Genomic DNA, 110173 nt, shown 5'->3' with positions numbered 1-110173 from the left:
CTTAAAGCAATAACTTTCAAATAAAACATTGACACAAGATTTCAAGACAGTTAAGATTCGTGGTAGATTGCAGTGTACTTATTCAGAAGAAATTCAAGTTGATTTTGATGTGAAGTCGCTAGCTGTTTTACTTTATATCCGTGCAATTCTTTTTGCAAAAGCACGTGGCATGGTGTTTAGTGTGCTCTTAATTACTCAAGGATGTCCGTAATTAAAGAGAGAATTTAATACTCAATTTGTAGAAACGTTTTATAAGTGGTTAATTGGTTTTGATACACGTGTCAAACTTCATAATTACTTAACTTAATAAAGGGCCGTCTTTAATTTCTCACCTAAAGCTGCGATAAATTTATGAAGTACGTGAAAACGTGTGTTTTTAATTAATCATCGTAATTATACCAATTTAAAAATATCGGAAATCAACATTTAAATTTAATTTTATTTGCAATTACATTATAAAATTAATAGAACTAATAAAATGGATTTATTATAGCAATTAAATGTTACTTAAGTCTTTTAATCACTTTCCATTTATGAAATAGCTTGGTTATTTCGTCTGCAAACATATAGCATTTTAAACATGATTTAAGATAAGAAAAGTGATTTAATCACAGACAAAAATCATAGATTGAATTGCTCTAAAATATAGATAATGTGTGTAGAATCCGGTCAATATGAAATCATACTAAGATCAGAAAGGATATGTAAATCTCGTTCATTGAGACAACCTGAAACGGAGTATCATTTTCTGTTAGTATGTCCACGTTACAGAGAATTGCAGAAAAGATGTTTCTAAACACTATTATTGTCATTGGCCGTCCATTATCTTCTAATTCAAAGAAAAGTATATGTGCTTTATCTAAATTTATTAACTTAGCAAATAGACAACGCGTTTCATAGTATATACGTGTATTTTATACCTGAAAATGAAATGTTGTATTTTAACAATAACTTTCTGTTTAATGAAGTTTGCATTTTCAGAAAGAACTGACTTGCAACAGTGAATATTTCTTCTGGTCTATAGGCCTTTACTTTATATTTCAGAATACGATAGAATAAGTGAAGTGCAGACGTTTTATAATATTGTAAGTTGAACTTTTACATCAAGCGCACATAATTGAATTTTGAACATAATATTCCATGAATCATCTTTTGTATGCTGTAAAATTCATGTTTTGATCTCCAAACATTGTTATATTACAATTTATACTTGTTATAAGCATTATTTTATGCTTTATGCAAAAAAACTGTTTGTATTCGTTATATGTCAAGTTATTGGTTCCTGTTTTACAAATGATATTTAACTACGACGTTAATTCATTCTTTTTTTTTCTGGTGTATCTTTTTAAATATTACCGTAACCTGAGTTCTTCTATTATATTTATACTGCTAAGAATATTTCCTGTTACAAGTTCAGACATGGACAGAGTTTATTTTCAAATCATAATTATAGTTATAATATGGCAACAATATTTGTTTAACTAATAAACAAGGGGGTGCTCTAACTAACTGACTGACGGACGGACGGACGGACAAACGAACGAACCAACCAACCAACCAACCAACGAACTAACCAACGGGAACGAATGAACAAAATGATCATTTAACAGGCTAGGAAATTAAACCTCTGCCATGATTTGCATATCTTGGCAAGTGTAGTAGTTACCACACGTAATTCTAGTCCTTCAATAGAGTGTTATTTTTATACACGATGATGATGAGGAGTATAAACATTTTTTTAAAGTTGTTCTAACTTATTCTAAATGAAGTCAATTGTGCACATTGTAATTTGGTTCAACATTACGTAATTATGATTGACTACAAAAGAGTGTAGCTTATTTGAAGAAATCTGTCATCTGCTATCCGAAAAGAACCACACATGATATGCTGGAATACTAGCATAACTCTTTTTTTCTTTATATAAGTATATGATGATACGCTATGTACAAATCAAAGAAATAAATGTTCTGTTCTGTTCTGTTCTATCTGTTCTGTAAAGATATTTCCCTCGGATATATGAACTGGGTGACACACAACTGCCACAATGCTGTTTTCAAAATGTTCAAAGCATACATTTAAAGCACAAATCTAGTTAAGATAGTTTGACAAAATATATGATAGAATGTATGTTCATTATTAATAATACACGCATTCTCAATACCATTTACAAATACTGAATCACGGAAAGTGAAAAAAATAATGTTCAGAGGTCATAAAAATGATGTTTGAATATGGAAAAAGAATATCTCCCGGACATAAATTTGAATTATTGCAAACAAGAACCAACCATGTTCTCTCTGTTCCATATCAAATTAAGCAGGTCAGTCTTATAATAACAGGCACAGAAATGTATGTTATTTTGAGTGTCCCTTAAATTAGCAGCTCATAATCATGAGGTAGTCGTAAACTGCAGGTCCTTCACACTCGGTTTCGAACGAACAGAGCATTAAATCACCATCTTTTTCTGAAGAACATTTCTCTTACCCCTTTGTGTAATTGTGGGCAAACTAAAACTACCAAACATTTCTTTTCGACTGTTGTGCATACGATGCCGTCCCCAGAACACTCCTCCTTAACTTGCAAGACTTCAGCATAAACCTTCATAAGCTTCTCTATGGTGACCTATCTCTTATATACTAGGACAACGTTATTTTATTTACACATGTGCAAAATGAAATGATTTATTTAGATCCATTCTTATTGAGACTATAATCCTCACTTATCCTCTTTCTTCTCTTTCCCACTATTTTGTCGTCTTCTTTTATATATATTCTTTTATTTTAGACATCTACTTGTAGTAACTCTACTCTATATAAGTTTAAATGTAAATATATATATAATATATTATTTATATGTGTGTATAACTTAAACTTATTTCCTTGTCTAGTATATACTATTAACTTATTTAAGACAAACCATATAGTCCGCCGAAGGAGAAGAATTCTATAAGACTTGTCTTTCATTCTCATCCTTTTCCATTTTGTAAAAATATTTTGTTTGTTATTTATTTGTATGTACATTATACCGGTATATACTTTCGGGAATAAATATGTTTAAACCAAGAAGTAAGACAGAAATGTAATGTATATTTGTACATTTATATAATAATGACACGGTTAAGGATCCAGCATTTAGCATTATTCGTCAAAGAGAGAACACATTCATCATAAAGTGGGTTTGTTAATTATTGTGGTACAAGGTTATTAACATTATTACAATCGACCGATTTCCACAAATATCAGGTGTTTCGAAAACGGTCAGTAGTTTTGATAAATTTTTGGACAGCCGCAAATATTTGTTCATTATTGATAACATCTAACGAATTGCTACCCCACAGTAATACATAAACATTAAGTGGATGAAAAATCCTGGTTTCTGCGAAGAGTATGAGTCTCTGAGGTTTAAATAATGGACAGCAAAATAGATAGTGTTCGGCATCCTCGAGCTTTCTCTTAAGTGATTTTTGAAAAGGTCAGCGTTTAAGCTGCTACAATTGTTCCTTAATGATGCATGTAAAACTGACAAATATATTATTCAAAACAAAAAGTGTTTAGGTACTACGGCGAATTTCGGTGTCTAATGTATTCCATAATTCAGTAGCAGAAGGTATAAATGATTTGCTTTATGTTTCGGTGCGCTAAGCAGTGGCTGTAGGCGTCTTGTGTTTTCACGTACGTTCAAATATAAATGAGGATGTAACAACGAAAAATCGGCCGCGTGCGCCGAGTTCTCACAAACGTTTCACTTGGACTAGGGTTTGGAGACATACATTTCTGTAAACGGGACCCGTCTTGCCTGTACAAATTCTTATCTGTAACGAAATCGGACGAGCGGTGTCGAGACAGTGGCTGTAGGCGCCTTGTGTGTTTTTACGTAACTGAACAACAACAACAAAAAACGGACCGCAAGCACGGAGTTCTCACGGACGTTTTACGTGGGTTAAGGCTTGGATACTTACATTTCTGTAAAGGGGACCATTCACACTTTTACAAAATCGAATCCGCAACGGAATCGGAGGGATAGTGTCAAAGCAGTGGCTGAAGGCGTCTTGTGTTTTTACGTACGTTTAAATATTAATTAATGAGGATCTAACAACGAAAAATAGGCTGCACGCGCCGAGTTCTCAGGGATGTTGTTCTTAGACTATGGCTTGGAGACTTATATTTCTGTAAAGGGAACCCTTCATGCTTGTACAAAATCGAATCCGCAACGGAATCGGACGAATGGTGTCAAAGCAGTGGCTGTAGGCGCCTTGTGCTTTTACGTACGTTAAAATAATAATATTGACGTAACATTGGAAAATGGCCCGCGCGCACTGACTTCTCATGGACGTTTCATTTTGGCTAGGGCTTAAAGGTTTACATTTCTGTAAACGGGACCTTCATGCTTTTACAAAATTTAATCCGTAACGAAATCGGACGAGCGGTGTCGAAGCAGTGGCTGTATGCGCCTTGTGTGTTTTTTCGTACCTTTACAACAACGAGAAACGGACCGCACGCACGGAGTTTTTAACCGACGCTTAGCTTGGGCTAGGGCTTGGAGACTTACCTTTCTGTAAAGGAGACCCTTCACACTTTAAAAAAAACAATCCCATCGGAATCGGACGGATGGTGTCAAAGCAGTGGCAGCAGGCGCCTTTGGATTATACGTTTGTTTAAATATGAATGAGGACGTAACAACGAAAATTGGGCCGCATGCGCCAATTCTCACGGACGTTTTACTTGGGTTAGGGCTTGAAGACTTACATTTCTGTAAAGGGGACCCTTCACACTTGTCCAAAATCGGCGAACGGCTGATGACGTTAATCAAATTTTGACGACACTTAAACTTAATACCCTATACCTTTAACAGAAAAGCATTTTTAAAGGTATTGTTTGGCATATTTAATGACGAAATGTTCACGTTTACGAATCGTATGATAAAATGATTTATTTCTATGAGAAAAATATCAGTTTTTGTGATTTAAAAAAAAAATTCCGCATCTCATCGGAAAGTGTGATTATTTTATGTCAAACTTCACGTGAAGTAAAGCTTGCACAATCCCAGAAATTTGTTAGCATGCTTCTTTGGATGTTGACTATGAAACCATATCATTGATATACTCAAACATAGTTGGGATATGTTAAAAATAGATGAATACTTACCGTGCGTCAAAAGTGTTTTCTGCGCCGACATGTATATACTGGTTCGGCTGTCGACGGCTGAATGGCTGTCTGCACATTTGATTGTATAATGTGCAGATGTTATTAAGGCTTGATTTCACAGGTAAGCTGTCAAAAGACCAATTTAAAGAGCAGGCCACATATCCTTAAGGTGATTATACAGTATTTAAGTAAGGAATCCTGGAACCACCCAAGCAGAAAAAGCCAAATTGAAAGAACAAAAATACCATAAACACAGCAATAATGTCGTGTTGAACGAACTTAAGGATCGGAAATATAACATCCTTGAGTGTATGTGCGGGGCGACTTTTATGGCCTTCACACGGCTCACCCGTAACATAAACATATAAAACACACATATAGTAAACATGTAAATGTTCATTCTTTTAAAGAATTATAGAGAACTTTTGTAGTTACACACAAACATTTTACATGTATCATATTTTACCTATCAAATGTATAATTATCTTTACTAATCAAAGTACAAAATATGCTGTAACATACATTTGCCTGAATGAATACAATTTGAACATTTTTTTTCGATTGTCTTAAACTTGCTTACAAAGTACATGTAAATAAATCACAATTCTTACATTTCTTTAGAAATACGTCTTCCCAGATTTCTTTTAGATTTTTTTTTTGCCAGATGCTGTTTTATAAAGAAGCCTTCTTCACTGACCTAGCTAAAAAAGGTATTTCGGCGTAATTCACCTTGAACTTTTAACATTTTAGAAACTAAAATCAGACAAACCTTGACAAAATTTCCCCATATACTCCACGGTAAATAGGTACACGCATTTTTTCATAGTTTGCAAAACGGACTATTCTGCAGCGTCTATCACTTTTGTAAGTTTATTTACTTCTGTTTTAAAATTTTTAGTTTTAAATTGTTACAGTGGCAAATGGTTATGAAATAATGATTTATACTAGTATTTAAATAACTTAATAGTATAATGAGAAAAATTTCAAGGCAAAGAAGTACATTCAATTTATAGTAACGAACTTGTTAACACAAATAATTGATTTTTAAATCATTCAAGTATATTATTTTGATTTTTCTTTTGTTTATTTGTGTTCGCTTTCTCTATGGAAGTTAAATTTACGTGAATAAACTAGTAAGTTTCAAATTAAGCTCAATTGTTATACGGGTTCTAAATATGTTTCGTTTTAGTAAGATAATTAGCGCTAGGGCTTTTTATTATATAGACGATGGTCGCCCTCAGCATCTTTTAATATCAATTTGTAAAATCGTTCGGTCTTGCAGTCGAGATATTGAGACTAGAAAGATAATATGATCGCATTAGATGCTTTTACTAAAATACGTTTTTGTTAATCTTTCCTCCGAGAATAAGACTAAAATATACCTTTTATATAAATTAAATATTCAAATGGCAAGATTAGTTAATATACGCAGAATATATGAAAAGTTCCCGTTTTAACATGTGTATAATGCATTCAAGAAATATTCTTATGCATAACAATGTTTACAAATATTATTTGACCTTGAACCGATTTGTGGAAATAATGCTTGCATAAAGTGCAGCTAAATTAGCCTAGTTTCACTCACAAAGATAACATCACTACACGCTTTACTTAGGCAAATCAGAGGTACTCAGTTATATTCCGTAAACTATGTTATTTTCTGTTTCTTTCGGCTATTTTATAAAATGGTGAATAGCGGAAAATGCAGAATATTAACGAAATTAAAAGTAATTTTATACCGAAATATTATTTATTTCTTGAAGGCAGGCTGGAGGTACTACACAAGTGCCTGTTCTTGCTTGAAATGATGCAAGTATTGGGGGTGGGGTACCTTTAATGATCTTCCCCAACCCCAACCACGTGAACAATTATTTCCAAAAATATTCAGAAAAAATCATTTCATCCGGTATCGATTGAGGCAGATATCAAAATTTCACACACTGATATGAAGGGTTCATGAACAAATCTTTATGTTTTCAGACGAAATGGCTAACGATTATATAATCAGCAAATGGAAACTTTGGTTCCGAGCTATTGATATCAATCATAAAGGAAAGATTTCTAGATCTGACGTCAGACAAGAAGAGTAAATAGATTTATAGTTATTTAAAAAAAAAGTTTTTCTCCCTCAGAACGGTTGTTAAGTACTATAAAGCTTTTTAAAATTAGAACAATTACATTATGGATATTATGAACCTCTTTGTCATTATTCTGTATTCGGGCAAATGTTTAGGTATACCGGTCTAAAATATACACCTTTCCTTTTCTCCCTTTTTAGCATTTCCTTTACAAATAATTTAATGGTTTATTTGCAGGGACACCTTTGCTACATTGAGTCACTTAAATGATGACAGGCGTAAGCAATTGCAAGTTGACCTGGATAAATTATGGGACGAAGTAGTGTTCCGTGGAAAATCTGAACCGATTAACGAGCAAGAATTTGTTGCTTTGAACATTCGAGATTACACTGCAAACAAACAAAAATTTGTTGAAGGAATAAGAAAAGCATATACTGCGTTGTTCGATCTAATCGATGTCAGTCGAGAAGGTTCTGTTTCCGAGGAGGAGTTCGTTAACATCTTAAGGGCATGTGGTCATGACAACATTGCTTTGAATAAAAAATTCTTCAATGATTACAACCCCGTTGATGGCAAGATTGCATGTGGTGTCCTCGTTGACTCCTGGGTACAATTCACGTCATGTGATGACAGTTCGAAAAAAGACCTTATCAAAGAAGCTTTTGAAGCTGGCATTTAGGCCTAGGATGTTCCTATCAACACACTAAAAACACAGCCATTTTAGAAGTTCTTTAAAATCCTCCGTACTTCTTTTTATTTTGCTAGAGAGAAAACATGGCGGTTTAGTGATAATACCAAAGTAAATAAAACAAACTATATACAGTACCGTAAACGGAATATATATAAAAAGGTGTCATGTTAATCAATAAATAGAAAAGTGAAAAATTGATTTGATAATAAATAATGAAATTGGGCTTCTGTGTTGTTTATTTATATGTTTTTTTCTGCAATTCTGTCAAGACGATTTTATATTTTACGAAGATGGGTTACTCACACCGCCAATTGGATCTTCCCCTGTACATGTTTAGTTCCTAAAAAATTTGAATACTTCTCTAAATTATTTTTACAGTAACATTGGAGCATATCTAATCCGGGAACCATGTAATACATCATTAATAAAGCTTACTGATATCATGATTAGTTTTTAAAGAACTTGTTAGTTTTGTTTGAAGATATATAGGATTTGTTTTTTAACGGCGGTAAATACACAACTTTTTACGTCAGGAGAAATTTCAAAATGCCAAAAAGTCTGTTTCGTAGATCTTGTTTAGTTAATTTACTTTATTTAATATTTTGACATATTATACTAGAAATGATAAAATTTACTCTCACTCTATTCAGTTATCTCTCAGACAATTAACATTTTATAACTAAAATATGAGAATAAAGATCAACAAAGGACACCAAAGAAGTTCATGGAAAGCAGCCCTTACTATATTTACAAGTAACTGCACAAATGGTACTAAACGGGATATTTGAAAATGAATTATTGTCTATCTGCATAGTATGTACACTCCTCGCTTTCCTTTCCTGTAAAGTTAAGCCAAATGTCTAGATAACAGGTACTGCTTCTTAAAATAGGAGTACATATGTGGTTTACAACAATTTACAGAACAAATATTTCAGAAAAATACATCTGTAAAAAATGATAAATTACGTCTCCTCAAAAACAACAAATATTTCAGAACAATACATTTGTAAAAAATGATAAATTATGTCTCCTCAGCAAAATAAAAAAAAAAGGTCAACAACAACAAAGAAATCCGAATCATTTTTGTTCGCACTTATCTATTACAGTAATCAATTTAAAACACCATGGAAAATCCTTGTAGTTGTGGTTGTCACCTCTATGCCACTGCATTAATGGTTATTAGACGTACTTGGATGTTGTCCTGATGATATCCCCGCTTTAGTCTGCAATGTGTTCATTTCTACTGTTGTTTGCTTGTATTTCTCTGTCAAATTATTGGATTCTACATTAGACCCTGTTATTAAATTCGTCGAAATTGCCTTGTCCCGACAGAAAAGCTTTTTTACTTCTTTTCTGAACTTTGAACCGCTTAGGAAATACAAAACAAAATTTATAGTATTGTTGAAAAACATTAGCATACAAACAGTGGCCCACACAAGTTCGTTTGTTGTGTATGTGCGCGTGTCATCGGAGGCAGATAGTTCGTCTGTGAAGATTGTTAGATAAACGGTAATTGGAGTCGTGCAGACGACAAAAACAATGTCCAGGACAAGCAGCATCCTGGTTAACTGCGCTGACATTTTGTCTGTGGCTGACTGACTATTTGACAATGGAGCAATCTGTGTTTGGCGTTTAGACTTGTTTACACGCAAACGTATGATGATAGCTAAACTGCCCACAATTAAAACGAATGAAGGAATTAGATAAAATATTACGAGATCAATCCACGGCCAAACATTTTCTATGAATAGTTTGTCTGCTTCTGTTAGCGGCATACATTCTGACTTTCTAATAGAAACATTTAATTTGTGAATTTCAACGGTTTGCACATCAATAACGAACAACCAATGAGCATTCACCAGGAATAATATCAGGAAGGATGCCACTGAAACAGCTAGGGCGCTGCGGGTCCGACATATCTTCTTGGCTTTCTGGGGCAATAACACGCATATAACTCTTTCAACGGTCACAAAAACGATCATAAATGATGAAAATTGCAATGAAAAATAACTAAAAAATAACAACAACTTGCATTGTACTGAAGAAAAACTCGACATATCGAAATCATAAGCTTGTTTCAGATATTGAAATAGAAGAGCTGCCCATAGTACAATAAGATCGCTTATCGCTAAGGATGTAAGGTAAACTGATGTTGGAGAGATTTTGTTCTTTCTTCGAGTTAGTACGGTAATAGTTAAACAGTTTCCAAACGTGCCAACCACGAGAAATATCGGCGGAAAGTATCTCCATACTTGTATTGCGTAGTAATGTTCTTGATTCTGTATCATTGAATTATTCATTATTTCACTGCAATATGAAAAGTAGTGAATATCTGTATTTTTTCCGTCATTCGGTGGTAACAACTTTGTACTCCAATCTAGTGATGGCACGTTCGATCCAATTTTAAAATCTAAAATAACTGTCTCATATTTCCTGAAGACATTGTACACTGTGTCACATCAATGTTTGTACTGCAAAAGAACAAGCTGACATAGAGTTTAGTCCTAGGTATGTTTCCTGACAGCTAAGTCTGAAATAATTAATCGCTTTAAACAAATATTTCTTGACGATTCATAAATTATATCCTTAAATTAAGTTGAACTTTGCACAATACATTTACACGAATATTCGAATAGTGTCTAAAAATTAATCAAGATATTTTGAAATATACTTTACAAATGTTATATTTTAAATAGATATTCTTATTAAAATTACAAATCAACACTAAACTCTTTACATTTCCATTTAGATAATATTAAATACTTAGGTAAAATACATACATTTTTTGTTTACTAGTACTTGAAACAATTCAAAATTAATTCAGAATTTTACATTTTTGCTCTAAATAGCTGAAATTTAGAAATTATATACAAAAACTTTCAAAGCGAACTACGTACAGGGCGTTAGCAAAATCATTTAGCTGTGCGTTGCGGTAACACAGAGCATAATTTTAGTCAGACAAATCTATGAGCATCACTAAGCTTCATTTCAGATTAGTTAGTTGAAAAAGTAGACACATAATTCTTTCAACGTGTTTCACCTTGATTCTTTTTTAAATTGGTTTTTCTCTCTTAAAAAAGTATTAAGTTAACAAATTCATAATTTTACCGCACTTTCTTTATCAGGATTGTAACAATCATGACACATTTTATGATACTGCAGTATTTTGCATTATTTGTATGACGCCATCATTTGATCTAAAATGGGTTACTGAAAAATAGAAACTACATTTTTTAATGATGGCAAACCATAATAGTTTGATGTGGCTAGATCAGGCGAATATCCAACCAGTTCAAAGCCAGACTTATTACTGACTATCATGACAGTGGCATGCTTGTGACCAGGGGCATTTTCCTGTCAGAACAATACATTTTTCTTAACTGTCTCAGAAAAGTGATATACAGCGTGCGCAGTTAAGTGTTTCATCTGCTGATGATATACTATCAATATTTCATCAGCATCCAAAAACTCGAGGCCATAACTTTTCCAGCTGAAATGCACATTCTTTGTTTTCGTTGGCTGGGATGTATCACGGACTTCCTTGTTTACATTATTGTTTGGCCTCTTGGCTATGATGATTGATTTAAGGTTCATTGATGCTCACAGACCTCTCCAGAATTTATTAGCCAGCAAGGTCTGGCTCTAACATATTCACTCCACCTGATGTGTTTCTGATCATCTGTCACTGCGTACCAGATTGAATGAGATCTTTCTTTTTGTAAAATCTTCATTAAGCATGAATGTACTCTTTCCTTTGAAACCAAAACTTCAACGACTAATTTTACTCGTTTACTCGCCAATTAGTCACACCAGTATCAGTTTGTTGATCATTTCTTTGGTTGCAGCAGAACAGCGACACGCCTTCCATAAATGGCGTCAAACTCAAGGCTTTGCCTGTCAATCTTATATTATGCCATTCATCCTTTCACTGTGTTCAATGTTAGGAGCATCGTACTTTAATGATGCTACCATGTCAGTTTATATATTCTATGGTGATAGATTGTTGGTTGCTCTTTCAATGGTTAAGTTCAAAGTTACTTGCCCTATCTCTACGAAATTAACTAACAATATAGTCTTTTGTCAAACAACCATAACTAGTCTGGGAATAATAGGCCTGTAAAATGCCCCCCTCCCCCCGTTAAACTCATCAATCAACCCTCGTAAGTTTAATGTCTATGTCAAGACATCTAAACATTCGGTAAATTTCGATACATGTATCGTATAAAATAACAAGAGAATCGTGTTTAGCATGGAAAAGGAGAATGCTGTACATACGAGTAAATTAAATTGAGATATTGTCAAAGCCTTCATCTTAAACAGGTCCCCGGGCTCTCGTCTAAATTAATAAAATATATAACTATGAAACAACAATTTATAAATTATAATTGAAATTAATTTTTTATATATTTTACTTTAGAATTATTTCAGAGACAGAATTTGTGTTTGTACCGTATCTTTTGAAACAACAGTTTGTTCCGTACCATTTCAACATACCGGGTAACTTTATGAAAATATGCTAAAACATAACTGCATTCACTAGATACATTGGACATAGTAAATCTATGAGATTTAACATGTATTTTCTACGAAATAGTGACAAAAAACATAATAAACATGACTTGCTAGAAATCGCTTGTTATGACAAATGAATGTGTTCCGTTCTCGAATGTTCTCAAAAATCATTCAAGGGTTTCAAAATTTTGATATACCGTGGTAACTGATATAATTACGGGTACTCTGTGCCTTATCTGATCAAAATCGGTTGAGTAATAAATAAGTTATAAATAAAAAACATACCCGAATCGGGTAAAAATCGGCGTGCTCCGTACCCGAAAAGTCACGTGGTATGGCCACATTGATAACGCAGTGAATACTTTGTAAGCAGCCTATACTTTGTCATAAAACAGACATTAAAGAATTTTACGAGACTACTGATAAGATCAATGACGTCATGAGTGAGTCTCTTTTAATGGTAAATCCTTCTAATGACTGGAGTTAGTATTCCCTATAGACTTATTTGACTTAAAATACTGGAGTTAAAAGCTTCATTAATATTGGATCAAATTGTAAAATGTCTTTTTAATGTATAGATTAAAAACACAAGAGAATTATATGTATCCAATAAATTTGATTGGATTTTTAAAGTTTTATCTAAATCTGTACTTCGTCAAGTTACAAATCACTCGCATGTAATGTTTGCTAATGATATTGAAATATAAACTGTTAGTCCATATCATAGTCTTGTATTCCCAGAGTATGGAATCTAAGCACTTTCATTAACAAATTGAGGAGAAAGTACACAAGTTTTGTAAGAAGATCTACACCAGGTGAAATTTACAATTTTGTCACCATTTTTCTTCACTTCTAATATTGCTTTAATGGTTGCTGTGCATTTTACCATCTACTGTTTCAGTCAACATATAATGGACACAATCTTAAATATGTTTTGAGCCATTTGAGGTAAACATATTTTCATTTGTCACATATTTTCCCGAAGCCATTTTTTTAATCGAAAGGAAGACCGGTTCTGTTGAAAGCATTATTGTCGGTACTAATACTTTTTATTTCGTCTAAAGTAACCGTGGCGATTCTAAGAATTTCACTTGGCGGTATTCATTTTATTTATACTGCCTCCTTATATTGGAACATATGAGGCTAAGAATGAGGTTTGGCCCACCTAAAACCGGGTTAGAATTAATATACTACTGACCGTTCAAAGACGGTACCACTCTGTGTTCCTTAACATGCTTCACATGTTTGTCTTGAATTAAGAAACTTATTAAGCATGTTTCTTAAAATGTCATCTCCTTCAATTTAAAATATACTCAAGATACGAATGTTCGGGAATTAAAAATCAGACATCTGTTATGTTGGAAAACATTTAATTTCATATCTGTTTCTGTACAGCACAAAACATGTACATATTTTCTTTTGAAAAATGAAGGCTAATTAAATGTTTCAAAGAATATTTTTCCAGCTTTAAAAGCTCCTATTAGGCCCTCACCGTCTTTCTTTGGACACAATATTAAAAGAAACAAAAACGGATGTAGTATTTCGGTTAATTCTGCAAAATAAAAGGCAATGTGCATAATCTAAATTTTATGCTGAAATCGTACTTCCAAACATTTTAACATTAACAACAATATATTGAATTAAAACAAGAAGTATCTTTAAAAAGATACTCGGCCGAAGTCAAACGTGTTAATTTGCATAGGATAAGCTACTACTAACCATGCTAACCGCAAACAGAACATTTTATTCGTCCTCCATTTCATTTTACCCGCAATGTTTTCCCCTTTAATTGTCTGTCATCTTAGATTTAAACAATATTACTTACCCGGTTCGAGAAGAGACTGTATTGACTAGAACAGCTTAGAAGAATCGAACGCAAAAGTATCAAAAAGGCAATATGTCATATTTAATTTCATATATTTATTGAAAAACTGTTAGAAACATCTAGAAAATATCATTATTGTGTTTTTATATTTATTCTGACTTATATCTTTTTTCCAACACTTCTTGCCATCTTGCAATCGAACAGACCTCTACCTATAACGGAAGCTCTTCTTAAATATAAGGCAAACAGGCTATTAGTGTTAAAATGACCAATGAAAATTCTGCCTATATTCATTTCTTTACTGTTAATTTTAGCGGAAGTCAAGGTGAAATCAGGCGGCATTCAGCCGAAAAAAAAAGTTTGTACTTTAACATTCATGTCCACAAAGAGGCCAGTTTTCAACATTGAAATTTTACCATTTATTATTAATGAATAATGATACACTAAAATGGCACCTATGTGAACTTGCAGGTCTCCGCACGAGACTCTGAACACATTGTTTATTAGACCAGCACTAATTTAATTAAGTGTTTAGAATTTCCGAACATGAGATTCTCCAATGAGCCAATGCGCGACAAAATCGGACAAAAGAGTAGTTGACAGTAGACTCCGGATAATGGTGTTGTTGAAGCTACATAGCTTATTTAAAGACAAATGTCGATGCGCTGGCCGAGCAAACTTTAGAGTCTTACCTACTTATTTCAGAGCCAATGTCGAGAGTCGCCTGGTTAGCTCGATAGGTAGAGCTTTGGACTGTGAACCGGGTGACACGGGTGACACGGGTTCGATTCCCGGATGGTGCACGTCCTTACGTACCTCTGCTCTGGTATGTACATAATTAAGTTATCAGTTCTTTGCGGAATTGTAGGTCACTAGTACTGGTAAACTGCTTGAGAGCCTGCCTGAGCGATGGCTGAACTTTGCTTTGGTAATCAATGTGGCTTACTGCCGTTATCCGGATTGAAGCCAACACCACTCTGTAACGACAAGCCAGTCACATGACATTATAAACAAACACGTTGTAAATACTAGAATTTATTATAGAGAAATCAGGAATATACATTTCTGAAAAAGCCAATTATCTGGAAATATTACAAAAAGATTCGCATGCTGTGATATCCTTTTGTTATTCTCATTGCTTAAATAATTTTTGTAAATGCAATATAACACCAGTTTTGTCTCTATCATGGCTGGACTGTTAAAATTGTTTATTAAAATGATAAAAGTAACTGGAAAAGAAAAGGCCCCTGTTAGTTCTTATCTTTTCCACTTTTCTTCAAATGACAATACTAAATGCATTATCCTACGTTTTGTGGTTTTTGAGAACATTGTTTGAATTGTGTGAAAATTGCACATTCAGCGATAGTAATCCACACGAAGCGGTATAATTTGGTACCAAAATAAATGAAAATAAGCTTTTTTCTGCACTTAAGACACCAAATCAATCATTTTATTGACATATGTTATCGTAGAAGTCCTCGAAGGTCTGTAGCCTACAAATGTTTTTTGCAAGTGTATAGTAAGTAAAACGAACAATTTCTGGATAGTAAGTCGCACGAAAACAAAATAGTAAGTTTCACGCACAGTTTTCAATAGCTTACTAAAACGTGACGAAACTATTTTATAATTCTTTTGGTTACCAAAGTGTGTTAATTTCGTCTACGGTGACAGAGAAACAAATGTCGAGAAAGTATTTTAATAATAATTCATATTATTTCATAATACATGTATTCATATTCATATAATTTCATAAAAGATTACTTAACTTAAAAATAAATAAAAGAGTGATTGGCATTGATACTCAACAATGTACGTTTCGCATGGCCCTTTTTCACGTTAGACCGGGCCCACATCCGCCGTCTGTAGAACTAGATATATAAAGAAATAACCGTGCAGAAGAAAATATTACAACACTATCATGTGGTGACATTTTGCGTTCACGAATTCATGTTTACAAGATTTTAATAATTCATTATTTTTAGACTGAAATATTGAATACTGTCACGATTTAAATCGTGAATTCATGAATTCGCGATTTCATAATTTCTCCAAACACCTAAATAAATGAAAAATGAAATCGTGAAATAATGAAATCGTGAATTCATGAATTCACGATTTCATTTTTTAAAAGTGAAATCGTGTAATCGTTAATTCATGATTTTATTATTTCACGATTTCACTTTAAAAAATGAAATCGTGAATTCACGATTACATTATTTCATTTATTCAGGTTTTAAAGAGAAATATTGAATTATGAAATCACGAATTCATGAAATCATGATTTCATTTTTTAAGTGTAATTGTGCAATCGTGAATTCATGAATTCGCGATTTCATTATATCACGATTTCACTTAAAATATGAAATCGTGAATTCGTTAATTCATGATTTCATGATTTCACGATTTCATTATTTCATTTATTCAGGTTTTTAAGAGAAATCGTGAAATTATAAATTCACGAATTCACGATTTCAAAATTCAATTTATCACTCTAAATGTAATGAAATATAAAAATCTTGAAATCATGAATTCGTGAACGTGAAATGGCACCACCGATCTTTCGTAGTTATGTCAGCATTTTGACTCTTTTGTTGGTTCAATTTTAAATCACGCTGCAGAAATCTGGGGTTTTACTAAATCTAAGGTAATTGAAAGACTTCATCTTAAATTTTGTAAAAAGATATTAAATGTAAAAGTTAATTCATGTAATGTTGCTGTGTATGGCGAACTAGCACGTTATCCTTTATATATTTCAAGATATGTTAAGATTTTAAGATTTTGGTTTATAATACTTGAGACAGATAATATCATTCTTAAAAATGTATATAACATTGCTCTTGAAGACTGTAATAATGGTAAGAAAAATTGGATATCAAATCTTCAATTGTTATTATATTATGTAATCATGGTTTTAGTGATATTTTGGATTTTGTAGATTCCGTAAATAGCAAAATATTTTTATCAATCTTTAAGCAAAGGGTAATTGATTGTTGTTTTTTTTACAAAGTTGGCTTTCTGGTAAAGAGAGCACTCCTGTTTTGTATCTGTATAATCATGTAAAAGATTCTTTTGTATATGAAAATTATCTTAATATAATACCAAGTACTTTAAGGAAGTATCTTATAAGAATTAGAATATCTTCGCATTCATTACATGTGCAAACTGATAGGTTTCATACAAAATAGAATTGTTAGAAATGATAGATATTGTTTATATTGTAATCTACATGACGTCGAAGATGAATACCATTTCATTTTAATTTGTCCTTGTCATATTGATATAAGAAAAAATATGTATAAAGATACTATTATATAAGAACTAGTATGCTTAAATTCACTGATATGCTAAAGTCAAACAATAGAAGTATACTTTTAGTATAAATTTACCCTTGTATGTACGAGATGGGTTGTCTCATAGAAATAACTTAGATAAAGTAGATACAACTTAATATATTTATAATTCATCCTCTATATTGATATGAAAGAAATATGTTTAGATCCGATCTTGTAATTTGTAATTTATGTTAATATGTATTGTCCATATTAACATGCAAGTGTAGGTAAAAACACATCGCCTCCACAGCCACTTCTTCGACACCATCCGTCCGATTCCGTTGCAAACGCAATTTTCTACTAGCGCGAAGGGTCCCCTTGACAGCATTGTAAGTCTCGAAGCTCTAGGCCTAGTAAAACGACCGTAAGAGCTCCTCGCGCAAGGCCCATTTTCGTTGTTTCGTCCATATTAACATGCAAGTGTACGCAATCAGACGGATGGTGTCGAAGCAGTGGCTGTGGGGGCGATGTGTTTTTACGTACACTTGCATGTTAATATGGACGAAACAACGAAAATCGACCGCGCGCGCCGAGCTCTCACGGTCGTTCCACTGGGTGTAGGGCTTCAGGACTTACATTTTTTTTCAAGGGGACCCTTCACGCTAGTAGAAAATCGCGTTCGTATCGCAATCAGACGGATGGTGTCGAAGCAGTGGCTGTGGGGGCGATGTGTTTTTACGTACACTTGCATGTTAATATTGCCACATCTTGGACACCATCTGTCGGAGTCCGTTGCAAACGCAATTTGCTACAAGTGTAAAGAGTCCCCTTGACAAAAATGTAAAGCCCGAAGCCCTAGCCGAAATAGAACGCACGTGAGAGCTCGGCGCGCGAGATTGTTTTCGTTGATTCGTCCCTATTAACATGTAAATGTACGTAAAACACATATAGCCCCCACAGCCCTAGCTCCAGTGGAACGACCGTGAGAGCTACGCGCGCGCGGCCCTTTAATGTTGTTACATCCTTAGCAATGTGGAATTATACGTAAAACACATCGCCCCAACAGTCACTGCTTCGGCACCATCCGTCTAATACCGTTGTAAATGTGATTTTGTGCAAATGTAAAGCCCCCACCCCCCCCCTTGACAGAAATGTAAGTCTCAAAGCCATAGCCCCAGTGGAACGACCGTGAGAACTCGGCGCGCGCGGCCCATTTTCGGTGTTTTATCCTTGTACATAGAAACACATCGCCCCCACAGCCACTGTTTTGACACCATCCGTCTGATTTCGTTGCGAATTCGTTTTTGTACAAGTGTGAAGGGTTCCCTTGACAGAAATGCAAATCTCGAAGCCCTAGCCCCAGTGGAACGCCCTGAGAACTCGCGCGGCCCATTTTCGTTGTTTCATCCTTTTATTTTGTAATTGTACATAGAAACACATCGCCCCCACAGCCACTGCTTCGACACCATCCGTCTGATTTCGTTGCGAATTCGTTTTTGTACAAGTGTGAAGGGTTCCCTTGACAGAAATGCAAGTCTCGAAGACAATCGTGCAGCAGTATTTATATTGAAATTATTTTGATTTTTTTTTGTCAATTTTTAAGCTATTAAAGCGGTTAAACAAGGAAAAAGTTTAAACAACTTCATTACAATTATGTCTATTCATAATCACATAATATGTTATAAGGTCCCAGAATATTCAGATGATATGACATTTTTTTTGTTCGTTTACAACATAATGTCAATAAAATGCTGCAGTAGAAAAAAGCACTTGAAGATAAAATGAGAAAATGAGAAAATATGCAATAAATATTTTAGGAGAAATTATCCTACCTATATATTACTATTAAAGCTCAATGAATTTAGATTAAACATATAAATACATTTCATGCTTCAATAACATCATATCTGATCACGACTTCAATTTAAAACCGAGGTCTGGTATATGCGAAACTTATTTTGAAGTGAATAATATTGCGTTTTATCACGAAAATATCTAATGTACAAATATACATATAATCATATATCATACAACAAAGTTACGCAAGGGCAATTTTCTCATTTAATTTTGACAATTTATGCACAAATGCATTACATATAAGTGATTTCGCACATAAAACCCCAAAAACATTTGTAAATGTTACTGTTTCATTGATTCGTAGGATTTATTTCATTTGTGAGTTTAAAATTTCTTAATGTTTGATATTTGCTGATTATTTATTATTTAAAGATTAAATGTGTAGTTTTTGTGTAACTTTTATGTAAACTGTATGTCTTGGCCATATTTAGTATGTAAATGGTCAAAGGCATTTATAATGCCGATTTGCCAATAAATGAAATGAAATTATATAATTTTACTATTATATGTTCCGCTACGTCAATTTTAACTATCTTTGAATTTGTAAACTAAAATGATATTTTGTCAGTAACATCTTCCTTGAAGTCAGCTCAGTACCATCTGCCTTAAAGTCAGCGAGAAATATAACAAGATCTTTGCCAAACGTTTTATTCATCATTAATGCGTGAATGCAGTTATTTGTTACTTTTTTAAATATCATAAAACATTGAACTATTCAATAAAAGCATTAAAATTTTATGTATACCAAATTATATAAGGTAAATTCTTTAGTCATTGGGCATAACAAAATGTCAACATCAATTCTTTCAAGCACTATATTTCTTTATTATATATGTATATTTACAAAGTGTACTGTATCACCAAATTGCTATTCAGAAAGACTAGAATATCTACTTAAACAATTAATATAACAAAGCAATATTTATACAATTATGTAAACTATAAAATCTTGCACCAATATATTATGTGAACACAATCTTTACCATAATTCATGTCTGTAGAAAGTAGCAAATAGGGTACATTTACTATTATAACAAACTTTTCCTGCAGTATAAAACTTTACTTCTACCATTTTGTAATGTTTTGAATATGGTTTATTTATTTGTAAGTTAAAAAAACATTAAAAAGCCTAACTTTTCATGTCTTATTGTTCTAATTGTAAATAATCTAATCAAAACATATCAAGCAGGAGAGACAAATGTAAGGATAGGCAGAGCAAAAGGGCAACATGTGTCTTAAGGTATGACCACACTAATGGGCACTATAATTAAGGAACTGAAAAATTAATAACATAGGTCAGATTTAAAGGACATCTGTTTGCAAAATTTAAACAAACTTTACCATACAAAAAATCGAGTTATGGCCCCTTTTCTGAACTGAGGCTAGGATGTTAGAAGGGTCCTTTTTTAGAGATAAGGAACCTTTAAATAATCTACAATATCGGCCTTATGAAAAAGGCTTTTCTTAATTTTTGGTAAGAATCAAAAAGTACCATTCAGCTAACAATCCACATAAGCAAAATAATTGTTTCTACTCAAAATTTATGAAATGCATGTATGTATAAAAATGTTACCCTACCCCACCCATTTTTTACACATGTTTGACCTCTTCCCTACCTTGAGAACCTAATTAAAAAGTGCATGAAATTTACCAAAATGTATGCCTGTTTAAATTATCTCAAAAGTATTTTAGTTAAAATTGTAAAATATCAAATACTTTTACTGTGCAGCTGATTTATTTGATTTATTACATTTCAAAAATATCAGGTATAATTTAATTTTACCCATGAAATATGGTGCTATAACAGTCAAATATATTTCATATTTGTAAAAAATAAATATGAAATATAAATATGAAAGTGGGCGGAGTCAAAACTCATATTTACTTTAAGGGACTTCTTTCGCAATTTTGTTTGAGAAATCTGATAAATAAAAAACAACTTTTTTGTTGTATTTTGTTTTGAAATCTATCTAGAATAATAGAAAAAGCTCTAACTAAAAAAATAAATCCGAACACCAATATTTTTAATGCAGTCATTTAGCTGTACAGAGGTTTAAAAGAGTTGTTTATGTGACGCCACAATTGAGTGCCAAAAAGCGCATGCAAATACAGGCAAAACAAGACGCATCAATATATTACTGTGTGCTGTACAATTGTGCAAGGGGATTCGTAAGTATTTTTCTTTGATAATGAAATTTAACAAAAAGGTTATGTTTTTTTCGTGAAATATGGTATATATTTTCACATCAACATGATAAAATGCCACATATTTTTACTCGCTGTCCTGGCTCGTGTGTGGCATTTCATCATGTTTCTTGAAAATATATTCCATATTTCATGAAAAACGAAGAAAAAAATATCTGCTAACCATCAGTTGTTGATTATAAGATTTAGCATTATTTAGCAAATAAATACCTATTAAATTAAATCATTGATATTAAACACTTTCTTCTTCCCAAAAGGGACATGAGAGATACATAAATAATGTTAAAAGAAAAAAAAGAACGAAAAAAAAAAAGCTGACCCTTCTGGGATTTGAACCCACAACCCTATAATATTCAATGTAGTTGACTGTAGCTTTAGCCTATTTAAATACTCTTCAAAGTGGAGGTAATTTATTAGGATGGCCATACCTTAAAAAAAAACAACAGAAAGTGAGGAAGCAGGCATATCTTGTAATGCTGATCTCACAAGCAAACTTAACAGTCAAACATGTACACAACCGCACAACTATTTAGAAGAACTAGATGATAACAGATTTATTTTGTTCTGAAAACTTATTACTTTCCTATAAAGTATAATCAAAATTAATCAAATGTAAATCAAATAAAAATCACTTATATACAATGTTTAATGTATCATTGTAATAATTACTGAATAATTCTGAACACATACTGTAACATTAAATGGTCTGTCTGTGTTGAACTTTATCATGACAGGATGTTTTCAAGTATCATATACTATAGTAACTCATTTATCTTTCTAACTGTTAATCTTATTTTTCAAGCTAAGCTTAGCTTATCCTTTATTTCCTTTTGGAAATTGTGATCCAAATCTCATCACTTGGGTGTGTAACCAATCCATGCACTGGTTCTATAATTTGACCTTCGACCATTTTGACCTTGAACTTCCTCAACAAGGTCACCAAGGCAACGGTTGTTTCAGTATATGCAAACTTCTGCCCTGGACAGATACGCTTCCCGGCAAAGCCAAATGGTGAGAATGAGAAGTGTGATCTTTCTCGATTGTGCTCGTGTGTAAATCTATTAGGATCAAATCTGAAAAAAATTTAGGGAATTAAATTTCATGCAGTTAACAGTTATAAAATAAAATCATTTACATTATTTCTGTCATCATATGAATTAAACATTCATAATGTCAGGTTTTATTTTTATTACTTTTTATAAATTCTTATTTACAACAATGTCAGATATGCAGTTTTTAATTTTCAAACACTATTTCATAAACAATGCATATTTATAGAAACAAGTTTAAAAGGACTGAGGAAAGTGTGGGAATGGTATTGAGAACTTACTTATCTGGCTCAGGAAACACAGTTTCATCTTTAGAAGCCACACCCAGGGCATGGATCACAGGGGTCTGAAATTTGAATGTTATGTGGGTGAACAAAATAAGATAAATTAAGTAATTTTAAACCATTATCTTAGAATAACTCCTAATACTCTAATTAACCAATCATACCATGTGTAGCTTAAACTCTTTAATGCTAGTGACCATAACTTCAAGTGCATGCTGCCTGCATACAGCCAGGCCTGCCTGTATATATCTGTCCAGTCTAACCAAGCTCTACATTGGTGATTGCCCATTTTCATAATTTTGAGACTGAAATCACATAAACTTCCAAAAAGCTGTTCCCTATTCAAAATATAGCATACCAATAATACTATTAAATTCACAAGGTAAGGGGCTCAGTCAAAAGTTTGAGCAAATAAACTCAGTTATGTATCATATGATATCATAGTAACTTAAATGGCAATTCAACAACATAGAAAGTTATAAAAAAGGAATACAAGCTATCTAAAAATAAGTTCAGCGACTCAGTGGTCATAATTCCAAATTTTACTCAAGCACTTAGCTGAAATCTCAAGGGCTCTTTCTGTGTTTTTGTCATGACTCAATATATTTGAAATATTGCACTGTCATTTAGCCCTGGCATTAGTTTACAAAATTTCCTTACATTTTTAGGTATTCTATGTCCACCAAGTTCTGAATCAAAGTCCTGAAATCTTGCAGCCCAAGGAGCAACTACGGCACATCTTAAAGTCTCATCAATCACTTGTCTTAAATATCTGAAATGTCATCAAATACTGATTATAAATCAAATTATGCAACAAGCAGCAGGAATTTGTCATCAAACCAAGATTTTCTGACCAAAATTGCCATAATTCTGCCAAATATAATCTCATCATTGAGAATTTATACTAACAAACAGCCATGTTCATTTATGAAATATGTTAACTGTTGTTATATGTATTTCAATACTAGTTTCAATTATGGCAAACAGTGATGGAAAAAAGACATATGTAAAATAAGCTAATCACAAGGATCATCTTTTATTTTATGCTTTTCAGTGGATTACTGATTTATCCGTGAAAATTATATTTGGTAATTTCACAGTGAAAATTATCAAAATATAATTTCACTCTTTTCAATGACGAAACTACTTTTTTAAGATTTTCCCCATGTGGTACCTCAATTTTATTTTTGCTGACAATTCTGACAATGTCAGGCTGTTTAAAGAAAAAGCAAAACTGAAATTGATAAATAACTTAAATGTCAAAAGTAATAAAAAGAAGAAAACTTACTTCTATTCATTCAAATTCATGAAATTCCAATCACCAAATTTCGTTTTTTTGTTTCATTTTGACAGTCTCAAAAATACATTCCTTCCCCATGCAAAACTGCTCTTGATGACATTTGGGCATATTAAAGTATCCTACGAGCAATAACTGCCGTATGCTTTATGAAAAATTGAAAGCATTGACAGCCATAACTCGAAGAATAAGTTAAATCAACCCAGCGTTCTTGAGCAGGTTTCCAAGTTTTCCATTTTCCTAGCTCCTTTTCTGAATGTTTTCACATCTGTCAACACTTATTTTTTGTCTGTTACAATCCTCAAATAAGTTTTCTTTCTTTTAAAAATGTGTATGACTAACAAATCCAAATTATATCCCTCTGAATCTTACACAATTATTTTCCTCCCATGAAATACACAACTTTAAAAAATGGCTGCCGCTTACAATTTACAAAGCCAGGTCTAATATAAATTCGCACTAAGTAACAGAAATATGGATGGATGGTTGGACTTTTTCTCCTACAAGAATTGTTTGTTTTTATTATCAAAACAAGCGATCATTCATATTTTTTTAATAAAATTAATAAATATCACCGTCATTTAATGTTGATTGGCGGACTTATTTTTCAGCTCAAGACTTCTTTTTTTTAATGAGAAATTCCGAATAAATGGGGCTCTCAATGGGGAAAACAGTTTTAATATTAACGTTAAAATTATGGAAATTTCGTTTTAACTTGTTTTTAAGCATAAAATAAAAAGAAAATTTGTCTGTTTGTTGTGTAAGATGTAATTTTATTTCATCTCGTGAACTTTAAAAACAGTATTCTCACTCGTGGCTTCGCCACTCGTGAGAATACTGTTTTTAAAGCCCACTCGATGAAATAAAATTTCATCTTACACACAAACAAACAAATATCCTCTATGTAATCCTTATGGTTTTTATTCAAAACTAGAGCTAAAAGGTATTATGTGTCCTATGCTGTAGTGTTGTGCTTCAATACACATGACAAAAACAACTGACAAGAAACTGGTCACAATACCATATTTTCTGCAATTATTACATATGCGTAAGAAAAACAAAGGGCTATAACTGTGGAAATTCTAGTCAAATCACAATCCATGTGCCAATGGATATGATGAAAAGTTGGTTAAAATCCAAGCAGAAAACCTGATTTACAGTTCAGTGAAACTTACTCTAGCTCTCCCATATTGGTATGATCAACATCATCATCTCCTAGGACATTCTTTATCTCCTTGACAACCTTTTCCTGACAGTCTGGGTGTGTTGCTAGGAAATATATTGCCCATGAAATCACTGAAATATTTAACACAAAGAAACAGTATAACATCTGAAAAGCGTTAGAACCTAAAAATCTGGACTGGAACATTTTCTGTAGATTTTAATTTTTTAACATAAAATCTAAATAAGCAAATATCTCAAAAACAATATTTTTTCACCCTAGAACAAAATATCTTACATATCAAAGAATGCTTTATAACAGAGCTTTATAACGAAGTATTTGACCTCTTACAATTATTGTTACCATCATGGTAAGGCAATCATTTCAATATTTTCTCATATGTTTCTTACAGCAGAAGAACCTAGATAAAAGATTACATATTTATCAGCTGACCATGAATAAATAGCTCTTAAAAACTAGAGCTGTGCATAAGACAGCGCATTTAACTATTCTAAGTGCTTGACAGTATGAAAAGGGGCATAACTCTGTAAAAAGGAAACTCAGATTTACAGGACCTAAGCTCATCATGTAAGACAAGCACAGAGAACAAATGTGTGGAGTTTTAACTCATTCCCCAATGGTAGTTTTGTAAATATTAACTTCCATGCAAACACTTAACCTAAGTGAGATGCCGACACAGAGGTGAATAAAGAGCTTATCCCTATCTTTTAAATAGTCAAGCAAAAAAGCAAAGTGTTAACGTAAATAATCATCGTACAATTTCCAGTGGTATGAAAGCCTCCAATCACATACACTAGAGCATCAGCACTTTGTAGCTCTTCATCATCTGTATAGTCCAGTAATAAATCCAGTAACAACTCTTCACCGTGTTCAGGCGGGTTTTCTTTACGATGTTTCACCATTTCATTAGCAATTGCTGCCAGCTTCTTTTTCCCTGTAATAGATTATTATTATTATTATTATTATTATTATTATTATTATTATTATTATTCTGTTCTATCATTATGCTTATTCATATATTATATACATGTACACATACATGTACTGGTGTAACTCTCCAGGAACGATGGTTAGGAAACTACCCGCCTACATTGGGAAAAGGCGTAAAATGAAACAAACAAACAAACATACACATACACACATTTTCCAGTGTGAAAGAAGAGTAACAACACTTTCCTGAGTTCTGACTCAAATCTCAGGATTTTCATTGGTCAAATTTCATACTGTGCCAGTTTCTGACCAATCAAATACCTGAGATCTGAGTTTAAGCTTAGTAAAAAATCATTATAGCCTTTGGCCCCATACTGTTTACTACTTCCTTATATGAAAAACTGTAACCCTGACAACAGTCTATATAATAAACATTAAACATACCCTCAAAGCCTTTCTATGCTAAATATCTTGAATTGACTTGTTCATTTTTTGTTCAGGATATAACTGTTCATGATCTTTTAAAGAAAAATTTAAAATTGAAAAAAATAATGTCAGATTTTTAATGGTTTAACAATGTAGACCATGATTTGACTGCACAGATATGCTGGATGATCTTGGTCTGCACTGATGACATGGGAAGATACTGGAAAATATACTTTTTAAAGAAATCTTATAGGAAACAACTATTTTTATGCATTTTTTTTCATATAATATAAACGATTATCTAAAAGTAGGAATCCCTTGATAGACAAGTAATGAAAATAATATACTGTATGTGTATTTAAATTCGCGGAAGCAAATTTTCGCGGAAAGGTCTATTTTGGGGGTATATACAAATATTCGCGCTATTTTGAATTCGCGGAGGTGACTGTCGAAAATCATAAATTCCCGTACACCCATCAGGTTAAGAAAGGAAATCTTTTCACCGAATTTGTTAAAATGTTGACTGAGTAATTGTGCTTTGTTTTCCATGTTTTCATCAGTTAAAATAAAATTGTTAATGTTTGTGTTGTTTGTTTAGAAAAAACAAAACATAATCTGATCAGATGCCAAGACGTTTATGACTCAGACTATAAAATAAAAAGCGTGATGCAGTGGTATCGTTCAAACATGTATATACTTATACAAGAATCCGATAATCATATCAGTGAAACAGTAATACACTAGCAAACTCATTTATATATAGAGCTGAATGTTACATGTACAGTTTATACAACAGTAAAATCCCTCTTTAAAAGCGCCAAGGATACCAAACTTATGGCAACAGTGAACACACTGATATACATTGTTCTATAGATGCGCGAAAATATGACTATTAAGAAATTATTGGTGTAGAAATATTCGCGCTGAACATGAATTCGCGGATCGAATGTCACCGAGAAGATCGCGAAAATTTGAAGCCCGCGAATATTTCTACACATACAGTACATTGTAAACTTACCATCAGAAATGATTTTTTTCCTTGTTTCATTTGGAGGCTCTGTCAATCTGTGTTCTAATTCAGCCCAAATCTGAGCAAATATAAACATATTAGCGGAACTATCTTTTCATTACCACATTTTTCACACAGTTTATGCATAAACTATTAATTTTAACATAAAGCAAAGATAGGGTAACTTAAAGTTATGAAAGCTATGAAAGCTGTTTTTTTCTTCTTCAGTTTTTGGATGGATAATTTGACAATAAGTTTTGGACATTGTGACATAGTTTGGCATTGCAACCTACTTTTGACATTGTAACATAGTTTTGACAATGTGACCTTAGTTAAAACCCACCCTCAAATATGGGTCAAACTCATTGTGTAAGAAGATTTCATCAAGGTCATTATTCATATTTTAAACTACTAAATTTCTGCCATTCTAAGTGTCCTTTGGTCTTACACAACATCAACAGGGTGCTTTTAAACGGCAGAGGGCTTAGAAGAAATAATAAAATTATAAAATGTATGAATCACTGTTTTGAGACACCGCTTTATGAAAAAGAAAGTTTCTTTTTTTTCCCTTTGAGCATAGCCAATCCAAATCACTGAGAAATCTTTTTTCCTCTTAAAATGACATCAATATAGAATAAGCAACTTTGTAGTACAGTGGAACCTGTCTTATCCGAACTCGTCCGGACCAGAAGAAAAGTTCGGATTAGAAAGGTTTCCGGATTAGAAAGGTTTCCGAATTAAAAGGTTCTTTAACATGTATTTTTTCATGTTACATGTATTTGCAAAATAATTTAGGGAAAGAAAAAGGGAATTAATGCATTTGAAATTGCAATTTAGATATTCTACTTTTGCAGTCTCTTATCGTTCATTCTAATACATGTTAATACAAAAATAAAGAAAAGAAAATAAATAAATAAATAATCAAAAAAATATTATGTCCTCAAGGGTAAGTTAACCAACGATGTAAAACAGGAGGCGGAGACATAATCAAATATTCGTACCAGCATTTGTCAATTGTTGTTTACTCTTATCTGATTTAGCGACTATCCAAATTCACTGACAGTTTCTATTAATTTTCATTGCTAACCACGTATCATTGAATCCATTACAAAGGATTAAAAGATATTTTTATTGCATTATATCAAAATATTTATTGAAGCTGACGAAAAACAATCAATTAAGCAATTATAGAAGATATGAAGGCTTGCTAAGTGTAATTTTCACACCTTCGCAGATGATACGTTTCACCCATTAATCAAGTGAAATAACACATCAATTTGGTGCAAGATGTGCGATTATTTGTTATTGTGAATGAAGGTGTGACATTTGGCAAAATTTGTTTGGATCCGAGGTAAACTTTAGAGTAAAATAAGAACAAAAATTGAAAAAAAACGTCCGGAATTCGGAGTAGACAGGTTCCAGATCCAAAAGGTTTTTTACTATTGAAAATACAACGAATAAAATCGGGACCGGACACTTCGTTCCGATAAGAAAGGATTCCGGATTAGAAGGGTTCGGATTAGCAAGGCTCCACTGTAGTTGAAACCATTGATATGTTTATAAGCCTACTTATTTTCAGGACTTAAAATTTTCTTTTAATTTGATATACTTAAAACGGTACAGTGCCTTAACCTATGTTATTGTTTAGGAAATATATTGCACTGATTCCGTGTTACTTCTGCTAATTCCTTCATTTTTTTCACATTTCTGTGTAACTGGGTATACATTGTGGGGTTGAGCTGAAACTCAGCAGAATGTAATTACCATCTTTCAAAATTACCTTTAAGACAGATATTCAGGTTTGCTGCACTTGCAGCAATTTTAAGATCAAATGTAAGATTCTTATAGTGAACATAATATGTCATGAAGTCTTCTTTCCTAAAACTTGTCTTCATGAACAAATATCATTGTATATCAAAGTTACTTACAGCATCATAAACAGCCTTGAATTCTAACACAGCCTTGTCATCTTTCATTTTCTCCCCGTAAAGTGATGCTAGTACTGCCTTTAAAGCAAATGCATACATGTATTGTACAAGAGGTATATGCTGATCATTCAGCATTGTCTCCCACTTCTTGACCATTTCATCTGCTATCTGAAGTGAAATTATGATATTATGAAAAACAGAAAACATGACTTCACTGCTGGTGGCAATTGAACCTTTCAATGTGACGATTAGGTAGCACATTGGTGCTATCATAGTTTGCCCTGTGCCCTATACAGCAAATACTTCAGATTTTTTTTTTACCAAAAATTATGACTGTTTTGTTGTTGAGATTTAAAACCTAAAAGTCCATTTTAAAAAAAACATTTAGTGTGGTAAGGGTTAACACTGGATCAATAAAGGGCAGCATGGCCAAGTGGTTACAATTTTTGACCTCAAAATACTGTCCATTCAATAGAGCAGGTTCAAATCCCTTCAGAAAATTTGCTGGTAAAGTTGTAATGTCATCCGGCATATCTTAACGAGTGTGACTAAAACCAAAATGAGCCGCGTCACAACAAAACCAACATAGTGTGTTTGAGACCAGCATGGACCAACTCTATTACAAGTAGAGAAACTGATAGCGAACAGCATGGATCCTGATCAGACTGCGCGGATGCGCAGGCTGGTCTGGATCCATGCTGGTCCCAAACCCATTATGTTGGTTTTGTCATGACGCAGCTCAAAATACTGAAAAATTCAAACATATTCAGAACAATTAAGTAGAGAATATCATCAATTTTATTATGTAAGGCCATCATTATAAGACCTTCCACAGACAGCAGTGAGCATGAAAACTTGAATAGTAAAATAAAAGTAACAAAGAAAGGGAAGGGGGAATAACTTTACAAACTTGCTTATCAGACTTAAGTGCTCTTGTACGAATATTTAGTTTGAAGTGAATAGTTTCAATGCTCTTTGAGAAAAAGGCAATTACTCCAAGTCAAACAAGGAAAACAATAAAGGGAAAAAAAGGCTTTCAGGATTATCTCCCCCTACAAATGCATTTCAAATATTACCTTTAAATGTATAAAGGAGAAGGTGTTGTTTTATTTATTTGTCTAACACTATCAGTAGCCATCTGGCTTGTTAACATTTAATGGAAAAGTTTGACTGAATATAACCTGATGAATAGCACATCCCCTGTGTAAACAAGCAATTATCATAGTATTGCAAGCAATCCATAAGTCCCCTACCGGTAAGAGCCAAGAAACATTCTATGGGCCATTGGCCATTCACTTAGGTTCCTATTTAAAGTAAATTTGTTGAAAAAGTTCTTTAAAAGTGATCACAGGAAATAGTTTTTATGTACAGACAGACTGAAAGACACTCTAAAGTTATTTTTTAAACATCCCTGTTATCAAAATATAACATTTTTAAAATCCTATCATGATTGAAGAAGTTGGAGTAAAAATTACCAATTTCTCAAAAAAAAGTCTAAGTTCAAAAGGGGCATAATTCTGGAAATAGTCTTGCTAGAGTATTGAACACTCACAAATGTTGAGTGACAATAAGAAACATTTATATGAAGTTTGAAGTAGATACATTCAGAAAAAGAAGTTATTAAAAAAAAAACAATGTTTTTTCCATGAAAATTTCAAGTTCAAGGGAGGTAAGTCTGATAAATTTTGTGCTAGAGTTGTAAACCTTGTCACATATGATGTGGTTGATGACAAGCAACTTATATTTAAAGTTTGAAGAAAATACCTTAAGAAATAAAGAACTTATAGTGAAAAAACTTAAAAACTAGAATCAGAAATCTTGAAATTCAGTCTATTTGTTGCCATAGCAACCAGAATTTTCAACATAGGAAGATAAGAAAAGGATGTGAATAATTTCCATACTGCCATCTACCCATATGTCAAGTTTCATAAACATATTTTCAGTACTTTTTGTGTTATCACTGGATCCAGGTTATGTGTAAAATTTGCCATATTTTCAGTCTATTTGTTGCCATAGCAACCAGAATTTTCAACATAGGAAGAAAAGAAAAAGACGTGCATAATCTCCATACTGCCATCTATCCATATATCAAGTTTCATAAAAATATTTTCAGTACTTTTTGCGTTATCGCGGGATCCAGTTTATGTGTAAAATTTGTCATATTTTCAGTCTATTTGTTGCCATAGCAACCAGAATTTTCAACCTAGGAAGAAAAGAAAAAGACGTGCATAATCTCCATACTGCCATCTATCCATATATCAAGTTTCATTAAAATATTTTCAGTACTTTTTGCGTTATTGCGGGATCCAGTTTTGTGGATGGACGGACTGACGGACGGACGGACGGACTGACTGACGGACGGACAGACAGACAGACAGACGGACGGAGGGTAAACCTAAAGTCCCCTCCGGTAAACCGGTAGGGGACTAAAAACAATAAGCTTCATCAAAGTGAAAACCAAATCAGCATTTTCAATAGGAAGGTAAAGCAACTGCTAACCAATTTGCTTAAACATTCTTAATAAAGTATGTATATAAATTATTAATGCGTAAAACAAGAATATGTCACCTCTTGAAATGTCATGAAGTATTTATTTATTGCGCCATGCGTCAGACATTTATCATATAGATTACGACGTGCTCTGCCATCTTCCCCATTTGCGTACTGGATACATTTTGCTCCAATTAAAGGCTCAAACATCTCAAATAATTCGACTGAAAATAAAGGCAATTAACCTATATATTTTTTTTTAAATTCTTTTTTCATATAATTGATTTTTGAAAACACTTATAATATTTGGATGATGTTTCAGGGTTTTGTGTTGTTGAGGGGGAATGGGGGTATAGTGTAAGTCATGGCCTAACATCGAACACCTGTGCATAACATAACATCATTAAGCCTTAAGTCAGGTTTTCCCACAACAATGCCAAAACGTATTTAATCATAGTCTGCAGTGTCTAATAATGTAAACAAGTAAATATTTGTCAGCATCAGCATGTTCTCTACAATACTACATACATGTATGTGAAGATAACATGAATGTCACAAAATTGAAATTTTGAAATAAATAACAAACATGACAATGAAAAATTAGCATTTCCATACAAATACCTGTGAATGTAATGAGAAATTTTTAGGTGGTAGTTTTTTAGCAATAATCTGAAAACTATCGGATTATTTTTCTTCAAGCCTTATCCAAACAATACTTTAATCATTTAATCTGCTTTACTTGTGGAAAAAGACCGTAGGTGATCTTGCATGTATTATTTCAGGCAAAAGTGAGCACTCAAGTAGAACCACCAACCTTTTATATGCTAGTTGGATAGTTTCCTTACATGAAAGAAGCAAACCTTCAATGGCAGGGTTTGAACCCCATAGCGGAGCAGGGCAAGTACCTAAACATCTGAAACCCTAAAAATAAACTTCCAGCCATGATGTCCCTATTTGATTACGATTCTGTTTTTTAAAAAAACTTACGTGGTCTATCAAAGACATTATGATGTTGTTTGAAGAGGTCAGCATTGGCTATGCTAACAACATATGTTGGTCCCCACCAGAATGATGCTATAGATCCAAACTGTTTATGAAGATCCATCAAGAATTCATGAAGACTGCCAGCTTTTGCTATGTCACCTAGGTTACCATCTCTAAAAACAAAGCAGCATATCACATATAATTCACAAATGAAAATTTGACACAGTCTGTGCTCAAGTCTATACATCTATCATCTATCTTCCCACAATTCTTCAATTGGTATAGGATTTGTAAAGCAACAATTTTTTTTCAGAAATTTGACCTTCAAGGGTGACTTTGACCTTGAGTCTGCACAGCAGCTGCATGTGTTCTGCACATTACCTGTTTGAGGTGAACACTTGAGACAATTTTTAAGAAAATCATTCAAGAGGTGTAAAATTTACAGAGCACACCCAAAATTGTCTGATATTTGACCTTCAAGTAAGACCATGGCCTTGAGCCTGCCTAGAGACAGCCCAGTGTCTGCACATTGCCTGATTGAGATGAACATTTAAGCCAAGTTTAAAATAAATCCTTCAAGGGGTATAGGATTTACAGAGTGGAAACAACATTGTCTGATATTTGACCTTTGGCGTTAAGGGGGACCTTGACCTTGAGTCAACACAGTCATGGCATAGGTTCGGCCTTGTTGACCTTTGAAATTCTGGGCTGACTGCGACCTTAAGGGGACACAGGATTTATAAAGCTGACATGATATTTTGACCTTATTACTTCAAGGGTGACCTTGAGTTGGCACATGATGCCACAGGTTCTGTGCAGCATCCACATGAACCAAATTTGCAGAAAATCCTTCAAGGGGAATAACAATTTTGTGTAAAATTATTAAGAAATCTGTAAACATTCATTCAAGAGGAGTGGTGGCCTAGAGGTTAAGGTTGCTTCTAAACCCAGGGAGTGTGGGTTGGAGCCCTACTGGGGTCAGGATCATTGTGTCCTTATATGACACCAGTAATGGTTAGTTCCAGTAGGCAGAACTGAGAGTGGTTCAAATAAACTACAAGATCTTTTTTACAATTGAGCTTAAATTATGTTTAAACTTAAGTAAACATTCATGTGTAAACCTTTCAGTATCTGTGAACCTATATATTATTGAAGTGCCATTATGTCCATCTCTAAGTGTAAATACTAGTAGTGAGTGTATAGGTAGCAAATTAACATTACATTTTCCTATAAATGCAATTTCATTTTATCAATTCTGACTAGCCCAAGTAACTAACAGATAATTCTATAAATATCCTCTGGAATGTATCAGTAACTTTCAAATGACAAAAGTATAGGGCAGTCTTTTTATATTTCAGGTAATTGTTACATTTCATCCAAAACATGTTTTGATTGCAAGTTATTGTCATTCGTCATTATAAGTCAATATTTTGAAATAAGCAGTTATTTCAGCTCACTATGACAGCGAAAAAAATAGATTTAACAACTTGTTTCAAAATTGAACTAAAACAAATATACGTGTTGTTTTCCAACCTCTCCTTTATTACTTAGTTTAAAACAAATATAGTTAACTTCATAACAAATTTACTTTTTGCAAGACTTAGAGGACTTATCTATTATAGTAGAAGAAATGGGTAGCTTTTAGTTTATGTTTCATATCTTTAAACAGATACAAATGTTTATGAGTAAATTCAGACTATGAAATCTAACCTTGACATTGATATAATGAGGATAAACAAATTCAGTGTCATATATCAGATCAGCTTGATCTATCAAGTGTTTACTGTAGTACATATATCTATGTATACTAGTCTAATGATCTAGAAAAATATATATGTACATGTATATAATGGACTTGTACTGTTTATGGTGTTAATCACAGACACTTAGGTTTTTTTAGCCCTCTCCCCTTTCTGATATGCTTCATGGCCTACTATTTTTTATAAACTCTACTTCAAATTATTTTTGCATATTTATAATATTTATGACCTGGTCATATTTTTTGTAACATAAAACTTGTTCTACACTATTTTAATTGCTTTTTTATTTAAATCACTTTATCAGTATAATCCTTCAAGGTTCATACAGTGAATGTTCCCCTCTGTTTCAGTCATCAAATAACCAAACATGCCTTACTGCTACTTATACTCAAATATCTCTCTCTATATATAGAACATAATTATAATATATATGCTGCTACACCTTAGAATAATCTGACATATTGCACTTACTCTTTAGAAACTGGATCCAGACCTGGTATTGTTGAGGGATTCTTTGAACTCTGTAATGGAGAAATACAGAAAATATACATGCTTGTGAAGCAATAATTTTGTGGTAAACATTCTTAAAGTCAATCAATGATGTACAATTGATGAGGTTATTTATAAACATGACAAAAATAAGCAAGTTGATGTCATATAGTACTTATGATGATAAAGCATGCGCCAATTAGTAGTCAAGTTTGGCAATATAATTATAACAAGATTGCATTTGTAAAAAATGCCATGCCACCGCATAAATACAACACTAAATAGTAATGTAGGAACACATTTTTTTGTTTCTATACAGATTGCCATAATGCATAGATCACTTACCTATCTGTTATTATAAGATTAGTACCTTCAGACAATAAGATTTTTAATTTTTTACTTTATGACATAGTGACTGAAAATCAATGATCCCCAGGGGCGGGGCCAATTTTGACCCCAGGGCTTTAATTTGAATAATCTTGCTAAAGGTTTACTACACAATGTTTACTGCAAAATGTCTCACCTCTAGCCTTTGACAATTCAAGAAGATGATTTTTTAAAGTTTTTACTATATACATGTAAGGAGAACCTATGACCCCGGGGCAGGGCTAGTTTTGACACTAGAGGCAAAATTTGAACAACTTTGGTAGAGTACCTATAGATGATATCATATACCAAATATCAAAGCTCTAAGCCTTGTACCTTCAGACAATAAGATTTTTTAATTTTTTACTATATGTACATAGTGACAATCAATGACCCCCGGGGGTGGGGCCAATTTTGACCCCAGGGCTATAATTTGTTCAATCTTGCTAGAGGTTCACTACACAATGTTTCATGCAAAATATCTAACCTCTAGCCTTTGTCAATTTAGAGAAGATGATTTTTTAAGTTTTTATTTTATACATATATGAAAAACCTATGACCCCAAGGGTGGGGCTCATTTTGACACTAGAGGCAAAATTTGAACAACTTTGGTAGAGTACCTATTGATAATAACACATACCAAATATCAAACCTCTAAGCCTGGTACCTTCAGACAAGAAGGTATTTTAAGTTTTTACTATATGTACATAGTGAAAATCAATGACCCCCGGGCGGGTCCAATTTTGACCCCAGGGCTATAATTTGTACAATCTTGCTAGAGGTTCACTACACAGTGTTTCATGCAAAATATCTAACCTCTAGCCTTTGTCAATTTAGAGAAGATGATTTTTTAAGTTTTTACTATATACATATGAGGAAAACCTATGACCCCCGGGGCAAGGCTCTTTTTGACACTAGAGGCAAAATGTGAACAACTTTGGTAGAGTACCTATAGATAATAACACATACCAAATATCAAACCTCTAAGCCTTGTACCTTCAGACAATACGATTTTTTTTTATTTTTTTACTATATGTACATATTGAAAATCAATGACTCCCCAGGACGGGGCCAATTTTGACCCCAGGGCTATAACTTGTACAATCTTGCTAAACGTTGACTACACAATGTTTCATGCAAAATATCTAACCTTTGGCCTTTGTGTATTTAGAGAAGATGATTTTTTGAAGTTTTTACTATATACATATATGAAAAACCTATGACCCCAGGGGTGGGGCTCATTTTGACACTAGAGGCAAAATTTGAACAACTTTGGTAGAGTACCTATTGACAATAACACATACCAAATATCAAACCTCTAAGCCTGGTACCTTCAGACAAGAAGGTATTTTAAGTTTTTACTATATGTACATAGTGAAAATCAATGACCCCCCCCCCCCGGGCGGGGCCGATTTGGACCCCAGGGCTATAATTTGAACAATCTTGGTAGAGGTCTACCAGACAATGCCTTATGCAAAATATCTAAGCTCTAGGCCTTTTGGGTCTTTACAAGAAGATATTTAAATTTATTCTTATAATTCCTTTTGTTTGCCATGGCAACCAGAATTCTGCATGGAATGAAATTCTTTGAACAACTTTGGAAGGCCTTCACCCAAGGATCAATCCTGCCAAGTTTGGTTGAAATTGGACTAGTGGTTTTTCACAAGAAGATTTTTTAAGTTCACTATATAATCTATATAACACACAAACAAACAAACACACACACACACAGGTGAATCGCTATATGCCACCGCATCGCAGATGCTGCGGTGGCATAATAAAAGCAAGATTGCATTTGTGAAAATGTTATACCACCACATTAGTACAACACTAATAGTAATGTAGGAACAGAAGATTTTTTGTTTGCTTCCATACAATTGAACTTTGCCATAATTAAGTTGAGTCTAGTAATTTGGTGGTCAAGGTCTTATTTCAGCCTGTCAAATGAAAGACAATGTGCAGATGTGTCTAATGTTCTGATACAAAGACCATAGTACAATAATTGATTCCAAATTACAGTGTAGAAGTATTCATACTTGACAAACATTTAGATATTTACTGTATTGCATAGCTGTATTAAACTTTGAAATACAGTTACAGTTCTTTTTTTCCAATTAATGCTCCTCTTGCTAGAGGTCATGACCTCAAATCATTTCATAAATATCTTTAAAACCTGTATGATTTACTTTCGAATCTGATAATTACTGACAAAATGTCATCAAATATTCAAATGTCACAGGTCAATATTGCAAAACAATACATCTGGAGGCTGTTAATCAGTTGTAATAAGCAAGCAATTTTTAGAGCATTAAGGTTTTTAGCAATCAGCATATTTGTTGCACCATGTTTTCCTAGTTGTACATTCAATATAGATGATGAAGACTTTTAACATTACAGAAATATTTTCATCAGAAGTCTTAAGTGCTTATTCTAAGTAAGTCTATCAACTTTCTTGTTTTTATAATTTCAGAAGACTTTACTGTATAAGGGTGAATAGAATCACCATTGAACAGTTCATTATGATTATTGGGCTTTAGTTTGGTTTAACATATAAACATGAAAAAGGGGAAATTATTCTCACAAAAGTGACAGTTACCAAATATTTTTCTTTGTGTTTATGTCAAATATTACGCTCAATAAACAGACAAAGTTTAAAAGAAATATCTTTATTGTTTTTCTAGAAATATGATTTTTTATGTCATATGCCCGATTAGGAATTTTCAGCAGTTTGTTAAAATAGCCTGTGTCCAGATCAAGCAAATTTATTGAATTACAGCATGACATAAATATGTCATGGTTCTGGTTGACTTTCTATACGGGATGGCTTCAGCGAACAGGTCTAGCAGTACTATAAATCTTGTTCGCTGAAGTTGCGTTAGCCACAGGCGGCAGTATCAGTGTTTGGACACCCCACCCCTATCTGCCCCTGGACCCCTACTACAACCCTGATACTGCCGCCTGTGGCGTTAGCTATATTTAGGGATTAAGTTTTTTTCTATTGTGATTCAAATAAATCTAAAACGATGCATTTAATAAATATACCTGCGCTGAACATTATTAAAATTAATATTTTTTACGGAAATAGATAGATAGAAATAAACTGAATCGCGAAAACCCGTTACAAAAATATAAATGTACAGTTCTTACCGGATATAAATAAATGACAATGCAAATCAAAGAAACAACAAATGTTACAGCAAATATTGCAAATGCAAGCATTGTGTTTGATAACACTGTCAATTAGATATTCGACAAAATATTGGTTAAAATAATCTACGTCGCAACTTTTTTCATCCGACTGACTGGACGCTTGTTAGAAACGCTTGATCAAACAAATGCTTGGAAATGGAAGACGAAATTGAAAGACAAGAAATACAAGGTAAACAAGTCTTTAAGCAATATTTTTTAGACTTTACTGATTTTATTTGTTGTTAAAGAAGATATTTTTCTCTCTCTTTTTTCACTGTCTTTTTGTCAGTAGTAAACATTCTGTGTGACATAGAGATAATAATCTATTATTTTTTAAACATCTATGTCAAAGGAGTGCTCATTGAAATTGAATGTTCACAAAATTTGTGTTTGATGGTAGAAAACATTTATCCTAAGACAGAAATGAATTCTAAGTCCATTCCCATTACACTATATACAAATATATATGTGTTTTATTCATCACTCTATATATCAAACTGAAAAATCGTCCTCATAAATCCCATTGTTGAAGTACTGTTGTTGGATCGTATTCATGAAATGTGGCTAGATAATCTCAGTAGTTGGGAAGTAGTAATTTCATCATCTTCATACTTGTCCCAGGTGTTGAATAATGCTAAATGGATGCGGGGGTATAAAATAATATTGTTTTTTTTTAAATATTTTTTTTCTCAAAACTAATAATCAAATAACGAACAAATCATTTAATATCAAAATAATTAGCTATATTTATATATAAACATACTTTTACAATATATTATATTCATTAATGGCATTTGCGTCATAATTTAATTACAACAAAATATTGATGATGATAAAAACACTTTATATATTATAATGAACCATGTCTAATTTGCCTTTAAATACTATATAACATAAGATTGACGAAACCACTTTCGCACCTCTTCATAAATTAGGTAGTTCGACGAAACCACCATTATTCGTTCCAGGAAGCGGACTCGAAAGTGATTAATATAAGTTGCAAGAACTTGTTTCGCAATCAAGCTTATTTTGATAAATATGTTTAAACCAACATCTTCATGTTCATATTCTTTAAATTTAAAGGAGAACGTTCTGTAAGATGGTGAGACAGGGAAGTGTAAGGGTACAAGATTTATGTTTAAGTCCCACACCAAAAACATATGCTTAGCATCATATCCATGTTAGTAAGTTATAATGCAGAGGTTTATGGGCTTCAATTCCATTGATTGTGTATTGTTTTTTTTTAATTCAACAATCCACAGTGATGTGATTACTGCTATGATTACAACATCCAGAAAGCTAAGTCACGTGGCATGACAAAGGTCACATATATATCAACTCTAAGTCCCCAAAAAGGGTTTGATAATTTTGAGAATACAAACCAACATTGAAGTTAACTTAAACCAATTATCTCCAATTCAATTAGCTTGTTATTAACTGATTTTATATACATTGTTATATTTCAGAAGAGGAGAAGACTGCCAGGCTGTCACTTCATTTGATTTGTAAACGCCATCTCCCAACAGAAGCTCAGAAAGGGGACCAGGATGAAATGTATTTGAGTTTCATTTTTGATTTTTAACAGCTAATATATTCCGATAGCTTTAAAGTTTGTGGTGTCATACTTGTGCTTTAACAATTATTATCATTTTTTGAAAATTCAATGTTAATTTAACTTAATTAATAAATCCAAGAAGTTGTAAAGTTTTCCAAATTAATGTTTTGATTTAAAGACTATGGTCTCACAAGTTATTGTAAAAGTAATTAAGGCTCCAAAAAAACTATACCAGTAAGCAAAGTAGTTTTTGTGCTTGTGGAGTAAATGGAAGTGATTTCCATTTCCCTGAATCACTGTTTTTATGCTCCCCGAAAAATTTCGGGGGAGCATATAGTCGCCGCCTTATCCGTCCGTCTTTCCGTCCGTCCGTCTTTCCGTCCGTCCGTCTGTCCCCTTTTCTTGTCCGGGACATAACTTTGAAACAACAAGAGGTATCAACATGAAACTTTGTAGGTAGATAGATCTCATTGAGTAGGTGTGCAGTGCAGAAGAACCGTAACTCTACCTTGCCTAATTTTTGAATTATTCCCCTTTGTTTATTCTTACACTTTGAACTTTGTCCGGGACATAACTCTAAAAGTATAAGAGGTATCAACATGAAACTTTGTAGGTAGATAGATGTCATTGAGTAGGTGTGCAGTGCACAAGAACCGTAACTCTGCCTTGCCTAATTTTTGAATTATCCCCCTTTGTTTATTTTACACTTTGAACTTTGTCCAGGACATAACTCTAAAACTATAATAGGTATCAACATGAAACTTTGTAGGTAGATAGATCTCATTGAGTAGGTGTGCAGTGAACAAGAACCATAACTCTGCCTTGCCTAATTTTTGAATTATCCCCCTTTGTTTATTTTTACACTTTGAACTTTGTCCGGGACATAACTCTAAATGAGTAAGAGGTATAAACATGAAACTTTGTAGGTAGATAGATCTCATTTAGCAGGTGTGCAGTGAACAAGAACCGTAACTCTGCCTTGCCTAATTTTTGAATTATCCCCCTTTGTTTAATTTTACACTTTAAACTTTGTCCGGGACATAACTCTAAATGTATAATAGGTATCAACATGAAACTTTGTAGGTAGATAGATCTCATTGAGTAGGTGTGCAGTGAACAAGAACCCTGCCTTGCCTAATTTTTGAATTATCCCCCTTTGATTATTTTACACTTTGAACTTTGTCTGGGACATAACTCTAGCACTATAAGTGGTATCAACATGAAATTTTGTAGGTAGAAAGATCTCATTGAGTATGTGTGCAGTGGACAAGAACCGTAACTCTGCCTTGCCTAATTTTTGAATTATTGCCCTTTGTTTATTTTTACACTTTGAACTTTGTCCAGGACATAACTGTAAAATATAAGAGGTATCAACATGAAACTTTGTAGGTGGATAGATCTCATTAAGTAGGTTTGCAGTGCACAAGAACTGTAACACTGTCTTGCCTACTTTTGGAGTTATTGCCCTTTGTTCATTTTGACACTTTGAACTTTGTCCGGGACATTACCTTAACCCATTATTAACCCATTACTTCATATACACGCCTTTTAACGCCTTTTTCCCCCCCCCCCCCCCTTTTTGTTGTCTCAAATGATGAAAAAATGCCTTATTTAGGCCCCAAACACTTGTTTTTGTTTGAGAAATGTTGTTAAAAAAAGTGACCCTTTTTCGGCGCGGTCCCCCAACCAAAAGATACATCAGGGGGTTGCCAGAAGGGGGATGTGCCCCCTTCTGTTTGGGGGGGGTTTGAAGGGGGCGGAGTCCCCCTCATCGCCAAGAAAATTTTGGACTTGTGAGAGGCTGTAAATGACCCCAGATTGATCATAAGGTAACGTGTAACCAACGCTGAAAAGCATTTGACTCTATCTCAATCCATTGAGAAGTTGAAGCACTTTGAAATAAATTTTGATGGAAAAAATCAACGCAAAATAGTGATTTTTGGCAATTTTGAGATGTCCCCTCGTTGCCATGGTAACAGAAAATTTAAGCCTGAGCATGTTGTTGCAAGGACAATGGTCCAGTCAACATTTGTGCCAAGTTTGATTAGTGTTGAAGCAGTTTTTATAGTATTATAGCAATTTGAACTTGTAACGGGAGACTTTTCGATGAAAACAGCCATTTTTCACAAAATGCCCATGAAGTAATGGGTTAAAATTATAAGAGATATCAACATGAAACTTTGTAGATAGATAGGTCTCATTGGGTGGAAGTGCAGTGCTTAAGAATCATTACTCTGCCTTGCCTTATTTTGAAGTTATTGCCCTTTGTTTATTTTTACTTTTTGACTTTTTTCTGGGACATAACTTTAAAACTATTAGAGATATCAACATGAAACTTTGTAGCCAGATATAATTGGATAGAACTGCAATGCTTAAAGAACCTAAACAAAGCCTGGTCTAATTTTGGAGATATTGCCCTTTGTTCAGTTTTACACTTTGACTTTTACCCGGGACATAACTCTGATATCATCAGGAAACTTTATAGATAGATAGATCTCATTGAATAGAAGTGCAGTGCAAAAAAACATAACTCCGCCTTGCCTAATTTTGGAGTTTTTGCCCTTTGTTCATTTTTTTTATACTTTCCTGTGTCCAGAACCAGTTCTCGGGAAGCATCACCCGGTTCAACCGGTTCTTGTTAAGGATTGTTATAGTTTGAACTTTAAACATTATTTTATTATAATAATCAGTCATTCTTTTTAATGACTTTACAGTGTTGAAGCTTTAAATCAAATAACACATCTAAGGTTAGACAGAGAAAGGATAGGGGAGATTGACAGCCTAGAATTACTGGGTGACATGTGCACAAATATTTACCTACAGCATGTGAGTATATGTAGTATGTGGAGAATCACAATATCTTAAATGATTTATTAATTTAAACATATTGGTAATAACTTATTTGGAATCTGGTTTGTGGCTGAGTGGTTCTATGACTTCAAACCTCTTGCCCCTCACCGCTCTTTCCTAATTATGCCTGGGACTTCTGATTCATTCATGTGAGGAAGCTTTCCAGCTAGCATAGGGAATACCAGTGGTGTACTGGAGTTCAATGTTTGTGTCTGAAATGATAGCCAGAGAGATCGTTCTCCACCAGTAATGCTGGAATAGTTATCATGACCTTAACTGTGTTGGTGCAACAAAAAATCAAAACAAAAAATCTGGAATGAACTGGTGTAAATGGAAATATGGTCAAGTTTCCTCAGGCAAACACAGTTACTGCAACCATTTAATTGGTTAATTCAAATACTTTTAAAAAGAAGACAAAATAATAAAGATGGAAAATTGTTACAGCAAAGAAATATTTGTTGTGTTTTTTTTTCTAGATTTTTTTCCACTCTATTAAAGTACTTTTGATATATCTTTTGGATAAAGCTTAATTTTAACATAAAATTTTCATATCATATCACAATGCTTGGGCAAAATATTTTTAGTAATATAGTAAAATGTACATGCACATTCTGCATAAAATAGTAACATAAATTTTAAAACAAAATGATTGCAGATTTCATTCTTTCTTTCAGAACAGAATAGAGAAGATACAGAATTTAGAATGTTTAAAAAACGTTACATTTATAACACTTGCAAATAACAGAATACGGGAAATAGAGAACCTAAGACATCTACGGAAACTTGTCTTCCTAGATTTATCAGAGAACCAGATATCAGCAGTAGATAAAGGTACGGTAATCACTATCATGACTGTATTAGATATAATATAGCATGTCTTTACACTGTAGCATCAATTTCATTGTATGATTATTATTTTTATATAAAATTTGTATTCACTGCTGCTTAATTCCATAGCAAGTGTCTTTTTTACTCAAATAAGGAAATTGTGCAGTATTGTTGTTAGGAAATTTTTGACATGTTATATGGGCCATTTGTATGCTTATATATAACATACCCTGCTAGGCACGGGTTATATTTCAACCATTTATACACAGTCATATAACCTGTAATAACAGGTAAATGTGCTAAACAATAAGTATTTGTATATAAAGATACTGATTATATGATACCTGCCTTAAACAACTATCATCTTTTCTGGTTATTAAGGTTTTAGTTTAATTTTACTTGAGGGTAATCATTGAAGTTAAATTTGTTTAGGTTACAAAATTTTATCAAAAAGTAAAGTGCTTAAATGGTAGACTATAAATGGTTAACATCATTTTTGTAATACTCTCATGAGTAAAAATTTAATTTTTTTTTCTCTGTTTCATCACAAAATATGAAACAAAACCTACATGTTGAAATACAGGGTCTCAATAAAGGTAAAGGGTCTTACTGTAGTCATAATAAAGAAAGGACCTGCATTTTGAAGTAAATAATATCAAAGGCCCTTGTGTTGAAATACAGGGAAGTGACACCCAGTTGTAAAATAAAAATGTTATAAGTTTACAAACTGCTTCTTTTTACCATTAAATGACCTAATGTAATATATAGAAAATATGAGACCTTATATGTTGTTTTTTTATCCTACCAGAAAATTATTCCAAGTTATACTATATAGTACAAAATCTATGGAGGTAAACAATGGTCCTTAATATCACTAGTAGAATTGATCATCGGATGCTAATATAAAATGTCATGCCTCTTCATTCACACAATGTCAGTTCTATAACTATTATTGTTGCCTTTATTTAATTATGGCTGTGAAGACTGGCTCAGTAATACAAATATATTTGCTTATGTAGTAAAAATTGCACTGTCTGTATTCATTGTATGGAATGAGGTTATTTGTAAATGGTCTTTATTACAACATTTGTTAAAGTTATAAATGATTAAAATAAGATACACAAAATATATTTTTTCGCAGATGAAATACCATCAAGTGTGATCATCTTGAACTTGCAGGGAAATCCATGCACTAAATATCCTCACTACAGGTACATTGTTTCTGTTTATCAACAATAATAGTTTTACTTTTTCCTTCTAGATGACAGATTTTGTTGTATCTTTAAGTTTCCAAGATTTTAGTTTATGATGGCAGGTTCAATAGGATAAGAAATTTCATTTAAGTTGCTAAGTTGAGTATAATTTCAGGAGTAAACAATCACCTTGATTAAGCTGCTAATCATTTTTGGCTGAGTTTTAGTCACACAGACAGATACTATGTAGTTGTAGGTTATATGGTGACTTTTCAGTTGTACTGTTGGAGGAATGAACTTATGTGTATTATGTCAGACAAAATTGGTACACAAGTTGAACCATCACCCATCTGTAAGCAAGCTAAGGCCTTAAATAAAATATTATTTATTTTGTATTTAAGCTCCCACTACCAACCCTCAAAAATCACAGTTTTGCAAATTCAGAAACGATTTTTTAAATTTTTTTTTACTAAACATAAAGGCAGATTCTTTCAATGAGAATCACATCTTTATAGCTGTCTAATGTTTTTGAATTGTGAACACACAAACTGGGATATATACAGAATAAAAAGTTTTTGAAATTTCGGTTCTAAATGTTAAACAGATGCTTATATGCATTCACAATTTGTTTTGAATCCCTGTAAAATAAGATAGAAATTTTGACTGACCCAACAGTGATGGAAAAGTGATTTACTGTCATTATATAAGTCACCTGAATCACTCAACCACTTATGTCCCACTGCTGATTTTCTGTACAAAATTTAAATTCTATCAAGTCCCAAACTATGACTTTTGTTACCTCCCTTGATTTCACTGTGCTGTAATGGATTTATTAAATTAACTAATATTAAGTGTTGAACTATAGTCTAGATATACTAATGTAATTGTAAACTAAAGTTTGAAACTTCTTGGTACAAAATGTCAGACCTACTTTGTTGTACATGTATATAATTCTGATGCTGTTAGACTTTGATAGAAACTGTTGAAATATGTTGACACACTCTAGCTTTTGTAAAGCCATGTGAGTTTAATGACTCCTAGCATTAAATCTCAAAGTTAAGTTATGATGTAATTTTCAGAACCTTTGCAAAAATTATTTGAGATGTGTTTTGCCTTTGAGTAGTGAATGCTTCCAAATTAGAACTATTGTTTGATCAAACATTGATTACAATCTATAGTAATATTCTATTTTTAGATTAAACATGATTCGTGATGTGCCTAAGTTAAAGCAGTTAGATTTAAGTGCAATATCTAGCAGTGAGAAAAGAGACGTAGGTCTAGAAGCATCAAGTGATGATGATGATGATGATGATGAGGAGGAAACAGTTGTGAATAAAGTGAAAGGAAATTATGGTAAGACCTATCTTAATTGAACCTTTCCCTTTGTGTATAAGTGTAATGAATTTGTTCTAATACGAATTTTAAACTGTCCTTTAGAAATTTTAGGGATGCTATATGAATCCTTCTTTTGATTGTTTCAAAACATAAAAAAAATCTATCAAAGGTCACATGTCTGTTTCCACCTACATCAGGCCTCGACACTAACTTTTTTATCAGGTGGTAAGCCGGACCACTAGATTTGAAATTAAGGTGGTCTTTCAAGAAGTCAAGACTTTAGTGGTCAATTATTATTATTATATCAGTTTACTGTAAGTTTAGAAAAAAGTATGCTTAAAATTGATGACAAAGATGTATTATTAACCTTTAAAGAAAACAGACATTTTAGATATATATTTTTATCTGAGAGCAAGTTAGTAGGTATTCTGTCGTGAAGTTATTTGTTGTTTTCTTTTTCATAGCTCATTCAAAAATACACAACAGGGCTCTTATTTGTGTTAACTTATATATTGAAGTGATTTCTGTCTCAACTCAAGTTAGGGAATAGTGAAACCATTTGTGTCTGGGTTTTTTTTCTTACAGTTATTCAAATATACATTGCTGATACGTGGTACGTCTTATAATCATGATAATTACATGTATCTTTTATAGATTAACATTTTAATAAAAACTAATAAATTATCTTAAAACAAGGAAATATCTAAAGGATAAAAAATAAAAACAACTTTATATATAACTATAGTTTAGCTTATCTTTCTCACAGATTTATTATGAATACAGAATTTTTACCGCCCCGTTGCTTGTTGGTTGATATTTATTTTTTACATTGAGTATTTTTAACCTTTTATCAAAAATTTAAAAAAAAAAGTAATTTTAACTCTGGAAGAAATGGATCTCTTAGCGTTAAAAAGTTAAAATAAAGATAACTAGCAAATAACTTGATGTATTTCTCAAGTTCCTTTAGTTTGCTGCCATTATTCATGTATATGAAATTGAAAGTTCATACGGTATCCCATACAATATCATAATTACCATCGTCGGATACCCACGTGTGATTAACATGTAACATAACATAAATGTTAAAGGTTCCACCGTGGTAATCCGACGATGCATCATTACTAGCATCATTTGAATGCAATTTGTACCTAGCTTAATATCACAAATTCTTAACTCTTTTAACTTGCATAGACAAAATTTTAGCGACTTAAAATGAAAGTTATTGATGATTTAAGACCTTCTTTAACTTATCAGATTAATCTATTAATGAACCATATACATGTTCATAGGACAAATGGTTTTAAACAAAATATATATAACATGTTTTGACAAAATCACCATTCTTCAAAATGAGCCTTGCACAATCCAGAAATTTCAAGTGGTCCGACGGACCAGTGCATTTTAAAATTATGTGGTCCTTGCCAAAATCAGGTGGTCTCGGACCAACGGACCACCGCTAATGTCGAGGCCTGTACATGTTACAATACATAATGATGTTTTGAGTTTTTCCATATGTGGTTGTTATAGAAACAGTTTACCCATAAATTTGACAAACTGATTCTCATTTGTTATCAAGATAAGTGCTCTGTCGTGCTTAAAAAAATCAACTTATTATCATCAGACTGTCTCAGAATAATAATTAAACCAGTTATAAATTTAAGGGTTTATTACCTAATTTGAGTGATTTTTACACTTGGTTTGTTTTACAGAGAGTTTCCAGACAATATCTGCTGAGATGATGTTAAGATCACAGAGGAGGGCTGAAGATGCCCTACAGAAACATAAGATTCATACATCACAGCTAGATGACCTTAGAATCAGCTGGAATGTACCACCAAGTTCAAGGTCAACTGCAAGGTCAAATGTATTGTGAAATCAATATACACCACATGGTTAAGGTCACTGTATTGAGTAATTTTGAATAAGGTGTTATGTATATGTGGAAGGTCGAGTTCTACTAAATACTAAGATCCAAAGAGATTAAATGGTCAAAGAAAGAGGTTGTAGTAGGTCAAACCTATCATTCATTGTAAATTTGATCATATACCATAGACTCATTTTAAGTCTTTTATCAACATTAATGTGGTTATTTCTGGAGACTTTGGTTTAAAGAAATTTGATATGCAATTCTTTTTCTCTGAGAGAAACCATATGTGAATATAAACAAATATCCAAAGGATCTATTTATTTCTCAATAAAACTAGAATTTTGAGTTGCTTTAACTGAAAATAGTGATATGAAGACTGAATGGAAATCCATATAAATCTATTTCACATCATGCCCTCGTAAAATTGTTTATATAGAACAATGAGAGTTTGTAAGATATTCAAACAGCACATTGCTATATTTATTTGAACATTTTTGACATCAGGGCATTTTAGGATAAATCTCCAACAATTGGCTTAACTAATAGTTTTTGCGAGGTCAGACTCTTGTGTTATATGTAAGTTTGTCTATGAAAATGTATTCTGGTGACATGGGCCTACATTTATCCCTGCCTACTCTTTGAGATTTATAAAGTTAAACTAAGGAAGTGATAAAAGAAAGAACAGTAATTTTTTATCATTTATTTTTCATAGAAAACATGTTAAAATACTTTATATGAATAAGTTGACAATAACTGAAAATAAACTGGTAGCACTTTTACATGTAATTTTGTTGTATATAAAGAAATAAAATTGTTGAGTTACAAATTTTCTTATTGTTTTCATTCATATAAAATAATTATTTTGCACATTGGTGAAAAATACTTCCCTAACAGCCAATGTTGGTTTCTGCTTTTGTTTCAACAAGTACATGAAAAAATTATCTTCATGTACTGCTTTCACATATAAATTGGGTTACATTATTAGTTATTTATAAAGATTTTTGACAGGTTAATATGGTTTTATATAAATAGATGCCTATATAACCAGAGCCAGGAGGTGAGGGTTATATTGCTTACAACACTTTATATATGACCATATAACCTGTCCGGAATCTTTATAATGAATTTACCATACAGCAAACTTACTTTATTAGAGAGAAAATGAAAATAATCCATAAATTGACGGCAGCTGTGTTTATAACTTGCATCACAAGTATCCAATGTAAAGCGATGTTACAAATGTGCAGTATTTTTACAAAAACATTTTTCAAGTATTTTTACACAATTGTAACTAGTAGCCAGCTTTGTCAATGAAAACTGCTTAAAACTATTCAACTTTAATCATATAATTTAATTTATCTACAAGCAAACAACAGTTTTTCCATATGGTATGAAATTTAAAATGGTGATAAATTAAATTTTATGCCCAACTTCAGAATACATAGTTACCTGTATTGTTTATGAATGCAGAAATTTATTTGACTAACAGACATTAAAGGGCATGTACTGATATGTTGGCCACCATACTGGTATTTTCTCAATGACATCACCATGGAAAAAACCTTGCTAGAGGCAAGAACATACCAAATATAGATACATATATTACGAGAATTGTCCAAAGACGGCAAGATCTTTTGTTTTATCACGATATAATCCACAATTAGTTAATATATACATGGGTTCAATAGTTTTTAATTCTTAAAGCGATATTCCAGAAAAATTTACGCATGCAGCAAAATAATACTTTAAATAAACAAGAGGGCCATGATGGCCCTAGATCGCTCACCTGAATTATCAAACTCATCCAAACAATTACCTAAACAAGCATTCTAACCAAGTCTCATGACAGGTGAGTCAAAAATGTGACCACTACAGTGTTAACAAGGATTATCCATATTTGAGCAGTGCGACCTAGTTTTTTACCCAGGTGACACATATTCAAACTTGACCTAGAAATCATCAAAACAAACTTTCAGACCAATTTCCAGGATACTTGGATCAAAACAGTAGCAACTAGAGTGTTAACAAGATTTTTCTATTTTTAGCTCCGGTGACCTAGTTTCACATGCGATTTCGAACTAATCCAAGCAATTACCTAGACAAGCATCCTGACCAAGTTTGATGATAATCGAGTCGAAAATGTGACCACTAGAATGTTAACAAGGTTTTTCCATATTTGGGCGGTGTGACCTAGTTTTTCATCCAAGATGACCCATGTTTGAAACTTTCAGACCAATTAACAGAATATTTGGATCACAACAGTAGCCACTAGAGTGTTAACAAGATTTTTCTATTTTTAGCTCATGTGACCTAGTTTTTCATCCGAGATGTCCCATGTTCGATTTATTCCAAGCAATGACCTATTCAAGTTTCCTGACCAAGTTTGATGACAATTGAGTCAAAATTGTGACCACTAGAGTGTTAACAAGGTTTTTCTATTTTTAGCTCCTGTGACCTAGTTTTTCATCCGAGATGACCCATGTTCGAACTCATCCGAGCTATCACCTAGACAAGCATCTTGATCAAGTTTGATGATGATTGATGCAAAAATGTGACCGCTAAAGTGTTAACAAGGTTTTTCTATTTATAGCTCCGGTGACCTAGTTTTTCATCCGAGATGACCCATATTCGAACTCATCTGAGCTATTATCTAAACAAGCATCCTGACAAAGTTTGATGATGATTGGGTCAAAAATGTGACCACTAGAGTGTTCACAAGGTTTTTCTATTATTAGCTCCTGTGACCTAGTTTTTCATCAGAGATGACCCATGTTCGAACTCATCCAAGCAATTGACTAGACAAGCATTCTGACCAAGTTTGATGATGATTGGTTCAAAAATGTGACCACTAGAGTGTTCACAAGGTTTTTCTATTTATAGCTCCTGTGACCTACTTTTTCATCCGAGATGACCCATGTTCGAACTCATCCGAGCTATCACCTAGACAAACATCCTGACCAAGTTTGATGATGATTGGGTCAAAAATGTGACCTCTAGAGTGTTCAAAAGGTTTTTCTATTTTTAGCTCTTGTGACCTAGTTTTTCATCCGAGATGACCCATGTTCGAACTCATCCGAGCTTTCAACTAGATAAGCATCCTGACCAAGTTTGATGATGATTGAGGCAAAAATGTGACCGCTAGAGTGTTCACAAGCAATTGTGGACGGCCGGACGGACGACGGACATTCACCGATCCTAAAAGCTCACCCTGAGCAAGCTCAGGTGAGCTAAAAATTGTGGATAATAAAATCTTTAGAAAGTAACAATATTAGCACATAAATACATGAAATCATTTATAGATAACAAAATTTGTAAAACAATCATCTTTAAATTCAGTTAACAGTAATGTGCAGTGTTATTGACAAATTTTACAGTATTTGTATAGTAGATCGATGCAATAAATTCCAAACTGGACAAGGCTGTAATATTCCTATGATTTTCTTATCATGCTCTGAATTCTTGTGTGCTTTTTCTCCCTAAATCCTATTGAAAATTTATAGTATAGAATTGTCCATCTTGTATTATTTTTGGAAAAATGCAACTATGTTAGTGATACCCAGATGAAAATTTAAAGTTATTTTAGCTTAATGTTTACTCCCTAGTCAAACAGCATGGATGTGTCGACTGGTGCGAGTCTGTAGTGGTAGTAAAATCAGAACAACTTCTAACTTTCTTCCATATTAAACAAGAGCTGTCCGTAAGACAGCGCGCTCGACTTTTTTATTGCTTGCCAATAAAAAAAGTTTTTGCAGTAAAAGGCAATACAAGAATCTCTGTATTTTTAAAGTGAACAATGGCCATGAGCATTAAGGGCCATAATTCAAATAAAATCTTTGACAGAATTACCTTCTCCTGGACATGTTTGGGAATCATGATTGTAAACAAGTATTCCAACTTTCAAATTAATATCTCAAACAGTTCAGTCAAAAAGTGGACTGGTACTAAAAACTTAACCAAGATTCTAAGTCGATAAAAGGCCTTAATTTTTAAAACAAATCCTTGACAGAGTTACCTTCTCTTGCGTACAGATGGGGGTAATGATGTGAAATAGCATTAAAAGTTTCAAAGCAATATCTCAAAGGGTTAAGGCAATAAGTGGATTTTACCCATATTCAATGTATTTTCTAAGTCAAAAAGGGGCATAATTCTGTCAAAAACCTTGACAGAGTTATGTCCTCTTGTCTGTTGATGAAGGTCGTGATGGTAAACAAGTATGGTCAGTTTCAAAGCAATACCTCCAATGGTTTTGAAATAAAGTGAGGTGGTACAAAAAACTTAACCAAGCTCAATACACTTTCTAAGTCAAAAAAGGGCCATAATTCTGTCAAAAACCTTGACAGAGTTATGTACTCTTGTCTGTAGATGGAGGTTATGATGGTGAACAAGTATGGTAAGTTTCAAAGCCATACTTGTAATACTTCTGAAATAAAGTGGGGTGGTACGAAAAACTTAACCAAGGTGTGACGCCGACGCCGACGCCGGGGCGAGTAGGATAGCTCCCCTTTGCATAGAAAAGTCGAGCTAAAAACTAAATCATTCAACTTCCATTGGTATAAGTATTGTATAGATTCAACAACAAAACGTGTATCATTCAACACTGAATGAATAGCTTTAAGATTTAATTTAAATGCTGATACAGCAAAAAAAATGATATATCATACTTTCACCTAAGTTCTTTATTATGCTGTGAAAACAAAAATATAAAACACAGTATCACCTTTAATTAAATCTACAAATAAAATCAACAATAAATACTGCATTCAAAATTTAAACAACAAAACACTTATCTTGGGTCATGATAAAGATAATGCTTATTCAACTTTTTCCACTAACAAATACAGCTGTTGTATAACAAACATGTTTATAGTCTCCTTCCTTTAAAGCTAAAAATCTAAGAATCCTTTTTGTTTGGAAAGCTAACCCCTTTTAACAAAGCCATCACTCCTTCCCTTCCTTGTATTGCAGACAAATATCTTGTCAATTCACTTGCTTATAATCAACTTCCTGTTTTAAAATATTTAAATTTTACACAGCTAAATTTATACAATGGAAATAAGAAGTGTTGGGGGAGACCGAAAATAGGAGCCTGTATTTCAGTACCCAACAGTAGAGTTTAGTCAAACCTTACAGATAAACAGTTTCAAAACTTGGCTTGTGACTTTTAACAATTATAATTCATAACATGCAAAGGAAATGAGGGGTCACCCCGGGTGGTGACTGACCAAACATTTCTTAAATCTTAAATTTTTACTTAATAAACACTTGCTTAGTATCTGGAGATATTAACTAAATGTTTAATGTGGGGGTGTAGCTTGGATTTATGTTGACAGATGATCAATATATGAACATGTCAGGATAAACCTTGACATGACTGTTTCAAACATTGATGCATGTTTAATGCATCATTCAAATTTGATAATCAGATATAGTTTAATCATGACAGGCAACAACAATGCACCTTTTATTTATTTGTGTGGTATAAACTCAAAGAGTTTTCTTACTTAATGATTTAATATACATAATGATAAACAATTCACTAAATATTTGCATTGTGTGGGATTGTTTTTTCCTAAACAGTTAACCGGAATTAAACATTTAAACATAATATGCAAGACTGTTTCAACGTTTTGTGTATCTACAATGAAAGTAGCAATATTTCTTAAAAACAAGCCTTTTATATAATCCAGACTTATTCATTTATATACAGAGCAACCCTTGCAAAACAGCCATCTATAAAGCAATAACCTGCTTACAACAATGCCTCACACAAGAGCACATCAAAGTGATTTTCACCTCTCTACAGCATCACTCTGTAAACAACCAAATTCTTTAACCACCACAAGGGTATTGCTCTGCACAGGTTGTACTCTGTATTCAATAAATCATTTCATTAAGGTTATAAGAAATAAATATCCAATGTATCACATGTACCGGGGTTTCAGTCGACTTCCCACAACACTGTCGATTTAACCAAACTATTCACATCTGTCTATGCTATATAACTATACTCATCCGTGGAGTTTTGAGTCCGTTCTAGATACTGTTTATCTATAAGAGCTTCTATACACTTTTTAATCATAGCTATATTTGGTGCAAACCTAGCTTTCGCCTGACTTATTACCTACAAAAGAAGAAGAGAATATATTATACCTAATTTATTGGATATCCAATTATGACAACAGTTACACAAACAAAATTTTGAAGCACAATGTGCAATAAGACCTGTGACCAAATATTTTAAATGAGCAGCCAAAAGTGAACAGTCTGGGCAAACAACACAGATGAACAGATTGGGATGGTCATATTCTGATGACATAAGTAATATTATAGCCTTATTGTTACTACTGGAAAGAATAAATAGTTCAGCTGAAGAACCAGGGGACACAACTCTCAATCTAGCAGTGTTACCTCCCATTTAATACAGCTAAGGAATCCACAAAATACCAATTCATGCATGAAGAAAATGTAATTTTGATTTTAAAGAAAAACCTGAAACATCTATTTCTCTAATTAGTAATATAATAATATAGAGTTAACAAGATACTGGAAAATGCTTTTTTTATCTACACAAAAAAAACTATTAGATCATATGTTCTCAATGAGTAGCACTTGGCAATTACACAACAAACCCTTGAATAATTAAGTTTTTTTTAAAAATTAGAAAAATAAGATACCTCTTGAATTAGTAAATTATGTTTCAAAATCTTCCTAGCTTTCATAATTCTAACTATAGCTGCTTGAATGTACATCTTTCTATCTTCGTCCACTGCACTTCGTGTTTGTTCAAGTTCCTGTAACAACAACAAATTCTAAAACTCCTATCCCTTTCACAGCTAAATCTACAGTAAATATGTATAATTGACTAGTCCAGATTTGAATTTAAAACAATTCATCTACCTGTCCATTGTTAAGGGAATTTATATAATGGACTTGCCCTGACTTGTTTTTCAAACCGTCAATTGAGAGATTTTATATCCTTTCCAGGACCAACCCTCTTTTTCGGACGGTAACATTTTAAATCAGGCACATTCTTTCAAGCCCTAAAGGCGGGGTCTTAATTAATGAAGGAAACCTGAAACGTAATAAAACGTGTGGTTTTTTGTCTGTAACGGAAATCAGCGTAAAATGATTTAGTAAAGTCTTATAAAGCGTAATTTCTGATGAATCTACTTTCTTGCGAATGAGGAATATACTGTATTTAAACGATTTGGTTTTCTATCATTAATATTGAAGACACTGTCAGTTTACGTTAAGGGGATAGGTGTTTGTTTGCTGTGAAATAAAAATCTCAAATAATTATTATTGCACATTTTGATGAAAATACATTTTAGTACGTTAAGGGTCATTATGCGGTATAGGTAAATATGATATCCACTACCTGTCAAACAGTAAATGAGAAGTAACCTTTAAATGACTGAAACGTAGAATTCTGTAAAAATGATTAATCTAATTAGCAATAATTAATCATCTTGTCTTTAGAAAAATGTAAATAAGTTACTGTCACGGAAAGGATATAAAAATTTAACTAGAACTGTGTCCCAAGGACACGGATGCCCCCACCAACAACATATATATGGTATATAGTGAAAAAATTAACAAAGGGCCATAATTCTGTTAAATTTGGTCTCAGCGAAAATTCCTTCCATTACTACCATCTACACATTAAGGTTGTTCATCCCTGGAAGTTTAAGCAAAATCTGCCATCCGGTTTAAGAGGAATTGCGTTCACAAAATTTCTATATGGTATATATTGAAAAAATCAACAAAGGGCCATAATTCTATTAAATTTGGTCGCAGCAAAATTTCCATCCTTTGCTACCATCTACACAATAAGGTTGTTCATCCCTAGGAGTTTAAGCAAAATCTGCCATCCGGTTTAAGAGGAGTTGCGTTCACAAAATTTCCACATAGTATATAGTGAAAAGGTCAACAAAGGGCCATAATTTTGTTAAATTTGGTCGCAGCAAAAATTCCTTCCTTTGCTGCCATCTACACATTAAGGTTGTTCATCCCTGGAAGTTTAAGCAAAATCTGCCATCCGGTTTAAGAGGAGTTTTCACAAAATTTCTACATAGTATATAGTGAAAAAGTCAACAAAGGGCCATAATTAGGGATTAAACGATGATCGAGTATAATCGAAAATTGATCGTTTAAAGGACCGATCGGCGATGATCGATTACAAGGTTTAATAATCGATCATCGGTAATTTATTTTTTTGCTGTTACCTAAGTGACTCACTGTATTATAACAACACTCTAAATTAAAGCCAGCTTTGGTTGAAAAAATAATTTGCATTCAATTGAATATGAAAGCATACTGGTGACCATGGTGTTAATAGTTTACAGTGAAAGATATACTATGCTCAAATTTGACATTAGAAAATATTTAGAATTGCTACACAGTCTATTTGTAAATATAAAATAAACATGTTTTGACTTCACACAAAGAAGATATGTTATGTATAAAATCATTTTACACACTAAAGGTAGTTACAATATCAATATACAGTCGAAACTGTACTAACGGTCACCTCTTATCGGCGGTCACCTGACCTTAACGACCATTTTGTGACGCTCCCAACAAAAATCACTCTATTTTATACATCTGTTCAACGGCCACCTGCTGTCCGCGGTCAACGGTCACCTAAAATGCTTCCCGAATCTTAAAGTCGGTCATCTTAAGCGGTCAGCCAGGTGAAACGGCCAGGCAATCTTCTGCGGTCAGCCAGGTGAAACGGCCAGGCAATCTTCTGTCATTTATTTTCAAAGATGACACGTGTCACGGATTAACAAAAGCTACTTGTCAGGTGCTAGATATCAACACAAACCACAACATTTCAAGAAGTTTGCATAATTGCTCATCCGTGTCGTAATTACAAACGTTTGGAACGTCTCAACGCACTTGCAATTCATTCTTTTGAGTTACTGTACGCTAGTTTTTTATTTTTCAATTTACCGATTTTAAGAAAAAAAGAAAGAAGAAAAATGCATTGTCAATGGCAGAGAAATTTCAGTTTATCCCGATTCAGATAAATTTTGTGCGTACATGGTACTTACCAAAGAAATGAAAATGAATTACATCGCCGATTGTCTAAATTCCTCAGTAATAAAATCATAACAAGAGGGCCATGATGGCCCTGAGGTCGCTCACCTGTATAGAGGCCCCCCCCCAAACGTTGCAGGGCCAATTTTACCAAAGGGCTTTTATTTGCACAAACTTGGTAGACACCCATAAGAAGATGTTTCATGCTTAACATCTAAGCTCTAGCTCATTGGGCTATTTAAAATAAGATTTTTTTTAAGTTTTTACTATACACATATAGTTAAAAACAATGACACCCCTGGGGCCGGGCCAGTTATGACCCCAGGGTTTTTATTTGAACAAACTCTGTAGACACTTACTAGAATATGTCTCATGATTAATATCTAAACTCTAGCTATTTGGGTTTTTTCAAAGAAGATTTTAAGTTTTTGCTATACACATATAAGGAAAATCAATGACCCCGGGGCGGGGCCAATTTTGACCCCAGGTCTTTTATTTGAACAAACTTTGTAGACACTCACTAAAAGATGTTTCATGCTTAATATCTTAACTCTAGCTATTTGGGTTTTTTCAAAAAAAGATTTTTTAAGTTTTTGCTATACACATATAAGGAAAATCAATGACCCCCGGGGCGGGGCCAATTTTGACCCCCGGGCTTTTATTTGAACAAACTTGGTAGACACCTATTAGAACATGTTTGATGCTAAATATCTTAACCATAGCTCTTTGAGTTCTTTAAAAGAAGATTTTTTAAGTTTTTACTATATGCATATATAGGGAAAATCAATGACCCCCCGGGGCGGGGTCAATTTTGACCCAAGGGCTTTTATTTGAACAAACTTGGTAGACACTTATTAGAACATGTTTAATGCTAAATATCTTAGCTCTAACTCTTTTGGTTCTTTAAAAGAAGATTTTTTAAGTTTTTACTATATGCATATAGGGAAAATCAATGACCCCCTGGGGCGGGGCCAATTTTGACCCCAGGGCTTTTCTTTGAACAAACTTTGTATACACCTATTAGAACATGTTTGATGCTCAATATCTTAGCCATAGCTCTTTGAGTTCTTTAAAAGAAGATTTTTTAAGTTTTTACTATATGCATATAGGGAAAATCAATGACCCCCCGGGGCGGGGCCAATTTTGACCCCAGGGCTTTTATTTGAACAAACTTGGTAGACACTCACTAGAAGATGTTTCATGCCAAATATCTAAGCTCTAGCTCTTATGGTTTTTTTTTAAAGAAGATATTTAAAGTTTTTTCTTTCGGTTGCCATGGCAACCAGAGTTCTGCATGGAATTAAATTCTTTGAACAATTTTTAAAGGTGACCACCAAAGGAACATTCCTGTGAAGTTTGGATGAAATTGGCCTTGTGGTTTATGAGGAGATGTCATTTAAAGTAAAAGTTTACGGACGACGGACGGACGACGGACGCCGGACGAAAAGCGATCACAAAAGCTCACGCTGTCACTATGTGACAGGTGAGCTAAAAACACTTGCTCCATGTGTGAAAATAAAATTGCATGAATATAATGAGGTCACTGTTAAATCACACCCATTAAGTTTACACACTAGATGACCTCTAAGAGGTAACTAGCGGTCTCTTCAAAGGAATCTTTGATGTTTACAAACCTGTAGCCCTGCTGTTTCAATCCGAAACATCAAAGGAAGTGCCGACACTTAGATGACGTGTACACAATATTCTATTGATCAAAAGTTAGAAAAAGAAACTGTCATACTTTTTTTGTGAAAAAAATATTACGCATTTTAAATTATTGTGCAAGAAGATATTTTTATGGGATAAATAGTTTCAATTATTGACATAATAAATCGTGAGTGCATTTGTTTATCTGTGTTACATTCATGTAAAGCTTTATATGTTGGAAGGATTGTGTACATGTTAAACCATTAAAAGCATTGTAAATGGTTAAAAACTGATGATGATGATGAATCAGACTGGTTTATTTATACTTAAATCAGATTTATTTTACAAAGAAATGAATAATTTATTTGGATAAAAACTGGATCCTCCATTCAGCAGCCACCTGTCTTAAGCAGCCAAAATGACTGCATCCCTTGGCTGGCTGCTTAAGACAGTTTCGACTGTATAGTGTCATTAAAAAAATACCTGACAGTTTTGAAAGAACCAACTTAACTTGTTCCCATGCATAGTTTATTCATTCCTTTATTGAAATTGAGACAGAATATTTTTATAGATTTTAATGAATTTATTTGATTAAAATATTTTACTCAAGGATGAGCATAGTATATCTGTAAACTAGTTTATTTCAGTTGATAAAGTTGTAGTTACACAAAATATAGAATATTAATGGAATTCTAATAAATAGTAAAGCATGATATGTACATTGTACATATTAACTTTGTTATTGTAAATATTTCGATTATATAATCGATGATTGATCGAAAAGGGTTGTTCGATTATTTTCGATGATCGATTATGATTTTTGTCCGATTAAGAAACCCTAGCCATAATTCTGTTAAATTTGGTCACAGCAAAAATTCCTTCCTTTGCTGCCATCTACACATTAAGGTTGTTCATCCCTGGAAGTTTAAGCAAAATCTGCCATCCGGTTTAAGAGGAGTTGCGTTCACAAGATTTCGGGACGTATGGACAGACGAACGGACGGATGGACGGACGGACGGAGAAGTGCATAAAAATTAGGCAACCAACATCATCCCCAAGGTGTGAATGTCACGGTCAAGTCATACTAAGTTACAAGAATGACTGATTGACCGGTTGTGTCTAACTTGGGAGGGTTGTGGTCCTGCAAAGTTGCCAAGCATAAATAAACCAAAAAACACACAACAACCAACTAACATAGACTTAGGTCAGACTGCATGATTGTTATCACCACAATCATAATTTGTACAGCATAATCAGCAAACGCCTTTGATAATGAATCAACTGTAAATATCTGATAATTAACATGCTTATATAGTTATATTCTATCAAATCTCTGTAGAAAATTTTATCAATACCAGGAGCTACAGAACTAATTTCTATCTTTATTGTGGCATATTATAGATCTATAGCAGGCAGTACTCACTTCTAGAACCATACAGCTATAAACTTTTACTACAGAGGTTTCAAACCAAAGCAACACAAATTTTCAATATTACTGTTGACCACAATTCTGAATATCTTAAAACTTGTTCAATAGAATTGACTGTAAATTTAGTTTCGCATAATAAAATAAATGAGCCGCGTCATGACAAAACCAACATAATGGGTTTGCGAACAGCATGGATCCAGACCAGCCTGCGCATCCATGCAGTCTGATCAGGATCCATGCCGGTCGCAAACGCATTATGTTGGTTTTTTCATTGCGCGGCTCAAATATATTTTACCTGTGGGGTCTCCTTCTGTATAGCAGCTGTTATCTTGAATTTTGTTCTTTTATTTGCATAAGCCATATTCAATGTAAACACAGATTCTGTTGACACTGTGCCCTGTAAATACAACCATTTTCTTACATAAATTGTTGTTTTTGTTAATTTAGAAGTCAATGATAAGATCACATTGCAACTTTTCAGCTTACCAGTGGAGAAAGACCAAACTTAAGAATCTCCACATATTTCATGGATGAGAAAACAATACAGCTAAAATCTTCAGCTAACTAGTTATGACCCAAAGTTCCCACTTGTATTATTTCACAACATGGGGGGAATACATACTTAATTAGCTACAAAGAAATGGTTATTATGAATATCATATGTCTGAATCCTATGATAGAATAATAGAATCTATCATTGGGTTAGATAGAGGATAGGGAAATCCCAACCCGAGGGTGATCGGTTCCTTTGGAACGAGCCTTGGCGAGGATTGCCCGAGGATCAGACTGCGCGGATGCGCAGGCTGGTCTGCTGGATCCATGCTGGTCGCAAACCCATTATGTTGGTTTTGTCGTGACGCGGCTCATTTCATGTCTTTTACTACTCATGAATAATGCATATATTTCATTTTAAAATGAACTTTTTAAAACATTCCATCCTAAGTGTACTATAGTGGAAATGTATAATATAAATTCTTTCTAGTGAGATATTTTCGATATTACAATTAACAAATATCTGCTATGTATTGTATCATTTACCTCAACACACAGTAGTTTAGCATCTACCAGTGACTGTACTTGTTTTGTCATCTCTTTATCACTGAGTTTTGTGTGCCTGGTTACTTCCTGGTAACTTACAGACTCTGATTCGTTAAACATTAACAAGATTGCCATCTGAAAACTTCCCATAGTTACTATGTATGGCTTCTTCAGAAAGTTCAACTTTAGTTCCGCTGTAAAAAAATGAAAGTATATATAGTTAAATACAGATAAACTTCCTTTGAAAAATGAAAGTTTAGAAAGATTTTTTTTATCATGGAATTCAGGGAATTAAATTTTAAACCCCTTGAAAAACAAGAGGGCCATGATGGCCCTGAGGTCGCTCACCTGTATATAGGCCCCCCCCAACCCCCCCCCCCCCAACGTTGCAGAGCCAATTTAACCCAACGGCTTTTATTTGCACAAACTTGGTAGACACCCATAAGAAGAATGTTTTCATGCTAACCATTTAAGCTCTAGCTCATTGGGCTTTTTAAAAGAAGATTTTTTTTAAGTTTTTACTATACACATATAGTTAAAAACAATGACACCCTGGGGCCGGGCCAGTTTTGACCCAGGGCTTTTATTTGAACAAACTTTGTAGACACTTACTAGAAGATGTTTCATGCTTAATATCTAAACTCTAGCTATTTGAGTTTTTTTCAAAGAAGATTTAAAGTTTTTGCTAAACACATATAAAGAAAATCAATGACCCCCGGGGCGGGGCCAATTTTGACCCCTGGGCTTGTATTTGAACAAACTTGGTAGACAACCTATTAGAACATGTTTGATGCTCAATATCTTAGCCATAGATCTTTGAGTTTCTTTAAAAGAAGATTTTTTAAGTTTTTACTATATGCATATAGGGAAAATCAATGACCCCCGGGCGGGGCCAATTTTCACCCCAGGGCATTTATTTGAACAAACTTGGTAGACACCCATTAGAACATGTTTTCATGCTAAATATCTTAGCTCTAGCTCTTTGGGTTCTTTAAAAGAAGATTTTTTAAGTTTTTACTATATGCATATAGGGAAAATCAATGACCCCCCGGGGCGGGGCCAATTTTGACCCCAGGGCTTTTATTTGAACAAACTTGGTAGACACACACAAGAAGATGTTTCATGCCAAATATCTAAGCTCTAGCTCTTTGAGTTCTTTAAAAGAAGATTTTTAAGTTTTTACTATATGCATATAGGGAAAATCAATGACCCCCGGGGCGGGGCCAATTTTCACCCCAGGGCTTTTATTTGAAACAAACTTGGTAGACACCCATTAGAACATGTTTCATGCTAAATATCTTAGCTCTAGCTCTTTGGTTCTTTAAAAGAAGATTTTTAAGTTTTACTATATGCATATAGGGAAAATCAATGACCCCCCGGGGCGGGGCCAATTTTGACCCCAGGGCTTTTATTTGAACAAACTTGGTAGACACACACTAGAAGATGTTTCATGCCAAATATCTAAGCTCTAGCTCTTTGAGTTCTTTAAAAGAAGATTTTTTAAGTTTTTACTATATGCATATAGGGAAAATCAATGACCCCCGGGGCGGGGCCAATTTTCACCCCAGGGCTTTTATTTGAACAAACTTGGTAGACACCCATTAGAACATGTTTCATGCTAAATATCTTAGCTCTAGCTCTTTGGGTTCTTTAAAAGAAGATTTTTTAAGTTTTTACTATATGCATATAGGGAAAATCAATGACCCCCCGGGGCGGGGCCAATTTTGACCCCAGGGCTTTTATTTGAACAAACTTCGTAGACACTCACTAGAAGATGTTTCATGCCAAATATCTAAGCTCTAGCTCTTATGGTTTTTTAAAAGAAGATATTTAAAGTTTTTTCTTTCGGTTGCCATGGCAACCAGAGTTTTGCATGGAATTAAATTCTTTGAACAATTTTTAAAGGTGACCACCAAAGGAACATTCCTGTGAAGTTTGGATGAAATTGGCTTAGTGGTTTATGAGGAGATGTCATTTAAAGTAAAAGTTTACGGACGGACGGACGACGGACGGACGACGGACGGACGACGGACGGACGGACGCCGGACGAAAAGCGATCACAAAAGCTCACCCTGTCACTTTGTGACAGGTGAGCTAAAAACTAAATGACTGATCTCAATATTTCATAGTCAATTTCCACTTACACTGTGAATATTTTTTTTGGGGGGTTAATCAATAAAATTCAACTTTCAAGTTTAATCCCTAACATTTTATACTGCTTTCACAAAGTCAATGCATTAACATTGTCACCATTAGATTAATTAGCCTGTATCCTACCTTGCTATAATAAGTATAATAAAATGTCCTACTTAGTATTTGAAACTGTGTAACTTTACACTGAGAGACACCAAGAATAAGGAAATTGAGCAAACAACAGTTATAACACTAGTTAATTTTAGGAATTGAGTGCATTGTTATAGAATAATGCACGTTTCAAGTGAAAATGTGTAGGAATATAATCCTGAAGGTTGATAAGCCTCAGTGATTAATTACCAAGCATTTGAACAATAAACAGTACATTATTATTCTATAATGCAAGAAAAATTAATATCTATTTCTATTCTAACATGCTAACAAAAAGAGAATCGATAAAAAATACATTGAACTATATTGGGCGTAGAAGTAATTTTACTGATGTCATTTGTTTTATTGACGTCATATGAAGCATAAAGCATTTGGTTTTTTAATGTTGTGCATATTTCGTGTAATAATGCACTTGATTGCTCTATGTGTTTAATAGGGGAATAATGAGGAGCATGTTAGAATGAAAATGATTGTAGGTTAGCCTGACTTCCTACTGGTTGTAAAGACAGATCATTATCACTGACAGCAGGCTAAGAGATATGTTATACCTGTACATAGAGTATGCATCCATGTTAGTTTTCTACCACTGTATTTCTTGTTGTAAAATTTTTCAAACTGAAAAAAAAAAAGATTATGCATTTTGCAATGAGATACTAGTAATCAAATTTTTTCAGTCATGTTTATAAATGGTTATAAAACAATTCAGGATGGTTCTATAACAAAATATAAACATACATAAGCTATCTTAAACCCAAAGCCAAAATGGGCAAGTGGTTTGAAGTCAACGGCCTTATGCAAGTAAGTGACAAGACATAATTACAAAACAAGGTCTTCTGCCAATATTACATAATGTGAACCAGTATGTGAGAAAGAACAACAAATATCTGTCATTCTACCCGAATTAATTAAAAACAATAACCCTGATAATTTGCGCCAAGGCACTTAGGGACTATAGTTCTGTGAAATTTTAGAAAAATCTCTTGACATTTGTAACTGTAAGCAGCTGCCCTTGCTTTGAATAACAAGATTTTTCCATCAGAAAAACTTGTCAATAAAAAGGTGTATATCTTTTTTACTTTCCTTTTTTTTATTTTCCATTACTAAGGGTTGATGGCATCAATTTCAACACTTTACAATGTTATTTTATCACAAAAAAGAATATATCATACTATCAAAATTGTCAGAATAAACAATATTTGATATATTTCAGCTTACCCTTGTTATCAAAACATAATACCCAGTTTGTATGCATACTGTAGAGACAATTTTCAAACATACGGTCTTACTTTGATGCACTTTTTATTACATGACAAGACTTATCAATATAATTACAATATACCTACTTCGCTAACACTTTTCTCCAGTTCCTGAGGTATTGCAAATGTTGGAAGATTACTCTGTCCTAGAGGCCAGGCTCCAGCCTAAATGTATTGTCAAATAAATTATGCACACAATAATTATGTGATTAATGATATGGAAATTTTGTAGATTACCTTATTGTATAATCAGTTATTAAAAGGGTAAAGTCAAGAAATGTAAGTCATTTAATACAAGTATATCATACTTAAAAGTGATAAATTTAATATTTACACTAGGTCTAAATACATTTAAAAATATCTTTAGATTCTCGATTTGTACTCCCTCATTTCAACCAAGCTTTATTTTCACAAAGGTTTGAAAGAAATTGCACTATGTGTGTGTTTTTAAAATATCAAAAGAAATGTTAATTTCTTGGTGAAACATAAACTTTAATCAGAAAAAAATAAGAATAAGTATATTCCATGCATTATTTTTTACACTAAAATATAAATCATTATCACTGATAAAGAAAACAAATATGTTCTATACATAACCTGTAACACTAGAATAGAGAAGTTAAGACCAAGATCAGTGGGACCATCCTTCAGGCTTGAGTTGAAATCATCCTGTAATCCACTACTTACTGTCATGTCAGTAAACATACGATGTAGCTTGTTTGTGAACTCATAACCGCAGGCTTGCTGCAAATACACAATGCAATATGGTAGATATTACCATGGGCTTGAGCTATATATACAATACAATATGGTTAATATAACAACAGGCTTGCTGCAAATATACAATACAATATGGTTGATATAACAACAGGCTTGCTGCAAATATATACAATACAATATGGTTGATATTACCACAGGCTTGCTGCATATGTGTAATATGATTTGGTTAATATAACCACAGGCTTTCATGATACCAATATTTTTATCAAATGCGTTCACAATATCAATATTCTAACCACAGACTTTCATGATATCAATATTCTAACCACAGGCTTTCATGATATCAATATTCTAACCACAGGCTTTCATGATATCAATATTCTACCCACAGGCTTTCATGATATCAATATTCTAACCACAGGTTTTCATGATATCAATATTCTAACCACAGGCTTTCATGATATCAATATTCTAACCACAGGCTTTCATGATATCAATATTCTACCCACAGGCTTTCATGATATCAATATTCTAACCACAGGCTTTCATGATACCAATATTTTTATCAAATGCGTTCACAATATCAATATTCTAACCACAGACTTTCATGATATCAATATTCTAACCACAGGCTTTCATGATATCAATATTCTAACCACAGGCTTTCATGATATCAATATTCTACCCACAGGCTTTCATGATATCAATATTCTAACCACAGGTTTTCATGATATCAATATTCTAACCACAGGCTTTCATGATATCAATATTCTAACCACAGGCTTTCATGATATCAATATTCTACCCACAGGCTTTCATGATATCAATATTCTAATCACACACTTTCACAATACCAAAGGTTTCATGATATCAATATTCTAACCACAGGTTTTCATGATATCAATATTCTAACCACAGGCTTTCATGATATCAATATTCTAACCACAGGCTTTCATGATATCAATATTCTACCCACATGCTTTCATGATATCAATATTTTAATCACACACTTTCACAATACCACAGGTTTCATGATATCAATATTCTAACCACAGGCTTTCATGATATCAATATTCTAACTACAGGCTTTCATGATACCAATATTTGAATACCTCCCTTCACCCAAACTTGATACTGACAAAATCATATAATATATTTTGTTTAACCTCAAATCTCTCGAACACTGATCCCTCAAACTCTCCAAAATCAGTGAAAATATATATAAAAGAAACCTAACTGATGTAAGTTTTACAAACCTTCAGTTTATTTATCATCATCTCTTCAGCATCCATAGAAGCAGTTTGACCATGTATTAGTCTCTTTGCCAACATTCTAGAATAATGCTGAAATATAAATCATTCAATAATGAAATAATATTACCAGGATGTTTATACATATTCCAATATGTTGATCCTTTTTTAATGAAACTAATGAATTATGCTTTTTTTTTCCATGTATTTTTTTTTATTTTGCTAGATCTATGTTCAACTGATACTGTGAACTGACACTCATTTGGGTAAACTCCTAAAAATAGTGTTTTTTTTCTTCATTTTTTTGTTTAATGAAAACAATGCAAACAGTACAATGATTCTTATGACTAGAAGTATCCACTGTTCTTTTACATGCATAAATTTAAAGCAGAAACACAAGAGACTTCTATAAACACAATTAGTAATTCTAGATGAATCATCACTATATCAAACTTGCAAGAACTGGATTTATATTAACAAGAGCCACCGCCGGGCGGGGGCAACGCTCGACTTTTTACTTTTTCTAAACGCAAACATAGAAAGGTTTGAACATATATTAACGTTTCCTTTTTATAAATTTAGTTGGTCTGTCTTGTCACATTAGTTTTCTTTATATATTTTGTATATATATGAATAGAAACATTAAGCATATTTCTAAAAATAGCAACAGTACGCAATTTCTTAAAATAGCAAAAGACGCAATTTCTAAAAATAGAAAAAATGACGCAATTTCTAAAAATACAAAAAAATGACATAATTTCTAAAAATAAAAAAGTGACACAATTTCTAAAAATAGCAACAATGATGCAATTTCTAAAAATAGAAAAATTGACGCAATTTCTAAAAATAGAAAAAAGACGCAATTTCTAAAAATAGCAACAATGACGCAATTTCTAAAAATAGAAAAAATGACGCAAATTCTAAAAATAGCAACAATGACTCAATTTCTAAAAATAGAAAAAAATGACGCAATTTCTAAAAATAGCAACAAATTCTAAAAATAGCAACAATGACGCAATTTCTAAAAATAGAAAAAATGACGCAATTTCTAAAAATAGAAAAAATGACGCAATTTCTAAAAATAGCAACAATGACGCAATTTCTTAAAATAGAAAAAATGACGCAATTTCTAAAAATAGCAACAAATTCTAAAAATAGAAAAAATGACGCAATTTCTAAAAATAGCAACAATGACGCAATTTCTAAAAATAGAAAAAATGACGCAATTTCTAAAAATAGAAAAAAAAATGACGCAATTTCTAAAAATAAAAAAAATGACGCAATTTCTAAAAATAGCAACAAATTCTAAAAATAGCAACACAATAACGCAATTTCTAAAAATAGAAAAAAAAATGACGCAAATTCTAAAAATAGAGAAAATGACGCAATTTCTAAAAATAGCAACAATGACGCAATTTCTAAAAATAGAAAAAAAATGACGCAATTTCTAAAAATAGAAAAAAATGATGCAATTTCTAAAAATAGAAAAAATGACGCAATTTCTAAAAATAGAAAAAATGATGCAATTTCTATCTGTGTATATATATATATATACATGCATATATATATATATATATGTATATATATATATATATATATATATATATATATATATATATATATATATATATACGCAATTTCTAAAAATAGAAAAAAATGACGCAATTTCTAAAAATAGAAAAAAATGATGCAATTTCTAAAAATAGAAAAAATGACGCAATTTATATATATATATATATATATATGTATATATATATATATATATATATGTATATATATGTGTATATATATATGTATATATATTTGATATAATATATATATATATATATATATATATATATATATATATATATATATATATGTATATATATATATATATATACACACACACACACACACATTTATATATATATATATAAAATACATATACTATACATACACACACACCAATAAATGCACAATCTGAGAAAATTCAGTAATATAACCTTCAAGGTCAAGGTCATTTAAGAGCCCAAGCAAATTTGGGTTTGATAAACAACAAGGTCTGGTCCTTAAGAATGTTCTGTTATAATATGAAGTTAAAAATAGCAAAGTTACAGTCAGTTACCGCCAAAACAATGAAAATTTCAATAATTTGACCTTTAAAGACAATGTCATTAATGAGTGAAGGTCAAGGTCTTTCTGTATATTTTTAACAGTTATCTTTGAAGATTATTATGTTCAAGTTTGAAGACAATCCATTCAAAAATAACAAAGTTACAGCCAATAATAGCCAAAAAAATGAAAATTTCAATAATTTGACCTTCAAAGTCAAGGTCATTGATGAGTGAATGTCAAGGTCTGACTGGTTATTTTTAAGGGATATCCTTGAAAATTATTATGTTCAAGTTTGAAGACAATCCATTCAAAAATAACAAAGTTACAGCCAATAACAGCATGAACAAGCAAAAATTGGACTTTTAACCTTGAAGGTCAAGGTCATTTATGGATGAAGGTCAAGGTTAGTGTGGTCTACTGAAAGGTCTTGTCCCAAGGGTTGTTGTGGCCAAGTATGAAGACAATACACCAAGAAATAAAAAAGTTATGATCCAGGTACAAGTTTTCGGACGGCAAAGGCAACGGCAACGGCAACGGCAACGGCAACGCCGACCTGACTATAACAATACCTCTACTTTTTTTTTCAAAAAAAAAAAAGTCGAGCTAAAAAAATTACCCATAAACCAAACCGTGTTTTTTTTACATGGCTGCAAGGTGATTAAACAACTTAAGTTACTAACCCTCTGATAGACGTCTTTATCATCGAGATATTTGAACACAGTTATACAGCTCCCTAGCTTGTCATCTAACTCTGTCTCTGATGAACCTTTTGAGCTTTTCTTCAATAAATTATCACAGTATTTTGCAAGCTGAAAGAAACATTAGTCAACAAAATTAACACAAGAGAGAGGCTGTGTCAATCATTTTGCTTAAAACAAATATTTAAAGAAATGGTTATGCAATGCCATGTATAACCTTAAACATGCACAACTTGTGTGATGGATTTACCTTGTTTTGAAATTAAAACAGTCCATTCAAAGTTTACCATCCGGTCTCACTGTGTGAATGAGTCCTAGTGAATGTGACCTAGCTCTATAAAGTCCAGTCACACAAGGTGGATGTACCAGTCGACCTAGCCCAATAGAGTCCAGTCACAATTCATGGATATCATAGGTAACCTGGCTCTATACAGAGTTTCAACTCAAACAACATTTGAGTTTCCTTTAATATGCTGGAACCAAAACAGATTAACCTTTACCACCAGAATAGAGCCAAAGCAGCTTGCAGTCTGACCAGACTCTCTACCTATCTAAATTCTTTTACTTTGATATTGAAATCCCTTAACTTTTGAAAAGACTGTCTGAAATTAAAAGCAGGACAACTCAATAAATTCAGTAGATAAAATTAAGGAATTACTTGTAGCATAAGAGTAAAACAATTTATCAAAACTACAAAAACTGTCGGCAATAAAATTCAATAAAACTTGGCAAAATGGGTTACACATACCAGTTCAGGTGATCTGCAGGGCATTTTGGGATTGGATTTATAATTAATAGCTGTTGCACATGCCTGAAATAATATATACAAAATATGAAAAATATAAATGTCAAGATATCAGAGGTAGCATGATTAAAAGGAACACCATTAAACTTATAAACATCTGCTTTTTTTACACTTTTAAATGAAATTGTCTCTGAATTTATCAAATGGTAATACATATAATGGTATACATCTTTTATGATACAACAAAGTTCGGGAAAAAATCACTTTTGAAGTAGGAGCACTAATGTCAGTGTTGACTGATTACTTTGTTTATTACATCCCTGAAGAGTAATAAGCTTGATATCTTATAACTACAGTCACTCAAATAGTGACTTTATAATCAAATTATTTATTTATACATTATTTACAGTAGTACTGACCTTATCAAGAGCGCCCACAAACTGTTGGTCATTTCTGAACACTTTTTTGATAAGTTCTGTATACTTCTGATGTACTGTTAACATACTCTCAACAAACTGTGTAGGTACCTGCAAATACATGTGTACAATCTTAACCCTGAATCTACCTATCCACTTGGCAAAATTCATTTTGAAAGAAACAATTAAATGTGTGTCACAATGAATAATTTGGAACTTGGTCAGCAAACAGTATAGAGCTTGTCATTGGGTCAAACTGCATGGAGACCCTTGTTTTCATTGTTAAGCTGTCTCTACTGGTGGCTAATGCTTTCTTACTTTTGAGTTTATTATTCTGCTTTGCAATGGTTTAAAACTGGTATCCGATTCACAGACAACAATGGTTTTGTCTTTCTTGTTAGAAAGAATTAAATGTGTGTCAGAAACTAAACCAGACAAAACTGCTGTGTTATTATGAAAAATACTGACAGTATTAAAAACAAAGTGACAATATCAAGTTTTTATCATCTCTAAGGTAAATGCATTTTTTCCAAGACTGTTTTCAGATAACTTTATTTACTTGTCCAAGAAAAGAAAAAATATATTTTTCTCAATCACTACTCATTTGATATACATGTATTTTGCTTAATTATTCAAGAGATCCCACATTCTCTGATATGATGGTAGTCAGGAATGGGGTCGGATATTTTCTGTCCTACTCCTAATACCTTCAGTTTTTTAAAGTTATGTTATCTGTACATATATCTTAAAGGCCAATTATGTGTAGGACATGGTATTAACTTATTTCCCAAAAAAATTCTATTTTTAAAGTCTTGTTACAGTTTCAAAAAAAAATACTCATTTGCCATTTAAATGAACTATCTTTTGCTGCTTCTGTTGGCTATCAGTTTAATTACAGTGATCAAGTGTTTTGTACAGAAATCAAAATACTACTTTGTTTACATTTTGCTACCTTTACAGCAAATGATTTCACATTCAGTGCTACTATCTTTAGTTGTTTAATATTTATTATGCTGTAAATCCATTGTTAAACTTTTACTCATTACTAAACAGATGTTTCACCTTTCCAAAGAATTTTTAAAAATAGTATGGATTTCTTTGTAATAAGGTGCCTTTAAAAAGATTCATTTATTGTCAGTTTGAAATAGTTGTAATCTAAATATACATTAACTTTTACTTTGACATAAGATAAAACAGTAAATATAATAAAGCTTACATTATCTCCCTTGAGATTTCTGACTGCCTCCATGCCCATTGTTTTTATATGATCCTCTACCTCTTGTACCAGTAATGCCAAGCCTCCGTGTATAGGTTTTAACAATGTATACATGTTTTCTAAATCTACAAAAATTAACAAGCAAAATACTTTAAAATTATGAAATAGTAAAAAGAAATCATATGACATGTATAGTGAACTTTATTATATATAATTACTACAAAAAGTATGCATACATGTATAAGGAATTTGTCACTGTATGTGTTTGGAAAATTAAAAAAAAATATTTTAAATTAATTAGAATATTACTTAAATTAATTAAATATTAATTGTCAACTTTCCAGCATGACTGTTGGAGGAGGACTTTACATGCCTTAGTGCCACATTATTTTAAACACAAGAAGAACCACAAACCTTAGGTTAGCTACATGTGTAGCTTCCTAACATGAAAGAATACAAAAGTAGTGCATGAAATGATTACAAGTCACCAATCTCAAGACACCTTGCACTTGCTTTTCAGCATAATTTATATCTAAAATTATTTCTTTTCTTTGAAAATACTAAATCATTCCAAACAGTTAAGCAAATAACTTTTACAGAACATTTTCAAGTTCACCAAGCACACAAAAACCTTTTAGCCATACCTTGCAGTTTTTCTATTTGTACCATTTCCCTACATTCACCATGTAAAAACAGGAGATGATCTGCCACCATTCTTTGTTGACATTCATGGGTAACTTTACCATATGAGCTTGGATGTAAAAACTTTCGGCTTCGAAAATCTTCCTCTTGAAGTTTCTTTATAACCTGTGGAAACAAGAAAATATGTACAACAAGTGAGCATTTTCTCACAATATACTCACACCATAACAAAGTTTTACAATATTTCTCCTAAAATCTTTTGTTTCTGTCTGCTTTTCTTGTTTTTACACCAATTTTAACATATTTTTGGTCATTTCTGGGCAGTCTATCCAAATAATAGGTTTTCCTTGATAATTAACCAGATTGAGTAATAACCATTTTTTCTACACAAGTGATTTACTACTTATCCAACATGATTTCTGAATCAACAGCAAGAGACAAATGACCTTGATGTCCAAGAACAATTGTCATGGAAGAGAAAAAATTTTCTGTGACAATGTTCTCATATATTGAGTGTTTAACCCTAACTTGGCTGAATTTGTATAATGGACTTAGAACTGACAATTAAAAGATTAAGTTCAGTATCAAAATACTACAACTGAGAAAATAGAACTCGGTATACAGGATAGCCTTGCTCTATTCTAGGGGCAAAGTCAATTGTTATCACTAAAAGCAAATAATGGATTAATACTAAGAAATCTAGAAACTCTTTCAGTATTTTCTATATTTTATCCATGAAATCGAATGAAAGCAAATTCCAAGTTTCAATATCACAATTTTTACAGTAACTTGAAACATAAGCTACATCAATCAAACCTTCTGACAACAAATATTGTTAAAAATATACATACATTATATTAAACAAAAAAACTTTTTTATATTGGTTAAAGTCACAAGCTTAATTGGGCAGAAGACCTCAAACACCCATTTGTGAATTATTTCAGGCATTAGCAGTACCCGAGTAAAGTCATCAAACATTTCATAAGCTAGCCTGATAGCATCTTCACATGAATAGAAGGTTAGAACCTACAGTGGAGTGCGGTGTGGTTGGGTGGTTATGACGTCAGATTAGTAATTTAAGGGTTGCTGGCTGAGTACAAACCCCGTCAAGGGCAAGCCATAGTGTCCTTGCTCATTGCTTAGTACTGGTTAGTTCTAGGAACAGATTCGAAATTGTTTCAATAAAATTATAGTTTCCAACACAATCAAACTAAAGTAAATTTGTATAAACTAACCCACAGTGGTTATGGGACCAGTGATTTGAAAGGAGCAACCTTAAACACACAGCCATGGAGGTCCTTAAGAAAAGAAACTAAATGATTAATTTATTTTTCTATATTTTACCTTTTCCATGTAATCTGAACATGAGCATTCATCTTTTAGTTTAGCTGCTTCACTCCTATAATAGTCCCCTGTCTCTTTCAGGAACTGGCTTTCAAATACATCCTCATACAACTGTAGAGGGGACTTCTTTTTGTATTCTTCCACATCAACAAAAGATGTTATTACTCCATGCAGAACTGTCTGATTAACACAGTTATTGTGTCGGTCACTGCACAAAGAAATAAGAATTAAATGATGCAGAGTAAAAGTCTTCAATAATGTTGTTTTGTTTTGATTTTTTTATTCTTTCAAAATATTTCAACTAACTTAAATACTTAAAAGATCTCTTTGTTTCACTGACAATCCACTTAGTTGTCTGGCATAATAACTTATTCTCCTATTTTTGTCAATAATCTGTCTTCACACTTTTATAATGGTATTAAAAGTCTAATTTTATTGTATCACATTACATTTAAGTCAAACTTGTGGTCAAAAGTCGCCCAAGGCCAAAGAAAGACACTAAATACAGCCTTTATAGACAAGTGGTCTTTATTTAGCTGTTACTTTATTCTATTTAGTTAATGAAGGGTTGCCAAAGTGTGGCCATTATTTACAGGATGAACTTAAATATGATGTGATTTTGAAGACAGGTTAAAGTGTATCATGCATTTACAAAAATTTACTTTAAAATTTTGTAAAATAAACAAAAAGATGCCAAATAAAGTAAGAACAAAGAAGAATGAACTACAAATAAAAGCTTACTTGTTAATTTCTTGAAGTATAAGAACAAGCAGATGGCTCTTTAATGGTTCTATCATAAACTTTTTCCATGTGTCAAGTGCAAGCTGTAACAAAAACATTTAGAAAAAGGTCACAAATGACAGGAGTCTCTTAATACAGTCACAAAGAAAATTAGAATTTTAAAACCATTGATATACCATTGAAACTTAACATAACATACATAACTGTGTGAAGGAATAATATCTAACCAATTGCAATTAAACAAAGGTAAAAAATATCTGACGTAAATAAAATAAGGATGCCTATAAAACAAATATAATCTCATATATAACATATAAAATTAATTTGTCTTTTTTTATTAGATTTACATTAAATCATTATGGTACATAATAATCTTGAATTATCCTTAAAATTAATAATATACTTTAATCAATCAAAATATTAATATCCAAACTTTTTTTTTGAGAAAAACCTTAAGTACCCTTTTATGCCATATTTATCAGTCAAATGCTGTTACATTTGTACCAAAGTACAACCACAGACCTGTAGGCCCAAAATTTTTATTTCTTAAACACTTATAGAAGAAAATATTTTTTTATTAAAAAATCCTTTATCATAACTATGATATGTAATAATAATAATTTTAGCAATTTTATGTACAATTACAAATATTATTTAAAATGGTGTCATTACCATTTTTTTTTTGTTTAAGGGAGACAAATCATATTTTGTTTAAGGGAAATAATAATAATACAGATTACCTCCCCTATTTCCAGCATCTGATCTGTTAATTCTACAGTAAATCCACCATAGTTCAGGTCAGCATCACTGTATTTCTGCTTCTTGATGAATGTTGTATTTAAATACCTGGAACAATACAAACAATATCATACAATAGTCATTAACTCACAGAAAGTGCATTCAAGCCGTCTTTTTAACTCTTGATCTTTACAATTAAGGTAAATGTATAATGTCAAGCTATGTGGAGAAGATGTCTTTATATATGTATTTTAAAGGTTTCTGATCAGATTCAATGCCTTAATGCTTTATTAAAATCTCTTTCAGTCTACAGATGAAAACCCAAAAGATCAAATTGCCTATCTTAAAACTTACGTGTTAACACTGCTCTGGCACTAACATTATTTTACACTTAATTTCACTATATTAAATGCTCCTCTGTAAGGATAAATTTTAAACTATATTTGCTATGAGAAATTCTAACTACCCCACCAGTATAGAACAAAGCCAACATGCTCATCCAAGCAGTCTGGACACTATACAAAGTTGGTCATTATAATTTTTTTATCATATTAAATACTGAAATTTCTTTTACTACTAAAACAAAGCATGATTAGTTAATTAATCTAATCTTGCATGGTATGAATTTTACCAAAGAAATCAAAATTAGCAAACATGCAACAGAATGTTTCAAGAAACAAGGTAATGGTACATACCCATAAAGTTGATTAAGAAAACTGGAACCTTTACTGTACTGTTCCCAATTTCTCTGATAAATTGTGAGCAAATTCTCCTCATTACTGTCTATAACTTTCTGTAAACAATTAATATGCCAATTGTATTCATGAAAAGAAAAATATTTGCATGTTATACAAATAAAAGATATGCACATTCAGCATACATTTTGCAGCATACAGAATATAAAACATTATATCCAAGCCACATGTCTGTTTTATGTTTCATTATTTGTAATAATTAAAAAAGATACATTGTAGTCTTTTCATAACCAGTGTAATACAATTTCTAGGAAAAAAAAACAAGTTATCAACAATTATATTTACAATTAACCGGCTGGGACTGAAAATCATAAACCATTGCCACCAGTATACAGCCAGGCCAGCATGCACATTCATGCTAACCAGGCTAGCTTTAATTATCATTCTGATATCCCCAAAACTGATAATGGACACTTCCAAGTAAAGAGGCAGAACAAACAATTCCATATTAGCAATTCAGCTTAAAAGGTTATATAATTTCGGCAGATAAAAAGGTTCTGAAAATATTATTTAAATTCTAATTGCTATTATTCACAGGAAACATTGTAGTGAAGTTAGATGTAGATATAAATTTAATACCTGATATAAAAGTCTGACATGGTTCTCCAGAAAAGTTTTTGTCTCATGGTACAGTCTGTCCCCAAGTGGCTCTGGACACGCAACACAAAGAGCATAAACATCCGTTCAATATGTCAAGGTCAATAAAAACATGCTCATAATTTTCAGTAAAAACTCTCCTTTCTACACAATACTTTTATAAGAATCACTAATTAAATAAATTTAAAAAACAAGAGGGCCATGATGGCCTTTAATTGCTCACCAGAGAAAATGGACTACATGGAAAAGATTTTCATAAGATTCATACTAAATATCTATATTGTACTAATTTCTCGCCTTAATCATTTAAGAGATGATTTTTTTTCTAATTATTTGTCTTTATACATACATGTATAAGGTAAACCCATTACCCCAGGCCTAAGAGGCAGGGCCAATTTTGACCCAGAGCTATCATTTGAACTAACTTGGTAAAGGTCCAATAAAAATATAATTTCAAAGATGATTTTTGAAGATTTTTCTTTTGGTTACCAGTTTTTCAAGAAATGAAATTTTTATCAACTTTAAAAGAAGATCACATAAGGATCATTCCTAGAAAGTTTGGATATTATAGATCTGGTGGTTTAGGATAAGATGCTGTTCAAAGAGAAGTGTGGACAGCTGAACTGACAGATGCCGGAGGAACGGACACTGAGTGATGAGAATAGCTCACCTTGTCAGAGCATATTATGCTCAGGTGAGCTAAACAAGAGCTGTCCGTAAGACAGCGCGCTCGACTTTTTTATTGCTTGCCAATAAAAAAAGTTTTTGCAGTAAAAGGCAATACAAGAATCTCTGTATTTTTAAAGTGAACAATGGCCATGAGCATTAAGATATTTAGTGAAGAATTATTTTATTATGACATAATTTATGGTAAAGTGAACAAGTGGATAGGAATGAATTTTTTTAGATTTTTTAAGTTTTTTAGTGCTTGCCTATAATACAAAACATTGACAGTTAAGGGCCATAATTCAAATAAAATCTTTGACAGAATTACCTTCTCCTGGACATGTTTGGGAATCATGATTGTAAACAAGTATTCCAACTTTCAAATTAATATCTCAAACAGTTCAGTCAAAAAGTGGACTGGTACTAAAAACTTAACCAAGATTCTAAGTCGATAAAAGGCCTTAATTTTTAAAACAAATCCTTGACAGAGTTACCTTCTCTTGCGTACAGATGGGGGTAATGATGTGAAATAGCATTAAAAGTTTCAAAGCAATATCTCAAAGGGTTAAGGCAATAAGTGGATTTTACCCATATTCAATGTATTTTCTAAGTCAAAAAGGGGCATAATTCTGTCAAAAACCTTGACAGAGTTATGTCCTCTTGTCTGTTGATGAAGGTCGTGATGGTAAACAAGTATGGTCAGTTTCAAAGCAATACCTCCAATGGTTTTGAAATAAAGTGAGGTGGTACAAAAAACTTAACCAAGCTCAATACACTTTCTAAGTCAAAAAAGGGCCATAATTCTGTCAAAAACCTTGACAGAGTTATGTACTCTTGTCTGTAGATGGAGGTTATGATGGTGAACAAGTATGGTAAGTTTCAAAGCCATACTTGTAATACTTCTGAAATAAAGTGGGGTGGTACGAAAAACTTAACCAAGGTGTGACGCCAACGCTAACGCCGACGCCGGGGCGAGTAGGATAGCTCCCCTTTTCATAGAAAAGTCGAGCTAAAAAGACAACTACATGTACATCTCGATACTAAATTTCCATTTAATAGCAGTCTTCAGAATCAACGGCTCATCCACTTGATGGAACTTAAAACAATAAATTAAATTTGAAAAATTCAGTTCAACTTTTGCAGTCTTTTTAAAAAAGACAAATGCATCTATATAAAACCAGCAAAGAACAGTTGTTTCTTTTAAATTGTAGTAGAATTCAGAATCAAGTACATGTTTACATTTAGCTATTTATTGATGACATGGAAAAGATTGATCCTATTCAATAATATAAGAGATCGCACAAATGAGTAAATTTCTATAGTTTCAGAATGTGCTCAGACACTGAAACTTTTATATGTAGAGCTATATCTTGGAAATGTTAAACAATAACTTTATATCTTTACTGAATGAAGTTTTATAACTGTTATATTTTAATGCACCAGCATAATCCCTGACAAAAAGGATATGAGAAACGATCATTCCAGGTTGCTCTAGCAACACTTCCACATGTTATTACACCATTTACAGTCTCCAGAAGTGTTGACCAGGTTTGGTCAAAATCAACCCTACGAGGACGAAGCGACATGTTCTAATAACAAAATCTTATTGCATCTGAAACAGAAAATAATATGTTGCAAAATAAATAATACCAATAAGTTTGAGGGTCATGTTTAAATAATTATAGATATACCAATTCCGTTGAAAAATTAAATATATAACAAAAGCTATTAGATAGACAGTAACATACTCCGGTATTATCTGACAGTACTGAACAATTCAAAACATGGGCCATGCATGAAATCTGTAAGTTCACAGTGATTTTTTTTTCAGTTTTCAAAACAACCTGTGGCTTTCAGGCCTCGATGAATTTATATAGGGTCACTCACCCTACTGGGCGAGTTTCCCTCCAAATTTACTCTTCCTTCATAAAATGTATTTGCCCTGCATTTTGACGGACACAATTTGTAAAAATCAAACATAATACTCTTATTTACTATTTACGTATCTATATCGGTAAAATTGGCTTTATTCATTTACATAATTATATATTGTATCGTCGAGTGACCCGTTTTTACGCTGCCCTATTTCGACGCCATTTATATTTTGCCTCATAATTGATATAAGCGGCCGCTTACGTCATTACTGTACTACGCTATAGCAAAAGGGGATTCCTCTAGTTTGTCAGGTAACAATATGTAGTAAGTAAGACACCCAAAGGTAAGATTTAGCATGTTATACCTTATTTAAGAGATTTTTGTATGATTTCACTAATGCAATTTTGACCCTCACTTTATTATGTCATGCTTTCCTTGAAAACATCGGCTGGAAAATACCTCCCTGTCTGCTGACCTCATTTCCTCATTCTCAGGTCACATGGCAGTAAAATTACCCAATAGTGTTGTTTTGGCGCATTTTTTCACCCTAAAGCAACCTGTACGTGTTGTATATTTTTTTAACGGTTAATAATCGATGAATGAATGTTAATTGAAAATTAATTGGATATATTTATCTTATTTGGATGGAATGAATTGCCATGATATAGTAAGTTGCTCTGCTAAATGTGTTATTTTGCTTTTGCAGGTTCAACAAAGGAAGTTAATGTGCTATTTTCCAACCTTTATTATTCAGCAGAGGAGGTCAAACAGACTAGGGCAACCACCCAAACCACAGTAAAAATACAACAATAGCATTTACCATATATAATTATGCTTTATTATTGAAAGAAATAAAGAATAGATAAACTATTTTTCACTTGTTGATACTTTGCAGGTCTATGCTCTTGATATTGATGAATAGCGTAAGTAAAAGTATTATGGTGTACAGTCTCCTGTAGTGTAATTAAATTAGCCAATCAATAGCGTCGTTTTAGGGCACTCTCAATCAAAATGGCCGCTCCCGGATGAAGTGAAAGTAGGATTGTTCTTGAAAATGAATAGCTGGAAAACAGCTTAAATTTACTCATTTCATAAAGGTTAGAGATTTTTTAATAAGTTAAAACATTTTATACAATACAATCACATGGTTTTAATAGACGCATACAAAACAATCCTTATGGGCGTCGAAACTGGTCACTCGAGGATAAAATAATGTTTATAATACTTTTCATTCTTTTAATATTTTAATAATATTGTTGTTACTATAATACAAATCAAGTTTCTTTAATGTCTTTATTTGATCTTTGATCTCATAAATTTATTATTATTGTGATTTACATCCTTGATTGGAAATAAAAGTTATTCTATTCCATTCTACAAAGGAAGTGGCTAGCCGTACGGGCCCGTACGGCTAGCCAAAAGTTCTAGCCGTACGTGAGTCACGTACGACTAGCCTGTACACACTGTATTGGCTAGCCGTACGGCACTTTTCAAAATTATATGGAAGTCGAAAATGCATTTGTTATTTTGTGTCTTTAAACAACAATTTTAATCAAATCTCCGCATTTGTCCTAGTGTGTTCACTTTAATAAAGATGCTCCGCAATTTTGCACAAAAAAATAAATACGAGTAAGCGATGTATAATCTATCTTTATAAAATTGAATGTCAAAGTTGCATGTTATAACGTCCTTAAATTTTCATGCTTATGAATTGTATGAAAAGATGAATTGTTAAATCTGTTAATTAAGCACATGGATCGAATAAATCATGATCGGAGGGAAGTAAATAAATAAATAAAAAGAATATTTTAAAAAAAAAAACGGTGAAAAGGAAAAATAATTTAGTAATTGCAAACTTTTCTTAACAAACTTCTATACCGGCGGTAATCTGACGCAATTATCAGAGCCCAGCAACAATTTTTTTCGGTGTTTTTTTTTTTTTTTTTTTTTTTTTTTTTTCAGTTCAAAAATTAAACTTAATGAAAGCAAAAATAGATTATTATCAAATTTTGTAAACTATTTCAATTCATGTTGTTTAACTGCCAACCAAACACTATTTTTTTCTTCGACGTCTTGAGATGACAAAGTAAATTATTTACTGTAGCCATATATGTAGCCAACACGTCGATCTAAAATGTAAACATTCTTGACTAAAACCCTCGCTTAAAGTCATAATTAACATATGCACTTTCGCCTTCAATATATATTTTTGAAAAGTGCCGTACGGCTAGACAACACAGTGTGTCCTGGCTAGTCGTACGTGACTCACGTACGGCTAGAACTTTTGGCTAGCCGTACGGGCCCGTACGGCTAGCCACTTCCTTCTACAAATACACTTGTTTAACTTTTATTCACCTGCATATTTCTACTTCTTGTATATTAAATTTTGGTCAACTTACTTTAAAGGAGCTCTCATTGAAGGACTATTGCCACTAAAAGGCTACTAAAAATCGGCCACTAAAAATACCATACACTGATCTGAAACCAGCAACAAGACTCCTTCGTTTGGCCAGAAACTGGCAGTTTACTCTCAAGTCTAAAAAACAGAGAGTATTGACTCTTGAGTATAAATAATTATCTGGAACACTGTGAATACTTATTAAATTCTAATGCACACACCCACTCAGCTAAAATATTGACCTCACAGCTAAGTATAAAACATTACCGAATGCGTATGTATAAAACATTGTCGAATGATCATGCTTTTGTTTCAGAATCGATTTATCATATGCTTTCTTTAAAGTTTTATACCTAGACATTAGGTCAATTTCCGGTTTTCATTTGACAGTATTACGCCTTTAAATGACGCTTGCAGTTTGATTTTTTTACTGAAAAACTTCATTTACATTAAATGTTTAAAGAAATGTTATTTGATTCGGGAGAACCTTACTCGCCCTTTTGGGCGTGTTTGATCATTTTTTCTCTTGTCCAACCCGACAATGAATCGCTGCTAATCTGTTAATTGTTGTTTATTGATATTTCATTGGCAATTATCAACACTCGTTGACTTCCTATACCAGCTCAATTGTCCCACGGCGTTTCATTGGTTTTCCAATTTTACCAACCAATGAAAATAGGTTTAACAGACTGTTTTGATATAGGCTGAGGGACGTTTTACTAGATTTTTTATTTTTGACATAAATATCAATACAGATATTATTTCCTCAAATTAATTTAACTAAGACAATTGTTGTTATAATCATTCCGTGGAGAATAGTTATTTAACTGTGGTTAAGCGTTATTTCACTGTGGCAGCGAATCATTATGTGACAAATTGTTATTGTGAAGACCAAATGTCTAAGGTGAAATGTCATGTCCGTCTTTCATTGTTGTTACTATAATACTAATCAAGTTTTAGTTTCTTTAATGTCTTTATTTGATCTTTGATCTCATTATTATTATTGTGATTTACATCCTTGATTGGAAATAAAAGTTATTCTATTCCATTCTACAAATACACTTGTTTAACTTTTATTCACCTGCATAATTCTACTTCTTGTATATTAAATTTTGGCCAACTTACTTTAAAGGAGCTCTCATTGAAGGACTATTGCCACTAAAAGGCTACTAAAAATCGGCCACTAAAAATACCATACACTGAACTGAAACCAGCAACAAGACTCAAGAGGAGTTGGGACCAGTCACATATTTAACAGTTTAATGAGTACATTTAACGACCAAACCTGGAATGACTAACAAAAGAATATCCTTATAAGTAAAAGTCAAAATAAATATTAGTCATTGCTAAAATAAATCATAAATTTCTTTGACAAATTCTTACAAAATTTTCAGCCGACTGCCATTCTGCACTCCCAAAGAAGAGTTTATGCTCATGATAAAACCCGTCAAAAAGACCGTACAGTCTTCCGATCGTAGTCTGACTGATAAAATGTATAGTTTGTTCATGCTGATTGGCCAATTTTCATGAAACATGCTGCGTTATTTGGGATAAAGTTGTACCATCCTATTGCTTTATATTATATATGGCATAAAATTATGCTAAGGAGCCTAGGAATATAATAGAATAGAATAGAATAGAATAATTTTATTTCACCAATCAAGGGTCATACTATATGACATATATAATCACAAGCATAATATGGCATGTAACAAAATATATCAACCAACAAATTGTGATTGTATGGTAAAATATGAAGACAATAAAGTGACTAAAGCTTAATTCGTATTATTGGAAAAACAAATAACACAGGCATAGTAATGTCAAAATAAGAAGTAAATAAATAAAACAGTATACAAAAACCACTAATTACTCATTACTCATTCGATATTCAAGTACATTAATATACATTCAATGGTCTGACAAATTTTTATTACTAGTACTACCTAACATAAGATTTCTTTAATCATAGATTTCAAGTAGGTATTTCGAAAAGACATTCAAGACTCTATAGGGTCTTCCGAGGACTTTAAAACCAAACAAATTTCTGCTTATTATTCAACATACAAAAGTTCTTATTTGATATTTCAATTTGTCTAAATAGCAGTTCTCTATTACTATCAAATTTTGTTCAACACATGGATAGAACGTTATGTACATAACGGGAACAGGACTCTTCCTTCCAGACACTTCACTGTGAAATGGAAACCTACCTGTAAGATCATAAGCATTTGAAAAAGTTCCATAGCCTTTTTACAGAATTCATTAATGATACATTTAACTTCTTAGAAAAATCCACTCTTTATAATGATGCTAATAATAATACTTTGTCCATCTGGCATAAAAATGCTACAGTAGTCAAATCAACCCCAAAGGATGAAAGAAATTTCCTCATCAAATATTTTAAAAAATAAAGGCAAACCCTAAAACGTTTAATTGTTTTAAATGACCATACCATCACATGAAAGTGTCCTTGCAAAGGTTATTTAAAATCCCCACATTCTCAACTGTTTACAGCATGACTTTGTGTATTTGTTTGATTGTCTGTCTGTCTTTTTTATGTCTGTCTGTCTGTTCTAGTATTAAAATATGTAGTAACATATTTGTTTGTATTTGCTGATACGTTTTGTCTTTTAATTCTGTATTATTTTAACTACCGCAATTGTTTAGTATCAAGAAAGAAAAAAAAATATTATTTTCAACACTATTACAATACGCGACCATCACATAATGCAAAAGATTGGAAGGCGTCCTGAAATGATAACTGCCGTTTCTTGCAGGTACTCAAAATGAGTTGGCAATGTGTTGTCTCTCACCGCTCGCGCAGTACGCAGTAACATAGCGCCGAGGAAGTGGATGAAAGTCAAAACGTTTTGCGACTTAATTGTTGCAAATTATCGTCTAAAAACTATCCAGCTATGATATATCTTATTAGGACCATAATCTGTAAGGCATGTTTTTTCCTTTTTAACTAAGACTGGGAAATTCATCAAAATCAGTAATTTTGTAAATGAAAATTGCTTTGCATGAACAGGATATCAGAGCAGTGAATAACATAATTCATTTCTCATAGAATATTTCTCCATTTCATAGAAAACATTTATTGAGCAACTGTTAAACTCAATTATTGAAAGATTTCAGAAGCATAAGTACCATAAAGAAAACAATGCTAAACTTTAGAAACTCTGGAATAAAAAGCAATGTCTACAATAACCATTTTAATAATAAACTGAAAAAAATTAAGATATGAATTTTTTTTCGGCACATGCCAGAGCAGAGGTACAGTACTAGGAGTGATCAGACAGTAGAAAAGAAAACGGAAATCCCGCAACAGTTTTTGCTAATGTCATATTTCTGCACGATAACGCGTCGTCCCACAGTGAATCTATATAGTGCAAGACTTTATCAAGCAGAGAAAGGTCATTATGCTTCCTATCCTACGTATTCACCTGACCTTTCCCCTTGTGACGTCTTTTTTAATTCCAAAACTAAAAAAATACCTTTCAGGTGGGAAATTTGTGTAGGACAAACACTTCGGTTCTGCAATTTTCCAGTGTCTCCATAGTATACCTAAAACAGACTATAAAAAGGCATCCAAAAATTGAATCCGTGGACACTTGAAGGTGAATACTTTGAGGGAACAAAAAAAATCAGTGTATGTCCTATATGTAGCATCAAATTTTACGTGCTTATATACATTCATATTTGAATCAACATTCCTCGTTTTTCAATCTGTTATTGAACGTGACTGAACATCATTATAATTTAGAACTGGTTACTGATAAGCCCAGTTTGGAAGCATACTGATTTATGGAATCATTGACTTCTGATATGGAAACCTTAAACGTCCACCAAGAGGGCAAACATAATGAACCACTATATAATTGTGATGTGTTATTGTATTGCTCTCTCGTTGTTGTTGTTTGTTTTTGTTTGCTTGTTTGTTATTTTTTGTTGTTGTTTTTTTGTTAAGAACAATGTGTATCAATATTTTCCAGCATTGATTTACTGGCGATTTATTTGATATCCGAAATATTTGATATTATTTGAAATGGCTGAGTAGTAGACTTTATAACGCCAAAAATTATATAAATTATCACTTATTATAAAGCAATGTTTAAATTGAAATCTAATTTTAATGAACCGATTGTACGTAATTTAATTATGAGTAGAACTCTATATAAATATTTGTACTTTTCACAAATAAATCAGTGAGTATTTAAACTTCAAGAGAAACATCTACATTTTTAATCTAAAATAACTAATTATTTCGAGTAAACTTGACTTTCGTGTGCTGTTTTATTATTGGCCGTTTAGATTATTGACACGCCCAATTCTGGACATTTGAGCTTTTGTTGTCTAGGTGTCAAGTTTAAAAAAAACAAGAGAGATAATTAAGTTTAATTATTTGTTCATCGATCGCTTAGCTTTCACTAACCAATCTGTCTCCAAATTTCCTTTTGGTACTTTGGATTTGATTTGAAGCATTTTAAAGATAATGCATATTACCCTGTTGATATATGCAAATAGGCCGATTTGGTACGGGACCGAAATGTTTTTATGCATTTTTGCAATTATCACAGCGTGTTAATTAAACGACTTTATTTGCAATTTGTTTTCGCGTGATAATTTCGCCGGCCAAAAAATGGAAGAATTACAAAAAGCTGTTGATATTAAGGCAACACACAAGCAGGGAGCTATTGATATTTTACATAGTATAGGTAAGAATGTCAACCAAATGAAAAGGGTCCACAATAAACGTAACTTTGCCCAAATATTAGACAAAATGAACGGAACCCCAAGTTCAAATTTGCTGATTCATTTCACATCTTTATGTTTCAAAATGATTTTATGGTATTGAAGTTACTTCCAAATCAACTTTTGAGATTTAGAGTGTTTTTTATTTTGGCAACATATGACCTAAACCGGCGGCACGAAATACCCAAATAGCAATATTCATTTTTGTTTGTATAATATGAAAAAGGCAAAGCCTCAAAGCGAGCTCGATGTACTTTTAACGTGAAAAAGTATGAAATAATCGCTCATTTTTATTTCAAATGCAGTGACGAGTGCCTGTGACGTTACACGTACTGTGTTAAATATGGCTCCGCCCCTGTCGTTAAATGAATAACGAGTTTTGAAAACGTTGATAAAACTTTGTTTATTTTAATTCACTCTAATATGAAATTAGGCAAAGCCTATGAACGGGGAAGTCGTTAAAAATTCCTTTCATTCTTTCCGTTTTAAAGGTGTCATTCGGTATTACATGCACCGCTTCCGTTTTTCACTCGGAACACTCGGCGTTTATTATTTATCCGAAAAGTTGAGATTTGTTCCGTTATCGGAATACCCCGCCTATTATCATTGAGTTACATTGTAAATGGCGGCGCCCGACTAGAACTGACACTGAAAATTGAATGTACTTGCAATTTTAATTAAAGATATGATATTTGTTGTCTACACTTACATTTTTAAGTTGTAATTTTGTTGAAATTTCATATCATATACAAATGTCCATGTTATTAAAAAAAAAAACTTTAATGGAGTACATATACACTATACAATGATAGAAAAATGTATATTTGGGTATATTTGATTATATCTTAGTGAAAGTGTATATTGTATTCATGATTAAAACAGCATTTTTTAGTATAAAACATTTATTTTTAGTATAATTGGACAATATTTGGGTATTATTAGGCAATATTTGGGTATATTTGGGCAATATTTGGGTATATTTGGGTATTTCGTGCTGCCCTTATTAATATTAATAAAACAATATAACTTAGCTATAACTTTCATTCATTCCGTTAAAATCATTTAAAATGGGCAGTTCAGATGATGTAAGAAAATAAACTTGTGACATTTGCTGAATAAACTTGCAAATTAAAATAAAGATATGATAATATTTGTTGTCTACATTTAAATTTCTATGGTATAACTTTGTTGAAATTTCATACAAGTGTCCATTGTATTATTTTTTTTAGAAATTTAATATAGCTTTAATGGAGTAAACTGTACTCTATTTGGGTATATTTTGGTTCAAAACACAATGATAGGAAAATGTATATTTCAGTCATAGTGAAAGTGTATATTATAATTCATAATAAGAACAGCACTTTTTTAGTATAAAACATTTATTTTTTGTATATTTTAGCAATATTTGGGTATTTCATGCTGCCCACCTAAAGAGTGTTGGTATGTCATAAAACCAAACAAAACAAACAAGGAATGAAAGATTATGAAAACCTGAAAAGAATGCGTTTTTATATGAATGTATATATCAATGTTAATTTAATTTTCTAAAAGCCATGCTATCAAAACTACAACAACATAGAAAAATGGAGTCAGGTCAGCAAATAGTATAAATACAAATTTTGTTTCAGTGAAACGAGATGCTGACATGAACAATGAAGAAAGTGTGAAAGTAAAGGAACAAGCTATTCTAGAACTAGGTGCTCTTCTAGCCCAGTCCAAACAAGCAGAAGGTACTATATGTTAGAAAAATATGATAATTGATTCCATTTATTTTCAGTATAGATTTTGTCTTTGCACTATAATATTGGTTTTAGGTATATAATATGAAATTAGGCAAAGCCTATGAATGGGGAAGTCGGTTACATTTTCCGTTTTAAAAGTGCCATTCGGTATTTTATACACTGCTTCCCTTTATTCTGGTTCCCTGTCCTATTGTGGTCCCCATAGAAGTTCTAAGGGGACCAGTCTACGCATCCGTTTTCAATCAGAATTTCTCGGCTTTTATTGTTATCTTGTAAGTCGAAAAATTGCGATTGGCTATTATCGGAATTCACCGCCGTTTATCATTGCGTTATGGCGGCCCAACAAGAAATGGTACTGAAAATTTCCCTGATAAGTAAAGAATTCTATATAATTCAGGCTTTCAAGCGGGCCCTACTTTTCCTATTTTTCCCTACTTTTTTTGTTTGACCCCTACTTTTCCCTACTTTTTTCTTGAAATGCCCTACTATCCCTACTTTTTTAAGAAAAAAGCTCGAGGATAATTGATAAAAACTCCAGTATAAGCAGTAGATTGATTTTGATAAAATCTTTATCTCAAATTTAATAAGAATCAGATGCAAGTTTAATTGTAGGAAAAAGTTGATGGAAGTAGGTCATCAGTGGTGCAAGAGGGGTTCCATGATGAGGATGGTTGGAGCTGACATGGCAGAATCAGCGACTTTAGGTGAGTTTGCTTCTATAGAAATATTACTTAGTGTTCAAATTATTTTTTATGTTTCATTTCAAAATTATAATATGTTTTTGTACACAGACTAGCTTCTCAATTGTTTCATTTCAAAATCATAATATGTTTTTGTACACAGACTAGCTTCTCAATTGTTTCATTTCAAAATTATAATATGTTTTTGTACACAGACTAGCTTCTCAATTGTTTCATTTCAAAATCATAATATGTTTTTGTACACAGACTAGCTTCTCAATTGTTTCATTTCAAAATTATAAAATGATTTGTACAAAGACTAGCTTCTCAATTGTTTCATTTCAAAATTATAATATGTTTTTGTACACAGACTAGCTTCTCAATTGTTTCATTTCAAAATTATAAAATGATTTGTACAAAGACTAGCTTCTCAATTGTTTCATTTCAAAATCATAATATGTTTTTGTACACAGACTAGCTTCTCAATTGTTTCATTTCAAAATCATAATATGTTTTTGTACACAGACTAGCTTCTCAATTGTTTCATTTCAAAATTATAATATGTTTTTGTACACAGACTAGCTTCTCAATTGTTTCATTTCAAAATCATAATATGTTTTGTACAAAGACTAGCTTCTCAATTGTTTCATTTCAAAATTATATTATGTTTTTGTACACAGACTAGCTTCTCAATTGTTTCCCAATGATGCTTATGCTGAGGGACAATACTTGCCAACATCTTTGAGCATATATAGATTTTAGGCAATGTTTGGCATATTGGCAAGTATTGAAGTTGCTCACTGTGATCATTTTGTCCTGAATTTTCATTGAATGAAAGATACTGGAAAAATGTAGTGAGTGTTTCTGAAAAATATGTATGCTTTAATTAGATAGAATTTGATAGCTATCAATAATTAATACATTATGAAGTGTAAATCCTTGCTTTGATTTGTCAGTTTTGCATGTACTAACTTTGCATACTAACTGCTTGTGTACATGTATATATCTTAAAATTTACTTTTGATTGTTACAAGTATCTATTTTGCATGCCCATGTAAACTCCATGCATAACTAGGATGCTAGTAAACCTTTGCTTTTTTTACATTCACTCCTTTTCATTTTCTATTGTGTTATAATGCTAGTTAAAAAATCATGTTTTAACACCTATCCTTGTTCTAGTCTGTGTTTCACATATTATGCTGGCTAAAACCATATTTTTGCACATAACATTTTTCTAGTTTGTATTTTGTAACAACCATGTTATCTTAAACAAGGTTTTAACACATTTCCTGTTTTTAGTCTGTGTACAAAAACATGCTTACTTAATGTTTAATGTTGCTAATTAATAGTCTGTGTTCTGACATATTCATTGTTAATAGTTTTCTGTTATTATTTGGAATTGGATCTAATAAAAAAATATCAATTCCAGGTTCATGCCCAGATCCATCCTGTTGTGGAATCCCTATTGAGACACTGGTGACTGGTTTCCTAAATGAAGAAAATGCCATGGATACTAGTTGATAAGGGTCTGTATTTGTTTTTGTATCAACTTTGGAAAAAAGGTGAGTAGAGAGTCTTACTTTCCCTACTTTTAGGCTCTGAAAATCCCTACTTTTCCCTACTTTTTAACAAAAAAAATCCTACTTTTATCCCTACTTTTTTGTTATTGGCCACTTGAAAGCCTGTATAATTTTTTTCTTTTTAAATATTCATGTGTAGTCTATAGCCGGGCAAGCCAAAACCCGGAGCTGCTTCGCAGCCCTTGGCTTTGACTTCCCAGAATAATTTCTAAATTTCTTTTACCACAAGTGAAAGGCATGAGGTAAGATTTTAAAATAATAGAGGACAAATTTCTCTATGATCTTGATTGTAGATTAGCTTGTTAATGGTTCTACTCAGGGGTACCTGTACAGTCTGCACGAAAAACTGTTTATGGTAATAGACATTCAGGCTTTGTCTATCAAAATATCATATAGCCCAAACAAATTTTAACTAGCATGAAAAATTTTAACAAAAGTTGTGCCAAGGGTTTTCAAATTTACTTAAATCTGGAGAAAGTAATGCAGTGATATCACCTGATTTACATTTATTTCTGATATTCTTAGATTCTCTAGGTCATTATAAATACGACTGGTGTAAATGATTCTATATATAAATTATTTCTGAAATTTTTGTGCTAATACCTTGAAAAAAATCAATATTTCCCTCAGTCATTGTGTATGTATTTTTTTCATATCTTAAAACATACTAGACTGTCAGACTATGCTCCCTACATTTAATGCTTGCCTGAACAGAATATTACTAGACTAGGGCTCAGGCTTTGCCTATTTTTTGCAGACTGCTGTAAATACCTAAAATAATGCATGGGGTGGCATCTGAGCCAGTGAGTCCCTCCTCTACCAGTAAGGCTAGAAAGAATAACCACATAATCTTTATAATGTAAATATGACATTAACCTAACCAAAAACACTTTTATATGATTTTATAAAACATCGAATAATTACAAGATAATTTCGTTGTCGCTAACTTGTTGTTGAAATAGTTGATATATCATTTCAGAACTTGCAGGCCTTATTAAGTTTACACGGCCATTTTTGGGTATGGTGAGCAAAGCAAAGGCAGCTAAGTTGGTACGAGCTTTGGTGGACCAGTTCCTAGATATGGAAGCTAGCACAGGAAAAGAGGTTTATTTTTTATATAATAAAGTTAACTTGTTTGTGACAAAGCTACTTTTTTTATTAGGTATTAAAAACAACAAGCTTAATCTTTTAACAAAAAAGCTTTATGCACAGACAGTACTTTATAGACTAGACATTTTTTGCAGCAGTTGTTTGCTGATTCACTTTTTCAACTTTATAAAATTATATTGTTAAAATGAAAAGAATTAATTTGCATAAAAGAAAATGGCTTTTATTTTGTTACATATAAACTACTTGTAGCTTATATGAGCACCATGACAGAAATTGTATTCTTGTTTTTTGCTCAACTATTAAAAAAATAGAGCTTTTGTTCTCTTTCTGTTGTGGCATTGTCATCACTGTCACACTTTGGTTAATTTTTTTTGCACACAAGTTGGTATCTCAAACACTACTACTAAAGGGAATGGGTTAAAACTTCACATACTTGTTCTCTGTGTTTATTTACCATGACGGACATGTGTGCTATAACTCTGAGTTCCCATTTTACAAATTTATGCCCCTTTTCTTACTGTCAGGCACATAGAATAGTCAAGTGTACTGCCTAACTGCTCTTGTTTTGCTACTTAAGATGTTTTATTTTTATCACAAACTGCATCACGTTATAATGATACTATGATTGTGTTATTTGACTGATGTTTGTTTCTTATGTTCTATAACAGGTAGATTTGTGTAAGGAATGTATTGATTGGGCCAAAGATGAGAAGAGGACATTCCTCCGACAGGCTCTTGAGGTAATTTACTAATTATTTTTTTTGTAGTTTGTTTTAAACTGTATATATGGATAATAGATAACATAAGGTAAGGTCGTATTCTAATTAATCTGACTGAATTGATATTCATATAATGACTTAATGTACCAAAGAGGCTGTAGGAATGCCCTCCAGTTTTACAATAATTATTGTATGGTTTTAAAGAATTTTCCTGAGGTGGAGCATCCCTTAAACAGCCCCTGCTCTTATGATTACTAAAATTATAACAATATTTTATGAACATCAAAATTGTGTGAATGTTTTATGAACACTAAAATCGTTAACATTTCATAATTTTTTTTTTCAGGCTAGATTAATTGCTTTATACTTCGAGACCAAGCAATATAAAGAAGCACTTTTGTTAAGTAAGTAAATTTTTTGGTATCAAAACTTTTGATAAATACTGGTTGTACACCAATAAATTATCTTGCTAGTATTGTGGTTTTACATTGTTACAAATTGGCCTAATGTATTCAAAGTATGATGTTGTCAAAAATGATTTAACATGGAGGAAACACAATACTTAATCATGGAAATGAGTTAACAAATTTTGTATTTTATTTATCAGACTTGACTATTCAACTGTTTAAACTGAACTTAAAAAAACCATGTAGTGCATATAGTGTTGTAATTTTGTTCATTTCCCTTAACTTCCATTGCTTGCAGTAATAATGACTTGTCTATGCCAGTCTAATAGAGCCAAATCTCTATAATGTTAGTTGGCTAGCCTCAAACAATGCACTTTTCCGAAATTAAAACCAAATAAATCCATTTCCTAATTCATTAGTCTAAGGGTTTAAATGGGGCCCTACATGAGTCACTTGTCCCTCACTGCTGGTGATTCTTTAATATTAGGAAGCCATCCAGATAGCTTACAAAATGTTAGTTGTTCTACTCAAGAGCCTTCAAATTCATGATAATTCACCTACACTTTACTTCCAATAGTAAAGCTTGAAAGTCACCATATCACCAGTTTAATGCAGTGGCAGCTCCTATTTAAGTATACAGTCTAAACTGTCTTAAGCAGCCAGCCAAGGGATGCAGTCATTTTGGCTGCTTAAGACAGGTGGCTGCTGAATGGAGGGTCCAGTTTTTATCCAAATAAATTATTCATTTCTTTGTAAAATAAATCTAATTTAAGTATAAATAAACCAGTCTGATTCATCATCATCATCAGTTTTTAACCATTTACAAAAGTATGCCATTAATGGTTTAACATGTACACACTCCTTCCAACATAAAGCTTTACATGAATGTAACACAGATAAACAAATGCACTCACGATTTATTATGTCAATAATTGAAACTAATTATCCCATAAAAATATCTTCTTGCACAATAATTTAAAACGCGTAATATTTTCTTCACAAAAAATATGACAGTTTCTTTTCAATTTTGGTCAATAGAATATTGTGTACACGTCATCTAAGTGTCGGCACTTCCTTTGATGTTTCGGATTGAAACAGCAGGGCTACAGGTTTGTAAACGTCAAAGATTCTTTTGAAGAGCCCGCTAGTTACCTCTTAGAGGTCATCTAGTGTGTAAACTTAATGGGTGTGATGACCTCATTATATTTATGCAATTTTATTTTCACACATGGAGCGAGTGTTTTTATGAATTTATTACTGAGGATTATTTAGACAATTGGCGATGTAATTCATTTCAATTGCTTTGGTAAGTACCATGTACACACCAAATTTATCTGAAAAAACTAGTGTACAGTAACTCAAAAGAACGAATTGCAAGTGCGTGGAGACGTTCCAAACGTTTGTTATAACGACATGGATGAGCAATTATATAAATTTCTTGACATGTTGTGGTTTGTGTTAATAATTAGCGCCTGACAAGTAGCTTTTGTTAATCCGTGACACGTGTCATCTTTAAAAATAAATGACAGAAGATTGTCTGGCCGTTTCACCTCGCTGACCGCTTAAGATGACCGACTTTAAGATTCGGGAAGCATTTTAGGTGACCGTTGACCGCGGACAGCAGGTGGCCGTTGAACAGATTTATAAAATAGAGTGATTTTCGTTGGGAGCGTCACAAAATGGCCGTTAAGGTCAGGTGACCGCCGATAAGAGGTGACCATTAGTACAGTTTCGACTGTATAAGGAGTTTACTTGTTACTGCACTAAGGTGATGATATGACCTCTACAGTGTTCTACAGTGTGAGTGAACACTTGCCCCAAGATTGAAGAAAGAAAGTGGATGAGATAAAATCTTCCTTATACTAAATCATAATTTGTTAATTTCTTTTCTTCAGCTTCATCATTACTGAGAGAGTTGAAGAAATTAGACGACAAAGCATTGTTAGTGGAGGTACAGTTGTTAGAATCAAAGATTTACCATGCATTGAGTAATCTACCAAAAGCCAGGGCAGCACTGACTTCAGGGAGAACAACAGCTAATGGAATATATTGCCCGCCAAAACTACAGGCAGCCCTAGATCTTCAATCAGGTTGGTGGCATTGTTTTTGGTGAAATCTATTTTTTTTTCAGATGCATTATTTGCATTACAGTGAAACCTCACTCAATCGTGACATACCCATGCTGTCTGATTATGGTTGGCACTGTTTGATATTCAGCCGATAGACAATTATGATTTTTTCCTAAGATTGATGAATTGTTCTGTCCAGATTAAAATCTGGTCAAGTCTATCTAATATATTTTAACATGGCCAGGGTTAAGGGTTATAAAAAGACAATTGAAGGAGAGACAACAGATGGTAAATAATTTTATTGTTTTCTAGGTATACTTCATGCAGCAGATGAGAGAGATTTTAAAACAGCTTACTCCTATTTCTACGAGGCATACGAAGGTTATGATTCTATAGACAGTCCTAAAGCTATTGTTGCCCTCAAATACATGTTGCTGATGAAGATAATGCTGAATGTGTAAGTTGTTTGTTGTTATGCCACCGCAGCATCTGCGATGCGGTGGCATATAGCGATTCATCTGTGTGTTTGTTTGTGTGTGTGTGTGTGTGTTATATAGATTATATAGTGAACTTAAAAAATCTTCTTGTGAAAAACCACTAGTCCAATTTAAACCAAACTTGGCAGGATTGATCCTTGGGTGAAGGGCTTCCAAAGTTGTTCAAAGAATTTCATTCCATGCAGAAATCTGGTTGCCATGGCAACCGAAAGGAATTATAAGAATAAATTTAAAAAATCTTCTTGTAAAGACCCAAAAGGCCTAGAGCTTAGATATTTTGCATAAGGCTTTGTCTGGTAGACCTCTACCAAGATTGTTCAAAGTATAGCCCTGGGGTCAAAATCGGCCCCGCCCCAGGGGTCATTAATTTTAACTATATGTACATATAGTAAAAACTAAAAATACCTTCTTGTAAAGACCCAAAAGGCATAGAGCTTAGATATTTTGCATAAGGCATTGTCTGGTAGACCTCTACCCAGATTGTTCAAATAATAGCCCTGGGGTCAAAATGGGCCCCGCCCCGGGGGTCATTGATTTTCACTGTATGTACATATAGTAAAAACTTAAAATACCTTCTTGTAAAGACCCAAAAGGGCTAGAGCTTAGATATTTTGCATAAGGCATTGTCTGGTAGACCTCTACCAAGATTGTTCAAATTATAGCCCTGGGGTCAAAATCGGCCCCGCCCCAGGGGTCATTGATTTTCACTATATGTACATATAGTTAAAACTTAAAATACCTTCTTATAAGGACCCAAAAGGCCTAGAGCTAAGATATTTTGCATAAGGCATTGTCTGGTAGACCTCTACCCAGATTGTTCAAATTATAGCCCTGGGGTCAAAATCGACCCCGCCCCGGGGGTCATTGGTTATCCTTATATGTATATAGTAAAAACTTACAGTAAAAACTTTAAAAAAATCTTCTAGTAATTGACAAATGCTAGAGGTAAGATATTTTGCATGAAACATTGTGTAGTGAAGCTCTAGCAAGATTGTTCAAATTATAGCCCTGGGGTCAAAATTGGCCCCACCCCTAGGGGTCATTGATTTTCACTATGAACATAGAGTAAAAAATTTAAAAATCTTCTTATCTGAAGGTACAAGGCTTAAAGCTTTGATATTTGGTATATAATATCATCTTTGGGTCCTCTACTAAAGTTGTTTTAATTATGCCCCTAGTGTTGAAATTGCCCTGCCCCAGAGGCGCTAGATTTCTTTATATGTATAAAGTAAAAACTTGAAAAATCTTCTTCTCTGAATTGACAAAGGCTAGAGTTTAAATATATGGCATGAGACTTTGCGAAGTGAACCTCTACCAAGATTGTTCAAATTTTAGCCCTGGGGTCAAAATTGGTTCTGCCCCGGGGGTCATTGATTTACACTATGTATATCTAGTTGTTTGGTGGACCTGTATCAAGATTGTTTTGGATTAAACCCTTGGGTCAAAATTTTGCCTTGACCAATGGGACAGTGACCTACTTTCTTGTCCTTTGATGTACAGCAATGAAATTTTGACCATGTGCACAGTTTTAGTTGTAAAATTGAACTTTGATATCAGGTGACCTAGATTTTGATAATGTGACCTACTTTCTTGTGCTTTGATCTACAGCTATGAAATTTGAACCATGTGCACAGATTAAAATGTAAAGTGGACTTTGATATCAGCTTACCTAGATTTTGACAAAGTGTCTTACTGTGTTGTCCTTTGATGTAGTCATGAAATTTAGTCTGCATGAAATATGACCTTCACCACCAAATTCACTAGACTCAAGTGCATTGATATATTCCTGCTCTGATCTTTTATTTGATTAACAATAGATTTAATCACTAATCTGATAATAAGAATTAGATAGGTCAGGGATCTATGCATTATGACAATCTTCAATTGTATAGAAACAAAAAAAAATATGTTCCTACACTACTATTTAGTGTTGTATTAATGCGGTGGCATAGCATTTTTCTCAAATGCAATCTTGTTTTTGTTATTGTTTCTTTTAAGGAAATGAAGTTCAATTGACAAATGCAGATTTCTGTATTCAACATTATCAATTAATTTACTTCATGTTTTGATGATGAAAAAAAAAGAGAAAAGAATGAAATAAATATACAGATTCAAAATTGTTGGTGTTATAAAATGACCTTTGTAACATCATGATATCTTTGGTGAGTTAAGTTGCTGTCCTAGAATTACTTATTACTGCTGTGTGTTAGAATATAGCCAGGGAGTAGTGACATTCTTTGAATGAAGTCATCTGACTTGCTTATGATATAAGTAAGGCTGTAGCAGTTCTATAAAAATGGCCATTCTTCCCGCAAATAATGCACAAAGTTAATGATAGTTGGTCTCTGTTGCTTACAACAAGCAGTTCTAAATCAAAGATTGTCACATGATGCAGTGTCTAGGAGATTATCTGAATATATCTGAAATTCTATATCATAATGCAATATTGATTAAGTGATATACTTAATTTGTGTTTAAACAAATAAAGAGATTGATATTCTGTATAAATGCTTATTGTAAAATAATACTTTGTGTTTAGAAAATATTAATACCTGTGTAATTGCAAAAAAAGAAAGAAAAACAGTGACATATCATAATACTGACATGTAATTAATCAATGTATTAATCTCTCATTAACAGAGCAGATGAGGTACAGGCTATTTTAAGTGGTAAATTAGCATTAAAGTATTCAGGACCAGAAGTTGAAGCTATGAAGTCTATTGCAACAGCCAGTCACAAACGATCTCTAGCAGATTTTCAGAAGGTAATCTTTGCAACATGTTATTTTATTTATTTTTTTAATTCATCAAATAGGGACTCTTGATTTCTTTCTTTATAGTTTTTTCAGACTTTCATGTACATTATCTCCTACAAGACTGTTAATCAAATGTAGAACTTGATGTTTTAGCTGAATTATTCAAAGAATATGGTGGGGTTTTCACTCTTCCAAGGGTTTTCACTGACATAAAAAAAATGTTTTTATGTTTTGCATGTAACAAAATATATCATTTTCCACTGATGGTATTCAGTTGAAAGTTTACACATGTCTTCAGGATCATTCATATTGTTGATAAAGGTCACTGCAAGATTCAGAACTCTTACATGGATTTTGTTTGAATTAAATCTCTTTATGAAATTTGAAATTTCATGCATAACTGTTTACAATAGTTAACATGTAAGGTCTATCTTAACAGCAACTAAAAAAAAATTAAACTTAATACTTGTCTTCAAAGTCCATTTACAAAAATCCATTTCTCTAGCATGGATTTTTATATAATTATGCCCCTCTAATGTTATAAAAAATTACTGCAGACTTGTTGATTGTAATCTCTTAAGTGACTGTCTGTTTTTTAGGACATCGTGTCTGTATTTACCTTACCTTTACTTTTTCTTGAGATTTAGTCTTTCTCAAGATATTACTATATATTGCATATAAATATAATGATTCCCTGTTTGGTATGACAAATTCCAATTCTGTGTGTCAGTGCATCCTTAAATACACATATCAGGGGCATTTCTCAGTATTTTAACATCCAGGCAACTTTGATTTCTGCTTTAAATTTTATATTTTATATAGATAAAGACAGCAGTATATAAAAGCTGTGTTCTATATGATATTTGTTATCATTATTATGTGTTAGAATGTTTTAAAATTTTAAATGCTATCGATTGACTCTGTATATAAAGACCCTCTATGTATAGTGACTTTATATTGTAACTCCCTTTGGATGTCTCTTAGCAGTTATCAGTAACTGTTCATTAATCCAGCAATGAAAATAGTGAACATTCAAGCCCTTTGCCTGTTTGAAATCCTTGTGTATGTGTTATTGGTTATTTTCTTTGTGGATTTCATAAATCTTGAGATTTTTCAAAATGTCAGCCCTGTTACAGATACCTTCAAAATTTGAAGAATTAAGCAAATTAAATGATAGAATTATTGCATTTGTTTATTACAGACATTGGTTACATTTAAATCCCAGTTAGAAGATGATCCCATTGTCTCAGCTCACCTTACGACACTGTATGATAATTTACTGGAACAGAATCTCTGTAGAATTATAGAGCCATTCTCTAAAGTACAGGTGAGTTTTAAAAAAAAATACTTGTATGTTGATAGGAAATTCAGGTTAGATTGAGGAAATCATTCAAGTTTAAAAGAAACCTTGCATTTAAAGAAAAAACAGGACAAATCAGGTTATAGAAATTGCGTGTAAGCTTTACAAGAAATTGGGTCAAACATAATGAAACTATGGTATATTGCAAGGCAGTATTTGTATAAGAAGATCCTCGTGTTAACATAAACTAAAATTATAACCTATTAATTACAGAAATGGTTGATTAATTATGTTAAACAACTACATGAATGTTGGACCTGTTAATTACAGATTAGTCTATATTTTGATAATTTCAGTGATATGAGCCGCATCACGACAAAACCAACATAATGGGTTTGCGACCAGCATGGATCCAGACCAGGTTGCGCATCCGCGCAGTCTGATCAGCATCCATGCTGTTCGCTATCAGTTTGTTTACTTGTTATAGGGTCTGTAAGCGAACAGCATGGATCCTGATCAGACTGCGCAGGCTGGTCTGGATCCATGCTAGTCGCAAACCCATTATGTTGGTTTTGTCATGACGCGGCTCATATATATTGTATCAAGTGATCACTTTGTGAAATAAATATACATCATAGACTGATTCTAATAAGTACCCTCTATGTTTTTATTGGTTCAGTCACAAGAAATTATTTTTCATAGAAATAGATCTGTTTTGTTTTACCTTTCAGGTGCAGCATGTAGCCAACTTGATCAAACTTCCAGTGGTAATTGTCTAGTAATATTTTATTTTTTAAGAATTGATATATAAAAGAGTTACACCAACAGAAATTATGTTCTGGAATGCCAAAGTACAACCATTTTGGCATTGTGCCTCCATCAACACATAACATATCTGTATAAACTTGTAGATAGGACAAGCAATGATTTGACAACACAAAACATGGCAAATCTGCAGAGTAGACATTTTAATGTCTAACAACATGTGATGAAAAATTGTTATAATGATAAATGGGTCAATACTGACTCAGAAGCCTACATATATTTGTAATTGATATTTATATATATATACACAAATTTATTTATGTAAAGTTGTAAAACAAATGAAATAGCTTTGAAAAAAGAAAGAAGCAAAGTATTTCTAATTTAAATTGAATTTATTTATTTATTTCTTAAACAATGATAAATAATTAGAGAAAAATATCAGCCATTTCCACTCATATTCATTACTATTGTGATATTATTTCATTAGTATACTACCTGTTTAGCACTGTTTAACATCAAGGGATTTGAGAACTCAAAATGTTTTCAATGATGATATATTGGTGTTTGGTTGAAATATATACAGTTAATGAATAGCAACATTGTTTTTTGCTGATTTTCATTAAAAAAAATTAATTTCCTATTGAAAGGTAATTTTCTTTAAGGTATGTTTTAATATTATTTCATGGTTTTATTATGTTGGCATGGCTAATGTTATCAAGAGCTTTAAATGATTCTGGGATAAGAATCGATAAGATATTAAAAAACAACATTTTACAGCATCATCTATTTGTAGTCATTTACTAAGATAAACACACGTACAAGTATCATTCTATAAATAGATTACACTGTTACAATTCACGTTACATGAACCACGGTTGTAATTAAAGCCGTCCGGGTAAACGTCATTTACTTATTTTATTTACTTTGGGCATTTCAGGAGTTACGTTCTTTTTATCGTCACTAAACACTGCAAATAAACAATTGTATCATAACAAACAAAACGGTAAAACACCTTTCAGTTTGTATCAATTAACCATAATTGCCTTTGTCACGATCACGAGGTGTTAAAAACATGTGTCGCCGACTGTCAATTATTTAGAACATGTCGACCCGCAACTTTTGTTGTCTGTTTGAGTTCGACCGAAAAGGTGTGATTTACACTATATTTCTGCCGAAGTGACCGGAGATCAGGTTCGAGAGTTCGAGCGATGGGTGTTCGAGCGATCTGAGGTAGAACAGTATATATTATATAGGAATTTTGCCAGGACTGGGCGATGAGTTCGAGCGAAGGGAGGTATTCGAGCGATCCGAGTTCGAGCGAACGAAGTTTAACTGTATTTATATGTTATTTGGTTGAAATATCAGTTAAAAAGCAAACATGTTTTTTGCTGTTTTCAATAAAAAAAAAATCTTTCATTAAAGGGTATATTTTCTTTAAGGTATATTTTCTTTAAGGTATTATTTTCATTTAGGTTTATTTTGTTGCAGGCTAATGTTGAAAAGAAGCTTTCACAGATGATTCTGGATAAGAAATTTCATGGTTTGTAGGAAATATATTTTATATAAAAAAATTGTAAAAGGGCTGCTATTATGATATTTGAATCAAGAAGCAGGTTATTTTGGTAATTTGAGTTTTATCTTACATTTATTTATTGCTGAAAAGTAAAGAATATCAAAATTGTGAATATAGCTTGACTATTCTAAGAATAACTTCGACTAAGTTTTTAAAACTAGTGAAGGGAATGGGTTGAACCCTTATACAGTTGTTCTCTGTGATTATCTAATATATTATGTACAGGTCCCACAACTATGAATTACCTTTTTACAGAGTTATGCCTCTTTTTCTAAACATTATATGAAAACTTAGGTGGCTACCTAGCTAAATATCATATTTAAGGTCAGATGCGGTATAGTGGTAAGGGTATCTGCCACTTCACTCAGGGTTTGTGGGTTTGAATCCTTCTTGGGTCAATACTACGTTTGCTCATATGACAAGTAATCATTGGCTCCTGGAAATTAATCTCAAAGTTGAGAACATCAACACAATTAAAGTGAAATCAACAAATTTTAACAAATCAATTTTTTGTTGTACAGGAATTTTGGACCAAGGTGCTGGCGTACTTGTTGTGTTCGAAGAGACAGAATCTGACAAAACTTACGAGACAGCGCTCGATACCATCCAAGATATGGGCAAAGTTGTTGATGCTCTGTATAATAAGGCAAAGAAACTTTCCTAAACTAGACCTTATACATTGACTGGTCAATTACATGCATAGTTTTCATATTTATTACTACATTACAAGTTTAAACCAATTGAAATTTAGAAGAAGAAAAAAGCAACATGGAACATCAAATTTATAGGAGTATGAATCACAAGAGAATATTAGAGAATTGTCTACAAGTGCAGAGGCTGGGGAATAATACTGTAATATTATTTAGTTAAGATAGGCACAAATACATTTATCTTAGGTTAAATTAAGTTATGAAATGAAAAGGTACATGCAAGTGTTAAGGAAGAATTCAAGTACCTTGTTGAAATATTGTAATACATTTTTATTATAGACATTAAGGCAGTTTTATTTGCTGCTTTGTATGAAGTTACTTAATTAAGTTAAAAAAAGTTAGACAAAAAAGTTATTTTACCAAGTGTATGAAATTATAAGGCAAAACTTGTTTAATTGATACATATATAATAACTTTAAATTCTTCATGGGTGATATATTGTAAAACAAAAATATGTGCTATTAAAATTTGTTTATGTGATGAACTGTTTTTGATTTATCTAGATGTGTTGCATTTTAACCAGGTTTTCCAGCGGGAAATTCTGGTTGTTGTGGGAAACTCTGGTTGTTTGAGTAGAGAATGATGATGTACAGCTTGGTGTAAACAATATGTTTCATGTGTTATTCCTCATTTATTTTTCAAATTATTACAAACTTGGGCAGGATAATTGTCATTGACATTAGGTATCCTGACTAATATTTTCAGCATTTAGTGATCTGATAATTTTTGGCAGAATTATGGCTTTTGTTGTTGATAATCCATCTAATTATGTAACAGTGTCAGAAAATCCTGTTCATGTGATAATTTCCTGTCTTATCTTTATTTTTTCACCAAGACTTGTCTGTTGATCTCCTTGTGTGAGGCATTTATTCGTGTTGTATGTTTTAAGTAAGACTTTACCCAATCTTTACTTCATTATCAAGTGATTATAAGTGATCTTTGGCAGGGTGACCAGTACTTTGTCAGTGTCACTGTTAAACCTTAACAAATGTTTAGTGATCTAAGTTGGAAAATTATGTCAAATAATTGAGATTATTTGCTATATTATTCTTTGTTTTAAATAAAAAAATAGAGGAATTTTGTTGTATCAAATTGTCTTTCTAGATTTTTAACCAAAGAAATTTTGAAATAAAGGACATAAAAGAAAATACAATGTTAAGGAACTATGGGCAACTAGGTTTCTTTTCCAAGTTTTGTGAAATATTTCTATAAGCTGTGTTGTGTTAAATTGCTTTTTTTGCCAAAAGAAACAACTACAACAAAAACTTCTAGCTGTTCATTTCATCTTTATTTCAAGATTCAGTTAATACAACAGATAAATTTCTAAGTAAAGTTTAAACACTGAAACATCTGTATTTCATTTATACAAGAAAAGAAAAACAATTATACACTGAAACAATGTCCATTTAATTTATAACAACACATCTGAATAAACTTTGGTATAAACTATTGACTAACTTGAAAACAAAATTCTCGTGAATTGAAAATAACAGATTTATAAGAACATGTAAATACAGTAGTAATTACTTCTCTGACAGAAACAAAATCTAGTGTCTATGAGTTATCATCCAGACAAATACAAGAAAGTGAAATCTAGTGAGAGTACCCATATACAAAAATATACTTGTGAATCGGTGTTCCCTGTAAGCCTTAGTAACCTACAAGCTCTACTCTTATATTTTGATAATCTGCTTTTAATCTTACCATACCAAATATTATGATAAATGGACATGCCCATCTTTCAATGTAGACAAAACCATTTATTTTTAGGGAAAATTTATATATGTACTGACCTGTAATTTTCTTAAATTCTAAGTAAATCAGTGAATAATTATCAGATATTATATCCCATAGACTGGTTTACAGATCTTGAAGGCAAATACTTATAGAGTAGCACTGTGATTAGGACAGGTTATACCCATCTTGTTGGCAGCAAAAAAAAGTTATGATTACAAATGTTCATTAAATGTATTTGAATTTGATGACAGTATGATATAAGCATATTATGAGGATTCTTCATTAGAAAAAAAATTGTAGTGTTTCAACAAGCCACTAAAGCATTTAAATTGGTCAAACCTACAGGGAATTCTACAGTTTTATGGTGTTTGCCTCTCAGCCCAAGAATCATGAGTTTAAACCCTATTCAGGTCACTTTCTTAACACGACACCTGTACAAGTAAGTTTCAAGAAAGGGGCCTAAAATCTCAAATGTGATTTATGTAATTTGTTAGATTTTTTTCACAAGCATAAATAGAATTTTTAAAACTAAAATAGTTAAGTCAAACCCATAAAACTGTTGAGAATGTTTATGTTACCTTTGATTATAGATAAGTTAATTATGAAGCAGGTACAAGTATTTTCCCTAAACCCTTTAATTCTTAGCCTGCTTAAGGTAACAGGTTTTACCCCATAGCAATAGTGCAGACCATGATCAGCTGGCACAAACGTGTTGTCTTGTCATGGTCAGCGCTGTATCCTATTCAATCTGTACTTATTTTGAAAATTTCCCTAAAAATGATGAATGGTTTAGTTCTGATTGAAAGATAGGCAAGTCCATTTAAGATATTTAGTGTGGTAAGGTTAAAGTGCTAACAGAGATAATAATAGCTCTATGTCACCAGTAGTCAAACCATTTGCCATGCTAGTGCAGACTGACCAGATTCAATACTGTTGGTTTCTCAATTTCATTTCTTTTGATAATAAAATCCCTATAAATTTTAATGGGCAAGTAATGTAGTTATGAACAATTAATTCTTTTATATTTTTGTTATGTAGTTTTTCAATATTGTCTGTGTTTCTCATATTAATTCTGTGCCTTTCAGAAACACAAAGATTTCATTTGTATGTGATCATTAGGTCTAAATATTCTTCATGGCTAAGTAATTGAAAGGGGGAAATCTAAATTTTGACAAGTTGCAATGTATTTTCCCAATTTTGACAAATGTTTTGTAAAATTCCTAATTTTCATAAAAAATGAATAATAAAAATCCTTATTTTGACAATGTGCAATAATTTTTCTCAATTTTGCCAATGTCACATGTAGAATTTCAATCATGATCAGGAAAAAACCTGAAAAGAGATCATGTAAATGTTTTCAGTAAGTCTTAATTTCTCCAGCTTGGCCAAATAAATACTAGGATAGGTTCAGTGATGTTGAACAGAGGTCACCATTAAATATTCATCTGAATTGCAAGGTCTGTTCTACATTAAACAACAATGCATTATTTTTACATGACTTTGATAGGAAGCTGTTATAACAGTTTTATCTCAGTAGGTAAAAATTAAAATGAAATATAGAATTTATTCTTATTTAGAAAAAAAATGTTAAGTTCTCTATTGTTTAAGTGAGAAAATTATCAACCAATTATAATAAACATTAAGTTTGTATGATTTTGTATCAGTTCCAACCTACATGTATTTCATTATTTAATAATGTTTAAGTTGGAACCTTACCTAGATAATCAAAGGGGATTGTAATATGAAAAAGCTAAAATTGAGCTTTTGACAGAAATGAATTTGGTTTGACTTCATGAATGTGCAGACTGACCTGGCTTTAAACTGACCACACAAGAAAGTTATATTTCCTGCTAGCTCACCCGGAGCAGAGACACTCCTGATAATCTGTCTGTACAAAAAAAAAATTTCAAACAAAAATCCAATATCCTATCCAAAGATACCAATCATTGTTTACACCCCTATACAAAAGAAAAAACAAAACAATTAACATTATAGCAATTAAAATCTTAAATTCATAATTTCACAATACTGGCAACCCTGTTATATTGAGAGAGAAACTTTGTCAGAAATTAAGTCAGTGTAAACAGGTGTCGCAATATTTGCTTTGTACAAAATACAAAAATTTCAACAAATTCAAAAATTTCCATAATCTCATGTAAATTACAAAAGTACCAGATTCTACAACAACATATATGCAACAATCATGTGTGTAATTAACAAATGTAGCTCATTTTGGGTATATCTAGTATTCACATTTTCTTTTACACATGAAGTGGGACAAAATCACAAATTGAAAACCAGTCTGAATTATAGATGCTTCCCATTGGTCAATTTCAAATGCATGCTAAAAATGAACCAATTGGATGCTGAAGTTAAGACTGGTTTACAGATTCTGTTTTATCTTACCTTTGGACCAAAGTTTACATAAAGAGCATGTAAAGTGATATGAAATTAACATTATTTTCTAGATTATTAAAAAATATATATTCATGTATAAATTACATGGAGCACAAATTTATCCAGTGTAATAGTAAAATATAAGATATACATACATAATCTATGTTTTCTACCTGTAACCAAATTTATTTAACAAATGAGCCGCGTGACGACAAAACCAACATAATGGGTTTGCGACCAGCATGGATCCAGACCAGCCTGCGCATCCGCACAGTCTGATCAGGATCCATGCTGTTTGCTATTAGTATCTCCACTGTAAGCGAACAGCATGGATCCTGATCAGACTGCGGGGATGCGCAGGCTGGTCTGGATCCATGCTGGTCGCAAACGCACTATGTTGGTTTTGTCATGACGCAGCTCAAATAATGTTCAAATTAAACTTATTGTTGACATCAGTGCTAGATTTTTCTTATCTAAAATACTTAAAAAGAAAGGAAACAACCTATGTTCTGCTTCAACATTCATGTATAACAAAATATTTTAATTTGGGAAAGAAATCCAATTTAAAGCATATTGAGATAGATTTTATTTTCAAGAAAAACTATATTTCTCTAGAATGACCAAAAACAGATTAACTGGCTCATGATTGACATTATTTTGTTACCAATAAAGTAAGAAAAATGTACCATTAATTTTATCAAAATTCCACCATGAATAAAACTTTTATCTGATATTGTAGACACAAAAACAATTTTGTTTTTTTTTAATATTGACAGTAAATGTTACGATTTACATGCTATATGCAAAAATGTTGATTGATTTTTACCATTTGTATTATGACACAGATATGCCATCTGATTTTGGTCAGCACTTTTCACATTGGTATATTTTGAAGGTGCCAGTAAGATGAATGTTACGTACATTTTAAGATAGGGTTTTTTTTTATGTGAATTGAAACTTTGTTGTCTTAAAAATATGATTGCTATTCAAAATGCTTTATGTATTTTCATAAATACTATCTTGAACCTGGAGGCATACCACTTTAAGTCCATAAGTAAAGGAGCTTTTTTAGTTTGGATATCAATTTATATGATTTTGGTAGAATCCATGGTCAGTTGAGACTAGGAAAATTAAATCTCTAGGGTAAAACATGTATTATTAAAACCCTAACAGTATTTCTTATAAGGATTTTACAATATACATGTATTATATAACATATATGTACATTTATTCACAAAACAAACACACTAAGCCCCTGGTATACATTTTTTATGAGGTCTTATGTTAAATTGCTTATACATGCAAAAAAAAACAACTTTACACATATGTCATAACTTTAAACATCATGTTATAACTTTACACATTATCTCATATACTCATATATGTCACTACTGATAACACCAATAAATCTCATAACACAGGGTTTTAAATCAATTTATGCTGTGGCTTATCTTTCAACTTTCTATATAGATGTATTCAATATAATATGCCTTACTTCCTTCCGTTGGTTGCCATTTTAGGGTTAATCCCAATATATTATATAATAAATATTTAAAGAAAAAAACATCACAATTTTATTGTTTTCATGTTGTTGCAATAATGTTATTTCTATTCTTGTATGTAAGAAGAATTTGACAATTATCCTTTACTGTAAATATCACCTGCTCTTTTTTTCTATTTTCCCCCTTTTATAAATGACTGCCACTTTTACAAAGGGAGCTAAATATGGCAAAAATCAGGAACTATCCATTGCAAATTATTTCAGAATGATAATAAAATAATATATATATACCCAGCTCTCAACTACTAATATTGCTAATCTTTAATTAACAAGAATTCTGTGGAAAATGATAATACAGTACTGTTCTGTTCTGTTCTGTTCTACAAAAAAACAATTTATTGATACTACTCAGTTAAAATTAGAACACAAGTAGAAAAAATTATACTGATTTGATAAATAGAAATATTTTCATTGTAAATTACTCAAAATTGATAACAATTCTCTTTTAAAAATAACAGTTTGTTTATATTGTTCAAAAATATTCCATTAAAAAATTGATACAATTTTCCTTTATGTTTTCCTAAAGAAAATAACCATTTTTTTTTAGAGTTTTATCATTATTACTAGTATTACTAATGTTAAATCACTCAATATTTATATGGATTCACTTCAAAAATAACTATTAATATTGATTCAAAGTAAAAATTTGTCTTATATAAATATAAATATTTGATTTTATATTTTATTTTCAAATTGGATTATAATATATTTAATGAAGGTTGAGTAAATTATAAATGTAAACTTTAGCAGGAAAATCATCATTAGAAGAACAAATGGGTCTTATTTAATTTTGAGTACCACCCCTGTATTGTACTGTATTGTACTTGTTTTCAGGTGATTTAACAAAATTCTCTAGAATAATACTGATAGTGTTAACAGATATGTCTAATCTTATTCTAAGTTTTAATTCTTATCTTTAAAAAAAACAATATCGAAAAAACAATTTTATATACTTATATCTGTATTTTCTGTTTTTGTTGTTGTTGTTGTTTTTGTATTTTCTTCATTCAAAGATCAAAATATTATGAGTGCCAACATGTTATATTGTATTAGTAAAGCAAGAGTCAATTGTGATAGGTCTTTTAAAGCAGCTCAAAATCTTATCATTTATTTTGTCAGGTCTCACCGTCTATACTTTAAACATTTTAAAAAAAGGTACATCAGCAGATACTTTATGAATTGATACTGAAAGATCTTGAAACAAATCAGCACACTTCTGTCTTTAGTTATAGATTATATTAATTACATAAAATCAACAGTGAATTTGATCAAGTAGACAATTTACAAATAATGCAACTTAACTTTACACAGTCAACTAATATTTAAACATTGAACTTAGTTTGGTAGGTAATTTAGTCATTGTGACTTTTACTTTAACTTTTACTGGTAATTCAAATGCATAATTTAGACAATGACTCAAAAAAAAGGTAATTTAAATAATGGGACTTAAGGGACATGTTGTTGTTTGTTGTTGAATAGATTGTTAATAATTAGTCTTAATAGCTTGTTAAACACATGACACATTGTCAAATAGATAATTTGAATAATAAAACTTTTTGTTAAATAGATACTATAAACAAAGAATCTTTGTCAAAAAGATAAT

The 110173-nt window shown here is 32.3% G+C and overlaps 6 protein-coding genes across 6 annotated transcripts; 3 read left to right on the top strand and 3 right to left on the bottom strand.

Moving 5' to 3' along the window:
- Positions 1–5897: 5897 nt before the first annotated feature.
- On the top strand, positions 5898–8136 carry LOC132715840 (sarcoplasmic calcium-binding protein-like). The gene is made up of 3 exons (XM_060698920.1): positions 5898–6008; positions 7125–7230; positions 7460–8136. The coding sequence occupies exons 2-3, from the start codon at positions 7130–7132 to the stop codon at positions 7899–7901; spliced, it is 543 nt and encodes a 180-aa protein (XP_060554903.1). The 5' UTR covers positions 5898–6008; positions 7125–7129; the 3' UTR covers positions 7902–8136.
- A 113-nt stretch (positions 8137–8249) lies between these two features.
- Positions 8250–10436, bottom strand: LOC132715839 (mu-type opioid receptor-like). The gene has a single exon (XM_060698919.1). The coding sequence runs from the start codon at positions 10211–10213 to the stop codon at positions 9083–9085; it is 1131 nt and encodes a 376-aa protein (XP_060554902.1). The 5' UTR covers positions 10214–10436; the 3' UTR covers positions 8250–9082.
- Positions 10437–20180: 9744 nt separating this feature from the next.
- LOC132715837 (cytochrome P450 20A1-like) lies at positions 20181–39069 on the bottom strand. Its single transcript, XM_060698916.1, has 11 exons — positions 38927–39069; positions 35396–35445; positions 33168–33337; positions 32259–32404; positions 29691–29858; positions 27772–27841; positions 26155–26331; positions 25390–25510; positions 23578–23689; positions 22915–22979; positions 20181–22657 (listed from the first exon to the last, which is right to left on the bottom strand). Exons 1-11 carry the CDS (start codon positions 38996–38998, stop codon positions 22405–22407), a joined length of 1404 nt encoding a protein of 467 aa, XP_060554899.1. The 5' UTR covers positions 38999–39069; the 3' UTR covers positions 20181–22404.
- LOC132715838 (leucine-rich repeat-containing protein 46-like) lies at positions 39031–48756 on the top strand. Its single transcript, XM_060698917.1, has 7 exons — positions 39031–39158; positions 40435–40522; positions 43238–43349; positions 44048–44204; positions 45343–45412; positions 46590–46747; positions 48439–48756. Exons 1-7 carry the CDS (start codon positions 39125–39127, stop codon positions 48600–48602), a joined length of 783 nt encoding a protein of 260 aa, XP_060554900.1. The 5' UTR covers positions 39031–39124; the 3' UTR covers positions 48603–48756.
- Positions 48757–49281: 525 nt separating this feature from the next.
- On the bottom strand, positions 49282–83665 carry LOC132715836 (cullin-2-like). The gene is made up of 20 exons (XM_060698915.1): positions 83594–83665; positions 79406–79549; positions 77254–77357; positions 76615–76712; positions 75922–76027; positions 75182–75264; positions 74441–74648; positions 73099–73261; positions 72455–72579; positions 71242–71349; positions 70826–70888; positions 70060–70188; positions 67289–67375; positions 65910–66056; positions 65400–65477; positions 64605–64671; positions 61753–61946; positions 61010–61111; positions 55271–55387; positions 49282–54717 (listed from the first exon to the last, which is right to left on the bottom strand). Exons 2-20 carry the CDS (start codon positions 79521–79523, stop codon positions 54586–54588), a joined length of 2229 nt encoding a protein of 742 aa, XP_060554898.1. The 5' UTR covers positions 79524–79549; positions 83594–83665; the 3' UTR covers positions 49282–54585.
- Positions 83666–86769: 3104 nt separating this feature from the next.
- On the top strand, positions 86770–103355 carry LOC132715834 (26S proteasome non-ATPase regulatory subunit 11-like). Its single transcript, XM_060698914.1, has 12 exons — positions 86770–86931; positions 88597–88698; positions 91950–92074; positions 92749–92820; positions 93146–93203; positions 95102–95296; positions 95588–95732; positions 98413–98536; positions 99729–99854; positions 100559–100594; positions 102081–102132; positions 102687–103355. Exons 1-12 carry the CDS (start codon positions 86856–86858, stop codon positions 102827–102829), a joined length of 1254 nt encoding a protein of 417 aa, XP_060554897.1. The 5' UTR covers positions 86770–86855; the 3' UTR covers positions 102830–103355.
- Positions 103356–110173: the final 6818 nt, after the last annotated feature.

This window comes from Ruditapes philippinarum, unplaced genomic scaffold, assembly GCF_026571515.1.
Source record: "Ruditapes philippinarum isolate M1 unplaced genomic scaffold, ASM2657151v2 ctg661_1_1_1_1, whole genome shotgun sequence".
NCBI lineage: Eukaryota > Metazoa > Mollusca > Bivalvia > Venerida > Veneridae > Ruditapes > Ruditapes philippinarum.
The sequence above is the reverse complement of the archived record's forward strand: the minus strand, read 5'-3'. Positions and strand labels throughout refer to the sequence as shown.

Bases quoted from the DNA above. Each gene is read 5' to 3' on its own strand.
- LOC132715838 (XM_060698917.1), top strand. From the start codon at position 39,125: ATGGAAGACGAAATTGAAAGACAAGAAATACAAG. The intron at 39,159-40,434 runs GTAAACAAGTCT...GTTATATTTCAG, and splicing joins TGAAAGACAAGAAATACAAG to AAGAGGAGAAGACTGCCAGG. The intron at 46,748-48,438 runs GTAAGACCTATC...TTTGTTTTACAG, and splicing joins TAAAGTGAAAGGAAATTATG to AGAGTTTCCAGACAATATCT.
- LOC132715840 (XM_060698920.1), top strand. From the start codon at position 7,130: ATGGCTAACGATTATATAATCAGCAAATGGAAACTTTGGTTCCGAGCT. The intron at 7,231-7,459 runs GTAAATAGATTT...GTTTATTTGCAG, and splicing joins TCTGACGTCAGACAAGAAGA to GGACACCTTTGCTACATTGA.
- LOC132715834 (XM_060698914.1), top strand. From the start codon at position 86,856: ATGGAAGAATTACAAAAAGCTGTTGATATTAAGGCAACACACAAGCAG. The intron at 100,595-102,080 runs GTAATTGTCTAG...ATTTTGTTGCAG, and splicing joins ACTTGATCAAACTTCCAGTG to GCTAATGTTGAAAAGAAGCT. The intron at 102,133-102,686 runs GTTTGTAGGAAA...TTTGTTGTACAG, and splicing joins TCTGGATAAGAAATTTCATG to GAATTTTGGACCAAGGTGCT.
- LOC132715837 (XM_060698916.1), bottom strand. From the start codon at position 38,998: ATGCTTGCATTTGCAATATTTGCTGTAACATTTGTTGTTTCTTTGATT. The intron at 25,511-26,154 runs GTACGATGATTA...TAAATATTTCAG, and splicing joins CTTTCATACCACTGGAAATT to TGATTTCATGGGCAATATAT. The intron at 23,690-25,389 runs GTAAGTTTCACT...ATGACATTTCAG, and splicing joins ACCAATATGGGAGAGCTAGA to ATATTTAAGACAAGTGATTG.
- LOC132715836 (XM_060698915.1), bottom strand. From the start codon at position 79,523: ATGTCGCTTCGTCCTCGTAGGGTTGATTTTGACCAAACCTGGTCAACA. The intron at 73,262-74,440 runs GTAAAATATAGA...TTGTTTCCACAG, and splicing joins GTTCAGATTACATGGAAAAG to GTTATAAAGAAACTTCAAGA. The intron at 72,580-73,098 runs GTATGGCTAAAA...TAATTTTTGTAG, and splicing joins ACAAATAGAAAAACTGCAAG to ATTTAGAAAACATGTATACA.
- LOC132715839 (XM_060698919.1), bottom strand. From the start codon at position 10,213: ATGAATAATTCAATGATACAGAATCAAGAACATTACTACGCAATACAA.